Source organism: Aulostomus chinensis, chromosome 9 (assembly GCF_037954235.1).
Source record: "Aulostomus chinensis isolate RoL2024-O1b breed Wild chromosome 9, RoL_Achi_v1.0, whole genome shotgun sequence".
Lineage (NCBI taxonomy): Eukaryota > Metazoa > Chordata > Actinopteri > Syngnathiformes > Aulostomidae > Aulostomus > Aulostomus chinensis.
The window spans coordinates 19,454,506-19,567,180 of record NC_141328.1 but is presented as its reverse complement, the minus strand read 5'-3'; the positions used below and the strand labels follow the sequence as shown (position 1 = coordinate 19,567,180).

The 112,675-nt window shown below is 40.1% G+C and overlaps 2 protein-coding genes across 2 annotated transcripts; both read left to right on the top strand.

The window, feature by feature from the left end:
* Window positions 1-26,542: 26,542 nt before the first annotated feature.
* LOC147256185 (vitamin D3 receptor A) lies at window positions 26,543-108,019 on the top strand. Its single transcript, XM_086214091.1, has 10 exons — window positions 26,543-26,640; window positions 27,626-27,778; window positions 77,362-77,509; window positions 78,555-78,685; window positions 91,559-91,743; window positions 93,425-93,524; window positions 94,459-94,636; window positions 96,506-96,657; window positions 98,130-98,246; window positions 99,385-108,019. The coding sequence occupies exons 3-10, from the start codon at window positions 77,364-77,366 to the stop codon at window positions 99,636-99,638; spliced, it is 1,263 nt and encodes a 420-aa protein (XP_086070217.1). The 5' UTR covers window positions 26,543-26,640; window positions 27,626-27,778; window positions 77,362-77,363; the 3' UTR covers window positions 99,639-108,019.
* On the top strand, window positions 64,929-67,789 carry LOC147256186 (uncharacterized). Its single transcript, XM_086214092.1, has 6 exons — window positions 64,929-65,119; window positions 66,305-66,376; window positions 66,469-66,587; window positions 66,686-66,746; window positions 66,841-66,935; window positions 67,039-67,789. Exons 1-6 carry the CDS (start codon window positions 65,066-65,068, stop codon window positions 67,649-67,651), a joined length of 1,014 nt encoding a protein of 337 aa, XP_086070218.1. The 5' UTR covers window positions 64,929-65,065; the 3' UTR covers window positions 67,652-67,789.
* Window positions 108,020-112,675: the final 4,656 nt, after the last annotated feature.

Sequence of the window (112,675 nt, the reverse complement as noted above, 5' to 3'; positions counted from 1 at the left end):
TTCACACTGCCGTGAGGAGCTGCCAACCTCCATGAAGCTGTCACGATGTGGGAAGACAGGAGGACCCAAGTGCAGGAATCCAGCAGTCTGGGTTTAGTCTGGGTGGAAAATTAATGTCCCATGATGGTCTAAATGCTGCTCCAGAGGCTTTTCCACCCCAACAGGAAACAGTGAGTTCTTGTAATTTTAGAGGCATAAAAATAGAAAAATCTTGAAATCCTGACATTAGGGGCTTTTAGTCACCACTGACTTGCACATGGACATTACAAATCAAAGACGTGAATTCAAGTATGTGGCCGCAAGAAGTCTTAAAGTGCTAAATGAGACGTGGTTCTTCTGACCTGTCCTAACCTGGACTGGATTAGAGCCCAAGACCTTCTAAACCAGGCAGACAAGTGGATTACCAGGAGGAAAGTTGTGACCAGGAACTAATAATAAAGAAATGTTCATTTTATTTTTGAAAAGATTCAGACAAAATGTTAAATTCAAGAAAGAAAACTTAATTACTGCAGCCCCGGTTCTGTCCACCTGTCCTTAAAATAGTGATGTATAAAAGAATAATTTGGTGATTTAACAGGCAGATATCTGTGAGAGCTGTTTCAAAGTAGGCTCTTCATTCACATTTCATTCAATTCTAAATGCTTTTCTGGCTAAGGCTGACACAGTGTCACTCATCTTTGTATACATAACTTTAATGAATAATTAGAAAGGTTGTTTTCTTGTCGTATATAACTGTTTTTTAAAAAACAATAACAACATTTTTACTAATTTATTCATGCCCTTTCCCCATCTTTGCAAAAGAAATTGAAATTGCTTGGGGATGAATTACAATAACTGGTAAGAAGTTAAGTAAAATCAAACCTTTCTTTCACAAGAAGCAAAAATATATAACAAAAAGGAAGAAAATATGCCTTCAAGCTTGGTATATGAACAGATATTTTGGAGGGTCAGATGACTGATTCTGGATCAGATTTCCTGGATATAAATGCTCGTGAAAGACAGCTAAACACAGCCTAAAGTGAGATCTTGCTATGATGGGGTCCCTGTTGAAGAAATTCACTCTAAATGGGGGCCAGCAGCTTACTGAGAGTCAACTTGGAGGTCCGGAACATGAAAAAGTTTGACCCCCCCCCCCCCCCCCGCGCTTTACGCTAAGCCTAACAGCTGCTGGCAGTCTTCTCATCTTACGCTTGGCAGGAGAGCCAAGACACATATTTCCCACAGAATTGAACTCTTCCTTTAGGCATCCCGTCTTTGTGCCCATTGATCATCAAGTTACAGCCGTGTGTTGAACCCAAATTCCACAAGAGATCTTTGGCAACACCGTTTGATTTGAACATGAAAGGTGATGCGGTGCAATCAAGTCAGGGATGATGTTGAATACCTGGCGTGCTCTGATGCTCACTGGTCGGCAGGTTTTCTGCATCTTCTTGATTAATCGATAAACACTTGAATCAAAAGATGTTACGCAACATAATTTCGGCAAACGGAACATCTCTTATTTGTTTTGGTATTTGTAGGATTTAGGGTACCACATTAACGGAGTCCCCCATTATAAAGGATTAATAAATGAGTTGTAAGCGCACTGTTACTTGCACTGTAAACAATTTATAAACCAGTTACTATAAGTTTTAAATGACTTATAAGCTAATTTACCATGCATCAATGAAGGGTCACTGTTTGGCAAGATGAAGGTACGCTACATTACGCAATACTATGATGATTATTCTGTCCATGTAGGTGGAAAGATCTGGCAGCTTCTTGAACCTAGCTGGGTAAAAATGCATCAATAACATACCTTCATCTTGCCAAGTAGTGCCACTGCACAAATTAGGTTATATTTCATTTACAGCTGTTGTGTGACTTATTGAATCGATTCCCAGGACAGAACAGAGGCTCTACATTCACACAGTTCCCCTCTCCAGCTCCAGTACAAATTAATACACAGGAGGAAGTTAGCTTCGTTAGCTTCAAGTCTAAGCTAACACCACCCACTACCAAAACAAGTATTGCCAAGTCCTGCTGAAAGAAGTCCACAATTAGATGAAAACACACACACACACACACACATATATAGAGAGAGAAATTAAAGTAAAACAAGACAACAGAATAAAAAATGGATGGATATGGATTTTAATTAAAAAAAAATAACAACTCCCACCTCTCCCAAAGGAGAATTGCACAAAAGGGAAAAGGGAAAAGGGGGAGACCAGGATTTGTAGCAGGCACCTCAGAAGAACTGAAAGGGGGAGGGGGGGGGGGGGGTCTGAACAGCAATACAATTTTTTTTTTTACACACAATTCTCTATTTTAACTTATTTATTTTCACCTCAATGTTTAGACACTATGTCGTATTGTTAACCGAGTCACCGAAGTATCCTCCCTTTTCCCTTTTGGAGGGTTATCGGTTGTTGTTTTATAAGATTGGCAAACTACATTGCATTCATTTATTAGCCATTGTGGAAAATAAAGCTTTATTTTTTTAACACCTGGTTGATAAAAGTTAAATTTTTTGTTAAATTTTTCAAAAGAACTGGATGGACATGACAGATTTACATGTATATATTATCACCTGAAATAACTGCAATAAAAGCATAAAAAATATACATACAAATTCAAGTTTACAGTCAAAGTAAACCATCAATATTCGCACATTAACACAAATTAAAAACCAATAAAAAAACATATATACATATATATATATATATACACACACACACACACACACACACACATATATGTTCTGACGTGTCTTCTTTTTAATTTGTCTGACACCCTAAACACAAACACAGCCAGTCCTTCGTTCCAGTACAAGCCTCTCTGTCTGTGGGAGTTCTGTGGGTTTTATCAGAGGCGCCCCAGCAGGTGGGGGTCTGCGAGCAAAAACATCGCTTCAGACAGATTTAGAGCTCTTTTTGCTACTCAGGAATGAATGAAAAGTGTGTGTGTGTATGTGTGTGTGCGTGCGGTGTTGTGTTGGAACAGAGCTTTTTTAGAGCAGGCCTCCTATTGGTAAGCGGCTGCTGGAGTGTGATGACGCATAATGATGATGCAGGATAAAACTGAATATCCCACAAAACTTACAAAAAGTCAGACGCACACTGATTTGCACGTATTTAGCTAAAACTCTGAAATAGTGTGAGTGTGTGTGTGCGCATGCACTCTCCTGACCCTCCTGTCAATTATAAAATATTTTCAGCAGAAGGCCAGCTTAAATAGAGTTTGAAAAATGACAAGGACCATGACGCCATATTTTATTCAAAAATGTTCTCCCTTTCTCTCTCTCAGTTGTTACACTCTTCCCATGCGAACCCCCCCCCCCCCCACACACACACACACTAACTTTTGTTTCCAGTGTTTTTAAGCATCTCATTTAAAAGTAGTGAAAACTGGGCACTTGCGATGTCAAGGCCACATAACTGTGTTAATTCAAGGAACAAAATGAATATGCAGTAAATTGGAGCTTCAAGCATTTTCTCTCCCTGCCTCTCAGTGGATGGATGAAGCAGCCGCGTGTTCAGCAGATGTACGTTATAGAACTGTATGTCTTCAAATACTGTCCGGGAACCACGGGAGGTCAAAGGGTGGAATCGCCCGGCACGTGAGTCAGGTTGACTGAGGCTCCGACTAAATTTGAAGCTCATAAAGAAAAAGAAAAAAACTCACTCTGTTTGGGATTTTATTATGATTATTATTTATGATTTGTTATAATTCAGTGTGCTTATTAACTGGAATATGTCTTATATCATTAGTTTACATTATCATACATGATTAAAGTTTAATGTAAATTGCTGTATGGCTCACTCCACTTGGCTCCAGACAAACCGCCTACAAACGACTTCAGTTATAAACTCAACTGCTTTATCTGGACACAATTTTTTTTGTTTGTTTTAATGTGAAATACAAGCTGGGAAGACATCAGGATGTTGGAACATAAAGGTGTAAACAGTCCCTGCAGTATATTCTGTGTGTAAGTGCTCTCTGGTTTAAGGTGCAGGCGGGTACCGCGCTTATACAACATCATTAATTATGCTGATCTCTTCCTTTGCTGAAGCGAATCCTCTCTCACTCTCTTATTAATCCATCCCAGTACGAACGTGTGGTGTCAGCTCAGTTCATTTAATAAAGATCAGCGAGGACATTGCTTATTCCATGATTTTAATTATTTTCCTGTTATACTGTCAACCTGGGAGTGAAATTCACCAAAAACTGTCTCAAGGACAAATTTCCCTTTTTAATATGTTATTGTCATATTATACTTCAAAGGACAGAAAGATTCACTCTCCTTTTTTCCCTTTTTATATTCCCAGTTCCCTTCATATTGCTTGGTTTACAATTCATTTTTGTTCAAGAGGCTACTAAGTTTGTAGCCTTTGCAGAAATAAATACAAAAAAATAAATGGTTCAGTTTTACTCAGTTGAAATAGAACAGTTACACTTAATCAAACAGACACACTCGCCTTCAAATGCCAGCCAGCCAGTAGTATGAACATTTCATCCAAGTTTTATCTCAGTCGCAATTACATCAAGGTGAAAATGTAGAAAGGTCTACATTTGCAACAAAAACCTCTTCAGAACTGCCTAAATATTTCTTACACATAAGAATACGTTTAAATAAATTGTTTGATGAATACCATCTTTATTTTTAAGTAATACTTCATCCAGAAAGTGTATTTTGACTTTCTTGTACCAAAACAGATTTTTGAGTTTAGATTTATTTTTTTTCCCTCCTGCATCTCTTCTTTGGAACTCCAGAATGCAGGAAGAGCCAGGTACGTATCGTTAACTTGAAGCTAACGTCGCTCTATTACCACCAACTACTGACAACAATAAACTGCCTGGAAAGGTTTTTTGTTTTTTTTTTCCTATTCCTCCGAACGCTCAGTAATCCACAAACGCTTTGGTTTCTGCATCCCGTGCCTGTTTTACAAACCACTTCTGTATTTTCTATCCATCTTTTTTGAACCCAACCCTACGATCTCTCCCTACGCGGTTCCGAGCCAAAACCAAACCGGAGCTTAATCATAGCAGTGACACATCATGAAACATCTTTAATTTTTTTCCACAATGACATGTAGCGGGGAAACTTGTGTGAGTTGGAGGACTTGTTTTGTCTTTTATTTCGATGAATGACACAGCCGTGAGAGCAGGGGAGCAGTGCTTTGACCAGGTAACAACCATCAAATAATTAAGAATTGGTTTTAGTGCACTTCTGGTACAGTTTGAATGGAGACTATTGTTTATTAGCTTGACTTTAAGTTCCATTTTGCCTTGTAAAGATTGAACATCTTTTCTACTACATGTGTGCTCAATTCTCTGACAGCAGCAGTGGGATTTATAATGATAGCAATATTTCAACAACCATAAAAGCGCACTTTGTTATTTTGAACATCAGGAAAAGTTTATGAGGCTGCTTTAAAACACTGCTGAATCCTTTTACTATCTCCTGTTGGTTTATATTTGTTTAGCATGATATCTCCAAAAGTAATGAATGGATTTTGTTTAAATTTGGTGGAAGTGTTGATAACGTCATAAAGAAGACGTAGTGGATGTTTTGAGGCCATTCTAGACCGTTAGCTGCCAGAAGCAGCATTTTTCTGGCTAATCCATGTCATGGATGGATTTAAATCAAACTTCTTGAGTTCACTTTGAGTGTTTGAAAGAAGTCAAAATTATCTCAATTGATAAACACAATTTTTTTGTCTGTATTATGGTCACTATTTCCAAAAAATGTGAGCATATTTGGATTAGAGGGATAATCTTCCTGGAGATGGTGTGGATTGTGCTCTGGACTGGAGGCGGATTTATGAATAGGTTTTTGTTTTTTATGAATAGTGTAGGAATTTTTCAACAAGTCATCATTAATCAATCAGAAGGACCCACAGAGTCTATATTGCGCTGTTCAAAATCTGGAGAGGACAACTTCTAGTTAGTTCAAAAGAATTTATTCAGATCAACAGGAAAGAATACAGAGCTCTGGAGATCGTCTCCCCTATCCTGGAGTCAGCATACGCAGATGCGTCGTCCCTGGCGTTGGGGCAAGAAGTCCAACAATCTAACTATCTCTCCAGTTTTATGTGTTACAAGGAGGTGCTTATGTGATCGCTTCTGCGTGCAAGTGTGTATTTTTGATCTTCGTGTTATTTTGCAGATTCTCTCGTCTGACCGCGTGCCAGAACCATCTGTTCCCATCGTAGACTTCTTGTTGCATCTGTGATGACAAAAACCCCTCTTTTCCTGATTCACGACCTTGCTCTTATCTACTTCTGACTCCCACTACTTCATGCTACCGTAGAAATTCTGTGGACTCTGTTCCGACCTGATTAGCTTGAGGGAGTGGTGCTAGCCATGAGCTACACTCCTGCTATTCCCTGTTGTGACCTTTTCACCTGTGTCCACTCTTATACAATCTGGTCTGTGCTTCACTGCCTTGTGTTTCCTGCACTCTATTAAAAGTAAATATACAGTATGTATAAATTTAACTACAGTTTAAGCAAATATATATGTATGGATTAATCTACAGTTAAAGCAAATATATGAATAAATTTATCTACAATAGGTTTTGATTATACGTTCACCTTTTGAATCTGTGTTACCCTCTCGGCATAGGTACATGCTCTCTGAGTACTGCTTAGTCCTACTGTCTGCAGCAGAAAAAGTACCAGGATGAGACAGTTGGAACAAAACAGCAGCTATGCAGGAACTAAGGACAGTCCTGAGACCAATAAAACCCAGCGATGAAAGAATTATCCTTCAGGAAGTTGTGAGAATGTTGTGTTTTCAATATATTTTTTATGAGATTATTATCTAAAATGTCCTTGTGGTTGTTTCAGTGACGTCTGGTCGGGGTAATAGTCACTTAGACTTGTCCAAAATAAACCTTTTAAGAAATATAAACAAAATAACAGCAATGAACATGTCGCCATGATGGCAAGTCTAATTGTTGAGTGTTCATGGTCAGTGATGTGTCCTTCCACAATCCTCACCGGACTGATTTCTGTGGCTTCACATTGGCGCTGTGTGAAGGTTGCACGGAGGCTCTCACTACATTCAGGCAGGCGTGAAGCAAGGACAGTGGAGTGACTAGATCGCATGTGACAGAGTTTCTGTAAAGAGACTTTGCATGTCAAACATGGTGGAAAGAGAGACAGGCAGGGCGAGCGAGAGGATGGGGTGGAAGCAAGCACGAGGTGCAGACACAGAGAAAGGCCAGCCTTCGCCCAGGGGGACTGATGGGAAGAAGAGGGAAGAGGTTGTATGTATGTGCTATTACGTAAAACCCTAATGCATTATTGTCTCCTGTAAGAGCTCATGAGGGTAAGAAGGTATGAGAAAACAGGAGAGTGACCATGTGACCACATCCTGTCTGCACAGTAAACAAGAGTAAGAAAGGGTCAGAATGAGATCAAGAGGGATTATGAGTGTGAGGATGAGAGGAGGGCTGGGTTCCAAAGGTGCTAATCTGAGGCTCTGTGTGTGTAACATTAACACTTGTCCTGCCTTTCTGCCAGGTTGAATCAGGTTTCACGGAGCAGTAAATGGACGAGAGGTCACAGTCACAGCCAGGCCTCACAGATACAGAAGGACACATACAGCACAATCATGCATCACTGTGCTTTTATTAAAAAGCTTTTACCAAAATTACTTTATCTAGCTCCACTGTAGCACACTGACCATGTGGGTCAATGTAGACAAACTGGGACAATTTTGCTGTTCATAGTTGGTGTTCATGGGGCTTTATTATCTTCAAGCTAACGTTGCTGGCTTTTTCTGCTCCTTGGGAGTCAGAAAGAAGTAATGCAGCCTTGTGAGCAAAAAAAAAAAAAAAAAAAAAATCTATCTTGTGAGTACTTGTAAGGCAAAATACACACGAAAATTTTAAAATGTAGGTGGCAAAGTTCCACATCCTTACCTCCACATGGGTAGATTGACGTTCGTGACTTGTATTTTTTAACAGTACGTGTGAGCTGTCATTATGAAAATGATATCAGCTATTTGAAAAGGATAAGACTAAAATCTGTATAATATTATTGAAAATAAAGCTAAAACAAAACAAAACGAAAAAATAGCGCTCTACTGCATGCTAACAGTTCTTTCGGCTAGGCATGGCAGTGGCTGAACGCTGACATCTGCATGTTCACGGTGCTGATGCTAACGTGTCGCAGACCACTCATAGGGAAAATACATTATGTACTGTACGTAATACGTACCTATCTATAGATACACGTAAAGACAGTTCATTTAGATCAATTTGCTCATATGTACAAAATAGACTGTCCAGTTGATTTTTTTTTTATTATTTTGTAGTTCGATATTTTGTATTACCCTCTATTGTGTATGTATAGATGTTCAGGCTATTTATTTTATTTATAATTCTTTTTCCCCATTATATCACATCATTTTACTCTCAAGCACATTTAGCAGCTAGTAAAAAAAAAACCACTACACTGCTCACTGTACCTGCACAGTGACTTTATAAGGGAATACAATTTTTACTCGATATTTAGCTGGTAATGTTAATTGATTAATAATAATTGATATAAAGGCTTGTCCTTTGTTGGTAGTGTGCAGGTTACTGGGAATATTGTTAGTTCACTTATCAATTCTGGTAATCATGTGAAATGAAAAGTTTGGGTATCATAACAGAGAATTTATGTTGGATCTTCTCAAAATTGTCATTTTACCTCGTGTCAAATGGCCCAGCAGTAGACTGGTACTTACCAGCTCTAGCTCCAGGAACAACGTGAACAATTGCAGCCCGCTTTACTCGCAAAACTTTGTCAACTTTTGTCAACTTGGCCACAAATTCTCCCTTCTGCACCCAAGGAGCACATCATTTGGTCGATGGAGAGTTTGAAAACCATGCTGGGACAAAATATATAAAATAGTTAACGCAGAAAAAAAGTCACTATCCTCCATGTTGCCTTCAACTCTACCTTCTCCCTACAACCCCTTTTTTGCGATGCAATTACGATATTAAGGGTGATGCAAAAGAATAAAAACAGCAAAAAAAAACAACTACTCTTCGGAGGAAAGACATCTATCAGCTCTTTTCTTGCAGGTTAACCTGCAGGTACGTGGGAACGTGCAGAGGAAAAGGGTTTGAATTATCTGGGATGACAACAGACGAGCTCATCGAACTGTGAAAATTTTCATGAAAACACATCTGTGAATAAAAAATGTTATTGAACGCTACCCACACAGTCCTCTCGCTTGTAGTACCAGCAGGTCTGGAGCTCCACACACCTGATGATGGCTGATATTTGGACATATCTCACTTTGCCAAAGAAAAGAAGTGAGTTTTGTTGTCATATTTACAAAGAATCTGGTTCAAGCCTCCGAGTGCACCTGGACACAGAGATGAGGGTTTTCATTGCAGATGTTGGAACTAATTTTTTCAACTACTGCTTACCTTTATGCTTCATACACTCCACTATGGGGTGTAAAAGGTACAACTTGGATTACACTTTTCCAACTGATATACAGTATTTTTAATATTTACTTGATCTTAATAAAAATGTTCAATCTAAATGCTAAATCCAAATATTAATTTTATTTTCTTTCACCCATGAAATTATTTTCAATAATTTCGGTCTTGAGTATGTGTAAAATTGGCAAAACATTGAAAATATATCAGCTTGAAAAGTGTAAGCAAGTTTTTAGACTCAGCATCCCGTCCTCCACATGCTTGTGGCTTAATTAGACGAGTAAGAGGTCTAAGTGCCCCTGAGCTCAGTTACGTATCATGCCGTTGTTGTTGCAAGAACAAAAACTAAACCTTACCGTGTGCAGCAGAAGTGGTTCAGCCCCGAACCTTTCAGTAGCCGACACATTATTGCTGCTAATACCTGGCATCTAAAGACCCATTTTCCAAAAGGCTCCGCTCACTGCATCGTACTGGGAGCACATTTTGAAGTGCTGTAAGCTGAGAAAACACTGGAGGGGTAAATAAAACAAGCTTAAGTTTCCGAGTCACTGTGTGTCCATTTTCATCTCCAAAATAAATGTTTCAACCAATAACAAACATTCTCAGCGGTTAACTCAGGACCCACCTCCTGCCAGTCTCATCTCATTGAAACTAAACCAGACAAACCACAGCGAGACACTTCGTCCTGTTATAGCCTGTAAAATTAAATGTAAGGTGACGCTACTGTAAACTGTAACTTTAAAATGTCCCTCGGTTTTAACCGGCAGAAACTTGTAGTGATAGTACAGTTTAAGCTTTGAAAAAGATACAAAAATGTACAGTTCCTCCACCAAGGCCAAAAGCCCAACCTTCAATGCAATTCATCAATTCTGTGTCTGGAAATGTTGCCAAAATAGTGGTTTTATTTTCCCTAAGTGGTCAATTTTGATTTTTTTTTTAATAAAAAATTGAAAACAATACCTCAAAATCTCATTTTCCTCCAATTCAAATTCGAGGGATACTTCATTGCTCTAAAACTAATGCTTTATTTAAAAAAAAAAAAAAAAAAAAAGGAATCTTCATGAAACCAGTCCAAACTTTTTGTGTAATCTGACTACAAGAGCAACAAACCAACCAAACCAATAACAGAATCTCCTTGGTGGGTGTAAATACAATGTAAATGGCATGTTTCTATCTCATTCATTGTTGTGGTCAGGGGAGTTTAAAAAGAAGCCAGTGGAAGAATCCGGATAGTGAGGGAGCTTAAAACAATGCTGGTCCAACTCTGTGGCGAAAACTGCCTGACAACCATGGAATCTGTCATAATTCTGTCCACATAGAGTTTTTTTATTGTGTGTGTGTGTGTGTGTGTGTGTGTGTGTGTGTGTGTGTGTGTGTGTGTGTGTGAGACCGTGCATTTTTATGCTCTTTGGATTGTTTTCTGTCATTGAGTGTTTTGTTTTTTTCCCCATATGATTCATATCATTCCTCTGGATCCTCGTCTTCAGGGGCACATTTTTCTTTTGAGGAACTGAAACTGCAGCAAACAGTGAAGTTAAATATTATTTAAGCTTTTAAATAGGTTTTCTATCAATACATTTTAAATGCATGAATCATACATTAAAGAAGTTTTTTTTAAATTAATTTATCCTGCCTTTTAGGTGTGATATCCCAGCTTTAATTTTCTTTAATCGTAAAAATGCTCTGAGAACATTACATGATTATGTTTTGAATCAGAAGCGATTTTCTTTTTCCCTATAAAAACAGTACAAAAAATGTTGGATGATAACCTGGAAAGAGACACCCTGTCACTCTTTTATTTCTGAAAATATTTTAATAAATTTTGAATTTATTTTGTTCTGTTAGGCCTTTGTTTGATTGTACAAGTAGAATTCATCATGAAGGGGATGATACACTGTAAATGGTCAAAACCCAAAGATGCACTTCTCATAGGCACAGATTCTGTCAGGAGGGGGTTTTGCACCGTGCCCCACCAGTCATCAAGTCTCGGTGTCCCCCAAGGCTCTGTCCTCGGGCCCATGCATTTCTGTCTTTACACCACATCTCTGGGTCAAGTGATGTCACCCCGCCTTGACTGCTATGTCAATAACACTCAAATGTGCACCTACCAGCACAAAAGTCTGAGGGCACATTCTTGATTGTCGCAAAAACATTAGCACTTGAATGTCTGCAACAACCTCAGTCTGGAGAAGATGGAGCGACTCTTCCTCCCTTGGAAAGATTGCAGTTTCACAGACCTCTCATCTCAGTCATTTTATCCTTTGAACCTCTGCTTCAGCCCACTCCTGCAGGTTCTCTCTCTACAAGATTCACACAAATTTGGCCATTCCCCACAGAGAAAGCTGCTTGGGTTCTACTCAAGGTCATTTGACCCCTCCCCGCACACAATGCCCCCCTCTTCCTATCAACCCCTGCCCCCCCCCCCATTACAATTCATGATTCTTGCGAAAAACTTGGTTGTAGCAAATAAAGTGAGTACATTCTGTAGAAAACACAGACAGAACATAACAAATTTAACAGCCCAGTATGAGTAATGATAAAGTGCAAGTAAAATGAAGCAAGCACAAACACAAGCACACACATAGGTACACACAGTAAGTGAGTAATAAATTAAGACACAAGTAAGTAAATAGATACATAAAAGAGTTGAGTGTGAGGAGAGTTGGTGGGTAAGTACATACCCAAGTGATTAGGTAAATAAGAGACCACAAAAGTACACACCACTGTGGTAAAATTCAATGTGCAGTGTGTGTGCATCTGCAGATAAAATAATTACATCTGTGAACAGTTCAGTTTAGGTTAAATCTGTTCGTGCTTATCCCTGCATCTGATTGCTCGGTGAACAGAGTCTCCTCCCCCTCTTAGGCCTCCTCAGTACTCTCATGCACAACAAATCCAGCAAGCAGGGACACTCTTAGTCAAACATTTACCCAAGGCAGGTCAGGGTAGCTTCCAGCGCCGTCAAGGGGGCCCACACCAACCCTGAGTCAAATTGTCACACCACACATTGAACATGTAAACTAAATTAGTCTGCATCAAACATTCACTGTAAACCCCAGTGCTTATGTTTCTTCTCAGCTCTTCACTGCTTTTTCGGAGATGTTGAAGAATTTGAAAGACAGCTTTAAACATGTATTTGAAGATAGACCAAGCATTTGTCCTTTCTGTCACTCATGCTTGCACACACACACACACACACACACACACACACAGCTCCCTTTTCCTGTCTCCCATGAAAGATTTAACCCGGGCATGTCAGGGAGCTTATTGCTTTACCCCAAGTGCTCCAACAATACTGCCTCTGCTCTTTTTTTTTTTTCTCTACTTCCCATCTTTTTAAAACTCAGAGTTTAAAAAATTAAAATTGAGTTGGCTCATATTACATAACACTTGGGTGGTTACATAGCGGCAGTGTTATAAATATAGGAGTATTGCTTGATTTATAAATACAGCGAGGGAATATTAATAAGCTTCATGTATTGTGTGCCTTAAACATATACATCTGTTGGGAATTTACGTGTGTGTGTGTGTGTATGTGTGTGTGTGTGTGTGTGTGTGTGTGTGTGAGTGAGTGTGTATCCTGTTGTTTCAGGCTTGACTCAAAACGAGTTGGCACACCAGTGTGTAATTTTCTATGTATAACTCTGGCTCCAAGGCAGTATGGTCAGGGTTGCCAGTTTATGTTTTTCTTCTTTTTAGAAAATGAGATCTAAACACACAAACACGCAGGTCGAACTACGCAGAAATCCACAGATTCTTGTAAGCTATAAACATATGGATGCAAACGAGCACACACACTGCAGGTTCTGTTTTGCAGTGAAGTTGGAAAACATCTATATTTCCTTTTTTTTCCAAGGTTTCCCTCCATCCCTCTGGAGAAATTATGCAAGATAATGTAGGCAGCGGTAGAGTTCAGCATAGATTTGCACCTGTTTTCTTGGATGGAGGATAAAACATCCATACTGCTTGTGTTTTACTGAGGCAGAACTGAGATGAGTACATGAAAGGAACCATAGGACCCCTGCAATCATGTACCAAGAAACACACATGCAGACACACGTGGATGTCCTGAAATACATAACCAAACACATGCAAATATGCATCCTCCATACACTTCGAGACATGCGGTTGCCATCTGCTCACACACAAGCAGAGGATGATGACAGGATGCCACATTATCATTCTTTATGCTTGATAATCAGGGTCAGACAGTGTTTCAGGCGTGTCACACATAAGGTATCCTGAGGGATGCAATTATTATCATCTGTAATTTTTTTTTCTGTTGAAATGATTAGTCCTCAAACCAAAACCCCAAAGATATTAAACATGCAATTATACCAAATGAAGACCAATGACTTTTAATGACTGAAATAATTAAAAGTATAAAAATGATAAGAATAATCATAATCTTAATAATGTATCTTATTTAAGGGCACCTTTCAAAGCACCCAAGGGCACCTCAAGGTCAATGTTAGAAATGGGCTAAACTGTTCAATCCAAAAGCGCAACACAATAATATGTTAAAACTAAATCATAAATGTAACAAAGGCAAAATTTCAGCTTGAAAGGTTACATTTTACAACAGGAACTGAAGGTGGAGAATGAACGACTGTATGCAGTAGTATTGGATTTTCAGCGTTAGGGTTCGTCCCCAGATTTGCTCCAATTCTCAGATTCAGTGTCATCCAAACACAAAATTGTCTGTTTTTCTCGGTGCAGTAAACACAATTATTTATATTCGCTGGACTGGGAATCATCTTGTGAATTGCTGCTATTGTGCAGTAATATTTTATACATCCCATGTGTACTAAAACACGTAGGCTATCTACAGCTGTACATTTTTTTTTATATGTATGTAGAAGTGTAAGGTGTGTATATCGTCCTTGTGTATAGATTTAAAGCATATTCTATACTTTTGGTCTTTTTATTTATCGTATCTTTTTTTTTTTTTTACATCAAATAAAATACATGTTTATTTGTATTTTATTTTGTGTGTCCAAATCCAACAGAAAAATATATGTCACACCCATGCATCAGTTTCCTGTGTGTTTTAGAATTGAATTTAGAGCTCCAGTAATTAGTTTTGAAGCCTAGATGAAGCTCCCTGACTATCCTGCTGAAATACACACCCCTTATTCTGATATATTTTTCTACATTTGAATGGAAACGCCTGTAATGTGAATAATAAAGTATTTCTGATTCTGATTCATTTAAAAGCCTTCCTTTCTGACTTGCCTTCTTTTAATAATTTGTCACTTTTACCATGTTTTATCGTATTTCCGTTATTCTTTACTGTTCATCATGTAATTTCTCATGTTTTTATGTTTAAGTTGAGAAAGCACTTTGTAAAAAGTTTAGAAAAAGTATACATAACTTCAGGTTGTTTTCAGTGTTGTTGTACTTATACTTTCGTGTACTATTCTTTTCTTGAGCTGCTTTGATATGTAGATTTTCAGCGGGATCGCTAAAGTTTATGTTATGTTAAATTTTATTCACTTCATATTGATTTAAGTTTGACTCACTTCAGCTGATGTAAAGCAATGTCACATCAGTGAAAGATAATTCAAACTTTAACATAATAGGACTAAAAGCAAACACCGTGCACCAGCTGCATCGACATGAATCTTCCAGAATCTTCCAGACACATTCAATAGCAATCCATATCATCGCTCTTCCACTCTTCTCCACATGTATGACCGTGCAGTCACATGCTCCCTGCTCTTCTTAACCCCTACAGCTTAACATGTGCTCTGGGATGTTGTGATCTGTGTCACATGTGTTCACTCATGAATAGACTAATGGTAATGCTAAACAGGCAAGTTATGCATGACAGCCAAGGAGGCGCTGAGGCATCTATAGTGGGTGCATGAACCCTTTTCTTCATCGAGGAGGCTGGAAGAGCCCGTTTGTGGTAAAACAGGGGACAGCTTAATTGCACCGTGATGCAGAACTGCATGTATCTGAGCTTAAGGGGGTTTGTGTTCGACACTTTGTAAAACAAAAAGGAATAAGTTGCTTTTGGGATATTTTTGAGATGCCATGATGAAAACAAAAAATAGAGACTTGAGAAGAAGAAGATAACAGGAGGGTGCCATTTAAACAGAAATGTAACTTGTTCAAAGTCTGCAATCTTATTCTTAAGTCAAATATTAATGAACGTAACAAATGTGCGTTTGAAAAGTGACTTACGACGCTGTAAGAGTAAGAAACCAAGGAACAAATAGAATAAAAATGAAGAAAATGTGGAGCCAGCAGTGGAAGGAAATGCCCACCAATATAAACCACTATGTCAACAAAAAATAAAATAGACAAAATTCTGGAAAAGAACTCCACAATGGCTGGTTGAAGATGGGCTGGTTAAAAGGAGAATGGCATCATTCTCTCCTTTGAGACCTGCTCCCAGTTTCCAGCTGTGGTGGGGAACAAGTGTGGGATGTGTGGTATTTCACATAAAAACAGAAATCCCAGCGGTAGGAAATTGACTGTATAGAGTGAAAGTGTATAATTTCATAGTTCACTGAAATTGAGTCAAAAAGGGACAAAAATTCCATGACAAATCAAAAATAGGGGGCACTAAGAAATGCACAAAAACCAGTTTTACCCCGGCGGTCGGCTCTGCTTTGCGCTGTGTTATAAAAAGGCAGGCCTCATCTTTTATACATGAAGTTTATATTCTTGCAGCGTTTGTTGAGCTTGTTCTGGCTGGGGATCCTCGTGAGGAAGTGTGTCTTCTGTTAGACGTGCACTTTTAACAATCCTGTCATGTGAGGATCGATTTTTTTCGGTTTCTGACACAGGAGGAGGATTGTGTGAAACATGGAACTGAGTCAGGTTTTGTTAATAAAGACAAAAACTTCTTTTTTAAATGAACTTTAGGCTGTGCTTTTTTTTTTTCTTTTAAAGTCATGCGGCGATCTACTCTTTTTCCAAAGAGACTCATTTGAAACTTGGATTTAAGTTTCCCCTTTCGCCATTTGTGATAAATCCCACTAGGTCAGAGGTCGTGAGGGACAAGAGGGAGGGGGTGGGCAGGAGACTGAAAGGACTGCAGGACTTGGAACAAGCAGCAAACCAACCTTGTGTGGTCATTTTCTTCTATTTGTTTTCTAAGTGAGAAAAAGAAGTAAAAAAATAAGCTGCAACAGGGACAAACTTCAGGCAACCACAAACAATCTAAATACTGATGACATGACTCATCGCAGAAGAAAAAAAACAACAGTTTCTGCACCATTTTGTCTGCATTACTGCTTCATTGTTTCTTTTTTTTAAAATTATGATTGCACTCGTAGTCATAGATGCCATGTGGACTGAGCAGAACGAGACAGAGAGGAAGCATGCAGGGCAGTGAGAGACAAAGCAAGACTGGAGGACAAAAGGGGGGGGGTTAGCCTGACATTGATCAGGGTTGTCGAATGATGACGCCGCACTCTATTGTCTCATTTGTCTGCAGCCTCTCCCTCCGTTTTTTTCTTTTCTCTCTATTTCTCTCTGTCAACTCTCCCCACATTCTTTTTCCACTCTTCTGCATGTTTCAAATAGTTGCTTTTTTCAGTTTGTGATCACAACCCTCAACTTGGAATCCCACAAACTTTTCTTTTGAAATATTCTCCATTTATGTCATGTAACATATATGTTGTCTCCCTTTTCTGTCCTGGATACAGTACATCAAAATGTCAGTATACACTTGGTTTTATGTAAACCCCAAGAGTCCCACTATCTGGAAGAATTTTTTTTAATTTAAGAGGCTATAATTCAGATGATATCGAAGGGCACACTGAATCTTTCTTTCTCAGTCTTTTACCACACCACACAATATTTGTTAAATGTGGTTATATAGTTTCTGCATAATCCTGCTACCAGACAGACAAATCAATATAGGTGAAACTAAGCACACTCCGACAGCACATCAAACCCAGTGTAAAAAAAAAACCCAAAAACTGGCATGTTTTGCTATGTTAAACAAAATTTTGTGAAATTATGCTTTGTAGTATTTGCATAACCCTACTAACGGACAGATAAACCATAGCAGCTAAAACTAAAGGGCCTTTGGACAGCGTGTGTGTTGGTGTTCAGTGTTTTTACACGAAATATGCCAAACCATCCATCCATCCATCCATCTATTCATCCATTTTCTTCCACTTATCTTTTTAAGGGTCGCGGGGTGGCTGGAGCCTATCCCAGCAGCCTTCAGGTGAGAGGCGGGGCTCAGCCTGGACAGGTCGCCAGTCCATGACAGCGCCAACACATAGAGACAGACAACCATTCACACTCACAGTCACACCTACAGTCAATTTAGAGTATCAATCAGCCTCATCCCCTCTTGATGTCTTTGGACTGTGGGAGGAAGCTGGAGTACCAGAGAGAACCCACACAGGAACAGGGAGAACATGCAGACTCCACACAGAAAGATCTCATGCTCGAGCCGGGACTAAAACCCGGAACCTTCTTGCTGTGAGGCAACAGTGCTAACCACTGCACCACTGTGCCGCCCGCACCAAACCTAATATAAAACAACAACAACAAAAAATATTTTTTCTATATTTAATTGATGTGCCCCAAAATGTTATCCGTTCTTTCTTGGCCCATGTTACACCCTTTAAATAAGATCAGTGAAATTCGGCTTCATTGTTTTCGTGTAGTCTTGCTAAAAATTAAACTAAAAACATCATCCTCTGGGACAACAATGATTAAGCATCATAAACGCATAATCATCCAACTCATAATCATCATCTGAATGATGACATGTTCTTGGTAAATCAACAAACCAGTAATTTGAACAATAATGTATTAAAGCAGTGTGGCCTTTTCCTCCAATGAAGATACAAAGTTTTCAGGTTTTCCTGACAAAACAACACTGAATCCTTTCATATCTTCTTTTGGTGAAAATGCACGATTCCTTTGGGACACTGGAGGAAGCACTTTTTGCTGACACATGCGATATACAGGTGGTCTATTATTATTCTCTGACTGATTTATGACTGCGTGTGACAGGTTGCATTCTGTCTGGCGTCAAGTGTCAGTACAGGGTGTGTATACTCTCCTCAACTCAGCTACTTCACATTAAACGTTTCCTGAAGAGCTGAATAGGGTGGAAATAATCCATCAAAATATATTTCCGCCTCGGCCCAGTGGCTAGAATGCATGTATTTATTAAGACTTTCAACCAGCATCAAGGTTGAAAAAGCGGACCCCCACTTGATTGCAAAAGTTTTGCAATTAAATGCTGTGAGGCAGCAGAAATAAAATGAATTGTTATTAAATTTATGGGTGTTGTGACGTAATTCAACCCGCATCACTTCCTGAGGAAATATTAAATGTAGAATTGCCTCTGTGTTCTCAGAAACAGGAAAGACTGAACAATGACACCGGCTAAATGACACTGACATTCAATAAAGAGAAGGAGGGAAAAAAAAGGAAAGGAAATGAAAGAAACAAATTCTGCTGTTATCAGACACCGATAACAATGAACTTGAAAGAGCATCCTACCGGTTATATTAGGATTATGCGGCTGGCTGCATAAGGCTGTTTCAAGTGGGAGTGGGCAGGCGACCTGCTCGCTCTTTAGTAAAACTGGAGGAGGTCTAGAGTGGTTGGCAGCCACGTGTAATTTGACAAACTGCTCAAAGCACTTCATGATGACAGAGGTAAGTGCAGCAGGAGCGTCATAATTTATAGGAGCAGAACGTCAGGTTTCTTTGGTGCAATATTTTTCTTGGAACATGTGGGCACAACAGACAAGAAAAGATGAAACATGTAAGAGAAGACATCCAGCAGCTGGTCCGCGCATACCTGGAGAACATGTCTCAGGATGTTGTCTGTCTGGCCCTGAAGCTCCGTGTGTCTTTATCAAATTGCACACACCTGCCTCAGACACCCGCGCTGTGCAGCATCCTGCTTCAGGTCTACAGCCAGGCGTGGGGTTGTGTGTAGGGGAGGAGAGGAGGTGGGCGCGACACCAATATAAGTTATGTTTTTGCTGTTTTTAGTTTGTCAGTGTGCAAACTGGATTATGAATAAATTATTTTCAGGGAAATATGTTTTAAATTTTGGAATTGATCTGACTCACAGGGCAAATCCATGATTTGATCTTTCACTTTCTTTAAATTATTTTGTTGTTGATTATTAATTATCTTGATTAAGCTGGTTACGTTTCGAGACAAATATGATGGTTTCTGTTTCAGATTTGCATATAACAGTATAATTGGTGTTCTGCAAGTGAACTTTACCTACCAGCTGGGACAGCATGTGTCTGATATTGTTTTCACTCTGTGTGTGTGCGCGTGTGTGTGTGTGTGTGTGTGCGTGTGTGTGTGTGCGTGTGTGTGTCATCATGGTAAAATGTGGTCCTGGAAATATCTACTGTAGTGGAACAACTACAGAGGCTTTTTTGTTTTGAGTACTTTAGCAGGTGTTTACATGTCTGTCTGGACAGATATCTCCACAGCGACCAAACTCTGCAAGATGTTGTCACAAAACTTTACAGGTGGGTTGTTAAGATTGTAATTTCATCCACAAGTACTTAGTACTCATGTAAGCATGCAGTACTACTCGGATTACTGCATACAGTGAATATCAGTATGATGGCCGACGTTGATCGGTTTGAGTTGGTGGTTTCAACTGATTGTCTTTCGTCAAAGAGGAGCCCAGAAGATGGCAGACATCCACGGCTGGATTTAATAAATTGGGTAGATTACCATTACCATTTGGTAATGGTTCCCAGAACCGAGGATGACTCATGATACATTTGTGGATTCCGGCAGGTCAAGGTTTCTACTTATCCGGTGAAATAACTCAAGATGTACTTGATGGACTGGCACAAGTTCCCACATGAGGTATCCTACTGACAATGTTGATCCCTTGACTTATGTCCGACTGTGACTCAGAGGCTGACGATGGGCTGTCCTGACGGTAATATCTTATAAACAGGATGAATTGTTATGAACCCTTCACCTAGCGCAATCATCAGGTCTAAAATAGCTGCTATTCCAACTTCATAGCTCATGAAAAATCCCCATCAGCCTCAACTATACTTGCTTTTAGCAAATACTCAAATTCTAACACGCTAAACTAAGATGCAAAACACTATCCCTCCACATCAGCATGTGAGAGGTTTAAAAGTGAGCATGTTTGCATGCTGTATTAGCATTCAGCTCAAATCCCTCTGAAGAAGATTCAGCTAATAGGGCTAATAAAAAAAATTGACAGTCCTCCTTTGTGCTGTGCCGGGAGAGACATCTGGATCAACCGGTAATCATTCTGCACAGAGGAGAAAAAAATGTTCTGGCTTGTTTGTGTGTCTGTCATTGGTGCACTGATGGTGCCATGGCAAAATAACATTTGTTGGAAAGAATGATTGCACCTACGTCACAGTTTTGTGAGTAACCAAGATTTATGACATTTAATGAAAATGCAACAACGCAAAGAAGATAGCATGCTGATGCTAAATGCTCATATTAAGCTGATTTGCGCATATTAAGAAGATTTTTTTATGCAATGGAAAATGTGCAGAAGTCTCTAGGACCTACAGATAAGGACTGAGTTGGTAGGAAACGCTGCTTGGACATGGAGAAACTCCAGCTGAACTATCTTCTCTTTTTCACCAAGCCCACACACACAGCTGAAAAACTTAGTAACTACAAAAACTTGGAGGCCTCAGTTAATACTCACTTTATTCAAGCAGAGAATGTCAGAAACAGCAGATTAATATGTGTATATATTATTAATTGAATTTAGCCAGGGCTTGCCGTCATTAACATTTCTTTTTCTTGACAATAAACAAGCAGAGAAAAACTCTGAGGTCAAGATTCTTGCCCTGGAAATCCTACTTCAGTTTGGCTAACAATACATGTCTTTTCTTTTTTATATATCAGCCTGATTACAATAAACTTCTGGCAATCTGTAGTACTTAAGATGTGTTTTCTCTGTCCAACCGATGAGCCAAAACTCGACTTTGATTGACTTTTTTAGCAACTATATTCAGGTACTGTGGTAATTTGTTAGGCTTAGTGTTTTTGTTTCATTGAATTATTCATCTTCTAAATGGCTCAATTCTGTAATAACAACGTATTGTGTAAAACTTCCATTGTAAAAAAAACAAAACAATGACAACAAGCAAACAACAGAACTGCTTTACTTTATCTAAATCTTTGACAAAATTTGCCGTTTCTAGCAAGTGGGTCATCAGGAACTCTCGAGCTTGGAGTTTGTTGTTGTTTGAAACAGCGAGGGCAATTTTTGCAAAAAAAAAAGGAAAAGGCAGAAGTGGCAGAGAATACTGACTGAAATAACGGCGAGCTTTACACCCGCAATGTTATTCCTGTAAACCAGACCAATAAAAAAATAAACTCCTGTTGCAATCGTGTGATCAGAGTGAATCTGTATTCACTGTGTGTATATAAAGAAAAACAGGGAAAAAAGTTCATGGTATACAATTTGTTAACTTTGTAATCTGTTTAACATACAAATGTAATCTCTTACAAACGTGCAAGTAATCAAGTCTGAAATACGAATATTGCAATGAGAAATGGTATGGATTCTAATTAAAGGGAACTATGTCAGATGTGAGCTGTTTGCGGTGTCAGTATTTGCTGACTTACTGACCCCGTGTTCCTGCCAAAATATCTCTGAGAAACTTGCGGCGCATAAGGGGTGACACTGCTACCAATCTTCCCACCACACACGGCGAGCTGATCAAAGAGCGTGTTTGCCAACTGCTGCAGCATTCCTTTAGGTTTGTGCTATTGCGCCGCTTCTTGTGCTTTTTTGATTGCAGCTGAAAAATCAGTGTGAGGACTGCATTCATCCAAGTAAAGGTCCAGTCATGTGTGAAAGCCAGTGGGCCCGGGCTCGGCCTGCCTGTGACTATTTGCTTTTCCAGCTGTTTCCTAGACTCACCCTGTGAGTGGGAGAACGTGTGGTGTGTGTGTTGGTTTGGGGGTTGGGGGGGCGTCAAAGAGAGATGGAGAGATTCCGAGTTCTGGGATGGAAGATAGTGAGGAAGAGAGAGTTACAGTGTTTGGGCACGCACCATTTCAAATAAGAGCGTCTCCTGTTGCTGTTAGATGAAAGTGTTTTCGAACACTGGAAGCAACCCTAGAACTCACTCTCACTCATACACACAAACACACACATAAACACATACACTATAAGACGGTTGTAGTCCTGTGTGCGCATGCTCCCACATAAACACGCCCATATGCCTGGCTGCCCCTCATATAGTCTGATCCGCCTCTCAGACACAAAGCCACAAGGGATGGCCTAGATTCCAGCACATGCACACACAGGCAGGCTGCACGGAAAAATCACGCAGGCAAGCACACGTGTGAATATAACGTACATACACAGTATATACATGTGCGCTTGCTGTTCCTGTTGTAAAGTTCAACGTCTAAGAGTCACCCTTGTTTCATGCACCGTATTCACAGTGAGCTTATATTTGCTTGTAATCTATTTATGTTTGATTTATTTTTAGACACTTAGTTCCAGTCTCTCAAGATTAGCATCATAATGATTGCAGCGGTTGAATTAGCCAAGAGGAAGAGAGTCCTGGCAACATTCCTGTGATGGCAGAAACATAAGCAAGAAAAGACTAAGAAAAGAAAAGAAAAGAACCTACATTCATACTTCACATTCCTGTACATTCACTCAGGGAGCAATAAGAACATCAGAACTGATTCTGGGAGGTAAGTGGATACTTTTAGTGTAGATGAGATAGTCGGCGCACTCTTAAATCCTGACTGCTGATCTGCTTCGTAGCTCTTGCTGCTTGCTGCCAAGAGATGCTAAATTACTGAATTCCGGATACTTCCATGCTCACGTTGCTTCATGTGTGCATGGACGACTGCACCGCTGCAAAAATCAGCCCACCATTACACCTCAGTACCAAAAAAAAGTTGAGGTAATTCCATCCCAGCATGTTCCTTGAGGTGCCATGCTAGCATTTGAATAAATGTTGGCCCTTTCTCATAGATGTTTGCTTGACGCTTGACATACCTATGCTGCCAAATGATTTTCCCTTTGTTTTTTTTTCTCTTTGCATAACTCATAATATCAAGGCAAGAGAACAGATGTGTGCGCCAGCTTGTCATCATTTTTCAAATCAGATCGATCTCAAATATAAAACTTTTTCTGTCCTCTCTGTTATTTGCAGTTGATGAGATCAGACTTGTGGCGTCCAGACATCACCAACCGATCTACAAGACACAAATTTTAAGTGGCAAATATCAACGGAAAAACTGGTTGTGAGTAACACAAAACGACATTTTGAAATCCTACTTGAGCATCCAAACGGAGACACGTCTGTAGATATTTGATTCAAATCTGATATAAACCGCATCCAAAAAATGGTGTGGATCAGATTTATAACACATGTTTTTTGAGTGGCCAGACTGTCTCATATTATTTAAGATACACCAAGACACAAGAAGGGAGAAATTGCATCACATACTTTACTTACTCTGCATCCTCAAATCCAACCCAGAAAGAATAATAATTGTGGAATACATTTCAATTGCTTTATATAGCGCAAAGCTCATAGATTTTAGCAGCACTTCTGGTGTCGTTAATAAAGAAACTGTTCTGTGTCTCTGCTGCAAAATGTGCTTATGTCTAAAAAAGCTAAATATTCTTAAAGGATCACTTTCACACAGTTGAGAGTTTGGGGTCGATATAATGATGACAGGTGTGTTTTAAACCAATTAAAAAAGGCTTCAAGTCTCTGGAGAAGGGATTAAACACCATTATTCCTAGTTACACTGCATGATTTCCTTAGCCTGATCCTTAACCTCCCTGTTGGTTTCTTCAACTAAAGACAAACCAAAGGGCTAAATATGTGATTCACATTTCCTATGACATGTTTTCTTTGATACTGAATCAACTTGTGTGGGTGACAAGAATAAGATATCCTGCTGTCTGTTAATTCATTCTTTAATTCTTTATTTCAAATGGAATTCAATATTTATTACTGAAAATTAGCATTTCTTTTTTGCTTTTAAGAAGGCTGGGATTTTTTTTTTTTAATTTTCGATTCTGTTGATGTGCATGGATGATTAGATGTGCACAGTGGGGATACAAAACAACACAGAGCTTGTAATTATGCAAAGAAAACTGAAAAAAAAGAGAAAAATAATCATTATGGAATTAGATCAATACAAACAAATGAAGTTGATAGCAACATTACAGTTGCTAGCAAGAGCACAACCGCCACATAGACATTCTCACACATCATACTGCTCATTCAGTGACAATAAATCCTTTCTGATGGGTAACTGTCAAAAGAAGCTGGGATTTAACTTGCAATAACAAACGTGACTGTAAAAAGACTGGTTTCTTTCACACGGCAAAGGAAAGCCCAAATTGTTTCAGCTCTGGACTGAAAGGTATTCTGAAGCTTGTGAATTTACACTTCACATGTGAAGTGTAAATTCACAAGCTTCAGAATAATGGTAATGTATGAATGTGCACATTCATACATTACCGGCGTAGCATACCTTCTAATTCCTGACAGTTCACTGGCGACACCCTTGAAAGACCTTAACACAAGTTGGTGAACCCCTTGATTAAAAAAGACCTGCTCGGTCCAAGAAAATATCAAGAGAGGGGTGTAAAAAAAAGAATCATTGCTTATTACTGAGTTGGTAATGTAGTGATTGAAGCCCAATAAAAAAAAAACTCCCAGGGGTGACGTAACACTTCCTAATCATATCATCACCTGTATATATACTTACGCTCTCTCTCTCTCTCTCTCTCTCTCCATATATATATATATATGTATATATATATACACACACACACACACACACACACATATGTATGTGTTTATGTACGAGTGGATATATATCTGTGTATTATTGTGTTTTATATATAAACACACACACAGATTTATAATCACATTGTGGGTAAAGACTTGAAGGAAATGTTTTCACTAACCTCTAATGTTCTTGGTATGTGTATACTATCAGTTACCGGTGGTTGCCGGACAGAGAGGATGCTGACGCTTTCATATATTATGTATAGGTAAAAGATAAATAATTTAGATTGATGGAAGAATGTGGAGTTACAGTGTACACTGACATTTAAAAAATCAACACACTTAGAAACACACTTGAAATGTAGCAAAAAGTGTTACCGGGGACAGTTTTCCTTGTACTTTATGTCTCCATTTATGTGGACAAAAATATGGGATGTAAATCATGTGCGTCAGGTAATAAAGTCCTTGTTTTTATTTTTATTTCTATGAAAATATTTTATTTAATTTTCTTAATTACAGTTCCTATCCCTTTATTAAGAGATACCCAGATTAGATTAAACTCCAGTAAACATCTCTATTCAAAATTCAATTTAAGTAAAATGATTTGTATTGAGTTTGATATTAAGTTTTACCAAAGCATAAAAAAAAAAATCACATTCTGTTTGATATGTGTGTGTTCCAGTGCTTTGGGACATTTAATCCTTGTGGTCTGTGTTGGAGTTGTGCTGCTCTGATTGTGTCGTCTTGAAGTTGTCAGGCTTCTTCTTCTTCTTCTTTTTTAAAATTTTTCCCCTGTAAAATCTTCCTCATCAAACTGAAGGGTTCAGATAAAGGCAGTGGGGTACAAAGTACAATATTGTCTTTGACATATAGTGAAATTAAGTAAAAAAGTCTCATAACATACAAATAATTAATTAAAGAAACGACACATCGGTATGAGTAAAAAAAATACAGTTACTTTACTCTTTTCAAAACTGATAACTGTGAATTTTCATCATCTTTTATGCCTCCTATTCGCCAAATAAAACAATGCCAGGAGAACCAGCATGCCATGCACCCACCTTTTTTTTTAATCTTAAAGCGATTGACTTTGTTTTATCAATAATTCAATTCCATTTATTTCCCCTTGTCCTGTTAAGGGTCGCGGTTTTATCTATTATTATTCTTGAGGAAATTGTTAACTACCTATAGCGGTGTTTGCTACGTCACGACACACCCCTATATGGTAGGGAGACGCTTGAGACTCGGCACGGATTGATTAGCCTTTCGACCAATGAAAGCAGCCATCATACCAGAGTGAAGCGCTGTGATTGGCTGGTGAAGGGATTAAATATATGTATAGATATGTCTGACTGCTGAACTGTGGGGGCGGGGCGATGAGAAGTGCGGTCCATCTATGTTGATACAGATCTAAAAAACTGGACTAACAGAGTGTTTGCCCACGTCGCCATTCGCATGGACAAATGTAAGTTATTCTACACTCTCCCGCTTGGTTTGCAGCGTTCCTTCTCGTGGAAGGCGTCTTAACGTCATAGCATTGTAGTTGTGTTCTTTCTCGTTTGGCTGAGAAGTGCTTTCAGGCCGAGTGGCACACGCGCTTCTCGGGCCAGTAAAGTGTGCTGCTGCTGCCGCTGGGAACGTAGCTGTTGTTGTTGTTGCTCTCGTGGGCTGCAATATTTTTGACATGCCGCTGACACCTACTATGTTATCCAGTCAGCCAAGATGTAATGTTATTTTAGAGAGGGCGAGACCATTGCACAGCCTTCGTGGAATAACACAATAATATCCTCGGTGTGTGTGTGTGTGCGTGTGTGTGTGTGTGTGCGTGTGTGACATATTCCTGTTTCTCCTTGCTTTATTGCTAGCCAGTGTCCGAGTCCCGCTCGTCCTCGCGCTGAGCGGAGGGAGGAAGGGGACGGCGGAACTCCCTTCAAAAACGTGTGTATTTAATATAACCGTGCGCGCTGGAAAATGAACGAACCTGACAACATAGTTGAAAACATTTCATGTATGTTTGCGACCCCCTGCTCAATTCGTCACTCTTTTTGCCAACCAAGCATTTCAATGTTATGCCATTTTAAGCATTATTGGTCTGTTTTATTCCCACGTTTACCTATCATAAAACGTAGCAGAGGAGGGACGACAAACAGAGTGTGGAAACATAAAACTTATGTTTGGTTAGATGAAGTGTTTCGACATGTGTCCGTTGTTTGCCGAATGTCTCAAGAGATCCGAAATGATTTGCCATGTGACTCAAGTTTTGTTTTAGACTGTGTTTTCCGCTATTTGAACAGGACCACGCTAGATACTCTGATTTATTGAATGATGTTTGGCGTAAGAGTATCATGCAAGAAATAACGGGACGTCATCAGGGCAAACATTACCCAACTCCCAGCCCCCTTTGACTGACCGTGAGACAGCTCACTCCCTCCTTTCTTCTCTTTTGACAGTTTTGTTTTATACCGAGGAAAAGTTTTTCAGCGTGGGGATTTTTTTAAACGCCTTCAACTCCACTGGCTCGGAAAAAACTGGCGACCTGGCTGCTCCAGCGTTAGGGCCCCCCTCTGTTACTGCACAAAGTGACGGTTGATATGCCACATCAGGTAAGAGAGCGTTCACATGCTGGATTACGTGACACACTCGGTTAGCATATAATGTTATAAACTAACCTCTGCACATGCGCAAAAAAAAAGATATATTACGTAGCTTTTCTCTTTGTTTCTTGCTGTAACTAGCTTGTTTACGCGTAGAGAAGCCGCATGGTATTTCACATAGCTGATTCATTTCGCATTTCAGCACAATTTCTAGCACACTAGCCGTGTAATGTTTTGTGTGTGGTGTTATTGTTTTAGGCGGGTGCTTCCCTCCACATTCCACATGTGTATGCCTGCCTGCCTGCCTGCCTGTCTGCTTGCTTGCCTGCAGCGGGGCCAGTGCGCAAATCCCTGCAAATGCAATGCCGCCAATAGAGTCATGGAAATTGAGATAATTGTGTTGCACTGATTTTGCGTGCACTCGCGGCATCATAGCATAAACAGGCAAATGGATCTGTTGGTATAGATGTGTGGAGGTGTTGCTCTTCCTTCCTGGAGGCTGTCAGCTCTTCGGCCGCGGAGGACAAAGGGACAGAGAAGCGTGGGGATGAGTAGAGTTGGCTGACTGCTGTTCTATCACTGCAAGTCTACATCACATATTACATGCCTATTATTTGATAATACCTTATCAAAATACTGCATCTGGTGTTTGGAAATTGCGTTCTGTCATACACACACACCAGAAGGGACGTGTCACTGGGCCTCTGAAATCACGTTTCTCCATTCTGCTTATGTGTTTCATTGCAAGAGGAGGGAACTGATTTCAGTTAATGACTAATAATAATTAAACCTGGATGACAAAACTACATTGCTTTGAAATGGGGAACAACCAATTTAGTTTTATCAGGGCTGATAAGGATTGTTAGGCCGAGAGTCAATATTTTTGCAGGCTATATTCCGTTGTGGTAATTGTTGGAATTTCTGTGCCAGAATTGACTCCAATACAAACCCCAACACAAGACTTTCATTATATTTAAATGTGTTTAATGGAAAGTGTCTTTATTAACAATTATTTGACCAATATAGGGAAAATACACTTAGACAAGGTGAAGTAACTGTTAACCTTGAACACAATAAAAAAAAAAACTCCTTAAACATTTATATATACATTTTTTTTAGAAAAGAACAAGATTTTGTTTGAAGTCTCAGAACAGTGTTTAAAGTGTTTTTCTTCTTATGGTACATGATTGTGTAAAAAAAAGACTTAATCAGATAAAAATATAGTACTGATGATGGGGAAAAAATTACAAATGTCTGATTGGAACATTGATTCCTTTGAAAGATATATTTTCACTCAAGCTGGGCAGGTTTATTATGCTCATGAAGAAACTACCTTGTCATTTTTATTGCATGTAAGTCAACATAATTGTAGTTTTCTTCAAGAATATTTGAGCTCTAGACCCTGCTCTGAACATGCCACTGCTCAATGTCTCTGTAGAGATGACGATATATTTAACTGGAATTACTGGGAGTGCTCCAGTTTCTGTTTTGTAGTGTTGAGCCACACCAACAACAAGGGGGGGCGGGGTGGGGGTGTAACCAGGTCAGTTGTTCCCAGGCAAAAGTGCCCTGGAACCTTTAAATAATTTGCTTAAAGACTTCAAAAGAACGTAGGGAATCCTCCTGTTCCCTGGCACGAGCGAGACACACAGCGGACCTGGTGTTGACCCTGACAGTTTACCTTTAATAGCATTAGTGCAATGAGAACCGCAAGATTAGAAAGTTAATGTTTTATTCTTTTAAGGACATGTTGTTTTTGTTTAGTTTGTGCTTGCCTCATGTAACCTGCGTGGTGTAGAGAAGCACAGATGTCCCACACTTGACTCAAACCTGTGACCACACAGTGGGAGGTGCTAGCTAGGAGGCTAACAGCTATGGCCACTTTGTGTCACCAGCATATCCTTAATGTGCTGGCGAGGGAGCACTGTACCCCGCTTAGTGTACTATATATATATATATATATATATATATATACATACATACATACATACACATATGTATGTATGTGTATATATGTATGTATATATATATGTGTGTGTGTGTGTGTGTGTGTAGATAGATTGATAGATACCACGTCACTATTTATGACATGCTAAAAAGACTTGTTGGGAAGAAAAGAAAACATTAAAAAAAGTCACTTTGCAGTGTTGATTCCTTCATCTAAAGTTTCCCCCACCCACCTATTACCTCTGTGGGATACAAAGGGTCTTTTTCTGTAATGAGGCGCTTAGTGGACTACATTGTGCTCAGGAGGGTTGTTCTCTGATGAGTTACAGGCAGGTTGTAAAATGATAACAGAGGCATTAGGGCCTCAAAGTGCAGCACTCTGTTTTGAAATGTAAGCAAATTCCCAGCAATATAGAGCACGTGTGCATGTATGCTCTCACACTACCTACAGGTATCACACACACACACACATGCGTGCACACACGCATGCACGCGTTGTTGCTGAGTGTTAAGGTCATGGTGTTTAAAGTCAACTCTACCTCTTTTTTATGCTGTGAAAAGACAGATGCTGTAATTGACTGACTGGCTGTTTCTTGTGCGTGTGGGTGGGGGTGTGTAGATTTATCAGCGATGTATTAGAGGCGATATTTTCATTGTTGTGTGTCATAATCCCACTGTCAGAATGAGATAGCCAGTGTCCCATGTTGATGTGAAAGTAATGAAAGTTTCATGATTGAATTTGTGCTCAGTCAAAGATGGCGTGATGAAGGGCTTTGACTTCAGCAATGAATATTTCTTCATTTCAGTGCCACATAAGCCGGAATAAATGCCAACAAAAATACATTTCCACTGAAAAATTATTGACGCAGGGCTTTTGTGACGGCCTCGTCATCCCTGGTTCAAAGTGGGTTGAAGAGCTGTTAAAGATGAGATTAGACATTGAAGTCTCGGTGGTGTCATTCAAACCTGACTGAGCAATGAGGATATGTGGAGGTTTTAATACAATTATAATCCTTATTAAATGATAACAATTACTTTTTCAAATAAGCAATGACTTATTGCTGTAAACAATGGAGACCAAATGAAGGTGATGTCATCAGATTGTTATTTTGTTCAACCAGAAATCCAAAACCACAAGATATTCACTCTATTACATGAAACCAAGAGAAATAATCAAACCCTCAAAACTGAGGAGCTGGAAGATAACTACTTGACTAATAAACAAATCATCTCACATGTTGATGATTTCATCCAGCATACAGAGAGGGGACATCAGATCAGGGATTTCAGAATCAAACACATCGATCCGCCCATATATCCAGATGGATACAAAATAAGAGCCTGGGATGGTGGTTTGATCTGGTCCAGCTTTTAATCATCTGTGTATGTCAGACAAGTAATTGATCCAAAATGATCCAGGTTTAATCTGTGTTGCCTTCAGACGATCCTTGTCTGTAGCTGCTGTCAAAGACTCAGGCTTTGGTGAAGGATTTGAAGAAAAGGAGCTGGGTTTCACATTACAGTCACGCTTTAATGATTCTGTTTCCTCTGTTCCCCGCCATTATCTCAACAGTCAACAGTGAACATTAACCACACATCCATTATATCTAATTAACAACAAGTAATATGCAGCTCAGTCATACCGTGCAGCAGCACACAGTCAATTCATTTGATATTCTTTGGAGTTTTCTTTTTTTTAAATTTGGTTGAAGAAAATATGAGATTTAATAATTTCAGGTTTAGAGAGTCTGTTAGCAAAAACCTGATGAATATGTCCATTTTTACATGTTTTTTCTAATGTTTCTTGCTTAAATAATTTTATTTCTTTTGAAAATAATCAACAGCTCTCTCTTTTTTTTTGGGTTGTACTCTGAGTGCTGATTCCCACAGTGCTCCTCTTCTGCACTCTTTAGTTTGCCTGTCATTCAAACAGCTTAGCAGTCCGTCCCTTTATTTTCCACCTGTTAAACCACAAGGTTCTTTACCTTAAGAGGCATCTCTTCTATTTATTACAAATAAAACACGTTATTTCCTTTGTGGTCAAGGTTTTTTCCCACTTGGAAAGACCTTGTGGACACCTGGGGCCAGATCCATAAAACTCTATGACTGAAACTGTTTGCTCACAAAAGCAGAAATCTGCTTACATGTTATTTTTGTCGGGTTTATCAAGACATGACTGTGCTTAGCTGTCTTTATAATTTTTCTTTTAGAAATGCTGCTTGCAACACATTCATACAGCAAAGAAAACATGAAAAGAAGAAGGGAAATTTATAAAAGAAGATAAAATTGTGGCCACAGCCAGTGGAAAAGTGGAGAAAAGTAAATGTGTTTTATTTTGGTTACTAAAATAAATTGAGTGACCAAGTTTCGGTTTCGTTGTCAAATGAAACTACTTAACCAAGTCGCCTTGCCTTGAAGGTGCATACAAGTAAAAACTACAAGTTTTAAGCTTCACTTTGATGTCAAGGTTTGGTATGGCTTTGAGAGGAAGGCAGCCCAGCAGTGGGCGGGGCATAGAGTCAGACATTAATACACTGCCAGAGCAAAGATTTGTGACAACAGCATGACTGTAGTGACTGCAAGTTGGATGTGGTCAGGGCAACCTTAAGTGTGTGCCGACTTCATGCACTGTTTGGGTTTAGTGCTAGATGAGAAATTTAGCAGTGTGATGCGTTATGTGTGGAGCATTACATCACAAATGTTCCGTATATTCAGGAGGCATATTCATATTGCGCCGGTGTGAACCGGCTTTAAATGAACAATGGCGAGAAATGGAACAGATATTATTCCACTTTGTGACATTCTTATGTAATTGATTACTCTCTTTTTTTTTCTTTCTCAAAAATCTTTTTTCCCCACAGCCATTGTCTCCTCCGGTGCCTCCCTCCTTAATGTGAATGTGTTAAACAGGAGCTAATGGGTTCCTTATGAGAGGTAATTGTGTAGCAACAACATAAATGTAGTTGGGGCTCTGGTGTTGTGGCTGGTGTGATTAGGTCTTGTTTGAACCCCCCGAGGGGCTTGGCAAGCTCAACATAAATAGTGGCTCACCTAACAGTTTTAGGTCACAGGATACCATACATGTAGAGCTTATGGCTTCAATATTTGAATGGCTCCTGGTGGTTAACGATGCTGTAGGCCATAGAGATCACATGCAACATGTTGTGGTCTGGGGTAGCTTAACATAAGTGCTCAGGCTGGAGGTTCAGTTCCCATGAGGCCAAGAATGCGTAGGCCATTGTAAATGAAGGCTCTTTGGTGTCCTCATCAGGATCCAGTGCACTGCCGCTAGCTGTGTTGTGTTCAGAAGTACAGTGTTTCATGCACATTATTTTTTATTAAATTTCATTGCCTATCTGATTCTTGGACCATTTCTATTTAATATTTTTTTGCAGGATTAGTTGAGTTTTATATGGGACCTATGGGCAGTGATTATGTACTCTAGCTTTGAATAACATCTTTAATAAAAACATTCATTCTAGTCTCGCACTCTACCATGAAATGTGATAGTGAAATAAATAAATACATTGCTTCATTATTTTCCCACGCTATCCCTTTATCAGTCCAGCCAAATCTATATAAATTCAATTAGTTGTAAGTCTACTGAATATTTGTCATGGTTACAATCACTATCCCTTCAGGCACAAGTCTGAGACTGGTCAGCTGCTCTTAGAACGTTCATCAGTATCCATTTTACCCTCCGTGCTGGCTTAAGATAAAGCACACAGGCCCTCTTTTCTTTCAGCAGGGCCTTGCGCGGCTTAACGTGGCCAGAGAACAGCTTAAATGCTTAACAAGAGACTAAAATCACCATCAGTCTTCACTGAGGTAACTCAGGCAGCAAATCTGGATCGGCATTCAGGTGACAGCAACATATGCTGGGTCCTACAATTATAAACGGAAGCGGCACCTGATTAAAAAAACGTCTCATTGACCCGGTTACTTTATCACCTCTGCTTCAGTTGCTCCTGAACACAAGAGAGGGAAGTAAGAAGACCTACAATCAAACCTTCCGTGTGATGTTGAATTGTTGTTCCCATACATACAGTACACGGCGAAGGCTGAGAATTAAGCTCCAAATTGCCAAATTACCCTTCAGAGACATCGCTTGTGTTGGGTTATTGTAACTTTTCTTCTAAGAGTAAATCAGCCCTGAATTTTAAAAGGATTATTTATATAAGTCTTGTATGTCTTGTGAACGTCAGGGAATTTCTGTGTAGCTACACTGATTTGAAATAGAAAAAAACACAATTTCATTGACTAAATTAAGGGCAAAACCAAGACTTTGAAAATAATGCAATGAAAAATATGCTATTCAGAAGCATCTGTAAAATGTCTACTTGGACAAATATGACTCATGCTACTTCTACTGAAAACCCTGATAGAACAATCACGTCAAAGCCTTGACTTTTTACTACCAAAACGAGTAGAAACCCTTGCATTTCCAATGTCACAAAAATGCAGAGAAGTAATCAAAACCTGCCCATGGCTCCTTAAATGCACAGCTAGTTCACTGACTTGGGTTTGGTGTAATTGGAATCAGACTATCTCCGCGCCGAAGATATTTCCTCAAGCAGCCAAAACTTTGTTGTAACCACCACCACCAACGTATGCTTGGATGAGTAGGCTCAGTTTCCATTGATTTAAGCTAAGGCCTTTTAATTAGACTGATGTGAGAGTTAACTTGTACGTGTTTTACTGCCGCACTAAAAGCCCAACTGGCTCATTAGTGCAGCCACATATTAAACCAGTGAGTGAGTGAGTGAGTGTGTGTGTTTGTGAAATGGAGGTCCCATACACTTGCAGCTATGCAGACTTTTAAGTGTTTTTGCCCTTTGAACGATCCTCGAGTCCACTATTAGACGAGGCTCTTTGTATTGATGAGCTGCTCTAAGTTAAAACTTTGCAGCGTTAATAGCCATGCTTGAATTTAAATTTCAGTTGTTAATTGCAGCCTCAGCGAGGGTTTATCTCTCCATTCCTGTGGTATGGCTACCATCTGTTGGAGAATTCAAAGTTTCAATATTTTGCTACATGGGAGATTTAGACTATTATACCAGTTATATGGTGCCAGGGGATTCAATGTGTTTTTGTTCATCAGAAAGCCTTGCTTCTATTTACCTGCAAGGTTAATTAAGCTCTTTTTCTCTTTGAGACTCAGCGCTGCAGGTATGTGATGATGTGATTACGGTATGTGTTGATCCTCAAGTTCTGTAGTTTGTGCTGCTATTTGAGCACGTAAAAGTTTAGCCCTTGAGAAAATAATGTATTTTATTGAATTGCTTTTCTTAAAACCAATTATGATAAGGCAGACAGTTGGGTACAGGCTAAGGGTGGAGTATCAGGACGATACTGGCCCAAATCAATTGATCGGATATTGGAAAAATATATAAATGTATTCTGATTCAAAAAGGCCAAACTCTGACATAAATGCACAATTAAACACTTACCAGCAGGCATGTTGGCAGAGAGGAGCTGGGAGTAACACAGACGGGTGACATCATGTGTCAAGTGTTGCATAACTGAGTCGGGTTTCATGTATTGCTCTCTTTACTGAAAGAGGGACTATAATGGAATATTTGTTTCATATTTTTGTGGGTTATTTGAGATGTCAGGTGAAGCAAAATGCTGCATTTTTAACCTCTGAGCTGTAGCGTGGGGAAAAAAAAACTTTTTTGAATCAATATTGACAGACACTTAAGGCTGTGGTATCAGACAAAAAAGTAGTATTGAGCCATCTGTAGACCAGCTTTTATCTGCTGAAGAGTCTGATATTTTCTTCAGGACTTGTTAGAGGAAAAAGAAAGAGCTAAAGGAGGACTGTCATTCTCCATGTGGACTTCATGCTGTACTTAAAGCGATCAAGTGATGCAATGTCTCATGCTACCACACTTTTAAAACTGGAAATAACATCATTCTGTGACCGTCACTGGAAGATGTTCTCCAAAACAGGGTGTTAACATCTCTGGATATTGCAGTGAATTGCCTCGGAGAGAGCAGGGGACAACAAAACACTCACAAATGAGATTCAGCCTCTGTCTCCTTCTTACTCACTCTTTCTGTCTGTCTGTTGAGGCCCAGTGAAAGGGGGTTTCACTGAGCAGCTAACCCTCCTTCCTGACCCCCCCCATTCCTCATTCTCTCTTTCCTGATGCTACTGTAGCGCAGGGAGGCAGAGACAAGCCCACCGAGGGGGATTGGTTGTAACTCAACAGGCCCCCCACGGAAGGCTCCACCCACCCCCTTCCTGGGACAATTAGCCAAAAGTGACTGGGCACTCGGCTGCATGCATGCATACACACACAGCACACACAGACATGCGCGCGCACACGCATTGATTACTATTTCATGCTTTAGTGTCTGTCAGCCACATCCTCCGTCTGCATCTTTTTGACACGTGTACAAACATACAGAGATCCAGCGTAAATGCGGAGCAGCAGCTCAAGCCAGCAGCACAGGATGAAGCACGCTTTGGCTCACAGCTCTCATGCTTTTACTCTCGCCGTCTCCCTTTCACACACTCACTCTGACTCATTGTTGTATACTGCAGTTTACATGTGATAGGATCTAAAGAGAGGGATTAGCTGTCTCGTGATATTTATCAAGCAGGCACACAAGGAACAATAATAGCAATACAAGAAAATAGGAAATGCAGTGTGCAAATGAATTTCTCTTATCCTTTTTATAGTTTCACACTGTACTTTAACAGGGACCAACTTGTGATTCAGTAGATTTAAATATGTCTTGGAAAAGCTTCAAATTGCTTTCTTCATCCAATCTGTAGATCTATGTAACGAGGAGAAAGCTTGTTTAGGTTTCATTTTTATCTATTTTAGCTCCTTTCGCACCCTACATTTCCATTCTATTTCCTTTAACTCATCTTCTCTCTCTCTTTCTCTCTCTTCCTTCTCTTTTCTCCATGTGTTCCAAAACTCTAAGCGATATGAGTCTGTGGGCTCTATGATTGTTGAAAGAGAATTCAACCACCTGCTTTCCCAGTTTGTCATTCCCCCCTAAAATTGTCCCATCGTCAGTCAGCACAAGAGTGGGATTAAAAAAGGAAAACAAGGCGTTCGCATTTGGTGTTCCTGCTAAAATAGTTGGCGCTTGGCCTCTTGGTTTATTTCTGTGCTGAATACTGTACATACTGTGTCTGGGAACAGTATTGGCACCAGTGTTAATAAAAGGTTGAGCTTAATCTGCCGTTTAAATTTAAATCTGAAGTCAAGTTGATGTGTAAGTCAGGGATATTAAATATAATGTCATGATGCACCTGATCAGCTTTACTGGGGCTTAAATCTAGACTGTTTTCTTGACATTTCACCGTGACCAGTTGAGCTTATCATTGTGTCGCTTGTTTTACACTTTGGCTCCTAAATTGGCTCTTAAGTCAAATTCCTGGTAGCATTTAAAGGCTTTAAATGTCTGTGTTTGTTTTTAAACACACTGCATCTTATTCTTGCCCGTATATTCTGCCTCATTTCCTTCTGTTGTCATTTGCTCTTCCTCCTCTCCTCTACCGCCAGCACTTTACGCTTGTTATTCTCTTTCTTGGCCACACTCTCCCTCTCTCTGTCCCCATTTTTTTTCTATACAGTGTTTTTTCCTTGTTATGGTTTTTCTGTTCCTGCTCTCTGTCCTCTGTCCTCTTCCCTTCTTCCTCCCACTTTGTGCCTTATTGTGTAGTGTTTAAGACTCGATTTGCTTTTGGCAGGGGCGGGAGTCAGGTTGGGTCAGCTGTGCTTTTACTGCTACACTGATCATAGTATATGCTCCAGAGTTCGCAGCCGGAGAAAAAGGATTAAAACAACACAGCAACACACACACATGTGCGCACACACACACACACACACACACACACACATATACATGCTCACAGGTAGGGCTGAGTGATATCAGGAAAACATGCGATTGCACTGTTCAATATTGTGATGACTATATGACCTGCGATAAATGTGTATATATAGATATATATATTTAATGAAATATCAAAGGGTACATATTAGCTACAGTACATTAGAGCATATCTTTCTGTTTTAATATTTACAGCTAACATAGACCACAAACATTTAATAGCCTATGCCCATTGAATGAAGAAATTCAACAGTTATTTCTATCCAACATATGCTTTTATTTTTAACATATTGCAACTGCACAAGGCTCAAACAACAAAATTCAAACAATTTCCAAGACTAACTAAAAGATATCTGGGAGCAAACATCAATAAAATAAATTAAACATGGTAACTAGCAAATTAAACATTTCTTCCATTCTAAAGATCGACACCTGCCTATGCCATCATCTTGCTAAACAGGTGGCAATTACAGTACAATGATGGAGAAAACTGAAGTGAGTAATGTAGAATCACTGAGTCAAGAGAAAGGGAGATTTATTGATCCCAAAACTCCTTTAACATGTTTCTTATTTGAAGTTCTTGCACAGGAACACCAACATGTTCACTTTGCTAGGTTTCAAGCAGGAGCGCTGACATGTAACCACATTCCCTGACGCGCTAAAGAGCCTCTCGGAGGGCGAACGAGTGGCTGCGGAGTCGCGGCCGCTAAACTCACAGAAATGGACATTTGCTCAGTCCTTTGACGTCAAGTGGACTTGGTGTTGTCGGCTGTTTTGCGCTTCGGCTGTCTTTGAATTGTTTGTGCAGTTCTTTGTGGTGGTGTTTCAGGTGTTGATGAAGATTGGTCGTATTTCCCCTCGTAGTTGCCACGACTGCCCCACATGTTTGACACAGTACCTTGGCTTGTACGACGTTGTCTCATTTGAACCCAAAATAGCTCCAAATGAGTGAGGAGCTATTTTTTTTTCGCCACTAGGTCCACCTCATTTTCCTCGCGCTTGCTAGTTTTCTCTGCGTCTTCGTCTTCAGCCATCATCCACATAACACACCTGCCCTGGGCTCCACTTGCTTGCTAGTGTCCGCTATCACCACACACATATGTAGCTGACACCACACCACCAATTAATGTAACGGGCCGAACAATTTAACAAAGTCGCATGTGATTGGTTTATTTTCGCAGTATGTGAAAATAAACTTCTCATCGTGGACACATGACTTTTGCAATGTGTCAATTGCACATTTTGATATCACGATGACGATTAAAATTCGAGTAATCGCCCAGCCCTACTCACAGGTAATCACTTCGTAATATTTGCTGGCTTTATGCTGTTTTTGCTTTTGGTATTAATTGTTCAGGGAAATGACACAACTTGAGCGATTATGCCAAAATACTACTTCATTCTCAACAAGAGCTGCAGATGAAACACTTCAGATACTGCAGCAGCAGCGGCCAAAGTGATGGGTTGAAGTTAAACAGAGTTGAACTGAATGAATTCCAATTAAAATTGTGGAAATTGGTGCCTTTTAAAATGTTTAACCAGTTGTGTAGTATTTGCTGCTCATCTCTGTGGCTACTCAGGGGAGTTTTGACAGTAGCGCTTGTAACTCTTCCTCAGTCTGTCCAAATTTAGACCTGAGCAAAGTAGATGGCCTACTTATCAGCCATGTACTTTCACTCATCTAGCATCCATCCTTTGGTCACATGTGGATGGACGGATGAATGTATCATGCAATCTCTCCACGTCTATGTGAGATCTTTCCACTGCTTGTGTCATAATTTGTAGTTGTAAATCAGTACATGTTTGTGGTTGAGAGTTTCACGTGATTGGATCTGACCTACATGATACGAGTGAGAATGTGTATTTGTATCTGAGTGTGTGAGTCATTACTTGTCGACATGATCACAGTGAGGGCATACTGTACATTTTATTCATGCCGGGTGTGCAGTACACAGATGCATCACAGTGACCACTGACTCTCCACGATATCTGCAGTTTCACCCGCTGGCTTTCATCCAGTCACCTCCTTCCACTTCCCACCATCACATCTCTCACATGCAGATTCATTCTGTGTGTTTGTAGCAAGCCTCTGTGTTTGCACACCTAGGCTCATATTGGTCGGCCTGTAAAGTTTGCTTGCGTCTGATGTACGTTTAGAGGGTAACCCTTTGGTTCATCATTGCGTTTTTCTCAAAAACAGTTTGTTTTATACTTTCTTGATGCAGGAATCCTCATGGAAGTAATGCACCCAAATTACTTTCACATTAACACGTTATTATTATGCATCATGAAAAGCTTGTGGAGATTGTTCCCAATACTTCATGGTCCAAGAAGACAGCAGAGATTTCTAAAGACTAACGTTTTCATGAGTCTGTATTTTAGAGCTCAGCGCCAGTCTGGATGGATTGTGTTATTTATGTATTTATTTTTTTACTTAAATGAACAGTTGCACAGATTTAAAAATGCTCTTATTTTACGGTTCACAATTTGAAGCGTCAATAGAACCAAAGGAGCTTTGAATGGCAGCCTAGACAAAAAGAGGACATTGTTTGGAGACTTTGAATATTAAAATGACCTAATGCTCTGGGAGGTGTTGTTACCTTGTGCAACACCCTTTTGAATCTCAAGCTGCCTCACGAGAAAGAGCAATTTCAGAAGCATTGACATCTACTGGTGAATTTTAGCAAACACTTGAAATGTTTGAAAGACAAGAATGCAAATCAGTTTGTTTCACTCAGCTAGGAATAAATGAGCTTTTTGTGAAAACAACGCGGTCCATAACTATCACAGCAATGCCACAGCTTGTATTTTTTTGGCTCTGTGGTCAAGCACATTTGCATTGAAATGATACATTGACTATGAGGTCTGCCCTCGAATGATGCATATTTCTAAATTTTATGACAATGCAGCAAGACAATGAGGCTCAGCATGCTGCAAAAACAACCAATTATTTTTTTTCTATTGTGGCCGAACAGTGGAATGTTTTCGACTGGTCAAGTTAGGTCAACTGACCTCAGTCCAACTGAACATTTTATTCACTTGCTTAAAAACAGACTGAGGACAAAATGTCCTAAAGCAAGCAGGGAGCAACTATGCCTGGCAGAGCAATCACCTGAAGGGAATGTATAGAAACTACAGGCGAACTCTACACCGGTGGCTGTTCAACACACGATTCTTTGTGGACAAAAGGTGTTGCATGAAGGTCCGATTGTCCATCTATTGTCGTTGCTACTGTAATGCACCAGAAATGGCACAAAGATCCTTAGAAGGAAACCCAGTGATACTGAGCCAGGGAAAGATAGAGGCTTTCAGTCCCCATCAGTCAGGCTTAGAGGCCCCTCGGCTGGCTGCGAGCCAGGCGCAGCAGGGAGGTGAGGTATTTTAATTCACCTCAGCCTGGAAAGGAAATTGTTTGCACTAGAGTGAAGCAAACAATATATATTTCTTTTCTCACATTGCAGGTACCATAGGACAAAGCTAATCTAACACAGGAAAACAAAATAACAGTCTAGGATGACTTATTAAACCTGTGTGGCCTGAGAGGTTACAAAGAACAACATCAAAGAGAGAAATGATGTCTTAAAGTCACAGACAATGGCTCAGTCCTGGCCTTACACAGGTTCAGTAGAGTGTATTATGATAATAATAATAATTAATAATAATAATGATTATGATAACATTAATAAAACCCAAGGTCAATGTATGCAGCTTTTAAAAAAAAAACAGTAGGAAAGTTTAATGTTTATAGTCTGAAAAAATAGTTGCTTTGAGGCAGCTACATGGCAGTAGTGCTGTTATCGCCCAAACACACTTTACAGCATAATTTACACAATGTGGTGCATGCAATAAAGTGTAACATGTGATTCCCACTGTGCAGCTAGCAAAGATGCTATGGACCAGTGCTGCTCAAACGGTAAATTATCATTATTATTGAAGCACTGAGGCGCCAGAGAAATTCACCAGCCTACAAGTTGTAATCTTAAGAGGAACATGCTTGTTTGGCACAGACTTGAGCCTAGTCACAGAGTTAATTTGGGATAAGCGACAGCATTTTGATTTCCCAATATCTAATATCTAAATAATCACAGGATCCATGCATCCATAAAAAGAGCATCTTTAATTGATTACATGCCAGAAGTTAATATAATGAGGATTTCCCATTTAATCCAAATGAATGGTTTTGTAGGAAGCCACACCTGAGTTTAATTACCAAGGTATACTATAATACAGTATTAAGAATGATGGGTAAAATTCCATTTTCAATAGCAATGCCTTTGTTATGTCCATGTTTTTGATGTTATTTGCAAGGAAAATATTTTTGTTATGGTGTTGATATGTTAGGTTTCTTAAAAATCTGGACACATGTTCAAAAATTAAAACAAGCCACTTTGAGGGAATGAACATGTTTCTTTTGCTTAACTGCTGGCAGCTTTGAAAGGATTCAATTACATAATTCTGTCATTCCACAAATTCCTTGAAGTGCCGCTGTACTTTTCTGCACATTCCTCCTCCTTATTAAGGGATTACTCCTTTATTTTTAGGATACTATTGACATTAAAGGGGTTAATCGATTGATTGATTGATTTGCTGTCAGTAATGATTGTTCATAAAAAGGATAAATAGTCTTCATCTTAATGTGTGATGGACTGCTCCCTCTGTTTGCTACTAAGATTTTTGCCTTGTGGTCAGGCAGTTCAACCATCCTGGAGACTGATTCCATTTGGTGTTGTCGATGCCATGCACTGAAAAGCTCAGCAGAAAATCTCCGACCACACACACATATCAGTAACGTGTCAGTAAAACGAGAGGGTGAAGCTGATTGCTTTCATGAATCATGAAGCTCCTGACTCTAAACTAAAAAACATGCAGCAGATTATATTTTGTTAGGGTTCCTTCTGTATGTCAAGGACCATTGTGCTATTTTATGTTATATAGATACCTTTGACGGTTCCCTGTGCTAACAGCTTTAGACTGGATCTGAATCTAAATCTTAATTGCGCTGTATGACAGCAATAAGAATCGGTTGCCTTGTTTATCCGCAAGCAAACATCTTCATTTCAATCAACACTATGCTGCGTGTGTCTGCATTTCGATGTTTGTGTTAATGTGTGTATGTATACACAGCCACCGAAACCATGAGTGGTTTTGTTTTCCGAGGATCTATGCTAGTTTACCCAGAGAAGGAAAAACCACGCGACAAACAACAGCCACAACAAGTCTAAACAGAGTTACAGTAATGATTTGTAACCTTCCCCTTACACACACACGCTCTTCCTCCCTGCTCTCCATATGGTGTCGGTTGGTTGTGGTTTTTCTTTTCTGCAGCTCTGTGTGTAATGATTTGGTGAAGACCTCAGGCCTGGCTGGGAAATATGGACCATTCATCTCCTCTGGTGTATGCATGTTCTCACACACACACACACACACACACACACACACACACACACACAAACAAACACGGACACACACACACGCATGTGATTTAAAGTGGACGTAAACTGAGACTCATAGAAAACAGAGTGAAACACAGCTTTACGTCTGCACATACTCACTCTTCGCTGCCTTATCCCACTTGTTTACAGTTACGCTGGTCACCACAGAGTTGAAGCTGTCACTTAAAATCAGATTCTGCTTTCATATGTGGTGATTCAGACTGCTTGTTTGAAAAACAGCTCCCATGTTTGACAGATGTGCGCTTGACGGCTTCACTAGAGACTCGCTTTACAAATCTTATTTTCATCATGTCTTGTTGTAGTGATTGTGTGTTTGTGTTCTAATGATGATGATGTTTTGGCTCCAAAGGCTATTGTGTAACTCAAAGGTTCACGGACTGTAATGCAGACGTGTGTCCTCTTCTGGGCTTGTTTTTGAGTTGCAGAAATGGAAAATAATCCGCTGCTTCTCATCTCTCCGAGAGAAAATTGTAGAAGCAGTCTTTTCAGTTGAAGGAATGTCATTTGAAGAAACAGTTACCAGGAATGCTTTAGAATTTTTCTTTTACATGAACTCAAGATCTGAGACAAGCAATTTCATTGGTGATAAGAAACGAGAACTGTTTCAGAACCAGCTTGTGTACTTGTATTTGGCCTAGTTGGCAAGCATTTTGGGTGGAGTTTGAAGATACCAAATACCTCCTGACAATGCAAATGGGAAATTGCGTCATGTAGGTCACTTTGCTGCTCCTACCTTATGTTTACTAGCCTTTTTTTTTTGGGGGGGAGTAACACAAACTAAAAAAAACAATTATTTATAGATGATATTTTTTGTCTTATTTGATTGATATAACAGGCAAATTACCCAAAACAAACACTAAAAAAAATCCATCCATCCATTTCCAGCTTTTGGGCAAGAGGCGGGCTTCACCCTGGACAGGTCACCAGTTCATCACAGGGCCAAAACATAGAGACAGACAACCATTCACACTCACAGTCACACCTACGGTCAATTTAGAGTATCAATCAGCCTCGTCCCCTCTTGATGTCTTTGGACTGTGGGAGGAAGCTGGAGTACCAGAGAGAACCCACACAGGAACAGGGAGAACATGGAGACTCCACACAGAAAGATCCTGTGCCCGAGCCGGGGCTCGAACCCAGAACCTTCTTTCTGTGAGGCGACAGTGCTGACCACTGCACCACCGTTCTGCCTCTACTAAAACAATGTCTTTGATCATTTATAAATTGTTCATTCAATCATCCTTTATTAAAAATCAACTCGTGGTGGTAGTACACACAGAAAAGGATTATTCTGCAACAAAAAATGCCTCAGTCTTTACTGGTAATCCCACCAACATAAGATCAATACAAGAACCTAAAAAGAGCAACAAAAAAGCGAGAGAAAAAATATGAATTCAGGAATGTGAATTTGTGCTTTGTTGGGTCTCTACTAAGTAAATACTCATCACATTGCTGGTGATCCAAAGAACCGGAGGAATCCATATTTTGGCTTTTTCCTTCGGGCGTCACTATCTTATTTGCTTCACATCAACAAATATTACAAAAACCAAAATATCACATCAAGCCAGTTGCCCCAGTCTTAGCGTGAAGACAGTGTTGGAACTAAAATCTTACGATTCCAGCTGGCTCATATATGAGGAGTCATTACACATGATGAGGTGAGTCAAATTTTAAAAAGACCCACGTAAAGCCAACTTTACGTCTGACCCCTGAAACACTTCCGGCATAGCAAACTGGAGCCAACAAGAGTGGTTCGCTCTCTGTAGGAGCAAGCCTGGTGGCCTGATGCATAAAACACTGTAGAGTCATATCTGTGTGTACTCACCTAGTCAGAAATATGTATACAGATTCTTTTTTGGCAGATCCTGTTTTGTAAAATGCAATCATTGCATCAACTTAAACTTCACTCCCAAAATTGACGATAAATGGATGTCGAACATGTGACTGTTACACATATCTGTGGTTATTCATAGCACCCGTAGAACCAATTAATCACATGTACCTGTAAGCCATTATCACAGTGATATCACCGTCACCATATTAGATGTCTCAAGGATGATCAATCATTCATTTTTACAGCTCATATTGGAGCAAACTTAACTCAGTGTTTTACAATGCAGGATCACATGAAACTTTTCTACAGGAAGGGGATGAATTGAATGTGAAATTCATCTCTTGCATGTTACAAGTTTGTAAATGTGCCTCTGGCATTTAATAGAAAACTGCAGACCACAACAAAGTAACACAATCAGATATAGTCACTTTACCGGATGTGGGGCTTTAGTGCCTGGAGAAATGAAAGATATTTGCCCAAAGAACATGCGCCTCACAAAGCTAACTTTGAGCCCCGCTTAAAGCCTCAACTCTGATTTACTGTTCTGCCCAAGTAGTATTTCATATTCACAAACTACAATTTTCCCTCTCTTCTGCAGCAGAATGTCTAAACTGTAGAGCCCAGCTGTTATACGACGGAGTTGAACAAAATAGTCAAGAAGAGGAGCAAAGGATCAGGACTGTTCTGCTGTGTTCCAACCCAGAGGTGTCTGTTTCTCTCCTTGAGGGATCTCACAATTACTCTGGGATGTGATTTTCATACCTGGCAAATCATTCTCCTTCCTCTCTCCTCTTTATTCTGTATCATGTCCTCTATTTGTTCCTGGTCACAGAAATTTGATGAGAGGATTAAGTGTTTGCACCAAAAAAACCTATCTTGTGACCTATCTCGCAAATCTTGTTTTCCTCCCTACTCTGTTTTGCAGATGTTCTCCATCTCAGTTTCTCTCATTTTGCCATCCCCCCATCCACCCCCCCCCCCAAAAAAAACACAAAACAAAACAAACCCATGCATGTCAGCTGAATAAGAGGCAATGATGCTTACAAGGACAGCGTAGGCATCATCAAATCAGCCAAGGCTGGAGTCATGTTGTTGAGCAGCTTTCTCTGCGGGGGCCTCTCACATGTCCATGCACTCGTAAACACACAAACCCACATGCAGCGATGACCTCCAGTTTGCAATATGCAGGAACATCTCTTTTCTGAGTGGCGCATCAAGATAAACAAGCATGACGAAAGCACTTACACACACACACACACACACACACACACAAAGAGTTGATTTTTCATTCTGTGGATCTTACTTTATAATTTTCTTGTCATTTACAAATACGAGGTATGTAGTGAGGTTTGGTGATATGCTGCCAGTAAGTTGTTTTTTTTTTTTTTTCACCCAAACCTCACATTTATTTTAGGGTTAGATCAAATCATAAAGTTTCATTATCAGGTTTTGAGGATTCAGTTTTTAGAATGCGATGGTGAGAGCCAGTCATCCTTTATTGATTATTTTTATTCCCAGCCAAATTCTGGATTTTCTGTTTAATTGTGGGTTGGTTTTTGTTTTGTTTGTTTTTTTGCTGTTCAAGCACATTTTGCCTTGACAAACCAAGATTTCAACAACCTATGTGACAAAGGATTCACACATGAAATAAAACCTTTCAGTGTGTGTGGCAGCAGAAGCATCATAAACGTCACTGCAGTAAAGACTCTTTCAGCTGAGTATTCTAACATTTTCACTGATGCTCCCTTTAACTTGACTGTAATATCAGTACCTCAATGATACTTTTTTCCAGTACTAATTGTAAAAAACTTAACAAAAGGAAATTAAGTGGGTTTTAGTTTTTAGCTCTTTTGCAATTTCACACACTCAAAACAATTTCGTAACCTGCAAATCTAAACTGAGTCACTAAATGAACTGTTTTTGAGTTTTTGTTTTTTTCAAACTCCTTAGCTTGCTTTTAGTTATGTATGTATTTTTTTTAAATTTTATCTTTATTTAACCATTCATGTTTCAGGACAGAATTTATTCACTCAGTTCAGTTTTACAACATGTAAAATAAGTCACAACTTGGAGATTTAATCCTTGAAATGTTGACTGACAAGGCAACTTTTAATACTCGGTAGTAATTTGATCGGTGCCATAAAAGTGTCAGAGTTCGATATAATCTTCCAGAGGCTTCGGCTGCATTCGTGTTGCACCTCTGAACAGATCATTACTTTGCAATTTAAATGTTTTAAGATACTGTTGATGTTTTAGATGGGTTGTAAGGATTTCTATGTTGTAGAAAAGAAGCTCCTTTTAACCAGGTAGGAGAAAACCTTGAGTGCAACATTTGAAAATGAGATGCTGGTCCTGATGTGTCAGTCTGAGCTGGTGCCTGTCAGATCAATAATCACGCTTGCTTCATTTATGTGGACAGAGAAATGTGTGTTGTTCTGTGTTGATTAGTTTCTGTCCTCACTGACATGATTATATATAGCAGTAGCATTGCACAAGAGGTTATTGCCCACCTCTCTGAGTGGTTTTGCGTGTTTTTCCTTGGTCAGCCTGAGCTTTTATCCATTTCATCTCCTGAAAGCAGGTATTTCTGCTTTTGTCAAATGTGTAAATACCATTTACTCAGCACATGCTGATAGGAAATGGTCAGATAAAGCAGTTAATGCATCCTTACTATTCTGATACCACTTGTTGCACTTGTAACCACAAGGCATGATCCATTATCGCTTTGTCTGCAAAATAACAAATATTTAGATAAACATTCACTCACCAGCCACTGGCAAATAGTGTAGGCTCCGCTATGACTAATACATGGAAATAGGGTTTGTTTTCCCTGTATTTCCTCCTCTTAAAATTTTAAACGCATTAAGAACATTTAGTAGAGACTTGTATGTTATTGTTTGGGCGCTGTTTATTTCTTTTTTCTTTTTTTTCAGCCTTCCTCACCAGTTCTTGGAACAGACGACGAACATGTTGTGCACAGTATTAGTGTCTATGTTCTCATTCAATTTCAGCTGTTTTCATGTACAGGATGTGCTGGAGTTGGTAACTAGAAAAGAGGAAGAGAGAGAGCGAGAGATGGAGGGATAGAGCAAGAGATGAGTCATTTTCTCTGTTAGACACTGTTGTTTTCCACTAAGCCCTGTTATTTTCTCTCATAAATGGATGCCAGGTAGTGGGTGGAAAAGAGTCTCTCTCTCTTTTTTTTTTGTTTTCACATTTGGTGTAATTTTATAATGCGGGAGACTGTGGTAAAACTTGAAACATTTGCAAGGACGTGTCCTTATGTAACCCTCCCCTTACTCTTAATTTTTACCAAAACTGTATTGTGAAATTACTTTGTTGCAGGATGAAAACGTTTGTTAAACTGAAATGCTCAAAGCTGTTTTATTACTACAGTATATTTAAGCATGCAGCTATCAGTTATTTGAATAAGTTAGAATTGAAGCATTTACATTGACAAGTTAAATACATGAAGAGAGAGTTTTACCTGGGGTCAGATCAAGTGTGACTATGCACAAGAGGAATTAACAACCAATTAGTAGCCTTTTTTTTTCAGGACAATTAACATGCTGTTGGTTGTATTCCATTCAAGAGTTCTATGATGCTGCATTGTACGTATTGTGTTTTGTTTTTTTCCCATTGGAAAAGAGTACAAATTACAAGTTTGGTGGCAGTTTAGAATTCATCCACTACCAACAAGTAACCATGGCAACATCACTATGAAGCTGTCAAAGCTGTGGGCTAACAACCGTGATGGACAATAACCAGCAGCCAGTTTTAACATTTCTCTCAGTGAAATAGTGAACCAAGAAACCACCAAACATTGCCCTGGTTCAACCTGTTCAATCTGTGAATTAGATCAGCAACTGTGCTAACTAAAGCTGTTCAACATCAAATGATTGGTAGTGCCTGGCAACCCTCAAGGCCTTTGTCCGCTCACCTCTGACATGGTGTTCAAACACAATAACCACCAAAGAAAACACACCGCGAGTCCATTTTGTCCTTCAGTGAAGATTCATGTTCATATTTTTGTAAGAGGTGTTGGCAGTGGTGAGCTCGCACATTTGGTCAAAAAAAAAAAATTATGGCAATAGAAATATTAGCCAGAACCATGACAAGTTGAAGTTTAGGATATTAAAGGTTCTTTGTCCTAAAAGGCTTCACAACACACAAAGCTGATTCTGGGAAACCAGTCACAAAGCTGGCATCACAACATCACTGCAATTGAATGTGACGTAAAAACAACTACGCCTATATTATTTTACGGAATTAATTGAAACAATGAAAATCACATCACCTATTTCAAATATTTGTTCAGCTGCAATAAAATTTAAATTTTTGGAGTAATAAGGAATAACTTTAAAGTTTGAATAAGTAAGTACGGAAGAATAAAGGAGGAAAAAGTAAATTGTAAATGTGAAATTTTTTTTTTTAGAAATGGCAGCTCTTATGTACCATGACGCTTGGCAAAGTTTATCGACACAAAATTCAAGAACTCTGTTCAAAGGATAGTTTCTCTTTTTTTTTTTGATAAAAAAATGCAATCATGACTTATGTGACGGATTAGCTTTATATTTAAGTCATTGAAGAAATGTATAATCTGAAATTTCCACTTCCTGTGGCAGCCATATAGAATTATTTTTATATTTTTTATTTTTCTTATATCTTGTATTGGATTTTTTTTTCTGCAGCACTTCTGTTAATGTTATTGATGAAGTGTTGTTTCATTGCCAGAAACTCAAGAAGGTTTCTGTTTTGATTACTGTTCATGAAACTGGGAAGGAAGCATTGTTTATGTGCGAGTTCGTATCTTGAATTTCAAAATGGTCGTAAACAGTTAACCAAACATCTGTGGAGATAGTAGGTGGCGTGGAGTTTGCCTGTCGGACTGGCAGAGCCAACCCCTGCTGGTGTTGATGTTGAGGGAAGCTTTGTGGAGTCACTAACAACTGCGCCCCATTTGTCTGTGACAGCTTTTTATACAGCCTATAATTTTTAATTTCATTTTGAAAAGAATGCCCATTCATCTGAAGATGGGAGGGATGCCACTGCTGCTGCTGCTGCTGCCGCTGCTGCTGCTGCTGCCTGCCACTACTGGCATGACATTTCTGCTCAAGAATGTCATTCACAGGTCCAACAGAGCTGTGAGCCAATATCAGAAACATTGACTTCATGTTTTTATGGAAGCAGTAAATACTGAATGTCTGGGCTGTGCTTGATTGACAGATGGTGGGTGAAGATGCCAGGCTGAAACCTCTCTTTTTGAACACTTCAGTGGGACAGTGAAAAGGAAGGAATAGAGCAGTATTAGATTAACTGTAGAATGTAATGAATTGAATGAACAGCCAAACGGAATGGAATTGAATTAGATAATGGGGGCATGAATGGAAGCTTATTTCAGTGTTCTGTATGAAGGAGCTCTTTTCAGAGGCCGTTTGCTCTAAGTTGAGCTGCTGTGAGGGGTTTGTTCTTTTATCTCAGTGGCTACTCTCTGGCCTGACCGCTGCTCTGTTACCACTTTTTTCCCGCCATGACTCCTCCAGGATTATGTTCCGGTCTTTCACAGTTGGAGCTATTGTGAAGAGCAGCAGTCACCTCTGACATTCATGCACACTCTGAAACTTGCTCTGAAACACTTTTAAGGATAACCCTGTACAGTTCAACAGCACCACAAATTACAGCCTCCAAAAACATCGACAACTCTCTTACACAGACACAGCGAGGTGTTATTGCAGGGGTTTGCATTATTCTGCATTACCTCTCCCTAGGGGAGTATAATAATAGAAATAATAATCGAAACTGTAAAACTATTAAATAGAATGCTAAAGTAGACTGAAGGACCTCTGTTAGCATGTCAGCTGTAGGGTTCCATACAGCTTCGAAGCCAGGATACGCTAGCTACTAAACCAGCTAATTGTAACCCACACCCTGAACACCCTGAAAATGTCATGTGAATATATATATATATAGTGAATATATATATATATATATATATATATATAGTGAATATATATATATATATACACACACACACTAATATTAGTAAACTACAAATTTACAAAGTAAGTAGAACGTGGTATTTATGAGGGCACCATCCCTTTATCTTGCGCTTAGCACCGCCCCTGATGATTAAGACTGGTCTACAGAAATACAAATGTTTTTATGTTTTTTTTTTCTCCTAGCCAGACATCTCTCCTGTGCTGGCACCGTGCAGTGGACGGACATCTGGCTAAGCAAGACTAGCAGTTATGTAACATTGGTCAGGCTCATGTTTGGGGTCATATTTGAGCTAGACCACATCTGTACTGGAAGAGTCAAAGGAGACATCTGCATATCCTTCGGAATGTCATCCTATACTTTGTTCAAAGCTGGAATGGCAGTTTGGAAGAGTTATGCCATCAGTTACGCTACGTGTGTACAAGCTTGTGCTGCAATGTTTATACTCCATGTGCGTTGTCAGACAAATGCATTAGTCAACACTACTTTTGTACACTGCTCAGACATCTGGACTGGCTAATAGTTATAATATAAGTCAATATTGAATTGCCACTCATTGATTCAGCTCATTCATGCTCATGGGGACTCCTTATTTAGCTCAAAGCCAACGGGTTCCCAAATCAGAATGCAGCTTTATAATCCAGTCCATTTGTGACTTATTTTTCCAAACTGTCTGTCTGGAATTGTGCTGTCAGCTGGAAAAACACCTATCAAAACACCTTTCGACCTCAAGTAACGTTGTATTCACCTATTGCCGTGTGTGTGCGTGTGCGTGCGTGTGTGTGTGTGTGTGTGTGTGGAGCAGCTTGATGGCTTGATAGCTTCCAACAGAGACAGGCAATGGAGCAGCGTGATGTGTTAACATCTTTGTGACCTTCATTCTCGTGTAAACAAACATATGTTTAAACTTCAGCTCTGCAACATCAAAACACTCATCTAAAGGTGATGAACTCACATGCTGATGTGTTCTTTAGTGCTCATCTGTCATATGATACACTCACTCACCCACACACATGCACGCCTGTATTAAAGCTCTATGAGGAAACATAAACGCACTGATTTCAAGCAGCTTATAGAAGGCAAGTGTTTGGTTTCTTCAGCTCTCACCTGAGCTGAGGATAGTGAGGTGGATAGAATCTTTTTACAGGTGGAAGATTTTCATCTGCACATTAATGTGATATCTCAGTTGGCTATAGACACACCATCCTCATTGTAATCTTCACTTTATCCTTTAAGGCAACATCTTTTCTTCCTTTGCACTTGAGAAACATTAACTGTGGACACCTCCTCCCTAATTTTCATCTATTAGCATCTGTGTGTGTCTGTGTGTGTGTGAATGATCAGATAATCATATTCTCATGTTTGTTTGGATTAGTGCCATTGATATTTGAGTGCTGTGTTATTATACTCCACCTTTTTGTCGGAATTCTCGAACATGGTTCTGACTTTTATATTATTCTAATAATCCTTGATCCTTTTACCAAGATTAGCTTCGCAGTGACACAGTGAAGACGCTCCTGACAAGTAAATATATATTACCCAGCTCTGATTATCCCCCCCCTTTCAGTAAGAGGCCCTTCTGCTTCACTGAGTGCCACTGAGTGCCCCGAGTCCCTCTGATCTCTTCTCCTTTTAACAGCTTGCCAAGCCACATCAGGGAATGTGAATGAGTCTGTTTTCAAGCCTCAGGCCTTCAGGACTCAAGATCTATCACTTCACTTTATTATAACCCAACCTCTGCTCTGACCCTGAAGTACAGACAGGGGACACATTAAAGGAGAAATATGAATGAATGAGCGCTGAAACAAAATAGGTGCAGAAGGGCCCACTGACTCCTGTGAGGAAAATGATGCAAATCATATGCCATTCCAACTTGGATATCCATCCAAATGTATTCGCAAAGTTGGACTACAATTTCAGAAACATGGTTGAAGAAATAGGAAAATGATGTGAATTCTATCCTTTCCAAATATTACGGGTTGGTAAGAAGTAGGTGGCAAGCTAACCCTTCCACCAACACCTGAAGATAGGAGATGCAGCAAGATGAAGGAACGAACACAGATCCAAATAAAGGGACAAAAACAACAACAGGATAGATGACAGACAACGGGAATGCAGAGTTTTGAACAATAGATATTAGAGCATCAGTTCTTGGAAGAGTTTTCGTCACTGCTCTGACAAAGTTGTCATCATTTATTCACTGAATCTGATTTCGTTGCATTGATTCGCATTTCAGTGTTTCCACTCAGGTTGTATACAGCCACAGCTGACAACCCCAGCATCTAAGTAGGAAACGAGGGAATATGTTTTTGAAGAGTGGCATGCATCCCTCCAGTGGAACTCTGGAGACTTGTAGAAGCTGATTTGGTGGCTGGTGAGCAGTGGTGACGGCCACTATTATCACAATCACATGACCTTTGTGACACGTTGCTCTTATCCTTTGCTCTCTATTTGTTTATTTTCTTGACTTTGTGTTGTAAAGTGTACTTTACAACACACTTTAAATTCCAGGGAAGCCAAAATATGAGACGTGTGTGTGTGTGTGTGTGTGTGTGTGTGTGTGTGTGTGTGTGAGCTCGGGTGGATGGTTTGAGTGTATTGATTTACACCGACATACTTGGCAGTCTAGACAAACAGGGAGGTGTCCCTCACACACACAAACACAAGCACACACAAACACACGCACACACACACTAAACTGTTGCCACTTTAACAATTATTACTTGCTCCACAAAGGTGCTGGCAGATGAACACAGGGGCCATCACTGTGCCCAGTGTGTCAGGCCTCGGGATGACAGGAAACTGGGCTAATTCAAGAAGGATTACCGCTTCATGTTGTTGTTAAGCGTGTTCATGAATTTTTCTTTTCATGGAATCTCAGAACGTTGTGATGTGTTGTTGTTATTGTTGTTCGGTAATAGTGATGATGTATTTTAGCAGGCCAACCTGGAAGTTGCTGTCTCCATGAAAGCCAATGGGAGCTACAGTTATTGCTGACAATGCGCTCTGCGGCAAGTAAAGGTTTATGGGACTTGTATGTTCATCATAAAAGGTTTTTTAATGATTATTGAAGTACAAATGCCATCATTAGTTGTAAAACGCTAATATGCTATGAACCAGCTACAATGTTAGCGTCATGCTTCTTCTGCTTTCAGCTTGATGATGTTTGTTGGCTCATGTCGCTACTTGTTAGCAAACACCATTTTAAAGACACATTAACACTTTGAAATGCACAAGGGCGCTACTCACTGATTTGTTTTGCTTCATGGAACAAGGGCTTAAAACATGGCGTCAGGGACCTTTTTCAAAAAAACATGGCATGTTGAGGTTTGAGGACACTTAGATTGCTTTAGTAAAGCAGTACGGGGGTACTTTTTACTTTTCCAAAATGCCACCTTTCATCGGGATGAGTGTGAGAAGACCGCATTTTCATTTTTGGGTGAACAGGTTAGCAACAGTTTTAGTCACATGGTGATCACAATTAAACTGCGCTGATATTTGATGGCACATTTCCAAGCCGAAGGTGACCTCCTTGTACATTTTCGATGTTTCTCATCTGTCTTCACCTGTATTTTATTTTTCCCCGGTGATAGTTGCCTCAACCGCATCGCTCTAAGTTGCCCTCTTCATGTTGGTCACGGTTGGGCATACGCTCTTTTACATCTGTGGCTCTGTACATTTGCAGTTCGTATGTGATTCTTCTCAACCCTCCGCCGGTTAACACGTGGAAATAATACACAGAGGAATTCATCATTCCTGCATCTAGACACAGACTTCAGTTGCATACCAGGCGGGCTTATCCTGCATCTTGGCTGTTGGTGGTTCCTCCACCAATGCCCCTCCAACACGCACAAAGTCTAGCAGCCAGGGTGAGATTTGCCTTCAAAGTATCCTTGAATGTAAATGGAAAATGTAAACTAAAACTAAAAAAGTTGTTTCAAAGAGGAGAAACCCTGCTGTGGTTCTTTGAAGGAAGTTTTTTTTTAAACTTTTGCTTCAACAACAGAAAAATGAATGACTGCAGCCTAGTCTTAGGCGTGAGCGTCATCATTATTTATTTATATATTTTTTTTACACTTGAGGAATTTTGAGAGTATGTTTTTAATGTCAGATTTTTATGAAGTACTACATGTAAATGCGAAAACTGCTGCACCATCAGATATTTAAAACCAAGTAAAACAAGCAATTATTGTGTTTTTGTGTTGGGACAAAACGAACGTTCTTAGCGTTCTAAGATGAGCTTGCAAATCTCTCTATCAAAGTAACTGGCACTTAACTCTACTTCCACAGTCTTAACATAGAGTTTGTGTTGTAATATATCAAACATTATGTCTCAAGTGTAAAAAAAAAAATCCCTTAGTAAAGGGTGGAGGCAAAGGGCAGGCAGGAATTTCAAACATTTTAGAAATGACACACAAACCTCAGCGAACATAGCAATTGTTCAATAAGCAGCTCATACAACCGAAAGAAAAGTATATTCTGATGAGTTTGTTTTGGATGCTAAAAAGAATGTGTTTCTGCTCATAAAGTGAGAGGAGGTTCCCTCTGAATGCTGTCTGGCCGCATTAAGCACTTCACATCTCAGTGAACTAATATGTTAGTTTTGGCGTCTTGCCTTTTTTTTTTTTTTAACTGCGACATGGAGATTTTGGCAGAGGGCAGAAAAAAACTGCCCTTTTTTGACCTCAAAGAGGTGATGAAATCTTAAGGACGCTGCTTTTGGACTTTGCTGCAGCTTTTGTCAGCAGTCAGGGTGTCATTTCACAACATGGTGGAGGGGGGGGTGGTTACTTTATGGCACAAAGTTTTAAGATACAGATGGTTTAATCCTTTGAAACAAAAGCAGAAGTGATTAAAAAAAAAGACACTTGTGCTGACATTTAGGGTGTCTGCTTTAAGGTGACTTTAAATCTTGCCTGCTGTCTTAGTGTGTCTTTAAAAGGTTCTACATGTATATTCTAAAGTACATTTAATTCCCTAAAAAGCTAGCAGTTGTCATCATCTCAGGCTTTGGCACCTTAACAATGAAAAGATGAACTGAATCAATAGCCTGGGGTTATTTATCGATAGACTAGCCCGACAGCCGGTGTAAAAGCTCTGCCAATTAATATAAACTATTCATCACAGTAGAATTCAGTGTCTTCAGAAATATTTCTCTTGGATATTTCTCTTGACTGAGCTTTTCAAATATTAGAATTACACAGGAAAAATCGCTAACATATTGTGTCCCATGGGATGGTTGGACAGAGACAGCCACATATCACAATGTATTATTGACCTGTGCACATTTAATTCCACCAAAATAAATTAGTGAGCAATTATTGAATTCCTATTTTACTTTACGTAGTCGTGAATGAATGCCTCGAGCAGCCTCATATAGACTTTCCATTATGTTTTTATTTAACCCCGTGAATTCATGTTTGCCCTCTTCGGAGAGATGGAGCGATACATTGATCTCTCTTTATATATGGAATTAATGACAGTAATACAATATAATTGATGTCATAGCTGAATACTTTTCCATATCGTATTGTTAAAAAGTGTAATATCATAATCCCTACTAATTTTTTGTCCTAAAAAGTGCGTGGCTCCAAAACAAAAACAACAATAACAACAACAAAACAATGTTGTAATTCTACTCCTGCAAGCCAGAGCCCTGTGTGCTTGGTCGGGATTTGTACTAGCAAAGGGTCACTCAGGCTGGGCCAAGTATTGGATTGTTGAGAGATTGTAAGATGTTTATAGTCAGTGTAGATCAAAGCTAAATATAGACAGGAAAACAACAAAATAGGCATCTGTTGTGCAGGCACTGCACGGGTGTGCATAGCTGCCGTGGTCAGCAGAGCAGCTTCAGTTGATTATAATGGAAGTGCTCTGCCACCACAGCCATGTCGCCATGCGTGCCCGGTGTATCTCAGCCATCACCGTGCAATTTCAAGTGTGGGAAGGAATGTTTGCCCAGTGCTTCTTGTTGTTGTTGTTTTGGTCAGGTTTCCACTGAGTTCAGGGTTTTTTTTGTTTTTTTTTTAGTTTAGGTTTTGTACTTCCTAATTTTTTGCTTCTGTTCCTCTTGCCCCCCCCCCCACCATTTTATGTTTCAGTCTCGTCTCTTTTTCGTTTTCCTTTTTATTTCTTTTTTTTACTTCTTTTTCATATTTAATCTCCCACTTTGCACTTCCTCTACATTTCCACCTCTTCCAATCTTTCTCCTCTTTTCTCTCATCACCTTCTGTCTCTTGTCTCTTCCATCTCTTGAAGTCCTCTCCTGTCACTGATGCTTGTGTTAGATTTGTGGAGTTTGTCCTCACCCTGTTGACCCTAATTATACGGTTAACCATTAACCTTCAGGTTTCACCTTGTTGATTTGTTCCCACTTTACGGTGGTGCTGACAGCACTACAGGCAACATCAGTTTCTGCTGCAAGCCTCTGGTGGAAGGGAGGGGAAGTTGTTGGTGTTTTGGGAGTACTAGGGAGGAGATAGACAAGGTCTCAAGAGCAGAAGGGAGCAGTCGCTGCAAATATAGAGTCAAAGGGGAGGGAAAAGGAGTGTTTTGGTACCTTCGGACCCAGGGGAGTTCTTCCTGGAGGAGTGTCGACTGTCTGCTACTGTGTTTGGCTGCTGGCAGGATCATGGAGGGAGCTCTCTCAGAATAGTAAAAGGTCAGTATAGCCTCCAATGCTGCCTGGTCATGTGATAGACTATTGCCTTGATATGGAATATTATTTGTCTTTAATCCTTCCCTGTTCCATATCTCCAAACTTTAGATTTGACTCAAGACTTATGTGGAGGTCAGGGAGGTTATTTTAAATGTAAACATAGACAGCTAAAGATGGATTTTTTTTTTAAGTGATATCTAATATGTTGAAATCATACTTTTGGCAGATACCCTGTATCTACCAATATTGATACTATCGGTATGAGAGCAAGTTTATATGATTTTATAGATAATGAAAAAGATGTTAATACTGTAAATTTGAAAAAGTAATTTTATTTTATTTCCAAATTATTTGAAAAGCCCATAAATCAGATTTGTACGGCTTGTTTTAATGTCTTCAGCAACAGAAGAAGAGACTTCGAAACCTGACCTGACCTGACCTGTACCGATATATTTGGAATACGACAAACCTCTGTTGATACAGATCACTTGCCGATACTTTATACAGGCCTTTTTTTAAATTCAAGGAAGGACGATAGCAGGGCATTGCCAAATTAAATAAAATAAGACCTAAAAGTTATTTGTTCTTTTGTTTTCAGTAATAAAGCAATAAACCCTTGTTTCATTAGTAATGACTAACTCTTAACAGCATACTGTATGCCTGGAAAATAATTTATTGTGTTCTAATGGTTTTATTATAACGACTTGTTCTGTTTTGTGATGAAATCAGTTGGCATGTTGGAGAAACACAGAGAATGAACTAAAAGCTGAGAAAGACCAGAACCTATCCAGGCAACAAAAAGGAAAAAAATACAGAAAGCAAATTATCTAATTTGTTACATATTTATTACACTCACAATTTTCATATTAACTATTCTTCTCTCCATCTCCTGAAATGTTTTTTCTGGTAAGCATAGTAAGCACTTTGTAGACACAGTGATGGGCATGTACCGTTATTTGTGAGAATTATGGTGTAATTTGGTGTTTTTGAGGGCTTCTTACGGCGACATTGATAGATTGAATAATTATATTAAGGCATGTATTGGTTGTCGACAGTTTCATTAGGAGTGCAGCGATTTTATTTTTGTATACGAAGGGTTTCAACAAGCCAGTGAGGTCTGTGACCTACATCTTACTGCCTGTGTTGGCCAAGATTCTTGTACTGGACTAGGAGCCCTTGTACTGGACTAGGAGTCTGTAGGTCCGGGACATGGAGGATAGGAAACTGGCATTTTCTGAAATCATTACTGGTTTGGACTTTGTCATTCTCTCAATAGCAATGGAAATAAAAGCAGTGTAATTGTAACAATTTTCTAGCAGTTATTACTACTGTTTGAACCGCACAAAGAGGCAATGCATACATTTGAGTCTCTGATACCATAGAAGCCACATCTGGCAATGCATGAACATGTCATCCATGACAGCTGACCAACAGTGTATTTGACAGAGGAAAACAACGTGGCATTAATGTTTTGGTGTGGAGGCTCGGGCTGATGTAAAATTACTCTAACTGGCCTGATACAAGGCATGGTAGTATATTGAGTTCATACCGGTGTAAGTCGGTAAACCAAACCTAACCAATAAATCAGCATGTTGATAATTGATCAGAACAAACAGAAATGCTGTCTCCGTGGAGTTTATTGCATTTGTCCTCAAATTGCTTTCAGACTGTTTTTATTTTTCCTCATGTGACGATATGAGAGTAACTAGAGATACAGTAGAGAAATTGCTGACGTCGTTGATGAAAATATGAATACACATCTCTATTAAAATTTGTAGAGCTGGTTTTACAGGCTCTAGTTGCAACACACACACACACACACACACACACACACACTCACTGAGACCACACAGAAACTCCGTGTCCAGACGGCTGGACTGGATGAATGCTCATTTGCTCAGACAGACATCTTCTTTTGCCTAAATGATGCTGCTATGAAAACTCAACTTTCTTTTGGTTTGCTAATAAGTCTGAGTAAGAAACAAGGAAGTGAAGCTTTGCTGCACAGACCCTCGGAGGAAAACGACTAATAATTCATCTTAATGCTGTTAGAAAATATTTATCCTACAGTGTGATTGAGTATGTTCTTGGGCCATATTTCATTTAATAGAAATGTTTCTCAGAGGACGTGGGGGCGTGGGCTGGGATTGTTGATGTTATGTATTTAAATAGCACAAGCTAATAATTAACTTTGGGAGTTTTTGGGCGATTATATTATCAGATGTGAAATTTACTATTGTGCTTTGTCTCTCTACTACCCATCACCCGCAGTTCTGCTGTCAACCAGATCCCTTTTTTACGTCATCAGAGATCAGACAGGGAAAAACTGCGGTATCACTTCATTATATTCTTTAATAATGTGTTTCACCTGGGCCACATCCCAGGGAGGGTGGAGCAGGCTGAGCGGGTGTGAAAATAAAATAACAGTTTGTTGTTCAACTCAACACCGGTTTGGTTATATCAACTTTTACCACTAGTTGGTGCACTTCATATAGCACTGAGCGGTACATGCTCTGGTACTGAAGCTAGGGCTGCACCAGATACTTTTATCAGCCTGACGCTGATTTAATGTGGAAATACCGTCTTGTCAAGGAATAGATATTTGTATCGCACAAACAGCCAGACTTAGATTGCAAGCAGACACATTTTTTTAGCCAATATTTGATTTGAGATCGTAACTACAGCCATGGTAACAATAAGGGATACAGGATAGATTTTTTTTATGTCATCGGTATCAGCAGATGGCCAGTTGTCAATTTCAGATATTGATTCAGTGTCCAATATTTACGTCCTCCCAGTTTTGCGCTCGTCTCCTCTCCTTTGCTTATCATTTGTTGTTTGTGATGTGAAAATCATGCAATGAATACCTGATATACAGGCTATTTCACATGTTTTGGAAATAAAAAAAAATTATATGTGTTTTTCAGTACATACAAAATGTAAATATCTTATAAACATGTTTTTATACAGATTATATCCCTATAGGTAAATATAACATCAGCTAAATAAGTTTTAAAATGGTGTGCACATGCATCATCCAAAAATCTAATATGGTGCATCCCATATAAAAGTAGTGCAGTGTCTCAGTCTGGTGGAAACTTGTTATGCATAGGATTGCTACCTCACATCATTATTGGTCTGTGTATGTGTGTGTGTGTGTGTGTGTGTGTGTGTGTGTGAGTGAGTGAGTGAGACATGGTGTCCAGTCGATCAGCTGGTGTCCCATTGCCCTCATGCACATGTTCTAGGTCAGCAATTGATGAGGACATTGATCCCACGTGAGTGAGCCACAGTTCATCCATGTGTGCATGCGGAGAGAGCTTTGTGACCCCAGTCCCTTTTAATTAAAGGAAAATATCCTTGTAGAGCTAATGATTTTGTTTGGACATATTACATAAAGCATAATTAAAGCCACTGTAAACAGTATAAATGTAATAATTTGAACAGCTTTAGACTGACAACATTCTCTCCCACTCAGTTACATTAAAGCAGTGGTTCTCAAACTTTTTCTGTCATTTCCCCCCTTTGGAGGAAGAAAAATTTTCATCCCGCCCCACGCCAGTTTTTTTTTTTTTGGCCAAAATAGGCCATGTTTAACTTTATTGACCTATTAAAAATTACCAACATTCGTGTAGTTTTTCAGAACTAGAAAAAAATGAAATAAAATGTGTTTCATCCCTGTCAAATATCTCTCCATTTTAAAACAGACCCGCCAACAGTTGCTATGAAAGAGGTTTAAAGCGTGCTTTGGTTCCACCACGAAAAAAATTCTGACATCCAAACATTAGTCGCCCGCCCCCCCTCACCGGGGGGAAAAGGGAAGGCGGGGAACTAATGTAAACACAGCGAAAGGTGAGTTGGAACTAATGTTTGGACGTCATAATTTTTTTTGCGGTGGAACCATAAACAAAGCGAAAGGTGAGGGGGAACTAATGTTTGGACGTCGGGTGACTCGCGCCCCCCCCGTGACGCCTCCGGGCGCGCCACACACTTTGAGAAACGCTGCATTAAAGTGTCTTTGATCTAAACTTCTAGCACTCTTGTGTTCAAAACGAAACCAAATCAAATGCACTACTAGATGAATGGGCTCTGTGCGAGAGACATGTTGTCCTTCAGTGAGTATACTGTGTATTCAGTACATTACTGCCTCAGCTCTCACTAAGCCACTTGAGTTAAGAAGCCAGGAACAGGAGTGCGGTGGTAGATTATGTGACACCCCCGGGCCTAGAGTGACTTTTTTTTTTTTTGCCAGAGACATTCATCACAAATGAACAGCTGTGAACTACTAAGACAGTTTCCTGACTATCAAACACACATGAAAAACTGTGGTATGTGCAAACCTGACACTTGGGGTTGTGGGTGGCACTGGAGGAAAACTGATGAAATGGAAAGAGTTTCATCCTCATGAGAGCCCGCATGCGCTAGTAAATATCAGAATTTTAAAATCTGCCTCACTTCTCTGTACTGTTTTCTTCGGCGGTGTCTCCTTTGTACTTTTCATGTTTCATTCCATGCCTTTTCATCACCTGCCTTTCTTTATGTTCTGCCGCTTTTTCTTTCATCCTTCACCCCTCCAATCCTCTTTTTCCCCTCCCCTCTCCATTCTATAGTTCCCTGCTTATTTTTTTCATTACTTCATTCCTTTCTTTACAAGCCACGCTCTGTCTCTCCCTCTTTTCCTCTCGCTGCTCCCTCCTCGTCTCCTTGTCAGCCTGCCAACGGCCCGACGGCATGTTCGTTTTCATCCTCAGCCTAGAAAACAAGGTCTAAAGTTCAAAGCTGCTGTTGTGGATTGGCGCTAGGAGAGGGAACACAGAAGTAGGCCAGGCCAAGGTCAAAACACATTTGAATATCATCACAAATATACGGAATTTTAATCCAATTAGACACCATTAGACATACCCTTTGTGAACTGAATGGGGGGGGGGGGGGAAGCCTGATGACTCATCACTCCATGGCAGAGAAGATTAAGTTATCATAGGTGAGGGGGATGAAGCCAAAAAGGTTTTTTACAATACGAATGTCAGTCAATCAGTATAAATCAATGATTATCATCAGGAAGGTCAGATCCATGTATCTTTTGAGTTTAAAAGATCATTTTTGTGAAAGCCGATGACACCGGATGGTTCATTCGGTCAGATGACGCTCTCACACAGAGCAAGTATAATGATTTAATTTGGATTCAAAGTTAAAACATTCAAGATATATAATTTCTCTCCTTTTTAATATTACTTTTTTAAAATAATTAATAGTCAAATGTAGAAATTGAACCAACAGTGTGACAGAGCATGCGTCAGAAAGCTCAGACTTCAGTGACAGAGCGTCCGAAGTGATAATGTCTCTGAATATACATTAGATAGCAAATATTGATTTGGATTGATTGCAAAAAAAAAAAAGTGAATAGTGACAAGGGTATCGACAACCAGATCACATACCAGGATGTGATGTCATCTCGCTACATTCCGTTACCAGTCCCTTGAAATGCCGTCAGAGAAACGTGTGTCCAGGCAAGCAGCTTGTTTCTGGCCTCTAATTCTTTGAAAGCCCTCTTATCATTTTTCCCAGCAAAAGTGATAATTTTCTGACACTCATTCAGACCTTTAATTCTTACTTTCTGTGGTGGTTGTGTTGCCGTCTTTATCGCTGGGGGTCAATTGTATATTTCGCGTTGCAGTGTTTAGAGAGTCCAGCAGAAGTTGATTTGACCTTTCTGTTCTACCATCTCAGTGTCTTCATGCTCATTTCGCTCAGTTTGATTGCCAAACTCCATCTTCGGTTTTTAGCCTTGCCACTGTCAATGACAACAAAACCGAGCACTCACTACCTCCTGAGTCTCCGCAACCTTTCCATATAAGAGCATGCAACAGGATAACATCAAATGCCAGCAAAATACTTAACACATTTTTTTTAATATTGTTGAAATTTAGTTTAGTTTATTGAATCTGTTAGTTTATAGTGTTGTGGACAAGCTCATTAACTAACATAAACGGTACATGGGTTAGCTGACCCACACAGCTCACCTCCAGTTTCTTGATCAGTTCTTCTTCAGCATAGAGACTTTTATGATAAGGGCATGCATTCAAACATCTTCTTGAAGATTTTTATGGCAATGTGTGTCTGCACATGTAAGACACTTTGTTCCGTGATTGTAATTCATTTAGAAATGCAACAAAGTGGCTTTGGAAATATAAGACGTGAGCAAGGAATAGAGAACACAAACATATCTGTCTCCTCAGGTCTTTAGCCTGAAAGACCCAAAAGGGGACACTTGTGTGATGCTATAAATATAGCAAGTGTATGCTCATGCATGCTCAGACTGTTATTCTTGGTGCTTTTAATCTGATGATTGAGGGAAGTATATTTTGTTGGGGTTGTAGTTTTCATGTTCCCACGTCTTGTAAGTGCTTGCTGTGCACTCACAAGGCTTGTGTGAGGGTGTGTGATTTCATTTGATTAACATATCATTCCTTTGCACAGCTGGGTTGTTCCTAGCTTTTCTCATGTTGGTATGTGTGTGTGTTAGACAGGAGAGAGAGAGAGAGAGAGAGAGAGAGTGTGTGTGTGTGTGTGTGTGTTGCTCCACCTGCGCCATTAAGCAAGAGTGCGTGAGCCAGGTGCCCACCTGTATTTATCCCACGACAGCTTCCTCCAGCCCCTGTCATTACAGTGCTGCTATAAAAGCACAACCATTCAGACAGTTTACAGCATCTCAAGCGCTTGTCCCGCGGGTGAGTGGGTGTGTGGGAAACAGATAAAAACTTGCTCTGGCTTTTCTGTGTGAGGTGAATGTAGTCAGCAACTCAGGGTAGGGCCTGTATTTAATATTTCACTCCAGAGGTATAATATGCTGAATGGGAATTAGAATATAATCAGAATGTTAATAATTTGAGGATTGTGAGAAATAACCGACGAAATACCTTGATTTAAAAAAAAAAAAAAAAAAAAGGTTACCACAGCATGGTGTCTCCTTCAGTCCACGTGAGTGGAATGGTGCATAGGAACTAATCTCTGATTTACCATATTCTTCAGTGCACAAGTTGTATAAGGGTTGGCTTTTGATGCACAAACAAATCTATCTTAAAATGAAAAGAACAAATAATTTGCAGTAATTGACCTTTTTCAGGTATATTCATTGTTAACCATGTTCATTCATGCATGATTCGTGCGTGACAGGGCTGAAGTGGGATGTTTATAATACTTGTCAAATGTCCCTGTGAGCTCATTTAATTTTTTGATGATAATGGTTTAAGGTAGCCCTTGGCCCTAGCTTGTCACACTAGCTTGCTAACATAGCAAACAGCTAACATAAGAGTTAATTCCAGCTTTACAGTGGTTTACAGAATATGATGCGTCATAAGACTTCAAAGAGATCAAACAGGTGACTCAACTGTGACTACAATATATTATATGTGACACACTGACTCTCCTCCACTCTGACACTTGCTGCTCATCATTCACTCTTGCTGGTCCTGGTTTTGTCAGAACTATCTAGTTAAACACCTCTTGCTGACCATTTTACTTGATATTTGGATATTATTCACCGTCAAGACACCATGGAGGACAAGATTTTTATTGAGAAGAGCGCTGGAGTCTACAAGCCCATCAGGGTAAGTGAGAATGCTTCCATCCATCCATTTTCTACTGCTTATCCTGTTGCCAGTCCATCACAGGGTCAACACATATAGACAGACAACCATTCACACTCACAGCCACACCTACGGTCAATTTAGAGTATCAATCAGCCTCGGGAGGAAGCTAGAGTACCTGGAGAGAACCCACGCAGGCACAAGGAGAACATGCAGACTCATTGTGAATGTTTGTCATGTAAAAAGAGGAAACCCTGTGTTGTAGGTCAAACTGTCATTTCAAATGTAAACAACTACAGAATCTACCATGTAGCGGACTTAAACCTATTATTGTATATAATGACATTATTGTAGTACTTAAGTCCTGTTACTGGTGTCGCAGTGGTATAAATTTATATATCCTGGAGAGCATGAAGACATGTCCTTCGTCAATCCACTGTCTGTTCGCAGTTAACCAGGATTTCATATGAATAAAAATGAAGACGCAGTTGTTTTAAGTAATCTAAGTGTCCCTAAGCTTGAACATGCCAAGTTGTTTCGAAAAAACAAAACAACTGAGGCTAAAAACGCAGCGGCAGTGATGTTTTTCAAAAGAACTTGACATGTCGAGCCTTCGGGATACTTGGATTACTTCAGATGAGCAGCATAGAGGAGTTTTATGATTTTATTATGTATATTTATGTACATTTAAAAGTTGGTAAACACTCACCTAACCAGACCTTCCATCAGCATGATGGTGGGTAGATGGCGACTGAATTTTCATTTTTGGGTTGAATTATTGCTTTAAAGTCACTGCTACACTACTTTATTTTTAAGAAATTGTTTAGATAAACTGATTGTTTTACATAATTATCTGACTATAGAGTGCTTTATGATGTATTCCACAGGAGAGTTGATGTGTTGTTGGACTCAGTTTTGAAAATGTATCTTTAAAGAAAAATGCCGTTGCTAGGTAACACCAGCAAACAGCAACTTTGATTGTAAATGCGTTGCTGTGTATCAGGTCACATGAATAAATGGCACATGCGACCTGATTTAGTGCACTCAGAGTTAGATGATAACGTTAATATGTTATCACAAATATTGTCATAGTTTGAGAAAGTGCACATGCATCATTCAGTATCAAGTTTATTTGTTGTTTAACAAATGCCAAATCTACGTGTCAGTAGATAACTTCTCAGTGACATGATGTCATTTCCTCCTCAGGTCTTGTTTGGCACCAAAATCTATGCACGTGCGCTGCAGATCTGCTGGCATATGCCCAGTTTCAAGGTCCAGGTAAAAGCTTCCACCAATCTGAGCTCACACAGATATGAAATCAGCAGTTTCTCGTCGCATATCAGGGTGACTGATCTGCTCTGTGTTGTTAGATCGCTCTGCTGAGAGAGCTCCTGCACCTCCAGGAGAAGAAGAAGCTCCCAGGTCACCTCACTGTGGAGGACCTGCTGGAGCCCATCGTCCAGCAGAGTAAAGAGGACCTGAGAGAGAGGTAAGTTACCACACACACACACACACACACACACACACACACACGCTCTCTTGCCTATGATGAAGCAGAGTCTAATTATGTTTTCCTTTTGTGTGAAGCCTTTGGAAGTTCGAGCTGCAGGGCTTTGATGCGGACGAAGCCACTCCCCTTCTCAGCATGGTGAGACCAGAATCATAGACCCAGTTCATTTTCCGTTATTCTGATTTGATCCTGTGTCAAACTTAGTTAAAATCTCATTCTTTCTCGGTTTCAGGTGTGGGATGTCAATAATGCTAACAGGAGGAGAGATATTCAGTGTGCGGCCCAGGTGCTGCTCAAGTCCCCGGAGGATGTCCCCCCAGAGATGATGTGAGTCATGTGTGACAGGATGTTTTTTTTTTTTTTTTAACTGTGATTCTATTACTCTGGAGTGTTATGTAGTGTTTCATAAATTCATTTAAATCACCAACAGGCATCCAAAATTCCAGAGGGTGGCACAGAACTTCGCCACCGTCCTGCGGCAAAAACCACAGGCCCCCTCCTGCACCGAGCTGCTGAGCCCACGAGAGGTGGCCATCGCAGTTGTCCCAAGAGTCCTGCAGGGATTTTACGTTCTCCCTCCAGGTCCCCAGCTTAACATGGCCTCACAAATGCTGAGTAAAGCGTTTGTTGGGGTCACCCAAGCTGTTGTGGACAGGATCTCCATGACCATCAACAACAGGGAGAGCCGGATCACCTTGTCCCGCTCCAGGAGGGACAACCTTGTCCTTGCCATCCAAACTGCCATCCGGAAGACATGCGGCCCGGAGGACCTGGCTAAAGACCTCACAAATTTTGCTCCAGTGCTGCTGAGAAAGATCAGCGATGTTGCTGCAGAGCTTATTAGTGCACTGTTTCCAGTCCAGAGTGACCCAGGGATGGAGTCGCATCCTCCTGCACCCCCGACTCAGGTTGTGGATGAGAGGCCAGTTCCACTGGATGTTTTCATCTTCTCAGCGGAGTCCACTCTTCCAGGAAAACCCAAAATCAACAGGGAGGGGAGGGGGCGCCACTGGTTCCGTGGGCGGTATTACCCCATAACCTAGTCTTTATTAGAAAGTGGGAAAGCATGATAGTATAGTTGTAATGGAAATATTATGTTGATCAAATAAACAAATTAACCTTAAAAACAAAACTGTTTTCATGTGTCATATTTTGTTAAACTTTTCCACCTTTTTAAAGAATAAAAAGAAAGCAATTGAATGAGATTATGTTCTATGATTATTTTGGCATTCAGCATAAGTGTTCAAATTATGTGTGAGCCAGCGAAGTCTGAGTGCTCAACGTTATTTATGGTTTCATTTGTTGTCATTGTAATCAAGAGCAGCAGGCTATTTAAGGGACATAAACTCACCAAGAAATCAAAATTATGTTCTGTAATACAAGCTCAAGATATTTGAGATCACATTATTGATAGGAGTATTTATCGGAGTGATGACATTCAGCTCAGTTACACAGCATGACCAAGAAAATCTACAAAATGGAAAAAGAGAGTCTGAATAAAAATTTGTACAAAAGCAGCCTGCGCTCCAGCCTGAGACCGGTCCGACTCTGTGACGAGCTGATGTGCAGTAAGTGAATGTAAAGCGATGACATGAACACCGCATCACGGATGCATCAGCATTGTGCACTTTGACCTCTAGGTTGTCATTGCAACATATAAACGTACCGCTCCTACCAGCCGCTGCTATACAACTGTTAAGGGGCATTTTCATTAATGTAAATCACATTTTTCACACCAATTTGCAAAATCTGCTGGTTCCTGGAATTTTACCACATAGAAATTATCACAAAAATGCTGCTAATTTTGTGGCAATTTTTAAGAAAATCCTCCTGGAAAATTCAAGCATTTTTGGACACAGCAATCAAAAAAAAAAAAAAAAAATCAGTGGAATCTTGGAGGGACCGGCTATAAATTACCTTTATGAAGGGGTTAACAATTATAACTATTTATGTATGTTCATTAGTTGAGTGCTAATCAGAAGAGGGCAGCAATGCTGGTGTGAACCTCAGGTGGGCTCCATCAAATTCAGGGTGTTATGAACATTTAGCGCTATTGGCTAATGTAAACACTAGACTGAAATCCTTGATACGGGGAAACATATAGCACCCAGACTATGGTTTCATGCTGCTCCTTTTTGTTGCTTACAGTGTTGTTTGAAGTGACTTTCTCTCTGCTACCATCTCTACTACACTCAGTCTAAATTAGAGTATTTTGCTCAGCCTACCTGAGATTAGCAGGATTTGGGGCATATCTGTGGAGCCACTTAAATCTCTCCACTGTTGCGCATGATAGAATAATCCTCTGGCTGTGATGTCTGTGTCCAACATGAGCACTTGTACCCAAATTGGGTTGTTGTGGAGCCAGACGGAATCGCATACATGGCGAAGTTCATTGTTGAAACAAAATTAAACTTGCAATTTGTAACTTCCCTGGATCTACTGCTGCCCTGAAGAAGTCAGCCCAGTGGAGACTAATGTATTTGTCACATGTGTGATGATGGCTCGCATCTTTAGACAGATTTGTATTCATCACAATAACAGGAAAATGTGTGAAACATTTACAGGAGTGGCCCTTCGGTTTACAAGTGTTGGGGTTTGGAGAGTGTGTGCATTTTAAGCTCCTGCCTGGCTGCCACTTTGTTTTATTGTACTGGACTGAAGTTTATGGTGGTTTGCTGTTAGTGAGGCCCACTGCGAGGCAGCCAGTGGTAAAAGTAGGACATGCTCCCTGTTGTGCTGCCTATAGAGTGAACCCCTCCATATGTCATAGATTCCATTTCCTCCTATAAGCCTCATACAGGACTGGGCAGTACAGAACTGCTGCTGAGCTTTGAAGAAAAACTATGTGAAAGTAGAGAGGAAGACTCCTTTTCCTGTGTCATAAACTTTGGTTTACCCAGTTAAAACCGTTGGTGAAAATGCTTCGTTCAAGACAACTCGGAAGACGTGGGAAAAATCAAATTTGAGTTGGGGGGGAGGGGGTAATTGAACTGTGTCTAACTTTGAAAATTTAGTTCCGGAACTTTTTAGAATTGATGTCACTTAAAGTATCAAAGATGGAATCCTTTTTCCTTAATTTTAAATTTAATCGTTCAGAATGTGTTTTTTAATGTCACTTTTTTTTTTCTTGACAAACCGCTTTCAAGCGTGTTTCAACAGTACACTAATCTGTGTCCTCGTTTTTGCCTTCCAAGTTGATAACAGTTTGAAAGCCATTATGTCACAAATCTTCCAGTTAGAAAGCCGACTTCTAAATTGTCTTGAATGCAGCAAAAGAATTTTTGTTGATCTGCAGTAACATCTAAGAGAAGGGATGTAAGTTTAATTAAAAAAAAAAAAAAAAAGGTAGTTTGTACCAGTTGTGGTGAATTTACACTGTAACTGCGCCTGGGTCTGTTGGCCGCAAACCTCCGTCCTTCTGTAGGATCGCCAAACACTGCAAGTCCTTGAGTTTTAACATTTACTCAGTGACGATCAGTGGTAGCCACAACTGAATTGAGATGAATCTCATGTCGGTTCTGGATGGTATTTGTCAGTGGTTCTCAGAGTTGTGTCACTAAGAGATTGTGAACGGATTACCAGAAAATTAGTTTTCACAGCTCTGAAACAAAGTTCAATACTAAATAAATACTTTTTTCTGGGAATAGACACAAGTAGTTTATAAAGAGCGGATCTGGAGCTTCATGTTTCAACATGTCCTCTCATGGAGGTTGTTGAGACAAAGTCTAAATTGTCGATTGCATCCGCCGTAGAACCTACTGTGCTGATTTTATCCAAGTGTTATTCGGCACCACTTCTAAACGCAATCCAGTTTTGTCAGCCTATTTTGTCAGTCTGCAAAAACATCACATCCGGGTTAAAAGCCGCCAGATGATCATTAATCATCCGGCTTGGTCTCTGTGGTGGTGACAACAAACTCCATTATGGTGAGGACTTTTGATGGGTACTGGCACAGATTAATCAATGCATTTATAAATCTACCTCACGTTCAAACTAAGAGAAAGCCGGTCCCCAGCCTGCTTAGAGTTTGTTGTGGGATTTAAAAAGTTGCCTTCTAATCCATAATATATAGCATGTTCTTTTCCTTTCTCCCAAAGCCAGGCGGTCTTGTTGTTTTAACAGCTCATTGGCTGTATATATTTTGCAAACTGGAACATCAGATTTATGATAGCAGGAGAGCATAAAGACAAACACAGTACAGTAGTTTGATGGGCCCAGAGGGGCACATGAGGGGCTGCAGTGAAAAAGAAAAGCCGTCAGCGTCTCGAGAGAATTTCGACACCGTTTTTAACTGACTTCCTTTATGTTGCTGCTTTACTTTCCGATGCAGCAGTTACAAAAGGAGCATTGATTTGGCATCGCTACTTTTAACACGTTTTGAAGCGGCTAATACAGTACCACGTTATATTTATACTTGAAGTACTGTATGAATGCGCTAATCTTTTCCTCATGTCTGAAGAAAAGCCGTTCAAAGAAGCACTGAGAACATTGTATAACACATTTAACTCTAAAGAAATAGATTTTTGTAAATGCATCCAATCAGTTGTTTGTTGCCCCGGAGTTCTCCTAATTATAGGCAAAAAACATCAAATCCTCTTTGGAAATAACAATGCTATTATCATAAATGCATACGGGGTAAGTGCTGATCTTGTTTTTCATGAGTTTTCAAGTAGCTGATGCATTACACAATTAAGGTTAAAAAAAAAAAAAACCCACCATGGATAAAAACAAGCTTTTACTGTGGGCAACAAGCAGCGCTTTAGTAACCTTTACATGTGTACCTCAGCATTCTATCGACCATTACTGGCTGTTCCAGTAATGGCTGTCATTAAGTTGGAGAGCTTGAATGGATTTCTCCCTCTAAACAGGCTTGACCATATTTTGATGCATTTTGTGAATTAAATACTTGGGTAATTTTGAGTGAAAATAGAAAAACAGACTATTTACTTTGGGTTGGGAATTTGATTTGAAGACCAACAAGGAATCGATAAGCAAGAATCGATATTAAAATCGACAAATGATATCCAGCCAAATATGTTTTTTTTCCCCCATACATAAACGTAACCATCATCTTAAGCAATAAATCAATGAGCTGAATCACAATCGATTTGCAGAATTGATGCATTTGAAATGATATCCAACCCTACTACACCACTCAGTGATTCAGTGAAGATATAGTTAGATATCTTAAATATCAGATATCTTTTAGTTTTGTTTTGTTTTGTTGAGCGCCTCACAGTGATGGGGTCTGTAATGGTTGACCTCATGAGACCTAGTTGTTTACATGCTAAGAGGGGTTTATGAATTTTATCATTAGCAGATGGGAATCTGCTGCTTTGCGCGTCGCTTCAGAGAGGAAAATAACAGGAGCCTCAGTAAAAAACAGACAGCAGAGTGACTCTGCTATAATCCGGCCTGATTATCTGTCTCACTACATTTTTCATCTGTTGACATTAGATTTCACCTGTGCACGACTCTGCATAGCTCGCCCAAGTGTGACAGACAAATGTGTATTCATCAGAGGCTCAACGGTGAGAAACGGCAGACAAACAGAAAAGTGAAACTATAAAGGAAGAAAGAGGAGTGAGATTTTTAGGATGGCACTGCAGGCGAGGATGCAAAAATACTGGTGTTGCCATGACACCGGAGATTTGACATGGGTGTGTGTTTGTGTGTGTGTGTGTGTGTGTGTGTGTGTGTATGTGTGTGCATGTGTGTGTGTGTGAAAACTGTTCAGAAGACAAAAATGTTGATGAAGCTCCGTGTTTGAAAGAGTACAAAAAGGTATCATTCAACTTGTGGAGGTAAATAGCAAACATGGTAAAAACCAATGTCACCGAATTGCCAAATAAATGAAAAAGCACCAGCACGAGTTCGTCCTCATCATCCTCTAAAGCTTCTTATCCAATCTGATAACAGACCTGAAATATAGCCAGCAAGAACGATACTTCCCGAAGAAGTCATGTATTATTTGCCGATGTTTTACCTTATCGTACGCCAGCAGAAATGTTACACGCTCAGCCGCTGCACTGTGAATGACTAGCTTGTGATGACGCATACGGACACAGCACCTCAAGAATGAGCCCCCGGCTTTGTCCGTGGATGATGAGAGCCACCAGCTGCAGGACAGTTTTTCAATTTAAAAAAAAAATAATTTTTGCACCTGAATACAAAATGACAGAGAATGGAGTTGAGCTGAGGCAAGAGACCTTAATACAGGGCCTGAGCTCAAAAATAAATCATACAAAATTATACAAAAGCATAATGATAAGTTAAAAGCATAGAGAAATGAGATAAAAACATCATGAAAGGAGTTCATCAAAGCTGTAGAGCACAATGTTGAAAGAAGAATAACAAAATGATAACTATTGAAAATGATATGAGAATGAATAATGCCAACAAATATAACAACAATAAAACAGAAAGAATAAACAATAACCATAAAACATAATGCAAACAAAATAAGAAGAAATAAAACCGTGGATAACAACATAGAGAACTCATTCATTTAGTAGTGAATATTTGAGCCTGCATTTAGTAATGAAATTGAGCCATTTGTGATTAGAAGAGGTTTTGATTTCCAAACTGTAGGTCGTGTGAATCTTACGCTGGACTGTCCTAGTGTTTTGCGGTAGAAATCACAGTGAATATGTTTTGCTTGCCTGGTTGGATATGGATGGATACTGGAATTTGACATGAAAAAAAAGTTATGGAAAACAATTGGCGATGGTTTTCCATCACAATACAGTTCTCACAATACAAAGCTACATCACAACTATGTCATCAAAGCTGGCTGGAGGACACGCTGACTGCTGTCATGGGGACCTCAGCAGCCGTGTGACCATGGTAATAGTAGATATATGGCAGGCCTGGGACGGGTGTTAACCGAATTAGACATCCCCCTCATGAAGTTTGCAAAAAATGGAACAGTGATTATAACTATTTATGCTTATTAAGAATTATAATTTTTACTGATTACACTATGTAATATTATCTTTCTCTGTGCAGGTAAATTAAGCTGTTTGGGTGTGTGTGTGTATTAAGCGTATCTGTCTCCCTCAGACACAGATGATCTGACCGTAGCTGTGCAACACATTCAACAAATCAATTTCCAGTGCAGACGCCTACACTTTAATTTTATGAAACTGTATCCATGACGAATGTGTTATCCATGGCTGCATTCTGCTTTGTCCAAAAAACATTGTCTCACCTGTCTCTCCCAATTACGCTCAATTCAATCGATTTTGTCGGTGCAGTTTTATGCCTCAGAATAAAGTAGAAGAAATTGATTTGGATAAAGTCACTTCTCTGTCTTATGAAACACATCGTTTTCTGCTATTATTCTGTGCTGCTGAGTCATGAATCATGATAAACACTCACATTCATATCAATAAATGTCTATTAATTTAAAGAGAAGAGGACATGACAGTGACGCTGAAGTTACTAATTGTATTATTCTCTTAAATTAGAAGTAGTGAAATGAAAAGATATATAGAAGAAAATGTGATAGAATAATAGAACAAATATGGTTAGGAGGGTGAGATGGAATTAAATGTTAGCCCTGACAGCTTCACATTCTGGCTGTTCTCTACCAATTAATCAACTGACTATAAATAAATGAAAAAGCTAATTATTAAGCGGTGTTACCAAGTGAGAGAAAACAGATAAAAAGTGACAGAGAAGTGATTAAAGGGGAACTAACGGTGTGGTTGTTAATTACACACCTGGAGCTTTATCACACGATTGTTAATCAGCACCACTAATGAAAGCTGTTTTGTGAATCGCTACGTTGACACAGAAATGCTGCGACTGCATTTGGCATGACGGATGATGGTCTGCGGCTTGTTTTTGTGTGTGCATCCACAGACCCCAACACGCACAACATGAATTATAAATCCCCGCTGTGTTTGTGTATGACACACACCCCTGGTATACCAGACTGGCATGTACCATAATGACTGTTTTATTCTTTTTTTTTTTCTTTTTTTTTTTTGGTGGTTGTTTATGACGAAGCTACATTGAGCTATGGGGTCTTCCAAATACTTTGGAAATAATGAAATTATTCCTCTTTCAAATGCAGTTTGTTTATGTGTTTTTCAATCTGATCGCAATGTCAATATCATATAAATCCATTTTGTAGAGATAATATCAGCATCTGCATATATAAGACTATTGGACAAATCGGTTGTAAAATACTGGCATGTCAGGTAAGAATAAAAAAGATGGTAATATCGTACGTCCTTAATACGTTACCCATTATGCAGTGGTTCCATGGATTTTTGTTTATCTAAAAGTGTTTTGTTTTGTTTTTTATTTTTGTTCTGTTTATGTGGCAGATTTTTTTTACATTTTAATTCTAATTTTTGGGTCCTAATACATGATGCTTTTACATTATCATTTATTCCAGTATCATAAAATCCTTTTAAAATGACAAAAATATAATTGTTTCATGTTTCAGGAGAATCTGTGGGACAATTTATCATCCAACAAAATTTGTCACGATGATGGTTCTACTACAGATGCGTTTACATTGTAGCGCTGTCGGTTTGTTACCGTCCCAAAGAAATTCGGCGGCTAAAGGGTTCACAAAAAAAACAGCATATAAGAATTTTCCTGACATCTTTACAATCTGCCCCATCAGTTCATGGCCTGATTCTATGTTGAGGGGCATTCTGGGTAACGGGGCTGATGGCTCACAGTCAACTGCTCCCAGCTCAGGTGTACGTGTGTCAGTATTTTCCAGTGAACTCATGCTTCTACAAGCTGAGATGTAACAAGAGATGATGAAGCCTCATTATGTTTGGCTCTCCACTGTCAACTTATCCTCTCAATTGACTTCCATCTTTTACTCTTTTCTCTCGCCATCCTCGGTGACAGTCTCTCACATTTTTTTGTCCCCATTTGACATGATCTGAGTCCTGCTTCCATGCACATCAACTCCCCACCAGCTTTATTCTGCAGCCACGTGACCACTTCCCCTGCTGCGTTCATAGCGTGAACTCCCTCCCCTCTTTGCCCTCATTTGGTTGTCCTTCCCCTCACATGACCTTGTCCCTCTCAGACAGATACAACATTTTCTCCATATTTCTTGTTTGTTTACGTGTCAAGATCTTGATTTAAGTCTAACGGTACCATGGACCTTCTAGTCTTGTGTGCGCTGTATTACCTGTTCCCTTTCCTTGGATGGATTTTTTTAAAAATTTCATCTATCTTTCTTTGTCCTTCAGAATGTTTAATCATATTAACAAAAAATCCATTCATTGCATTTCAAGGAGTATTGACTTGACATTTGAAAAAAAATAGAACATTGTGTCCTGTGTTAAAAAAAAGAAGACGAAGAAGAAAAGCATCCAAAGTGATCTTCTGGAAAAATATAATAAGAAGCCTTTATTTCGATGGCGGGGTCATGGTGAAATTCTTTAACCATTAACACTGCAACTGCACAACCCATTTAGATCTGATGCTACATGCAAGACCTGATAATCCCTCGTCATTATGGGTATCGTTGCATCAATCTAAATATATAAATAATCAAGCTAACTAGAGAGCAAAGTTCAGAAGGTCTAAACTGGGTAGAGAGCTGAATCACAGCCCACTCATAAAATTACCACAAAAAAAAAAAACCTCTGGAAAAAGTTGAGCTTTGGAAATCTGAATTTAAGGAATTAATACACAATGGGTTCAACATATTGACTAAAATCGTGAATTCGCAACTACTTATTCAATATAGCTTGTGTATTTGTTTGTCCTGTTATCTCCTGGATGGAGGAAACACTGCTAGCCCAGCATCTACAGTACAAGAACGTCAGGAATCCACCTGTCGTGTAGATGCTGACATCACTAGTCTAAATGACAAGGCCTTCAATCTTTGCTTGCAAATCCGCACACGCACATGCACACACATGCACATACATGCACACGCATCATAATCCACAGATAAACCTTCTATATAGAGTGTTTTTTCGCCCGCCTGCAACTCTTTGCTGTCCTTCTTTGACTTCCTTCAAGTATCCTTATCTCCTCCATCAGACAGAGGCACTTTCTGTACAGATGAATATGGATTACTTTGCTCACTGTTAGTCTGTCGGTGTGTGTTACTCCACTGCTGTTTATTTAAAAGGGGACGGCCAGATGGTGTATGTGTATGTGTGTGTTAGTGAAAAAAAACAAAAAACAAAAAAAACAACCTGGCACTGTAGAAAATATTTCATCTTGGCAGTGTTAAATGTGTCTGTCATTTCTTAGCCTCTAGCTAGTGGCCCTCTTTTCTGTCATTAATTCTGTTTCCCATTAACACTGTAATTTTACCATTCTTAAGTGTGTGTGTGTGTGTGTGTGTGTGTGTGTGTGTGTGTGTGTGTGTGTGTGTGTGTGTGCGCGCGCGCGCGCGCGCGCGTGTGTGCATACGTGTGTGTGTGCACCTGCCTCTGCTGAGTCACTCAGCTCATAGCTGTGAGATGCAGTGAGTGTGGTTGGCAATGCCTTCTGCTAAATATGCTAATCACCCAACACCTGTTAGTATAAGAAGAGGAAACCTTACCTCTCCAACTAGCACACGCTGAAATACTCCCACACAACACACGACGAGGGGAAACAAACTGATTTTTTTTAAGCTTTGTTTCAGGTTGGTGAAAGTCACAGACAATGATGTGCAGGAATATTCATCCCTAATCTTCACTCCAATCAAGCAGCAGAGTTTTTTGAGGAGGAAAACTGGCTTTGATTTCATCTTGTTTTTCTTTTTCTTCTTCAGTGATGGAGCCCATGACGGTGACGACGTCGGTGGTCGGACCAGATGAGTTCGACCGCAATGCCCCGCGGATCTGTGGCGTGTGCGGCGACAAGGCCACCGGTTTCCACTTCAATGCCATGACATGTGAGGGCTGCAAAGGTTTCTTCAGGTCAGTGTCTAACTCCAGGTGTGTGTGTGTGTGTGTGTGTGTGTGTGTGTGTGCGCGCGCGTGTGTGTCTGCGTGTGTGCGTTGGAGCTTAAGTACTTGTTTCAACTGTCATCATTGGCTACCTTTTCTTTTAATCAGGCTTTTAGCAATCACATGTATTTTGCATTATCAGGCAGCACCTGAAATGCACCGACCACTGCAGATACTTGTTGCTATGAACTCTCAATGAAAAACTTAAAAAAAAAAAAATGTGGCAAATGATCAACTGTTGCATTTTTAAAATTCTTTTCCTATGAATATATTTGCTCCTGCATGTCTGTTACATAATGACAAACATTGAAACTGAGTGAGCATGCATTCAAATTAAATTAATCTGCACGAACAAAAGAATGGATAAAAAAGCCTGTCATGAAATAAGACACACCATGAACAGTAAAGATCGAAGGTTTATTTCCTTTATTTTAGTCAACTTTATTTTCATTTTTGTACCCTTTTTCTTTTGCTCCTCTTTCCCGCTTGTGTTTTCAGCTCTCTACATTAACAGGATTATTTTCAGGCACATATTTTAGTGGTGTCAATATATTTTATCCATGACTTACTCCGTCACACGTTTCACTCAGCATACAAACGCCCACGTTCATATTTTCATTCGACAAGGATTCCAAATAGGATTCATTATTATTGTGATACATTTTTTATTCCACCAGTCAAAGAGAGAAGAATACAGACTGTGGTGTTAATCATGAATGGAATGAGCCGGTTCCAATCAGTTAATTAGTCATGATTTATTTATATGTAAAATCTGTTTAAATGTATTTATAAATTTTGGATGCTCATTTATAAAATAGGAATTCAAGGAGCATGAACTTTCAGAGTACATTCTGGATTTTTTTTGTGTGTGAAAATAACATTGTCACTATTAATGACTTGCAGTAGCAGAACCAAGCAACAACCACCTCCTTCTGTCCCTGCAATGTATTTTAATCACTAGAGAGCATAAATGATTGTAAATGAACGTAAGTGATCTTGTGTTTCAATCCTGTAGGCGCAGCATGAAGCGGAAAGCCTCCTTCACCTGCCCATTCAATGGAAGCTGCACCATCACCAAGGACAACCGCCGTCACTGCCAGGCCTGTCGCCTCAAACGCTGCATCGACATTGGCATGATGAAAGAGTGTAAGATAAACCCTCTGACTTTTTGCAGTCCAGCAATGTCAATTCAGAGAAGAAAACAAGTGGAGATTTGCTAAACAAGTCCATTTGTTTCCAGTGATACTGAGGAATGAACGCCAAATACTAAAGACTTTGCTCGGTTACTTTTTCAAATGCAGTGATAGCTCATATGTTGTATGTCACTAGACCATTTGTGTAGAACCTCAGTTCATTTTCAGTCCAAGGGGTATTTTCAACAGTTCCAGACCAAAATGCCTCAGCCAATCAGAGCAATAAACATAACCAGACGGAGATCTGACACGTCTTTCGTATCCCCTAAAACGTCACCTCTTGCAGTCCACTTGGTTGATAGCTGCGGGGAGTCGGGACTGTGTCCTGTGTGAAAGACAAGCCGTGGTAAACGGAGGACCCAGGCGCAGAGATGTGTCCACAAAGCAGATCTTTATTGATTAACAGAAAATCACCTTGTACCGAGGGAAAAACAAAGACTTTATTATTACGTTATAATTTAACTAAAAATCACTCCTAAGAGGCTGTAAAATTAGGAAACAGAAAATCACTCCAATCGGAGGACAAACAAAAGGCTACAAAACTTCCTAAGGCTGTGAAACTTACCAACTGAAAACTCTCCAGCAGGAGGAAAAACAAATGCTACAAACAGTATCAACTTAAAGCACTCCAAACGGGAGGAAAAAACTAACTAGGCTACAACAAAAAGGCACACCTAAAACAATCGGTGGCTCTATTCTAAATACAATCAGCAAACTAAACTAAGGCTATGAACTGTAACAACAGAAAATCACTCGGTAACGAGGAAGGCTCAGGCAGGAATAACTAGAACAAGACTGTGACGAGATAAGGCTTAGGTGATCTGACGAAACACTTCGGCACAAGCCAGCGGAGACGCAGACTATTTCACACATGAGGGTGATGGGAAACAGGTGGACACAATCAGGAATCAGGGATGACACTGACGACACTCGAGGAAAGGCAAGGGACCTGAAACGAGAGGAGAATCAAGACTTTCAATATAAAACAGGAAATGACAAGACAGAAAACCCCAGACGAGACAACCTCACTGCGGTGTGACACTGGACAGTGAATTATTTTAGTCATATTGTGAGGTAAATGCTACTAAACCCGCTTAAAAAAAGATCTAATCCATTGCCGTTGCTATTAGATGAGTTTGCCACCCCCACCCCCCCTGTTTGTCACCTTTTTATCAGTGTTATTGTGCTGTCAACCTGTCAGTCTCTGACCTCCCATGTGAGATGCTTCAGTCAGCAACTTTGTGTTTTAAAACTCACTTCAGCCCAGATTGCAGTTCAATCGATGCGCCTGCATGGTAGCAAGCAGCTAGCATAAACCTGCCAGTTCAGTACGAATCGGGAGTATAAGCTGTGGCGTTTGCGATTTAACATCAGTGGACTGGTGTGCTTGCAGATGAGGCATTACAACGTAAACCTAGGTGGATATTTTTATCTTAGGGAATAAGTCAGAAACATTTTTCATGCCATGTTCTTGTAATGTTTTTGATAGAAAGTTATCAATTTTTTTTCCAGACTATTCTTTTCAAGCATAGGACAACATTCTGTAAAACATTTTAAAAATGTTGGTTGAGGCCACAGATGGAAGATTAAAAATATATATATATATATATATCAATGGAATTGGTGCACTGGACTCTACAGATATTAGGGTAATTTTTCCAGTTGAATATTTTTAATTTGTCTCGTGTTCAATTTCAACATTCAACATTAAACAGAGAGCCAGTTAGAGGAAGGAAGTCCTGATAGAAAATGTATCCGTTGATCTTATCACAACCTGAGTAATCAATAAATCCACTATTAACATCAAAGCTGCATTCAGAATTTACCCAAATTAAATCCCAGTACCTGTCTCTTATAATAAGTACCACGCTGTCGATCAGGTGGACTCAAATACAAATGTTAAAGCGCCACAAAGAATATTTTCAGTGAGTCAAAGGTCCAATTATTGAGGTCGGTCAGGCCTCTTAGTGACCCAGCTGTCTGTGCATGGTTGGCATGGAGACAAGTCCTGGCCAGTACCTGTCTGTATGTGCTGCGGCCGCGAGTGCAGGGTGGAACATAATTGCAGTAGTTGGAGTTACCAAAAAAAAAAAAGAAAACACTTCAACCGGACTGGCCATTCGAGAAACCTCCCGAACTACCTGCTACTACTCCTGCCTTGACGTGCTGACCCAACCAAAACACACAGTAAAGGAATGACAGCTGGGGGGGCCACAAATGGGCAGCCGGTGGGGGCGGTCTATTGAGGATCACTGCTGCAGAGAATAACATTTTATTGGTAGTAATTGTTACTGTGTAATTGATGCTCTTCATGATGCTGCCATCATCAAATTAGGATGATGTGAGTACAGAAAGCTCAATAAATGCAAGCTGGAGAGATTAGCGTGGGGTCGGCTGGTGCTAGCAGTAAACTATATTTACTCTAATATTTAAAGAAATTAAGAGGGCCAGTAGAATCAATGGCGGGGTGTAAATTGATCTGATTTGCAACACGGATGGAGACAGAAAATAGTGGATATGCATAGGAAGGACTGTACCATATGGCGGACTCAAGCTGGGGTTAAAAAGTTCACTCATATACTGTTATCCAGCGTTTAATTCCACGAAATGGGTTTACGCTGGTCACCGCAGTTCAGATGTTGTTAATCAAATAGATTGATCTGAATGTGACTGACGCAGTCATTTATATTTGAAAGGCTGTGTGCTGTGGCTGCTGGTAACCTTGTTGGTTATGCATACAGTACCAGGGTGTAATACAAGTCGAACGCCCTTTGAAGGAAGACGGAGACATCACCTGACTCTTTGTTAACACCAACTGACATGCTGTCAAAACTGATTCATAATAAATAACATGGAGGTGTATCTATCTCTTACATGGTGACAGGTCACACTATCCCTTAGTTAGGCATCTGCAGGCCAAAGCAATGCTGGTCACTACACTAACAAGGGAACTTGGCTTTAGCATTTGTTCTCTAACAAGTCACCTAAATTGTTTGGTTCAGAGCACAGACATTTTGTCACTTTTTCTTGGGATTCTTAAATGTTTTATGTTGCCTATACAATTTTTGCTACTGAAAAGCTGTAAGATTCAGAAACCTTGATGCTACAATTCAGCTATGAAGGGATTCTGCATATAAATCCAGAATCTAATGTTAAGGGAGAAAATGTCAATGACATGGGTTCCATTTAGGTAGCTTGCAGTAGTAGGGTTTGGGAAAAAAAAAATAGGAGTCGGGTGAGTAAGTAGTATAAATATACAGCAGGGAGCGCAAACAATCACAAGTGAGCAATAGAAGAATAAAAGAATTCAAAATAATTGAACCAAGCTGAAGAGCTTTTGCTTCATAGTAGTTTATGTCACTGATATATTTTTTCCTTTATAATAGGAGATGTGTTGAACATGTATTGCTGTTAATAATATATTTTACTTTTCAAGTTAATAGCATTATTTTAAGCAATAAAAGCGCAATCAGTTCTGCTTTTATCTGCTATAGGAAAGAATAGATAGCAGTAACATTAAGGACTCTGATCATTACGTAGTGTCAGTGTTGGTATCAACATAAAGGACTAACAGCCAGGAACATGTGTGGATTTGAACTTTACCAAAGTAACCCACCAGTGGGAAGTTGCAGCAGCAGTATAACATCTGCCATAACAACTTATAAAGACTCAGTGACATGAAGAGAATGAGAAGGGGAAGGAAGGAAGGTGGGGGCTGGTGGTGTGCAACTGCGGTTCTGTGGTTCTCTGTCTTCAAAGAACCAGCGACAAACAATCATCCAGCACACATTTCATTCACACACAGACTGTATGTGCATGCGTGCGTGTGGGTGTGAGAGAGAGAGAGAGTGATTGAGTGATGATGCAGGGCAGGGTTCAGACTGATGATAACCACCATGTTGACCACAAATAGCCTCATGACACTGGAGTGTCTGTGTTTCATTGAGTAAAGATCAGGGAAGGGTGCGCGGAGGGAGGGACGCTCATATCACGATAAAATGGTCCCTTTGTTTCGCAACACTAGTACACATACACACACACACACACACGCGCAGCTCACAGGGGGAAGGAGTGACACTACACATACTGCAGGGTATCCCAGCTGCTCTGCTTTGGGTTTTGTTGTTTTTGAATTGACCATCTCTTCTATGATCAGCTTGTTTCATACTGTCAGATTTATATAGCAGAATGGTATTGTAGTGGGTTTTAAAAAAGCATCATTTACACCATCAACTGGGATAACATTTTTTAGCTGAGGACAACAGGTATGTAACTGGCAGGATTTGTTATTAAGTAAGACGTATCTTGCACAACAAGCACTAGGCAGCTGCAAAATAACCTCAAATATTTCAGTGCTCTGGTTTGCATTCAAGGGGTCTTTCATATCCTGGTATTCTAAACATTTTCAGTTTATGCACCGCACATCCGTTTTGGAGACAATACTATCCTCGGGAGGCTTGAGTAAAGGTTATAACGTAGATGAAATACTTTGAGTAGCCGGCACGGCTGCGGTGATGTTGGTACTCTCATGTTCTTGTTATGGCTTTACTTTGATGTCGAGTGGTTCTGGAAGACATCATTTATATGCTTTCATCCATGTGAAATGTATGTGTTCCCCTCAGCCAGAAGTATAGTCGCTCGGTAAAACGAGAAAATGTCAGATTGAATACTTCACTATTACACGAGCACTTGGTTCTAAAAAGGACGATAAAAATCTTTGAATCAAATTCATTGAATTTAGCTGCTGAGCATAGAATTTATCAGAAGTGGAGCTTCATGGAAGAAACTAAAATCAGTAACCGCTTTCCTGTAACACAACTGTTTTTAGGCTTTATGAAAGATGGTATTTTGTCATAACAGAAGCATCGTTAAGTGTAATCCAGTTACATGTATGTTTACATATTTCACTGCAGTGCCTACATGCTGACCTTTTATCTGAGCTTCACAGCCATCAGATTAGAACTGAGTGTGTGTGCGTGTGTTTGTGTCTGTGTGTGCGCGCGCCCCCTGTATCCTGTGCCAGCTTAGTGCATAGTAAACACAAGTATTCCGTCTTTGTTTGACAAAGGTTAGAGAGGTGCCAAGAAAATACCCTTTCCACTTGTGTGTGTGTGTGTGTGTGTGTGTGTGTGTGTGTGTGTGTGTGTGTGAATTAGGGTGCTTGCCATGTTTGTGAATGTTTGCATTTTTGTGCTTGTGTGTATTTGTAACAGGATTAGAAATCACAGGAGGGATTCGTTTTAGCCTTTGGATGATTAAATTCCCGCCCTCAGTGTCTTTCATGGTCAAAGCTTCTCCCGTGGTGCTGCCCTCCTTTGCCTTCCTCATTCATAGTCTTCATTCTCACAGATACTTTTGTATTCTGTCTCTTGGACAGCCTTAATACCTGCGCTGCCATTAAATGTCAGACGTTTAAATTGATGTCGCATGGACTAAAAACAGTTCAAGGGGAGCAATGCATGCATCCCCATTATCGGGTTTCCTAGAAATTCTCTTTCTCTACCAACAGAAACCTGCATAAGAATGCTAAATGTAAGCAAGGGACAACATTTGAGGATTGGAGGTGTTCTGGTTTCTGTTTCCAGTCAGAGAAATTGCAACAACACTTTAGTTTTTTTAGTTATTTAAAAAAGAAAAAGAAACTTGGACCAGATATCGCCTGGCAATACCAGAACCCCTGAAACTGTAGGCATGGCCCCCAGAGCCAAAGGCTCCTACGATTGGCTCAAAAATGACTCAACATTTGTAGCTTTTTTTTGCTCCGCCAAATTAAAGTTGGAAAAAAGAAAGAAAGAAAGAAAGGACCACAAAGAATTTTTCTTTTTGTTACACAATCAAAAGAGTCTCCGGATGCAGAGTTAAATTAACCCTGACAAGGAGGTTGTATTTTAGTCAGAAGGATCCCGGTAAAACCACCACAGTGATTTTCATGGAAGTTGAGGGAAGGTGGAACATGGGTCAAGGTTGGGTTTTTTTGTTGTTGTTGTTGTCGTTTTATGTTCTTGTGCAGATGTGGCTAACTCCATGATTGTTATTTTATACATTTGATGATTTTTTTTTTTCATGAACAAAACGACGTGGACATACTTGGAAAAAAGTTCTGGTTTATTTTTGATAACTTAGGAGAAGCTGTATATCAAGACTGAATGGACTGAGTCACGGCGGTCTGTGAGTTGTGCCTGTGCTTGATCTCTGAGACTTTCAGTGGAATAGCTGCACAGTTATGAATCGAGGCAGCAGAATCCTCTATGAGCTTTGTGGGAGGAGGACTACCTGTCTTTCAGTCCTGTCCTTTGGATGATTTCCAATTTTGACTTTATTGATTCTCATGTAGGCGACTGACTGCTGGGGAAACTGGCATTTTAGTTGTGTTTTTTTTTGGGGGGGGGGGGGTGTTTGCAACCACCTGTCCCTGAAAACACCTGTTCCTCTCCATCTTTATTTTGAAGAATGTGTCTTGGGGAAGAAAAAAAAGAAAGGACCAGAAAATAGGAGAGTACACGGTGGAGCCGTGTGTGCCGGAATCCTACAGATGATGCTTTTTTTTTAGGGCGATGTTGATATATGTTATACAACTGTTACATCTTATTGTGTTGTTCTTTTAAATTTCAAGAATCGCCATCTTTCTTACCAAATAATTGCTCTAATGTTTGAAGTGTCAGATTAAAAATGACAGTTTCAACTGATCGTATCACATTTCTCATTACTGTGCAGGACAAATATGAGGAACATTTATTAGCTGATTTCACTTCCATGTCCTGATATTCATGATTTTGAAAGATGGCTTTCAAACTTTGCGGTATTCATTTTTTTTCTGTTGCCCAGTGCCACTCGTAATGCATGTGAGACTTTGAATTTGCTCAGCCTGGAGCGCAGTAATGGTATGCATGCATTAGCATAGTTGCAATTATTTAACACCCAAAATGAAACACACTTGACATCTTTTCTGCCACTATTTACACCTCAATTGTGATCCGTTGCTAGGGCAGGAGTTGGGGCGGCCCTCTGACGCCTGACTGGCCTGAAGTGACCTCTTCAAGACCACAGCCGTGGGGGCAAACAGCTAGAAATATTGGACACACACCAAAACCAGCTTGGCGTATATCACACCATATCTGAATGTCAGCAGCCTCCATTATGTTGAACTGGTTCGTTGACTGGTTAATGAGTACGCCGACTGTGAAGCTCTGGCCTCCTCATCAGGGGAACTGCCAGTGTCTCTCGCAGAACTAGTGTTGACCAAATCCTTGTTTTTATTTATCACCCCCCCCCCCCCACACACACACACACACACACACACACCACCCCCTCCCTTACTGTTCCCTTTCTTTTTGTCTTTCCCTCTTTGGTCCTGCCATACAGGGCGCCACATCACCACATCCAATCAGTCTCTTGCCAAATAGCAAACCTTCTTTTGGTAAACTGCACTGCGTCAGCCAAACGCTTTGGGGTGGTCAAGATGTTCCTTTGATGGTCTGTTGTTTTTTGTGGACTCATGCCTTAATGATGCCATCCAGGGCTCTAACTTGGCTGGATACTGACTGGTTCAATCATGTCCCAGCCTTAGAATAGTTGCTTTGACGGTCTTTGCCAAACAACCACAAGGAGTGGTTCTAGTCTCCTCCTGGCATGAGGCTGGATGGATTGGGAGAGCAGCCAAAGCCTAATTAATGACGGTAGGTTAAAAGAGATGAAAGCCAAGTAAATAATTTGGTTAGCTAAGCAGTCAGATTCATTCAGTTGCCTTTTTAAGCCCGTGTAGCCAAACAGTTGGTGTTGTTGTTGTCCGCATCACCACATCATGGGGTTATGTAAGACTGCTTCTGTGGTTGCAATCCAGAGTGCAATCATTGAAAATCCACTTCAAATATAGTTGTTTACAGCCTTCAAGAAAACAACCAGTATTTAGTATGGAGCTCATGATCTGAGCCCTATTTAATTTAGTCACCCTTGCCAACTCATTGGTCACTTAAATTAACAGTTACTGTAAAATTAGTATGTGTTTTTTTGGTTGCTGACCATTACATACAACAAGTTGAAAAAAGTAGCTGAAAAGATGTAGTTTACCACTTGATTACATGTGTTTTAAATGACTAGGAGTAGGTGAAAGCAGGGGTTTAACACAAAAATCTGCTGGGCATTATAAAAGAGTAGTGTCTGTGGGCTCTATTCCTGTCTTGATTCATGTCTCTCACACACTTTTTTTTGTTTTGTTTGTTTACAATGTACTGAGCCTACAACTGTAAAAACCAGTGGTGGTGTATGAATCACGGGATGAATCAGTTCCTACCAAATGTCACACTAGCTTAATGTCTCTACTATAAGGTCTGTGATACAACTTTTATGCGAAATGATCTCCGGTTGTGTTGCTTCTCACTCAGTCGCTCCGTTATTTGCTGGTAAGAGCAGAGGCTCCCGGACAAGTTTCGATGGACAAAGCAAACTGTTGCAGTGCAGTTTGGAATTTCTGTGCGCTTGTGGTAAATGAACATGGAAGAGTGAAGGAAACACGCAAGCCTGTTTGCTCCAAAACAGTTGCAACTAAAGGGACTGACACATTTCCTTCTGCAAAGAATTAAGTGGCTGTGTTCATCAAACCCTGTTTTCTTCCAGCTGGTGTGTCTTTTTAATTGTTTTCAACGGTAGCACTGTCTGACAAGGTGCTGAGCATCTTTTCTGTGCCCGTGTTATTTTCTGGTCCCTGAGGGTGTAAAGATGTTCAACTTCGGTAAATTCCGCTGTGCTCCTCACTGCCACTTCTCTCCCATTCATCTGATCACAGTTTAGAAGTGTTGGGACAAATTGAACAAACACCATCCTACATGTTGAGCGCTGAACAACAACAATGGAGGAGCTGTTGAACCAGATGATTCTATCCCATGAACCCGCACAAACCAGCGAGCCTGTCTTCTCTCCCTCTGCGGTTCAGTCTTTATTTCACCCTGAGCGAAGAGCGACATTTTCTACATCTGTACGCATTCTGCGTCTTAGCAACCGAACCCTGCACCTCCAAAGTGCTCTCAAACACTCCCAGTCAGGCCTTCCCAGTGAGCACTGGGTGTTTTTACTTGAAAACCCCAAAAAATGTTGAGAGATTAATGACCGCTCCTATCTCAATATTATGGACAGATGATGTAGAACTTATAAACTTGACTTCCTATCAAAGATTAATTTGGTAAAAAACAAAAAATTCTTTTAAAAATGAGACATTTATCATGCTTGTCATGTTATGGCCTTATATCTTAAATTATAATAGAAATATAAGTATAAAGTGGTGCAGACATGGTTAATATTCAAGCTGTTTTTTGAAAGTAACAAACCAGATAAGAGTCAACCTCTCGAGTACATCATCTCTTAACCATTCTTTGCAAAGGGTCAGAGAGCGCTTTTATTAAAAAAAATAAAAATAACCAAAGTTCATAATTTCAATCAATTTGTTAGCAAAACAGACTTTCATACCAGGTTTTTGAGGGCACTATAAAGGAGTTTCAAGTGAGAGCAGGTTATTGGAGCTTATAAAAGAGCTCTCAGGCTGCATGAACAAGGTCTCTATCTCTTTACAATGAAACACCCCATGCACGTCAAGATAAACAAATAGCATAATTTCATCAGGCTAAATTTGATGTCTATAAAGTATGAATAGTGACACAGTCTCTCTCTGTTGCTGCCAGACCGTCAGACTTGCCATATCGGCATGCGCTGTGACCTCATGGCTCTGCGCCTGTCTCTTTTTGGCAGTTGCGGTCTGTCTGGCAGTCAGGCTGTCTGTCTTTCGGTCCGCACAGTGGAGCGCTTCATCGGTAATCGGTCACTGTGGCAGAGAGTCAGAAGTGTAATATAGGCCAGGGCATGCAGGGGTCAGTGCGTTACTCTAGCTGTGTAATGTAAAGTGTGATTAGAGCAGAGTAAAAACAGTTCCATCTGACTTGCATAACCAAAATACTGTACACTGAAGGAGTAATGTGTCTGTTACAGCACGGCAGTATTTCTCTATATTCTTATGACATATAAGAAATAACTACTTATATTCTGTCTGACTGTGCTTGTTTTCAAATGCTTTTGTGTAGCATTTCTAGATATATTATTCATGTATACTTTGCCAACACAAAATGAGATACCTCAGTGTTAAGCACATGCACGAGGCCCAGTCTCTTGACTCCTGCAGATGCACTATGACGTGTTTAATCTTACATAACTAAAACAATAACAGTGAAATGGTGTACAGTTTTCAGTTCCACTGCAGTTCCCTTTTTAACTCCTTCACTGTGCAACACACACTGATGGGATTGCCAAACCTTGAGTTTGCTTAGAGAGGTCTTAAAGGATAATTCCAGGATTTTTTAGCCTACAGTATGCACTGGTTCCCATGGTTTGGGGTCCAAGTGATTAATAGGGACAACAGTTATTGGAATTGGTCCAATACTGAGTGAGTTAGTTAGTTAGAAAGTGGGCCATGCCAGGTCAGGAAACCTGGCCAGGAGGTAGATAAAGTCTTCCGCGGCCCCCAAACACCCTAATCCCAAATCGTAATGTTTTTGCCTTTATTATGAAATAATCTATGGCACAAAAGTAAAGAAGCCCACTATCCTTAAAAAAAATTGTGCTTTAAAATTATACTTCTATGAAAGTGAATCTAAAAAGTGCGCACCTGACTGCTAAAAGCAGTGTCTCTGCAATGGTCTAAACTGAGGCACTGGCAGCTGCTTAGTTTGGATTGGGGTAGATCTCAGAAGGCTCTGAGATAGCAGCTATTAAAGACCTCCTCCAGAGACTTGGCTCGAATTAAAAACATAAAAAGACAGAGGTGCTGTAGCTAATGAGCGTTTCTGCTATATTCATTCAGTCGTGGCGGCCCACCAAAGCTAGAGTTTCAGTACCCCATGCATGAATGCCTTATTTAACACAACTTGGCTGCAGTCAGTCACTCTGTTACCCACCAGTGTTTTGACAGCAGGGGTTTCACTGTTTTCACTGCTGCCCTTTTCTGTTATTTGCTGCAATAAGCTAATTGAAGCGTAAAGCTATAGGCCTAGTTGACACTGATTAAATCCCCTCCTGGATAAACTTGACATTTACAGTAGATGGAAAGCCAGTGGTAGATCTTACATTGATGCCAGTTCAGGAAATGTCCTTTTTTTTTTTTTCTTCTTTAAATTGCAAGGACAATAAATTTTATCACCATGTTGACATCTCTTAAAATAAATTGTTTTTTTATAATGGCCAAAGGGGTTTGACTTTGTTTAGAGTGGGAGCCATTGAGGTAAGCTATCCTCCTTCTTAAATTAAGGAACAAAATATAAATACGCCAATGCATAATGTGATTTTTTTATAATGTCTTTAAAATGGAAATAGATGAAAATTTGTTATGCTGTGCAATGAATAATGTGTGTTGTGAATATTATGAAGGAATGTAATGCTGCAGGACATGTGGAAGTTGCATGCAAACCCAGCAATCCTCAAAGACCCACTCATCTAGTCAAATCTAAAAGAGTCGCTATAAACAGTATGTTTAATACATTCTGCCGTCTCCACTGTGGCACTCTTCCTGCAGTCTCTACTCCTGTAGCATGAATAAGGCAAAAGGCACTTAAACATCCAACACCCACTGCATCAGCCGTATCAGAAGGCAGCAGACATGACAGGCCTTTTTCTGCAAGCCAACCTTTGGAAATGTATGGTTCATGGAACCCGGGATGGTTATATTTGTAGTTTATACCATGGATCCTCCTTCTTCTTGAAGCACTTTGCAGGGACGGAGCTGTTACAAAAAACAAAAACGAAAAAAAAACAAGCAATACAAAAACCAAGGTACACTACACGTATGAACCCTGTGAGTTGTTTTTATGTTGTTTTTTTTGGGGGGGGGGGGTTTCACTGGGAAACAAAAGTTGGATTAGTGTGTCTTTGTTTCACACACCGACACACACAGACAAACACACATACACACAGATGGCTCATTAAATTGTTCAGTACTTCCCACTGCATAACCAGACGTCTCTCTGCTTGAAATGTCCATCTCTAGACCACTTATTCTCAAGGACATGTCCTTGAGAATAAGAGCTTTTCAAAATACCGTAAATATTGGATTATTAAGCTGTTTATCTTGCGCTGATATACAGTGTTTCTGGAGTGTTAAAAAAAAAACAACTGAAAACCGTAACCTTAATATTGCAATACAAACCTTAACTGTGGATTTTGTGAGTCGCCCTCCTTGAAGCCACCCCAAAAACACTTTGGGGAACTTTTGTGCCATCAACACCACCCACATAAAATCATTTCCCTTTTGAAAATTATTCAAAAAGAGATTCTGGTTTGCTTGTCTTTTAGTTAACAACACTATATATTATGAACTTTTTTTTTCTTTTTTTTTAACTCAGAGCGCCCACAAAGCATGAATAGATGTATTTCTAATGCCTGGTTTCACCATCTGGCCTTTCTTCTTTACTGAACATATTGTCACATTTTGAGAACATAAGTCCACACTAAAATTTCTGTTTCAGCTTTGTACAAACAAAAACAGCTGATGTTTTAAAAATCATTTATATGTTATACCCCAAATTACGTGTTTACACATTTAAAGCTCCTTTGGTGAGATTCCATGTTTTGTTGAGCATGAATGTGTTGTCGCTTGTTTGGGGATGTGTACGTGTGATGAATTTCACTCAATGAGAGACAGTGAGAGGATCACTTACATCCAGCGATACCTAGGCTGACAAAGTAGCTAGCTTTTCATCCAATCCAAACCTTTAAGCCTTTGTTCTTTTGGTTAAAACAAGTAAAGCCTATCATGCCAATTCTACATTTTCCATGTTTTCCTGTATTCCAGTCATCCTGACAGATGAGGAGGTTCAGAGGAAGAAAGAGATGATCTTGAAGAGGAAGGAGGAGGAGGCAGCCAGGGAGGCGTTGAGGCCACGGTTGAATGAGGAACAGGCCCGCATCATCTCCTGCCTGGTGGAAGCTCACCACAAGACCTATGATGCCTCCTATTCAGACTTCTCCCGCTTTCGGGTTAGTCCAGAACAAAGTTTCCTCTTTTAGCAAAAACCACTCTCACATTATCACTGGCGAAACCCAAATCACTATGTTCTTCTCTGCAAATATGGGTGGAGGCGATTATGATGTCATTCTAGCAAATGGAGGGTTCCCTTATGTAGAGGATCAGACTGTAGTGCAGAGAAATCAGACACAGTAAGAAGCCACATACAGCACATGATATCAGTAGCCTCCCACCATTGAAACAACTTAACATGCTAAACAACGGATGTTCACACCAAATTGAATTAGAGGATAAGGAAAGCATCTGTTCTGGTTTATCGCCATCATTTCACACTACAAACACTGGCATTTTTTTCTTTTGGTTTGTACACATGACTTTCATCAGCTAAAGAAGGCTTCAGTATTCGGTCGCCGCTCACTTGGACTCCGATGCAGTGTGAGGAGAAAAAGATGGTGGGGGGATATGTGCATGAGTGGAATTCATCTAATGGAGCTGCTCCAGAAGGATACATAAATTTAAACTTTGTTGCATTTTTGTTTTTGGTTCAATCAAATTCACGCTGATTTTCAAGTGAGCCAGCACTCGTAAATAGACGTCACACAAGCAACTGTGAACCACTCGGGTTCGGTCACTTGCAGATGTCGAGGGCAGAGATGGTTTTACCTACAGCTGAGCACGATGACTGCATCTGGTCTTCATGTCATCACATGAATCATTGCACACTGCCACAACTGGACGTGAGACAGCCTGATTTAGTAATGAACGGCATTTTAACACCTATATGACATGTACGTGAACCGCTGGTGTGATGTTGAGATTACTGTAAGCAATGATTTAAATCTCAGGCTTATTTACCTCAACGCATCACCTGTGCGTGTGAGTTTATTTGACACTGGTAACACGACTCAGTGCGGACATTTATCACCCTTCTTTGGCATCGGATTGTCCTCCTCCACGTCATGAACTTGATACTTTTACACGATGTTCTCTCTACAGACCAAAACAAGGAGGACATCCAGAGTGCATGAGATGGAGGATACAGTTTGGATGGATTGCCTGAGAAAGTCGATGATTTATGAGTGTCAAGTGTGAGTCTAGCACACAGTGTGCAGACAGCCACAACCACACTGGCTTTGGGTAGTGAATGTGTTTTGTTTTGCATTTACTTATTAGTTACTTGTGAGCATGATGATATTAGAAATGATTCCTAAGAAGAAATAAAGAATTAGAACTGCCTTTGTTATGATCGGGAATTTTGAAAGTAAAGGACACGATGCTGGCAGTAACTGACTCTTCAACATTTTGCAGTCAGCAGTTGTCATCTGTTATGTTCAAATCTGATTTTACTCTGGTGTTTCGTCAAGAAAAGCAAGTCAAGTTCTTAATAAAGAGGCTGTTGCAGAAAACAGGATTAGATCACAGATTTAGCAAACTCCCTGACATGAAGTGACCCGGGTTTTACTCATCAGGTTTATTCAAATAGCTTCTTGCCACAACAGCCCCCTGGTGTGAGGGGGGGATTGTTTGTGCTCGGACATGATTTGATTTCTCACCCAGCCAAAAGGAGTAGTTGCTCAGAATGAATGTGCAACACTGCAGCGCACGTATTAATGTGTGTGTGTGTGTGTGTGTGTGTGTGTGTGTGTGTGTGTGTGTGTGTGTGTACACGCGTGTGCACATGTGTGTTTGCAGCCTCCAGTACGTGAAGGCCCAGTAACACGCAGTGCCAGCAGAGCCGCCTCCCTTCATTCTCTGTCTGATGCGTCCTCCGACTCGTTCAATCACTCACCTGGTGAGTGTGTTTCATCTGTTCCTTCTTCCTTCATGCTGTATCTTCAAGGCCGAAAGAAACCTTTGCAAGACTCTCCAGGCGCAAAAAATGGTGATGTAACGTAGAGCCATTTGAGAAATAAGCACAATTTACTTATGACACGGTTGTACTAAGAGTCCGATATTTAGAGTTCATTGAAACAACCAGAGATTTTTTGGGATATGTAGTGGAACAGAAACACAAAAACTTGAATATGGATTCATCATCTGACAAAAATTCCATTCCTTTGATAAATTGATTTACTTAGATTCACATTTGCGTTGTAATAAACCACGTCAATTGTCATTAGATTTAGCCCAAATTAGGCTGTTAATTTTGACATTAATTTCACCTCATGTAAACAGATATGTCAAAATGTATGGTATGAAATTCATAGTGTGTATGAAGCCTGGATATTTTACATTGTGTACAATTTTGCTCCAAAAAGCGAATGAATGGTTCGTGCACTTTAGTGAACCGCAAGTAGTGAAAATGTACGTAATTGTATCATACTCTGTTACAATGTGTTTAATGTTTGTACTCATTTACATTCTGTATTATTATACACTTGTTTCCTTTTCTTGTATTGCCCATTTTATGCTTTGAAACGAACGTTTGCAACAGCTGTTTGACAGAAATGGTAGATGTTAAGGTGTTTTATGTCAGTTTTGTATCTTTACCGATGTGTTAATCACATACCAGGTAAAATTGAAAGCTCACTTTTCCTGTCAGCTGCTCTCAGTATTGAACAATCATGGCTGTCGTGACAACTCGACTACTTTCTTTACCTTCTCTAACCTTTAACAAGCTCTCTGCTATTTCTGTATGTTTCAAATGCTTGTAATCACTTCCTGCTCCACCCCGCTACTTGCTCTCTTCCTGTGTCATCTCACCTCTTAATCCTCCACTCAAACAGAGTCAGTGGACACCAAGATGAACTTCAGCAACCTCTTAATGATGTACCAGGATGGCGCTAGCAGCCCAGATTCCAGTGAGGAGGACACAAAGCTCTCCATGCTGCCCCACCTGGCTGACCTGGTCTCCTACAGCATCCAGAAAGTCATTGGCTTTGCCAAGATGATCCCAGGCTTCAGGTACAAACAACTGAATGAGCGTGGAGCCTTTTTTTTTAAACAAACTAGTACATTTGTTTGCCGTGTTTGATGTTTGACTGAATACTCAGTTATGTGCTGTAGATTAGAAAACAGGTGATGATGGCTCCTTTCTCATTTGTCTTCTTGAAGCTGAGTTGTACATTTGCAGATTTTGATTGACTTGGAAGGGTCATTAAAACGAAGAGACTCTCTGATAATGCAATGTATGTGTGTGTGTGTGTGTGTGTGTGTGTGTGTGTATATATATATATATATATATATATATATATATATATATATATATATATATATATATATATATATATATATACTATAATAGATCTCTTGTGCTTTAAATCCTGTTCTAGCCATGCTGAAAATGAAACGTTATTACCCCTGCAGCAATCGTCTGTTTTTCTGAGCTTCTGTCAAATATTTGTGGGATCCGCGGATAGAAGGCTAGGAGACGAGCGAGAGCTCCACACTCGCACGCAGAGCAGATTTATTTGCTGCCCACGTGTAAGTGGGGTGTTGCTGGGTAAGGTGAGATGCTATTATCACTCCCAAACAAACAAGCTCTTCCAAGAATATGCTGGAACAGGATGTAGCTTCATGAACGCCCGTCGAGCAGGGAGATTCATTTATAAATGTATGTGCACACGAGACCCCATGTGAAAAGAGGAGCCAACACATACACAATATCTGGCATATGGACATTATAATGTAGAGTGTGTGTTTGCATTCATGCTGTGAAAGACAGAAATGAGAACTAAACAGTAAGTCATATTTCTTCCTGCCACTAACCTTGGTGCACTGTGATGATGATATATTAAATATGTTATTTAGATATTTACAGTTTAATCTCATCAGCGCTCTCTGAATAAACACTGGAAGCCTTTTATCATTCAGCTGCTGGAAATTCAGATCTCAGTATCATTTTTTTAGAGTGCTTATACTCAACACTGTGCATTTACTCACTAATTTAGGTTTTAATTTCTAAAAGAGGTTGTGAGCCTTGGATTTATGGCTAATATACTGTGACACCGTGACTCAAACTGTATTTATTTCTTGATCCATGCTCCTTTTTCCATGAAACTGGCACTGAATATGTTTGGTCTTGTGTAGCGCTTTGGATCACATATGTAGGATCATGTGCAGTAAGTATGATGCAGTAGGGTTTTAGCAAGTAAAAACATATGATACTTCAATATTAATTCTTTTTATATCACGCCTTTCAAGTAACTCACAGATGCTTTAGAGACAACTAAAGCAACAAAAAAAACAACAACAAGCAACAAAAAAATGAGGAAGAAAGACTTTAATTACCGTATAACATAATGTACACAAAATACTGCTGACTGGAAAGTGAGGAAATAGTCAACAGAAAATATTTATCCAGTGAGAATGCTATGAAGATGAATAAGTCAGGGCACCACAAATGTTATTACAAGTTTTATGGCAATCCCTCAGATAGTTCCAGAGATATTTAATTTAAAGTTCTAAATGTCAACATGATGGTGGGACAAGGGGACAAGTCAAACGACCACTATTAAGATTATCTATGTGGAGATAATAAAGGTCATGCAGCAATCCATCCGCTAGCTGCTGAGATCTTTCAGACGTTGCTGCTTGCACGACTAAAAACAAAACAATGCAAATCCATTCAGCCGAAGTAAAGACACAAATTATGTCTCATCCTGTCAGTGCTACTGACGGTCAGTGTAACAGTCAAGTTATTTTAATGTCAGTGAATTAAAGCTTCCTTGACCTTGCCGCTGAAGCTAATAACAGACGACAGTAATTTGCAGCTGGTGTCAGCGTACATTGCAACAGCAGCTCCGACTGAATCAGTCGCTCTGTGTGTTCCAGAGAGCTGACAGCAGAAGACCAGATCGCTCTCCTGAAGTCGAGCGCCATTGAGATCATCATGCTGCGCTCCAACCAGTCCTTCAGTCTGGAGGACATGTCCTGGAGCTGTGGAGGACCTGACTTCAAATACTGCATCAATGATGTGACAAAGGGTTGGTGGTGTCTCTTTTTTTACAGCCCAGTGGAACTAAGGAAAGAGGAACAATCTGATATCATAGAAGAGCAGATAAGATGCATTAATGTGCATCTGGCAATGATAACGATGCAGCTAGCTCACAGTTTCCACAAGCTGCTTCTGGTTTAAGTTTGGCTCAGTTTTGAACTTTAAATTTTATTGATGATATGATATGAATGAGACTTAAACACGAGATTGTGACTCCTAGAATCAATTGGAGAACATTCACCAGAGCTGTCAACAATGACTTTTTGCCAGTTTTTATTGTGGAAATACTTAAACAATGGTAAAATTGTGATGTTCACCTCATTAAGACAATACTCTGAATAAGCTGTTGCCATGTAAATAAGATTTGATAAAAATCTTCACTCAAAGACTTGGTTTCAGTGAGCAATAATCCGATCAAGACATTTTTACACCTCAGTCACACCGAGAAGTCCTTTCTGAGTTCTTGTAGCATTTTATACGACAGACCATCTTGTTTCACGACACGCAGTCCAGCTTCCAGCGAGTGTTACAAACTTTGATCCAAGCTCAGTTTTCTGAATTATTAACACACAAACTCTCAAAACATGACCACGATCACAACAAGACAGAAATGGTTTCAGGTCAAAGTCTAGAGGGCGTTTTGGGATTTAACGTGGATGAGCATCTTCAGTCATTTGTCATTCGACCTTTGCTCTGTAGCATGCTAACAAGTTATGAATGTAGTAGTTTATAAGAAACTCAAGTTAACTCCTTAACTGAAATATTGTCGTATCGAGAAGAAGGTCAGTAGTTGGGTTAATGTCATCCGATCAACAGAGAAATAAGAGGTTGCTAGCTGAACCTTTAAATGAAACTACACTTGGCCTGTAAGAATTACAAAGCTGGAGTGAAAGTGAAATGCCTTTTGTGCTGGTTGGAAGAAAAGATGAGTTTTCATTTGACTTTAACTCCATTCTTTTAACACACCTCTGAGTTTAAGTGTTGCATGTTAACACACACATCAGTTAGGACTTAACTCTAAAGAGGCTTTGTTTATTGATTACACATTTCTAAATACACGCATCTGTCCTCAGCGTGCAGGAAGTTTCCATGAAGGATGCAACATTTAGCACTGATAAAACTCGCCTGTGAACACAAGTAAACAACCAAAAGGAGTGAAAAGTGCTGATTGCTGCAGCTGATGACACAGCTGGAATCACCCCTGCATTGCTTTTCCTTGCACATGTGCACATTAATACAGGATTTTGACTCCAGGTACTTCCATGAAAGCAATAAAGCAGCCACAAACACACACACACACACACTGAGCACTTATTCACTCACACATGCAAGGCAGGAAGCAGTGTTCATTGTTCACAAGGCAGAAGCAGACAGACAGAAATGAAAGCCCACTGCTCCGTCTATAAAGTGTGTTTGCAGACAGTGAAGTAGTATTCACACTTGCACTGTCGTCCACTGTAGCGGGTCACACCCTGGAGCTGCTGGAGCCACTGGTGAAGTTTCAGGTTGGTCTGAAGAAGCTCAACCTGCATGAGGAGGAACACGTGCTGCTCATGGCCATCTGCCTGCTCTCCCCAGGTACCCTTCAGTTTTTGCGCACTTACTGTATGTTTTGGTTTTGTGTGTGTAGGTGTGTTTATAGCCGAGCCATTGGTAAGGGTGAGATCGCTGGTCGACCGACTATTAGCTTATGAGGAAAACATAAACAGATATGGATATTTGTGACAACTCAAAAACACTGAATCATCTGAATGAAGCCATCTACTTAATCAAAGTGAAACATTTTCCAAGTGCTAAGGAACATTATTCAACTGCCGTCGAAGTGTCAGCACAAATACAACAAAGAGGAGCTGGGACGTAGACGCAAGGCTCAAAATTCAAGTCAGCTCAGACAATTTTTTTTAAACCTTTCAGCCCATTGTTCACACTTACTGTCAATCTCCAAGTTAAAATATGACACTGAGGTCACATCTAGCTGGAGGCAGCATCACTTTGTGTCTTTGGTGGAGAAGTTAATGTTATACAGCGAGGTTGTGTGGGAAGGGACTGTTTTGTTTCTGGCCGGCCTGCTCCAGAGGGGAATCATTTCATCTGTTGCCATTAACTGTGTGGATGCTAGAGAAACAACCCCCAGTGCAGACGATCTGCTGGCTGCGGTTTGAAACCTCGACAGTATAAGTTGAAGCACGTCACGTCGGCCAGGCGAACAGCTTTGCAGCCTGCGCGTCTGTTTCGGAGTATTTCTGATGTTATAGTTGTATTTCTCTGATTCAAATATTAATACACCCAAGCTAAAGCATGTTGGGAAAGACAAAGAAAAAAAATGTATTGATGGAATCCATAATTTTTTGTTGAGGTTTGTTTTCTTTTGCACTATCAAAATGGTTATTCTGCTGTGTTCCTGTAGCCATTTACTTAAAAAAAAAAAACGAATCAAAGTTTAAAATGTTTGTGTTAGAGAATGGCTTTACATCAAGAGCTGGATTTGGTCAGTCAATTTGGTAAGAAAGTATATGTGTAACCTGCTTTCATAATGCAACAGTAGCTGTGGAATCTCCTCATACATAAAGAGCAGCAGTGATGATGGGTATTATAATATTCTGGAATTACCTGGATTGAAAAACAAAACTGACGTTCTCTTTCTCTTTGCATCCATCTCCTTCCCCTCTTTCACCGTGACCTCCTTTATGATGGGCTGTCCTCTCCCCAATGGCAGATCGTCCCGGTGTCCAGGACCACGCCCGCATCGAGCAGCTCCAGGACCGTCTTTCAGAAGTGCTCCAGGCCTATATCCGAGTCAACCACCCAGGCGGACGCCTTCTCTACGCTAAGATGATCCAGAAGCTGGCCGACCTGCGCAGCCTGAACGAGGAGCACTCCAAGCAGTACCGCTCACTCTCCTTCCAGCCCGAGCACAGCATGCAGCTCACCCCGCTCGTGCTGGAAGTGTTTGGCAGCGAGGTGTCATAGCAGAGGCAGAGGCATGTGTGCATACATACACACACTCAACACACAAGATGATTAACCAACCCTTACCACCTTTCCCCCAGAATACCCCGGCCTTGATACAACCCTGGACATGTGGGAGAAAGATGGATAGTGAAAAAGATAGACAGTAACCTTCACCTCTTCATCATGTGCCACACTCCTCCTCCTCCTCCTCCTTCTTCTCCTCCTCCCTCCTGGTCTGGACCTCACGCAGCCGGACTCCTGGTCTGCTGGATGTGTGAAGGCCAAAAATACCCTGGAGAACGCAGCACTTGGATAGCCAGATTATAATTTGAGCTCTGGATTTGCAAACACATTTTGAAGATACCCTGGAACAGACAGATCTCTCCACGATTCCAAACTCCCCTCTCCTCATCACCATCAGCACCTTACTGGACATCTGGGCTCCATTCCCTCACAGCGAGAGATCGACCTGATGGACGGATGTGACCCACTCTCACCGTCATCCTCATTACATCGCTCAACGCTCACATCATTGCAGTGAATAGAAACACAGATTCACTCATCTATTAACTATGCTGGCACTTGTGAGGTACCGCTACGTCGCTAGCAGTGTTAACTTAGTGTTAGCTTGAAGCTATCGTTGATTTACAGTTTGTTTACAGCAAAGATATCCAAATATATTAATCAACATGGCTCAGCGTACAATAATGTCATGGAAATACTTGGTTTACTGGTGTAAAAATACTATGATAAGATGAGCTCCTTGCAGGTGTGTTTTCCTGCTTCGCTCCGTGTGTGTATCTGTGTATGTTCAAGTTAAGCTCAAGAGAGGAAAGCAAGTTATAAAAATAGGAAGTACGGGAATGGCGGAATGAGAAAAGGAGGTTGGACAGATGGGGAGAGTCGCTACAGTTGTAATTCCTTGTTCTCCAGACAAAAGGGAATTTCACAAAACAAGAATGTATGTATAATGCTAGATAAATATAAATGATACGTATAAGCTGATATATATATATATATATATATATATATATATATATACATATATATATATACATATATATATTTTTAAGAGAGCGAAACACGGTTGCCTCCGTGGAAGCAAGAGTCGTATAATGTAGAGGACTGGGAGGCTCCTCAGTTGTGTGTTTCTAAAAGACAACACACACACATTTAGAAAGTACTGACAGGTGTGTGAGGAGTCCCTCTGTTTTTATGATGTGTGTACAGTATAAGAGACTATTGATGGACCACAAGGGGGTATGTGTACCGGCTCTGGTTTGAGGGTTTCACACAGGGAAGCTCCTCTCTGTATTTTTTTGGACCTGTGAAGTTTGTTGACTGACATACACACAAACACAACGTCATGTTTGGTGGATAGCGACTGTCCAGAATATTTGCCCGGCTGGTTAGATTGCTGCTAAGACAGTGAGAGTAAGATAGTTGGACAAAAGCCAACCTCCTGCTGTTACCTCAGGGAAACGTCTGTCTGATTATATTGTGTACTTGGTGTTTATGGTGTGTGTGGCGTAAGCTTACAATCATGAGACGGAGATTGTTTTTGAAGCTCTAGGCATCACTGTGATTTCTAATCATACTAGATGACAGTTTAAGTAAGCTAAAAAAAAAAAAATAGATGGTTCTAAGTAGATTTTTCATCCTGAAGCTCAATTAAAAAAGTCTTGCATGATCATGAAATGTTTTAGAGATCATTGTTAAAGTTAATATACCCATAAAATGACTAATTCTTTTCAACACAGACACGTCTCTTTGTTACAATATTGATATACCGGAGGAGGGTTTCTTATTTTTCAGGGCAAAATTTACTATTCAACAGATGGTAGCAATACAGAATATATAGCCAGTAGTTGGTTTTTTTTTGGTAAGATGCTCTTAAAATTGGAGCAGAATCGATACAACTGAACTTGTTTTATATGAAATAGAAAAAAAACTCAAGCCACATATTATCACATGTATATCATTTGAACACCAGCCACATAAGCGAGGTTTAGGATGTTACTCTTTAAACATCACTACATATCGGATCACGATGCATGCATGCCCCTCACACAGGCCTGGATCACCCCCTTGTGGACGAACTCTGTAAATACCACTTGCTAAGTCTGTACATAGTTAGAGATTAATGTAGGCAAAATACGAAGAGAATTCACATGTCGATGATAAGATGCTCTGGAGATACAGGACTATATGCAATTAGGAGATGGACCCTTATGTTGGATTCAAGTAGAGTGGATAGAGGTGGCAACCCTGGTCGATATTTCTGAGTTATTCTAGAGGTAAAAACTGTCTGGCAGCCAATTCAAATTCACCAAGCCAAATAAATTTGTTTTGTTTTTTTTGTTTGTTTGTTTTTTTGATTGAAAAGTGCGGTTTAGGAGGATTGATCCTACCAAACTGTCTTTAAAAAGTCCCCATTAAAGGGCCGGCGTTGGTCCATCCCTGACATTCAGTAATGTGATGAAATTGCGATGAACATTCCCAGTGTTGAGCATTCCAACTGGCCTCATACACACCAACACGTATGAACGCCCTCAACTCTCTGGCTGCCATTCTAGTTACCTAACAACTCAGTGTGTTACGGCTACAGAGCGTCCCTCTCTATCCACTCCCAGCTTATGGATGTACGTCTTTTCCTTCTCTCTCTCTCTCTCTCTCTCTCTCTCTCTCTCTCTCTCTCTAAAGTCAATCGATAAGCTTTTGACAATTATACAGTATATCAATAATATTTTTATTTTGGTGAAATTCTCTTTTTTTTTTTCTTGATTTGTTTTGCTCTATTGTGCTTTTGTTCTATTCAAGAACCGTAATGTGCTGTCTAGCCGGCACTTAGCTTGCTGCGCTGCTTGGACATTGTCATAATGAAGCAGAGATGAGCGAGGAGGACTCCCGGAGACTTTTTCCAGTGCAAATGAACAAGCTTATCTTCCCTTGACCCACCCGCGCCCCGGCCCCACCTCATTTCAACACGGCGAAAACCTAATAGCCCCTTTATGTCATGATGTCCTCCTTGTTTGGACAGAGGAAGGACACATTTCTCCTCTACCTTCTTTAATGGAATATAAAAAGACTTGCCAGGGCAGCCATGTCACACCTGGAGCGGTCGCCTGAAGGGGAAGGAAACGATTGAAGCGAAATCTTTTCTTGGAAAAGGAAGTCCCTGAGATTTTCTGTGTACAAAAACAAAAGCTACATCCGCTTTCCCCCAGAAGCGGGACGTCAAACACAATCAAGTGATCATAAACTAACACTGCCTCAAATGACTGACATAAGAATTAGCCAATGGGAACTGTTGCAGCAACAGCATGGGCGTGCCTCTTCATTCATCAACCAACAACCAACTTAACCGCCTCTTCTTCTGCAATAGCCAATTACTGCAGGATGACTCATCATAGCTTTAACTCAGCAGCCAGTCAGGCTCTGCTTTCAACAACAAACAAAAAAAAAATACAAAAAAAAACAAAACAGTGGTGCACCAAGGGCTGATGGGAGATTTAGCTTAACAGCTGTGGAATTTGGACGCGTCACTTTACTGTGAAAAAGACAATGCAGAAATGGCTCTATTGTCCCAAACTGACCCGGAAAATAACCTTTGCTGGGACCTCCAGAAGACTGTGTAGAATCTGTATAGAAGATTTTAGGAGATTAAGTATTTTTCAAATGTTGAATGGCCACAGGCAGGTGTAGTGCTGCACAGGCATGCAGAGTATGCAGTGACTGACAAGATGTCGCCTCCTAAACCCAAAGTGTGACATTACCTTTCTCACTACTCTCTGTCTCGCATAGCAGCTCTTAAAAATTCAGATTTTTTTTTTTTGTGTTAAAGATTAGTTGACGTGAAAGTTTAGTTTGTACATGCAGCATCAACACCTACATCACCTGTTTGAAAAGGAACATAGGGCAGGGTGATGGGGCGAGAGACCGCCAGGTCTGAGGGGTTCTAAGATGGAGAACATATATCTGATACGAGCATTAAGCTGGTCCTCTGTGGGTTATTCCTTAATTTTCACTATTAGTGGCTCTGTTTTGTGTCGTAATCTCTTGAAGAACCCGACAGCTTGGTAGTCTCTCCCCCCCAGACCACCCGCCTCCATCCAACCCAGGTCAGCAGCTCCACCTCAGTAGCCTTACTTACAGAAACCTCACTCAGCTGGAAACATTTAACAGATACCTCAATCATTTACAGGATGAATTTTCACAATAGCCTTGAAGGGAACCAAACATAGCACTCACACACACACACACACACACACACACACACACACACACACACAAACAAGCACTACAAACTCTCTCCTCAGCAGTGTTTTATATTCATATACACACTTCAATCATTGTATAAAATTTTTGTCCAGTAGAGTCCTGTTGCCAGTAGACCAGTCAGTGTATGAGTGGATCCCAGTGTTTCTAAATGTTAATGTTCTATGTCTCTCTCTCTCTCTCTCTCTCTCTCTCTCTCTCCAGCTTTACTCATTTGATCCTCATCTCTGCCTCATTCTCTATTCTCTCTCTTTCCGTGTTGTCTCTACAAACAGATGACGTGCCGCTAAGCTTTGGCGCTGCGTTAACCGAACATACTACCTCTCCCTTCCGCACATATACACATACACACACACACACACACACATAAACACACACACACACATGTTATATATACATATGTGTATATATACATATATGTATACATATATATACACATATATGTATATATACACATATATATGCACGTATATGTATATATATGCATGTATATGTATACATATATGTATATATACACATGTATATAAATATGTATACGTATATACGTTAAAAAAATACACATGTATATATACATATATGTGTATATAAAACTTCTTTGGTCAGCATGATTTTGTTTATTTTTAAGCTTCATTTTTTTTTAATTTAACACAAATTGAGAAGTTATTTTTGTGTATTTGTACAGTATTTTACATTTTATCTCTCTTAAAAATGCTGGATGATTTTTTTTTTTACCTCAAATAATCTCAACGCAAGCCTACAAATAAAATCAAATCAGAAGCCTAGTTAGCGGCAGCTCAAGGCTAACGTGTGTTCGCTGCCATGTAAGGCTGTGATCACATAGCAGATCATTTTGATGTAAGAAGATATTTGCCAAGTATGTTAGTTAAAAAAGAAAAAATGAAATTCAACAGAACAGTGATTGGCGAAGAATCAAATTAATTTTTGATACATGTTTTAGGTGAGGTAGCGAGCTTGAGGTTTTTTTTTAGCATGCAAGCCAAACTAGTGAAAGAAAACGAGATAGCTTATCTAACCGATGTATCCAACAATGGCAAAGCCTTGGCTTGAGCTTCCAGTGGTTTGCTGGAGTTGTCACGCTGAGGAAAGAAGACTTAAGGAATTAATTATTCATTTCCAAGGCACTCACCAGCAGATTTTTGTGCAGTAGAGCCATGCTAGCATTGGTCATGTTAACAGAAGCTGTCATAATGTCATATTGTGCATAAACACATATGAGTGTATCAGTCTGAAAAGTTTTCCCGTAAATCTAGATGAAATATTCCACTTTATAGTAAAACTAGAAAGTAATCAAAGATGATGCAAAATTTGTATCCAAGCACTTGATTCTGCTAGCTTGAATTAAGGCTAACTCAGAGCAGCATGGAGTAAAATTCAGGAATGAGGTTTGCAATGTGAATACAGCTCAAAAACATGGCAGCATTTCACCATCACAGCACACTGCCAAGGGCCACCCACCAAAACTGGATGCTGCGGTACAGGAGGTCCTGATTAATGCTGCTCCTCCTTGAGTTTAGCGACACCTTCAAAATCTTTGGAGTTAAATGATTCGGCCTAGAAGTTTGTTGTGTTTTGTCTGGCGGGACAACCTGCCGGTCCTTCTCTCGGCCCTTTTGGGTAGCAGACAAACACTGTCAGCTCGACACGCCAGTCCTGAGACCGAAGGATGGAGGTCTCAGACTAAAGGGAGTGGTAGTTCTATTTTTGATAACCGCTCTTTTCTAACGTAAAAACCTGGCTGCAGGGTCTTTCCAGCCGACACCTTGGTGTCAGCTTCGCTTCTGCATCGCAGGTCTCCTGTGAACTCGGTCTCTAGTCTTAGCTTTCCTCAGACGTCTGATAAGGGTTGTAACATTGGGATCCTTATTTTTATTTGTATTTTTTTTAAAGATATAAATACAGCTGCTCCAGCCCAACCTCAGCACTCTGCCTTCTTCTGACGCTCCTTCGTTTGTGTGCTGCTGCTGTCACTCAGCTGGCAGGACACCAGGCCTTCTAACACATACTGTGAATGACACACCGAGCCTTTAGCGATCACTCTCGTGTTACCTGTCACATCTCAAGCACGATCACGCTCCTCGAGGTTCATTTAGCGCCATCAGCTGCTGTCATCGGCTAATTAGACGCTGAAAGTACTTCAAAATGTTTGATGTATGGATGTAAGGATGCAATTAATGTTGCTGCCTCAACGTGTTATGGCATGTGGGGGTGGGAGCGAAACAATCATTGATTTTGAGTTTTGCTCTGTAAAGGTGACAGGCGATTTGTCTGCTGACTGACGGCACAAACCGTTTACACTCAAATTAGCTGCAACCCGGGGGAAAAAAATGATCTTGTTATGGACAGATTATTGAGAAAATCTCAGTTTCAGCTGCAGTTGACGCTGCAACACTCTCGGCTGTGTTGGAACCTGAGGAGAGCAGGTAGACGGGGTGTCGGCCTCTCTGCTGTTGTCACAGACCAACGCTGGTCATTCAAGACGGATTGTCATCTGTTTGCTCGTGTCGCATTTCTCTGCTACCTCTTTAAATATGCGCTTGGTCATGACACACATACACTTCAGACTGCTGCACTCACACTCATACTGACACTGAACACTCAGACACACACACACAGGACGCACACTAGTGTGCACCTCTTTCTTTCTCACCAGCAGTTCTTGCCAATGATGCACTTGGTTTTTTGTTTGTCTCTAAATGCTCTGCGTGTGACGTCTAAAACTGTCGTCATCTTTTTTGTTTTTTCCTTACCTAATCTCTAAAAAAATCTGGATTAGCTAGGTGGTTAGAAATAAATTCAACATGAATACATCAGTACATTTTTAAAAGGTTTATGTCTTAAAAAAAATCAAATGCACATATTGCTCAGCTCAGTTGTACCTTGGTGTGCCTAGAACCCACAGCCTTATTTTGGGACAATATCAGGGGTTTTAATGCAGGACGATCTGTCTTTGTATTGCTGATGTTAAGACAGTCTCATTGAGTTTCAATAGCTGTTTTTTCCTCTCTTCATATCCACACCTTTGTTAGTTTCTTCAGTATCTGTAGTTGCCGGTAGCTTGCTCATGGGAGGTGCGTGTCGGTGTTTGTCTGCTGGTTGTTCTTTTGCTTCGTTCAGGCCGTTTATTCCCCTCCGGTAGTGATCGTTCTCCGAAAGCCCTAAAGAAAGGAACTGGAAGTCATGATTTAATCAGGCTCACTTTATTAAACCAGGTGTTTTTTTTGTTTTTTTTTCTTTCGATATATCGGCGCCGTCGAGTCGGACCGTCTTGTAAGAATGTCCAGCAGAACCTCCCATGGCACTCTCCTGAGAAAAACCGTACATTAGTACTGTAGTTGAGTCCCAAGATAAGTACCTTTACCGTCTTCACACATGCACACCACCATGCAGTAAAACTCACCAGACCTCATTGCTTCTAGCAGAAAACGTTCTCTTCTCAAAGCATACAGTTGCCATGCCGTTGCTGCCGACGGCGCCATGAACAGCCCTATATAACCAGAACTAGTTTTCTACGTGCAGGACCTTAACCAGCGTCTCTCATCGTGGTCAAGTTACTGCCTGTTCTTGTGTTGCTCTTTTCTTCTTCTTCTTCTTTGTTTTTTTTTTTTTGCTCTTCTTCTTCTTTGAAGTTGATCCATTGTACTTTGATTACATGCATTGTATGTAGTAAAATACTGATAATGTTTTGAGGAAATCACAAATAAAGCAGCTGTACATAATGGTGCAAAACATCCTCCTCCTCCTCCCGTGTATGTGTTGTGGTGTCTGAACAGGAAATGTGAGGATTAAGGAGAATTTATCAGCAAGATCCGGGAAGAAAGTGTCGACATCCAACCCGAGACCCAGGATTCAACTAAACTGTTGAAGAATGTTGTAGAGGAACTTGCAGCACAGAATGTGAAGATGTTGAGGAAGGTTTGGATTTGCATCGGGTTCCGTTGCAAATCTTTGGTCCCAACTGGGCCTTGGTCTTCATCAGGGTCTGACCCACCTTGGGGCCTGTCCCAATAATTACTGTTAACGATTTATTGCTTACTGCAAATTGACCGTCACTCATAAATTTTGCTCACTGCAATATTTTACCTGTCGTGATCAATTCACGCGCTTGTTCACAGGAGAACGCCTCATCCTCAAGTGACTAAATATTCTGAAGAATTGAAAGCTAATTTGAAAGGGCGTACTTACATTTTTACATGTGGTTATTATTATTATTGTTATTATCATTATTATTGGTATTATTATCAAGTTACCATCTAACAAAATTTGGTAAGGTGACAGTCACCATTTCATCAATATAACAAATATTTTCAACCTTAAATTCAAGTTGTGCACGTTAAAACATTTACTCCAATTGAGAGACTTGGTGATATTTTTGGTTGGAAGGTCAACTTTATGGAATAAATTGAGAAGCAAATATTATGTGCTTCTTCACGTGTGATCTCCTCACACAGTCCCATCTGAAACGGCTGACACGTGACCACTCCACATTCATCCCCACCTGCAGCGGTTTCGAAATGTAGGCGCATCACGCATCTTTGCCCACTGGAGGGCGCTAAGATGCAGCTGGAAACCTGAACAGCTGACATCCGCGTTAGTGTCCATGTGCAAGCTGCGCCCTTGGTTTCTTAGTTTACTGCATCTTTACATGCTTTTAACAAACAGCAAATATGCTTTTTTTTAATTTTATGATTTATATAGCACTTATTATCGACTAAAATTACAAAGTGCAATAAGCAGAACGTAAGTAAAGAGAAAGAAAGGAGATCCTGATGAAGCAGGGTGATTAAAAGGCTAGTAGAAGCTCATGAAAAGTGATGTAATATGTTCCCTTTTCTTGGTTTCACTCAAGAGCACTGCTGCTACATTTTGCTCAAAATGGAATCCTTTGTAATTTATACTGCAGTTACAGTAGTTGGGTTGTGTAGTAGTAGAGGAAGTACAATCCTGAATGATGCAGCAGCATGACTGCATGAATTTGTTTGCGCGTATCTCAAAACTGAGACTAAAGTGCCGAGGCCTGGAGAGATAAAAATCTCAGTTAGACTGAAGAACATTTGCTGACTTTCATGTTTTTGTAGCTCCGGGATAATTCAGAAGATCTGAGCGGTTGGAAGTCCTAAATCCTGATAAATTAAAGGTCTCTCTCCGCCAAACACACACTTCCACACCGTCTGACTTCAGAAAATGACACCAAACCTTTTCTTTTTAGAGACCCCGGAATACATCTTTCTATTCCACACAGCTGCTGGATTTGTATTTCTGCAAATTCTATGTCTGCCAAGGGGCAGCAGATGTTCATTAGAATTTCTCTTAACTGGCAGATTTACAGACGTATTCATACTGATGTTCATTCATGTGTACCGTCCAATTCAAATAAACACTAAATAAATGTATTGAAATGCAGTATATTTACTTGTACATTTGTTTTTATTTGAATCACTCTCAGGACAGCAGTTCAAGCCTTCATTATCAAATCATCTCTATTTGGTAGAAAAGAACTGTCACTCAAAATTTAAACTTTTTTTTTTTTAACCACAGGTGACTAGATACACTCTCCCTCAAAATGTGCCGGTGTTAGTGACCTTTTGACCTCCAAGCCGTCGTCAGTTCATCCTCTACTCCAGGTGGACGTATGTGTTAGATTTTGAAGAAATTCCATGAGGGCATTCCTGAGATATCATCACCCTTTGAGCTGACAGTGACCTTGACCTTTGACGCCCCCAAACTCTCGACAGTTCATCCTCGTTCCCGGTGGAGGTTTGAATCAAAGTTGAAGAAATTCCCCTCAAAGGTGTTCCTGAAATACTGACCAAAAAACCCACTACGGACACCTGTCGCTGCTGTTGCAGGGCATAAAACCTCTGCAGCGATCACTATTCTCACACATCCTCCAGTAGACCACAAACAAAGAGGAAGTGAGCAGATTTCACAATAAGTTTTCACAACTTTCCTTTCTCTGTCGGGACTGTTAACGTTGTTCCTAGACAGAAGACAACAGCAGTGTGAAAGCAGAAAAGAGTGTGTTTGACATGTTGGACATGAGAGGATGGATGAGGAAGAGTTCATGAAGAGCCTGAGAGCTCAGATGTCGACGATGTCCCATCATCGCTTTAATCAGTTCAGACATGGGTTTGATTGCAGGCATATGCGACACGTTTCTAATTTGCCTTTATTTTAAAAACAAAAACTCCACCCGTCTGGCGCTCAGAGCATGGATGAGACTAACTCTGGAGAGTTGTTTGCAAACCCCACATGACCCGGGTCTGATCGGGGGTGGGGGGGGAGGGGAGGGGGGGTTGGCGTGTGTGTGATAGGAGTCATCCAAACATCATTAAGACAATCTCCTCCATGTGACCGTGCAGGAGATTTCTTGGAAAGAAGAAGGATTGAGAGAGAAAGAGAGAGGAAAGGTCAACTGAGTTTGAACTCCATATATCCCCCCCCCCCTCGTGACAGAAATTAGACGAGCAAGTCTTTTTATTTTCAGCTCCTAATGGTCGTATGACTGAGGGCTCACACTTGAAATAAACGACAGACGAAGCCGCCATCAACACTTCCACCATATTGCTCTCACTGCGGTTTCATAATAACTACTTCTCCCATATTAAGTTTTCCTCCGACCACCAAGCAGATGCCAAATGCTCCGGCGGCGGCGCGTTGATTGACTATTATCTCACTGGCTGTCACGACTCATAGAACAAGAGTTACAGTTATGGTTGAGACTCAAACGTCTGAAGTGTTGCTACAGTCACATTCCTGCATAAGTACTGCATGCAGCAGTGTTGGGAAACAGCTCTAACACACACACACACACACACACACGAGACATACATGGGTGTGAACACATATGTTCATGTACACGCAATGTGATTACGCGCAGCCGTCACGTCCAGCTCACCGTGACGTGTTCAGATGTTACTGGAATGCTAAGAGTATTTTTTTTAACTCATCAAACCAGGATGATGACATCAGATGATCATGCTGATAAACTGGTCGAACTCCTTATTCCCCTGAGTGCTTAAAAACACACACACACACACACACACACACACACAGTGCTGCTTTCAACGAGCAATGAGACTTATAATGTTTCCACAACATTTTATTGGAAGAGCTATATTGTATAAAAGCACAAAAAATGAGTGTCTCGATGGATTTGTATTGTAAATGTATTCATGAATAACAAAAAAATGACAGTAAATTGTCTCAAGAGCTTTTTTAAGAAAACCTTATGTATGGCTAACTCTTATCAAGGTTTGAAGAGGCCTACACTTGGTATGTGGCTAAAATAAGCACTAGTTATAGATATTTTCACATTTTGGTCATGAAAAACATGTCAGTAAATATTTTTACTTCAGCTGTTTATGGGAAGTCATGTCATGATGTCATTTGTTGACAGTGTCATGAATCATAAACACGGTATTCATCTGTTATCCTGCCCAGGCTCAGCAGGATCCATCTGGGCGGGTGAAGTGAAGTGCTGGCCCCGCCCTCATTACCACCACTGAGGTAGCCTTGAGCGATGGCCGACTGCTCCAGCTGTGCTGAGCAGTTTCCAGCTGTTAATGTGATTGAGGCTCTTGTGCTCTCAGTGATTTTCCCCTCAACGAGTTTTTTTAAAGTCTTGCGAAACAGAACCTTTAAGTCAAAAACTTCAGTTTGTCAAAGATTCTTCAAACTAACATGAGACAATCTCAATTAATTTGACAGAACAAGTTGTATCTGGTGGCATTAAAAAAACTAAATCTATCAGCCTCATGTATCAACCCCAAGTATCGGCATAATACCAATGTATCAGCCTCATGTATCAGCCTCATGTATGGGCCTCATGTATCAGCCTCATGTATCAGCCTCATGTATCGGCCTCATATATCAGCCTCATATATCAGCCTCATGTATCGGCCTCATATATCAGCCTCATATATCAGCCTCATGTATCGGCCTCATATATCAGCCTCATGAATCAGCCTTATGTATCAGCCTCATGTATCGGCCTCATGTATCAGCCTCATATATCAGCCTCATATATCAGCCTCATGTATCAGCCTCATATATCAGCCTCATGTATCAGCCTCATGTATCAGCCTCATGTATCAGCCTCATATATCAGCCTCATGTATCAGCCTCATGTATCAGCCTCATGTATCAGCCTCATGCATCCCCCTCATATATCGGCCTCATGTATCGGCCTCATATATCAGCCTCATGTATCAGCCTCATGTATCAGCCTCATGTATCAGCCTCATGTATGGGCCTCATGTATCAGCCTCATGTATCGGCCTCATGTATCGGCCTCATATATCAGCCTCATGCATCAGCCTCATGTATCAGCCTCATGTATCAGCCTCATGTATCAGCCTCATATATCAGCCTCATGTATCAGCCTCATATATCAGCCTCATATATCAGCCTCATGTATCAGCCTCATGTATCAGCCTCATGTATCAGCCTCATGTATCCCCCTCATATATCAGCCTCATGTATCAGCCTCATATATCAGCCTCATATATCAGCCTCATGTATCAGCCTCATGTATCAGCCTCATATATCAGCCTCATATATCAGCCTCATGTATCAGCCTCATGTATCAGCCTCATGCATCCCCCTCATATATCGGCCTCATGTATCAGCCTCATATATCAGCCTCATATATCAGCCTCATGTATCAGCCTCATGTATCAGCCTCATGCATCCCCCTCATATATCGGCCTCATGTATCGGCCTCATGTATCGGCCTCATATATCGGCCTCATGTATCA

What these genes read in the sequence shown, in the direction of transcription:
- LOC147256186 (XM_086214092.1), top strand. Translation starts at nt 65,066, where the DNA reads ATGGAGGACAAGATTTTTATTGAGAAGAGCGCTGGAGTCTACAAGCCC. An exon ending in TGCCCAGTTTCAAGGTCCAG is followed by an intron (nt 66,377 to 66,468) that starts GTAAAAGCTTCC and finishes CTGTGTTGTTAG; the next exon opens with ATCGCTCTGCTGAGAGAGCT. An exon ending in AAAGAGGACCTGAGAGAGAG is followed by an intron (nt 66,588 to 66,685) that starts GTAAGTTACCAC and finishes TTTTGTGTGAAG; the next exon opens with CCTTTGGAAGTTCGAGCTGC.
- LOC147256185 (XM_086214091.1), top strand. Translation starts at nt 77,364, where the DNA reads ATGGAGCCCATGACGGTGACGACGTCGGTGGTCGGACCAGATGAGTTC. An exon ending in GGCTGCAAAGGTTTCTTCAG is followed by an intron (nt 77,510 to 78,554) that starts GTCAGTGTCTAA and finishes TCAATCCTGTAG; the next exon opens with GCGCAGCATGAAGCGGAAAG. An exon ending in AAGATGATCCCAGGCTTCAG is followed by an intron (nt 94,637 to 96,505) that starts GTACAAACAACT and finishes TGTGTGTTCCAG; the next exon opens with AGAGCTGACAGCAGAAGACC.